The sequence below is a fragment of the Herpailurus yagouaroundi genome, unplaced genomic scaffold (genome assembly GCF_014898765.1).
Source record: "Herpailurus yagouaroundi ecotype Mexico unplaced genomic scaffold, PumYag 201, whole genome shotgun sequence".
Taxonomy (NCBI): domain Eukaryota; kingdom Metazoa; phylum Chordata; class Mammalia; order Carnivora; family Felidae; genus Herpailurus; species Herpailurus yagouaroundi.
Genome location: NW_024412432.1, coordinates 4175402 through 4319580, shown reverse-complemented (window position 1 = coordinate 4319580; position 144179 = coordinate 4175402). Strand labels below are relative to the sequence as shown.

General features: G+C 43.9%; 6 long non-coding RNA genes across 26 annotated transcripts; 5 read left to right on the top strand and 1 right to left on the bottom strand.

The window, feature by feature from the left end:
• Positions 1-35048: 35048 nt before the first annotated feature.
• On the top strand, positions 35049-37723 carry LOC121014200 (uncharacterized). The gene is made up of 3 exons (XR_005783105.1): positions 35049-35284; positions 36474-36599; positions 36711-37723. It is a non-coding gene; the product is annotated as an uncharacterized LOC121014200 (long non-coding RNA).
• A 2330-nt stretch (positions 37724-40053) lies between these two features.
• LOC121014199 (uncharacterized) lies at positions 40054-43261 on the top strand. Its single transcript, XR_005783103.1, has 2 exons — positions 40054-40671; positions 42504-43261. It is a non-coding gene; the product is annotated as an uncharacterized LOC121014199 (long non-coding RNA).
• A 6412-nt stretch (positions 43262-49673) lies between these two features.
• LOC121014197 (uncharacterized) lies at positions 49674-86593 on the top strand. Its single transcript, XR_005783101.1, has 2 exons — positions 49674-50553; positions 86405-86593. It is a non-coding gene; the product is annotated as an uncharacterized LOC121014197 (long non-coding RNA).
• Positions 86594-87342: 749 nt separating this feature from the next.
• LOC121014196 (uncharacterized) lies at positions 87343-119068 on the top strand. Of its 12 annotated transcripts, none has more exons than XR_005783095.1 (12): positions 87343-87848; positions 92100-92189; positions 92445-92535; positions 96982-97090; positions 99298-100139; positions 104147-104210; positions 104947-105084; positions 108306-108466; positions 108821-108978; positions 112048-112184; positions 112669-112815; positions 118852-119068. It is a non-coding gene; the product is annotated as an uncharacterized LOC121014196 (long non-coding RNA). The 12 variants fall into 12 exon arrangements; XR_005783100.1 differs by lacking the exon at positions 118852-119068 and having other exon boundaries at positions 99298-99355; positions 99850-100139; positions 112669-113600; XR_005783099.1 differs by lacking the exon at positions 118852-119068 and having other exon boundaries at positions 99298-99367; positions 99850-100139; positions 112669-113600.
• LOC121014198 (uncharacterized) lies at positions 112664-116760 on the bottom strand. The gene is made up of 2 exons (XR_005783102.1): positions 116703-116760; positions 112664-112825 (listed from the first exon to the last, which is right to left on the bottom strand). It is a non-coding gene; the product is annotated as an uncharacterized LOC121014198 (long non-coding RNA).
• Positions 119069-119480: 412 nt separating the features above from the next.
• Positions 119481-126990, top strand: LOC121014194 (uncharacterized). Of its 10 annotated transcripts, none has more exons than XR_005783083.1 (4): positions 120335-121182; positions 123741-124962; positions 125967-126237; positions 126759-126987. It is a non-coding gene; the product is annotated as an uncharacterized LOC121014194 (long non-coding RNA). The 10 variants fall into 10 exon arrangements; XR_005783088.1 differs by having other exon boundaries at positions 120337-121182; positions 125967-126143; XR_005783087.1 differs by having other exon boundaries at positions 120340-121182; positions 126181-126237; positions 126759-126986.
• Positions 126991-144179: the final 17189 nt, after the last annotated feature.

Below are 144179 nucleotides of genomic sequence, written 5' to 3'. Positions count from 1 at the left end.
TGAGGGGCATGTGGCTCAGTCGGTTGAGCCTCCAACTTCTGCTCAGGTCATGATCTCGTGGTTCACGAGTCCGAGCGCCACATCAGGCTTGCTGCTGTCAGCCTGTCTGTGCAGAACCCGCTTCAGATCCTCTGACCTCCTTCTCTCTCTGCCCCTCCCCCACTTGCACTCTCCCCAAAATATATAAATATTAAAAAAAAAATAAGAGCGAACTTGATTATGCCTGGGCATTTTATAGACAGGTAGCAATAGTAATAAGAAATAGTGTAGACCATTATTAAGTCATTCAGAATGAAGGAGAATCCTACAACTCTTCGTAGCCTTCTTCCTGTCTCTGATGTTCTACCTAATCTCTTCTATGATCTAAATCCAATGTGTTCTATTAGACTCAACTCAAGCCCCCATTGGTCATACTTTTTCTGATTTCTCCTGTGGACACTGAGTAGCCACTGAGAGCTTTGTTTTCTGACCTACATTTGTAGTGCCTATAATAATTCAATACGGTTGACCTTTGAACAACTTGGGGGTAAGGGGCCTCGATCCCCTTGCACAGTCAAAAATCTGTGTATAACTTTTGAATCCACAGAAACTTAACTACGAGTAGCCTACCGTTGACTGGAAGCCTGACCCATAACATAAACAACCAATTAACACATATCTGGTATGCTATATTTTTATATACTGTATTCTTACCAAAGAGTAAGCTAGAGAAAAGATATGTTGTTAAGAAACATTTACACCACTGTACTGTGTTTACTGAAACAACAACAACGATAACCACCACAACCCAAGTATAAGTGGAGCCATGCAGTTCTAACCCATGTCGTTCAGGGTCAGCTGGACTCATATGTTTTGCTAATTTATGTATATGTTTGCCATTATTTAGATCCCACATAGCTTTACTACTTTAAAGAATCATCCATTGCAAGTGTATTGGCGAATATGGTGAAATACTTGCACCTTGGAGGTCGGTTTCCAAATTTGAAGAGTGTCTTGTTTTTGGGTTGTATCATTTATGGACATCGTCTCCAGGGTCTATACCACATGGTTTGGTGCCTAGTTATGTAACGTCAATAGATTAACATTTCAAACGGCCTGCTGAGGTGGTTCCTATTGAGTACAGGTTTCTGTGCATTAGTTTGGTATCCTTAGCAAGGTTGTAAATTTCTTTTCTTTTTTAATGTTTTTAAATTTATTTTTGAAAGAAGGCAAGCAGGGGAGGGACAGAGAGAGAGGGACAGAGGATCTGAAGCGGGCTCTGCACGGACAGCAGTGAGCCCATTGTGGGGCTTGAACTCAGGAATGTGAGATCATGACCTGAGTCGAAGTCAGATGCTCAACCGACTGAGCCACCCAGGGCCCCCAAGATCGTAAACTTCATAAGAACTGAGACCACGGCACGTAGTTTTATTCTCCCTCCTCTTTCCATCCTCAGATCAGAGCTGAACACATTCAGGGGCTCCATCAATACTCTGAGTGCTCACAACAGAGATTTTGAGAGCTGGAAGAGAGCTTCGAAATCGTCTGTCACTCTCTCACTTCCTGTTTAATTAGTGTATTTGCTTTTGTCTCAAATTCTTTCATGGGGCTATGCAAACAACAATTTTACTTTTCATTGTATAAAATTTCATTGAAAACTGCGTGTGTAATTACCTGAAAAGAAGAAAAAAATGGCTAAGTTTCAGTTCCCAAACCTCCCCCTTGGTAAAGCCTTCCCTGACTTTTCCTGGATGATTCATTTACTCATCATCCTAGGCCAGCCATTATTTCATAAACTATACTTCCCTGTAGGTTATATGCTTGTATAAGTTGATTGTTCTTCTCCTCACTAGACTTTGTAAGCTCCTTAAGGGAAGAGACCACTTCACTGAATTTTGCAAGCAAACACCGACACTTTCAAGAAAATGGCAATGATCCAAGAATGCTTCCCTGCATTCTTGGGACATTATGGGGCAAAGAGGGTGTCAGTGGGGGTTGCGGGACACGCGTCATTCTCAAACTAAGTTTCCCTCTCTCTCTCTTTTACATTCTGTCCAACTCTACAGAGAATAGCAACGCAGCCAAGAAAAGATAGGACAGACTTAAAACAAAGAAACGTCTTTGCTTCTCTTTCATATTAGAAAAGCAATAGAAACTGATTGTAACAAGTTTGTAACACATTTAACTGATTGTACAGACACGTACAGAGTTAAAAGGAAACGTTTTTTTCTTGCTCACTCCATTTCCAGTCCCAGAAATAAGTACTGTTAACAACTTGGGGGTGTCATTCTACAAGCTTTTGGAGTGCTTATGCAAATCTCTCCAAACTAATGCATATCCCCACCCCACCCCCCAAATTCAGTCCACTATTGTGTTGCTTTGGCAATCTACTTTTCTTTTCATTATGTGGCATAGATATATTAACACATCTAGAAGGATCTCATGAAGTAGAGTCGCTTCATAGTTTAGAGTGTTGTGAAATGCATTTTACCTTTTGACTGTGATTAACATTTAGGTCTTTTCTATAATTTTGCCAGTATCAACAAAGTTGCAGAATGTATATTTGTAAGAATAGCTTTAGGTCCACCTGCTAGTTGGTCATATTTCCTTAGTAAGTGCTCCTCAAAGTGGAATCATGGAATGTAAGGAGTCGTCCATTTGAGATTTTCCGGAATGTTGGCAAATGATTGTTCAGAAGGTCGTACTGATTCATCCTGCCAGTGTTCCAACTGAGTACACTCTACCTTTGACATTTTGCTAGGCTGACAGTCATTGAAGTTTACATTTCTGTAGTTACTAGTGATGTTCAACATCTTTTTTGTATTTTAGCCATATGCACTGGTCCTGTGAATTGTCCATTTATAATTACCCCTCTCCTATTGTGCCACACATCTTTAACATTAATTTATAGGAATCCTTTATATACCAAGGATTTTATCTTTTTTTTCTTTGCAAATATATTCTTTCAGCTGGCTACTTCCCTTTTAAATTTTGTTCATGTGTCTCTTGCCTTATAGAAGTTTTATATCTTTATGTAGCCATTCCTATCCATCTTTTCCCATGAAGAAAGCGCTGTGATTTGTATACTCAGTGCCATTTAGTGAGATGCAAGGAAGGGACTTGGGCGCTAATTGTGGCTGAGTGATCTTTAATAACTAACCCAGGCATTCAACAAGCATGGGAGGATTTTCTACGTGCTGAGCACTGGGATAAATGCTGAATGCGACACAGTCTGCCCCCTCAGGAAGCTTAAAGTCTCTTGTGAGAGACTCAAAATGTTTGTAGACTAGAAGGGTTGGTGCTACGTTAGGAATAAGCATAGAGCAGGTGGAGGGCGCTGCGGGAAGACTTGCTGGGCGGCCAGGGACAGAGTCAATCTGGAGGAAGACCTAAATGAGCTGCATTCTTAGCTTGTCCCAGAGAGAGGAAATGGAGCTGGAGGAAAGATGCTGGTGGCCTATCAGAATGCCTCCAACCAGCACGTCTCAATTTATCGTCCCACTAGGAGACACCCAGGTGTTCCTGAGCCAAGGAACACGACTCCAGGCCAGACACAGGCTCGGCGAAGCCACATCTGGGTCTGCAGTGCCAGTGACGGACAGACTCGCTTGTTATTTAACTTCTTAGTGCCAGTTTCCTAAACTGCAAAACTAAATGAGATATTAGCAGCTGCCTCACATAATGGGGGAGATTCGGCTGCGTAACAAGTGGGACGCCCCTTGCACGACACTTGAAGCCAAATTTTGTTTCTCCAATCTCCCCCTCGAGTTTTTCCTAGAGTGCCAAGTTCTGGTCATTTAAGGAATTTTTTTTTTTTTTTGATATAGACAAAGATAAGCTGCTGACTTTGTCTAAAAAATGATCCCTAGGCTGTCACTAATGACTTATGTTAAAGGTGTTTGTGGATTAAAAAAAAAAAAAAAAAGACTAGGTTTCTATCTCCCACAAATATGAGATGTGGCATTAAGTATCCAAAAAATAAAAAAAGGGAGAGAGAGAGAGAGAGAGAGAAAGTTGTATTTTTCTTCTTTATATGAAATCAGCTTCTCCTCTCTTCCTTATTTATTGCATTCTGCCCCTAAGCAGGACTCTGTTTCTGCTATTTGAAAAATGCATGCAAGTTATTTCAGAGGATTTAACAAATCCCTCCCCCCCCATACCTTCCTCCCTCTCTCTGCCTTTCTTATGTGTGTGAACACACCCTTATGTGCATTTATACATTTGACCAGTGTGGCATGATGATTTCCTGAAAAATTGATGTGTCTTTTTTTAAATGCTAATTTATATACTTTTGAGAGAGAGAGAGAGAGAATGGGGAGGGGCAGAGATAGAGGGGAACAGAGGATCTGAAGTGGGCTTTGCATGGACAACAGCAAGGCCCATGTGGAGCTTGTACTCACCAACCTGTGAGATCGTGACGGGAGGTGAAGTCAGATGCCCAACTGACTGAGCCACCCAGGCGTCCCTAATGTGTTTTTGCTGTTGTTGTTGTTCTGGTTTTTTTTTTTTTTTTTTGCCTTTCCCGATTAAAAAAAAAAAAAGAAGGTGGGCTCTCTCTCTGTCTCTCTGTCTCTCTCTCTCTCTCTCAGCTTTAGAGGTTTTACGGAATCTAAATATAAAAGCTGCTGCTTGTGAGCCACCTCTTTTGAAACATAAAGCTCATTGAAGTTGTTTTCTTTTTTTTTTTAAATTGTTTATTTATTTATTTTTGAGGAGGGGAAGAGAGAGAGGGGGAGAGAGAGAGAGAGAGATCACGAGCAGGGGGAGGGCAGAGAGAGAGGGAGAGAGAGGATCCCCAGCAGGTTCCGCAATGTCAGCACAGAGCCTGATGCGGGACTCGAACTCACGAACCGCAAGATCGTGACCTGAGCCAAAACCAAGGGTCAGACATTTATTTAACTGACTGAGCTGCCCAGGTACCCCTGAAGATGTTTTCTGAGACATCTCATGGGGTGGGGACAAGAGGGAGAAGTACCTTGGAGAGCAGCATAGCAAGAGCAATCGTGAGGGGCAGTTTCTAAATCTGAAACAAGGTCAGAGGCCAGCAAGTTTCTCAAGTGACGGTACCTGCACCTACCAGGTGAGATATCTCAGGGAGACCTCTGAAAGCAAAAGGCTTTGTGGTGCTGTGGCAGGGCAAGGGCCTTCGCTTTAGAATTTCTGTCACCGAGCTCTCTTACCCTGCAGGGAGGCCTCTGGGCCTGACACTGAGACCAGGGGACCATGGTGTTCTGAAGAATAGGGTCCTACAACAGGTTCTACTTTCTGAAGATGCTCTGGATGGTATGTCCCGTGCCACACGCCTTTCTTCAATATGGCCCTGCCACACCCTCATCAAAGGGAGGGGACTTATTTATCTTCCCTTGAATCTGGGCTGGCCTAGAGATTTATTTGGAAATTTAAGAAGCCTTGGAGCTTCTGGAAAGCTCGTTCTCTAGAAACTCCTTCCTGGGATGTTCTACCTCAGAATCCCGCCGCTCTGCTGTAATAAACCCAAGCTACGTAGACCGGCCACATGCCCGCGCTCCAGTCAACGGTACTGACTGAGCTCATCTTTACAGCCAACTCAGCCCACTGTCCAGCCCAGTGCCTGACATGCCAATCAAGAAGCCTCCACAGCATTCTAGCCCCCAACCATTCAAGTCTTCCCATCAGAATCCATGGTCATTCTGGAGCAGAGACAAGCCAGACTCACAGTCCTAACTGAATTCCACCATAAGATTCATCACTGCAATGAAATGGTTCTTGTTTTTTTTTTTTTTTTTTTTATGCAATTCAGTGTTATTTTATGCCACTAACTTAAAAAAAAAAAAGAACAACAACCTAGTTTTATTGAGATATGAGGTATAATTTATGTAACATAAGATCAACCATTGGACGTGCACCATTCAGTGGGGTTCGATGTCACCCACAGTCAATTTTAGGATAAGCGCACCACCCCCAAATTTCCATTTTCATCTTTTCTAGTCAATGTTCACTCTCAATGAGTAGATAATCCTTCCAGCTGGGAACTCACTTAATATTATAATAAACCATAGTTATCCTCACTACTTATGGGACTGTCCTAGACTCCTTGATGTTTTGTAACCCAATCTACATTGTTCTGGAACTGAATCCAGGTGGCTTTCTCTCCAGTGACAATCTCCTCCACCAATGACATCTTCAGAGACTAAGAATTAAAAAAAAAAAAAGAAAAGAAAAGAAAAAAAATTCTCATGGAGGTGACACTAAAGCATCTGAGAGAGACCAATAAAAATATGACCTAGGGTTTAAACAGTTTGAGACGTGAGGGGGTTACATGAAGCAAAGAACACAGCCCCTATCAACAATACTCTCTTTCTTCCTTGTTTTTAAATCACATCGATTTACCAAGAGAAGACATGTGAGTGCCCTCCTTAGAGCTTTTGGAAAGAGTTGCAAGCATGCTGGAGCGTCTCAATAAATAGGGAACATCTCGATAGTGGCTTATTTGCCTAATCGATCCTTCCTCTCAGCCATTTTGATATTTAGGTTGGCAAAGAATAAAAATAGGAAGTTCCTGAACTTCTAAGGAATTTTAAGTCTAGGATTCCCTGAGACGATGGAAGCACAATAGCTTCCCACTGGAGACTGTGACTTTCATTTCCTTGTACAATCCTGAAGCAGACCTGAGAAGCAGGTCCGTGTGGCAGCACCCAGAGAATGGCCCGGTAAGATTGGTAGCATTTCCCACTTAAAGGTAGTCCATGGGGGTAGAGGAGACTGCTCTGCTCACCATATTCTATAGCTATTTGTGACTCATGGACATGTGTAGAGACCTTAGATACTGTTCTAGAAATCAGTCAGCCCCTTGACTTCATCACATTATGAACCATAGATGAACCCGAGTCTATCAACTCATATAAACAGGGAACATCGAATCCCAATTTCCTTAAAATCTGGTTGAATTAGCCTAAAGGAGCATTCAATGATCTTTCCATGTAGCTTGGGTTTTCACTAGAAAACTCAACCCCAAATGAGGTCCTGGGAGGTCACAGATATTTGGAGGATCTTTGACTGTGTTATGGTCCTTAACTCTGTCTCTTTAAAAAAGTTTTATTGAGATATAATTGATATCACAAAAATTTGCATATATTTATTGTATGCATTTTGATCAGTTTGGCTGTAGATATACATCCATGACACCATCACTACAATCAAGGTACTAAACATATCTATCACCTCCAAAAGTCTCCTTGTGTTCTTGTGTGTGTGTGTGTGTGTGTGTGTGGTAAAAACACTTAACATGAGATCTATCCTCTTAACATATTTAAAGTGCATAATATGGTATTGTTAAATGAACTACAGGTACTGTGTTGTACGGGAGATATTTAGAACTTTTTCCTCTTGCATAACTGAAACTTTATACCTATTGACCATCAACTCCTCAATCCCCCTCTCCACAGCTGGCAACTGCCATTCTATTCTCCGCTTCTATGAGTTTGACTATTTTAGACACCTTGAATAAGCGGAACCATGCAATATTCGACCTTCTGTGACTTGCTTCTTTCCTTTAGCGTAGCGTTCTCTAGGTTTCGGGTATTAACCTCTTATCAGATAGATGGTGTGCAGACATTTTCCCCCAATACGTAGGTTGCCCTTTCAGCCTGTTGATGGTTTCCTTTGTTGTACAGAAGCATTGTAGCTTGATGTAGTCCCGTTTGTCTGTGTTTGATTTTGGCTGGTGCTTTTTGTGTCCAATCCAAAAAAATCATTGCCAAGACCAATGTCAAAGAATGTTTTCTTCAAGTTTTACAGTTTCAGGTCTTGTGTTTAAGTCTTTAACCCACTTAGAAGTGAGTTTGTGTATGAAGTAAGATGGGAGTCCGGTTTCATTCCATTGCATGTGGACAGTTTTCCCAGCACCATTTGTCAAAGAGATGATCTTTTTGGCAGTGTACTTTTGACATCCATGTTGGAGACCAATTGACCATATATGCATGGATTTGTTTCTGGGCTCTCTGTTCTACTCCATTGGTCTATGTATCTGTATTTATGCCCGTACCCTGCTGTTTTATTTATTATAGCTTTGTAAATTATTTTGAAACCAGGAAGTGTGATACCCCCAACTTTGTTCTTTCTCAAGATTCCTGGGGCTATTCAGGGTCTCTTGTGGTTCTGTATGAATTTTAGGACTATTTTTTCTATTTCTGTAAAAAATGCCATTGGGATTTTGACAGGCATTGAATTGAATGTATCGTTTGCTTTAGGTAGTATGAACATTTTAACAATAGTAATTCTTTTTTTATTAATTTTTAAAAAATGTTTATTTATTTTTGAGAGAGAGAGACACAGAGCACGAGCAGGGGTAGGACAGAGAGAGAGGGAGACACAGAATTGGAAGCAGGCTCCAGGCTCTGAGCTGTCAGCACAGAGCCCAGTGCGGGGTTTGAACCCATGAACAGTGAGATCATGACCTGAGCCAAAGTTGGATGCTCAACCAGCTGAGCCACCCAGGAGCCCCACAATATTAATTCTTCCAATCCATGAACATGGAATGTGCTATGATCTGAATGTTTATGTCTGCCCCAAATTTATATGTTAAAATTCTAACCCCCATGGTGATAGCATTAGGAGGTAGGGCCTTGGGATGTGATTAGGTCATGTGGACAGAGTTCGCATGAATGGGAATAATGCCTTTATAAAAGAGGCCCCAGAGAGCTGGATCTCCCATTCCATTATGAGGACATAGAGAGAAGTCAGCAGTATACAACCCAAAAGAGGGTCTTCACCAGGACTCGACTATGCTGTTGATCTTGGACTTCTGGCTGCTAGAACCATGAGAGATAAATTCGTGTTGTTTATAAACTACCTGGTCTGTAGTATTTTGTTACAGGAGCCCAAATGGGTGAAGGCAGTTTGTCTTTCCGTTTACTTGTATCTGCTTTAATTTCTTCCATTAGTGTTTTATAGTTTTCAGTGCACAACTCTTTCACCTCCTTTACTTATTCCTCAGTAGAAGAAGAGAGAGAAAATTCAAATAAATATAATTAGAAACAAAAAAGGAGATATTAAACTGATGCCACAAAAATACAAAGGATCAAAAGATAATACTATGAACATTGATATGCCAACATGTTGGGTAACCTAGAAGAAAGGAATAAATTTCTAAAAACATACAACCTACCAAGACTGAATCATGAAGAAATGGAAAATTGTTCATGACCAATAACGAATATGGAGATTGAAATCAGTAGTGAAAAACTCCTAACAAAGAAAAGCCCATGACCAGTTGGCTTCACTAGTGCATTTTATTAAACCTTTATAGAAGGATTAACACCAATCCTTCTCAAACTCTTCCAAAAATTTGAAGACGAGGGAACACTTCCAAACTCATTTTATAAGGCCAACATTGCCCTGATACCAAAACAACACAAAAAGGCCACAAGAAAAGAAAATCGTAGGCTAATACTCCTGATGAACATAGGTGCAAAAATCTCCAACAAAATTCTAGCAAATCAAATTCAACAATACGTCAAGTAGGATTTATTTATTTTGGGGATGGTTCAACATATCCAAATCAATCAATGTGATAAATCACATTAACATTATGAAATGAAAAATTAACAATCATATGGTAATCTAGGGGGCTGGGTGGCTCAGTTGGTTAGGCATCTGACTTTTTTTTTTTAAATTATTTTTAACGTTTATTTATTTTTGAGGCAGAGAGAGACAGAGCATGAATGGGGGAAGGTCAGAGAGAGAGAGGGAGACACAGAATCTGAAACAGGCTCCAGGCTCTGAGCAGTCAGCACAGAGCCCGACACAGGGCTCGAACTCACAGACCGTGAGATGGTGACCTGAGCCGAAGTCGGACGCTTAACCGACTGAGCCACGCAGGCGCCCCAGGCATCTGACTCTTGATTTCAGCTCAGGTCATGATCTCACGGTTCATGAGACAGAAAACTGTGTTGGGGTCCGTGTTGGCAGAGTGGAACATGCTTGGGATTCTCTCTCTCCCTCTTGCTCAAAATAAATAAATAAACATCAAAAACATTGTACGATCATCTCAATAGATGAGGAAAACACCTTTGGCAAATTTCAATAGCCTTTTATGTTAAAAATGTTCAACGAATTAGGTACAGAAGGAATGTTCCTCAACATAATAAAAGCCATATATAAGAAGCCTCCAAGTAATGTCATACTCAGTGGTGAAAAATTGAAAACTTTTCTTCTAAGATAAAATCAGCCGCATTGTATACATTAACAACCAACTATCTGAAAAAGAAATTATGAAAAGAATCCCATTTACAATAATATGTGAAAGAATAAAATACTTACGAGTAATCTTTATTCCCATGCTTCGAAAGCGCCAGGGAGATGGCAGCCTGCCACCTGTACATTTTACTCTCAGCTAGTGTGGATCACATCAGAGCCGCCCAGGAAGCTCCATGGTGGACCCACTGAAGGGCACTAAAGTTCCAACCTAGAGAAGAGCAGCTCATCGTGTATGTGCGTGACTCCTGGGGGTGCTACATCAGGGATGGTGACATCTCCAGGAGTGGCCAGCAACGTGTCTGGTCATAACTCTGTCCTCTGGGTTCTGGTTCTGTATTCCACTGCCATGCATTCCCTTGCCCTTCACCATGTGGTGTGTGGTCCACATCCGATTGCCATCAAAACTCTTAATAATATTGGAGTCTTCAGTCTCTGCCTCTAATTGCATGAAGTTGTTTTCTAAAACACAGAGATGTCCTGCTTTTCGGACTCACTGTTATGTGACTGTCTCCCTGTCCAGTTATTTCTCTTCCTATTTGTTACTGTATGGATCTATGCAATTCTGTTCACGCATATTTTGAGCGACTGCTCAAAATTCTCAAAGGAGAATGCTTTCTGCTTACATATGACCTTAGAAAAGCCTGTGGGAGAGGCTTACATTCAGTGACCTAGTTGCAAATTGAAACTTACAGACTACATGCTACTTGGAAGTTTTCTCGGTATTCAAAGGATCTTTTTTTCTCTGGCCATTTTCAATCTCCTATTATTCAAGGTCCTTTGGGTTGAAAAAAAAATGCAGTTTAAAATGATGTAAGGAGGTCACAACACTTTGCAGCGTCCCTGTTGGCTTTCCTTTTTGCTAGGGACAGGACAGGATGCACTAAGGTTGCTGATGTTAATTAGTGAATAAGAAGAGAGAAGAAAAGATGGGGAAGGGGAGGTGGGAGGAGCAACTTCTCGGACAATCAGGGTACTTTAGATGCATGGGCCCCACTTGCTGTGGGTGCGTGGAAATGAGCGAGAACACACGTGAAGGTGTCAGAGTGGGCACGTCAGGCACTTTCAGTTAACCTTTACTTAGGTGGTCTTAGGTGCCTCTGCCTTTTATCCTTTGGAACGGCCTGCATTCATCGCCATTGGCTGAAATTTTGTTTTGTGTCTGAGCCAAAGCCCATCAAGCTTTCTTTAAAAATAATGAGTCGTCGTCATTTTCTTAAAAAGGGGAAAAGAAAAGGCTAATCAGTAAGAGTGATATGGAGGGAAAAATTGGCATGCACGCGTCAAGTGATTTAAGTCCCTTTGCAAGTGAGGGCTTCCTCCAAGGGGCAGACCGCGCCTGGTAGACTTAATTGGGAGTTGGGTGGGAGTCTGGCGGCAATCCAAGTCAGAGCAAGCCCTGGGGGAGAGGCGTGTGTGGGAAGCCGGGTGAGGGTGAGGGGCGGGCTGAACACCTGAGCAGTCAGGACTGCAAAGGTCTCCAGGCAAAGGCGGCCCTGGCCTCAACAAGAGCCAATTAGGGAGAATGACATGGCTTCCCAACTCATTAATTCCTGCCACTAGAGAATACAGATCCTTCCCCCATGTCTCAAGGCCAAGGCCACAGTGTGTTTGTAGCTTGCAGAGTCACTGAGTGAGCCTCACTGCGGTGGGACTCTCCCCCACCCCCGCGGTTGAGGGTTGGGTGGGGCGTCCTTGTGATGGACAGGTGGCGAAGTCATGGAATGTGGGGAGAAAGAACCTCTCAGCCAGTCCCCACCAACCCTTACATCTTGCACAGGAAGAGAGCGATGCTCAGAAACCCTGACTTTTCTGGGAACATGACTTAGTGGCAAAGCCCCACCTGAATCCAAGCCTCCGCATTCCAAGGCCAAATGCTTTCCCCTCTTCTGCTCTGAGGCTTTATGGGTGTGTGTGAGTCTGTTTGGGTTGCTGTAACAAGCACCATAGACTGGGGCTTAAAAAACAGAAACTTGGGGCGACTGGGTGGCTCAGTCGGTTAAGCGTCTGACATTGGCTCAGGCCATGATCTCACAGTTCGTGGGTTTGAGCCTCACATTGGGCTCTGTGCTGGTAGCTCAGTACCTGGGGCCTGCTTCAGATTCTCTGCCTTCGTCTCTCTCTCTCTTCCCCTCCTCCACTTGCCCTCTGCCTCTCCCTCTCTCTCTCAAAAATAAATATACATTAAAAGTTAAAAAAAAAAAAAACCAGATACTTATGTCTCACAGTTCTGGAGGCCAGAAATCCAAGATCAAGATATTGGCAGGGGTGGTTTCTCCTGAGGCCTTGCTCTTTGGCTTGTAGATTTTCAGGCTTTTACGCTGTGCCCTCGTGTGGTCTTCCCTGTGTGAGCAACTCTGATGTCCATGCTCAAGTTTCCCCTCCTCTTTTAAATTAAAAAAAAAAAAAAAAAATTGTTTTTTTGTTTATTTATTTTTGAGAGACAGAGCGAGACAGAGCACAAGCAGGGGAGGGGAGGAGAGAGAGGGAGACACAGAATCCGAAGCAGGCTCCAGGCTCTGAGCTGTCAGCACAGAGCATGATGTGGGGCTTGAACTCATGAACCCTGAGATGATGACCTGAGCCGAAGTCAGACCCTTAACCTACTGAGCCACCCAGGTGCCCCACATTTCCCTTTTGTATCAGGACACCAGATTGGATTAGGGCCCAGCCTAATGGCCTCACGTTAACTAACTCATGTTTTAAAGGCCCTACCTCCAAATACTGTCACATTCTGAGACACTGGGGGTGAGTCCTTAACATATGAGTTTTGTGGGGACACAGTTCGACTCATAACGAAGTGTGACAAAAGCCACCGAGAGCGTGGAAGGGAGATCCTAGTCTGTGCTTGTGTTGTTTCTGTGCAGTCACTGGCTCAATGTGAAAACACTCATTATGTAGCCGTAACCCTATGTCATTGTCTTTGTTTTGCCTCGGAAATGATCCTTCTCTGTCATAGACCTTTAGAAAGTGAGCCACATTCCACAAGGGGGCTGACGTTCCCTCTCCATAGTTGGCTATAGCTGCAGAAAGGTTGGGGGAGAGCTAGTGTGAGAATCTATAAGGCATGGTGGTCTTTAAACTTCCCTGGAATGCTCCGGAGAGAAATCCTAATTTCCAGTCCTAATTTCCTTCTGTTTTGTACGTCCTTTTTTCCTTTCCCTCAGGAATACACTTTAAGTCGTGTAACATTTTTTACAATGTTTTTTCTTTGACATCGCGAACATTGTATAATTTCCCTTTGTATTTGCATTGCCATCTGTACACCTGCAAAGAAAAACAGCACTTACAAAGGCCATTGAGGCCCTGTCCTTGGGGGGGAGTTTAGGGTTATAGCTGGAATGGAATCTTGGATCCTAGATTTTATGTCTCAACTGTCACTGTCTGTGCTCCAGGTACAGAGAGTATAATGTTTTCTTTTCTTTCCTTTCCTCTTCTTTTCTTTTTAATGTTTAATTTATTATTTTTGAGAGAGAAAGAGAGAGAGAGAGAGAGTGTGTGAGCAGGGGAGGGTCAGAGAGAGAGAGAGTGGGGGACAGAGGACCTGAAGCAGGTTCCACGATGACAGCAGAGAGCCCCATGGGGGACTGTTCCCTAGGACCTCATTCACCCAACTGATTCCAGTCTCCTCAAATGTGAAACGGGAGAAATTTCTGCCAGGCCTCTTTCATGGGTTGTCACGAAGATCCAATGAGAATATATGTGGAATCCGGAACTGTGTAATATACATCCATGTTTGCACAGTTACATCTCTATGTATGCTTGTATGTATAAGTAGTTAATGCATATGTGAATGTGTGAACTACTCTTACCATCTCCCAGTGATTGTTTTTTTTTTTTTTAAAGAATTTTTTTTTTTCAACGTTTATTTATTTTTGGGACAGAGAGAGACAGAGCATGAACGGGGGAGGGGCAGAGAAGGAGGGAGACACAGAATCGGAAACAGGCTCCAGGCTCTGAGCCATCAGCCCAGAGCCCGATGCGGGGCTCGAACTCACGGACCGCGAGATCGTGACCTGAGCTGAAGTCAGACGCTTAACCGACTGCGCCACCCAGGCGCCCCTCCCAGTGATTGTTTTATGTGCGATGTGACAATAACGAAGGACTAAGATAGGGGAGACAAATTTGAGTTTCGAATTCAAATTCCAAAAGGATCCTATGTTTGGGAGGGGAAGAAGGTGTCGGTATATGACTTCATTTGTGGTAAGAGTGAAGGATGTGTGGCTTACGGATTGTCTCCACTTTGTTTTCCAAAAATTACATTCCTGGACATCTAGCTTTATAAAGATGAAATGTGTCCCTGATGAAAGAAATGATTGTTGCCAGTCGGGGCTATCAAACAGAGCATGTAAGTGTGTGTCCTTACGATGTGGTTCAAGAGGCCTGTCATCCTCCCCTGCTTTCCGCCCCCCCTCGAGGAGATGGCAGTTAATTAAAAAAAAATTTTTTTTAAATGTTTTATTTATTTTTGAGAGACAGAGGGAAACAGAGCACAAGCAGGTGAGGGGCAGGGAGAGAGGGACACAGAATCCGAAGCAGGCTCCAGGCTCTGAGCTGTCACCACAAGGTGACGCCCATGCTGGGGTGGGAGCTGGTCTGGGTCTGGCCCACCTTAAGATGGCCCCCGTCTATCTATCCTTGGCTGGGGCTCAGAATCCGGCCAGACTCATGGAAGGACACGGCCGGCAGCAAGACTATTGAAAGACAGGTCAGAGTTCTGGATTCTCCTCTCCGGGTGCCTCTGGAATGGATGCAGAGTTGATGCTGGGTTTCCCAGGCTGGAGGGGCACTGGCCGGTCCGACGTGGACAGAGCCATCCATGCCCGAGGGTTGTCTCAAGCAAGGAAAAAGCTCCCAGGAGTTCCTGTAAACTCCAATCTGCTTTGTTATTGTGTTTGTTTTTAATGATACCTACCTCAGTGGGCAATTTTTCCCCTCCCTTGAACCATGACTTCTTAGTTTCATTTAATGGTTTCCTCCTACGCCAAAAAATAAAACGGAGCAGCTTACTGAGACACTAAAAGAGAATAAAGCAAATAAATAGAAAGACCCCTTGTGGTGCGTGGGAAGTACAATGAAGGTCAAGTGAAGGCTCAGTGTGCAGACTTAAACAGAGATCATTTGCTTGGTGTGGGGTTGTCTCTGGTTCTCTAGGGAGGCGCCATGCCCTTCACCTTGGGTTTCCCATTGTACTGTATCCTGTGCAGGGCCCAAAGGTGTTCAGAGTGATGAGGGAGCGTAAGGCAAGCTGACAGACCACAACCCCCTCCCAGCCCCGGGGTGGGATGTGTGTGATATTCCTGGGCACTCCTGGCTGCCCAAGAACAAAGGAAAGGGGAAAAACAAAAGATTAACTGATAGCGATCACAGTCCTGCGGGACACCGGTCTCCACCCATTTACAAATATCTTAGTAAATTACAAGAAAAAGGCAGTCTAATCAATACCCTAATCCCCAGAAACTTATAGATTCCGTTTCTTGGAGCCCCAACATCATCCTCCCCTCCTTAGTGATGTGGGGAAGAAAGGCAGAAGGAAATGGCAGGTAAAATTACATTTCCTTATAGCCTGCAGCCCATTGGCAAATACTTGAGGCAGGCAGAGCAAAATGTTTCTCCAGGAACTGCCTACTGTCTCAAGGTTAATGCTTTGCTAGAGGGAAAAACACCCTTAGCTAGACACTAGCTACGCCTCCAGGGTCCTGGGAGTCTTCTTTAGCATATGAAAATCTCACTGGAAACTTCCCCTGGATTTTACCTCCCCCAACTCCCAGGTATATAACCAGTCTCTCTTCCAGGTTCCTGGGCAGCTTTTCCTGCCCACAGGCCCTGTCCCCGTGCTTTGATAAAATCATCTTTTTGCACCAAAGACGTCTCCAGGAATTCTTTCTTGGCCGTCGGCTCCGGACCCCACGAACCCCACCATCACCCCAAAAAACTCGTCAGTAGAGCTGCTTTGGCCATAAAGGCCGCTGCTTCGTTCGCCGTGCCCTCTCTCTCTTTCCTGACTGCTGGTCAGATGCAGCCGAAGGAATGGCCTGCCCGCCGACCGGGAACACGAGTTAGAACTTTATACAAATGAGAATAAGCTTCTGCTGCGTTTGGTCTTGCTTGTTGAAGCAGTTAATCTATGCGATTAACACACTTTCCACTGTACTCTGTGCAGCCTCGGGAACGAGAACTCGGGAGACAATCAGAATCGAGTGTTGGCTGTGAGCCTCCACCTGGTGATCTTGAGAATTTGGACTTGCCCTCTGAACCCTTTTTCCCCTGGTGTCTCAGCGGGGCCACAGGCCCCCTTAGGACAGATTTCTGGTTCTGCCACAGAAGTTTCCCTCAGTCTCTGACTATTGTCTCCGTAAGTAAGGGTCCTGAGTGATAACTTTCCGGAGGTGGGCAAGCCATCCCTTCACAGCACAGGGGAGCTGGAAGGGGGTGTGCAACTGCCTGGGTTCTGGAGCCTCCTGCTTTGCGAGCTCACAGGCCATGTATGGTCTCATGGGAGGCCAGCCCCGGCCTCTGGGAAGGCTCATTTCTCCCCCCGGGGCAACTCTAGGTGTGCAAATAGCTCAGGGAAGGATCATTTAAAATCGCCTTTAAAGCCTGATTTGTAAATAATCTAAGACTGAAGACAGAGCAAGTTAAATATTTATTTGAAGATTATGTCTCTAAAGAGGGATTGTTGAAAATTAGTGAGTGCTTTGCCGTCTTCTCTTTCCCCTCCCCTGCTGGAGGGCATATTATTTTTACGGTGGTGTTTGACAGTCAGAACAAGCCTCTGTAGATTTAGTGGTTGTTTGTAGTGGCATTTATGTGTTTGAATGAGCTGGGCAAACAGGAGGGAGGGAGGTGGGGGTGGTTAATTAACTCTGCGAATCTCTTGCTAACACTTCCACACTCAGAACATGCCAGTAAAGGAACCATTCACAGGTTTTTACAAAAGAAATCCTTCCCTTAACATGGCAGGTTTGGAAAGCACAGCAAATCCACACCCCTGCCTTATAGATTCAGGATCCTCAAAGAGAAATACTTGCTTCTGGGCAGAAAATATCTGTGGCCATAACTTGCCGGGCCAGCTGCCCGGCCAGTTCCTGGGATAATGTCACTCATTCAACTCATTCATCACACATTTACTCATCACCTGATGGTTCTAGACCCGTAGGTATATAGCTATACATACCCATATACATATACAAATATACTTCCATATATGGACACATACACGTGTATTTACACACACATGCATGCACTCACACACATACATATTCATACACGTGTACATGCACACACATGTATGCAGACACACACACAGATTCATATACGGATACATATTCACACACATGTACACATACATGCATATTTATATATACAGATGATGCACACACATATACATACATACACGTACATACAGAAATATATATTTATATATGGATACATATTCATCCACTGGACACATACATGTATATTTATACATATGTATGTATACACACATACATATACATACACATACATATACAGATACATATATATGCCAAACCTGCTTTCTAAGGTGAACACAGAAAGTTATTTGAAAAATTGCTAATTTTTTTGTAGTGAATTAAAATCAAGCTTGAGAAAAAATACTGCTCAAAAAATATTGCTCAAATATTGCTCAGTCAATATATCAATTTACCCAGAACATTTTCCTCTTCCAGGAGATTGTGTTAGAAGGTGACCCCTGAGAGTGTGAGTCCCATGTCCCCCTGAGATTGTGAATTCTTAGTAACTGACTTCTCTGGGCCTTGTCTCTAAGAGATTGGATTAAATCAGTGTTCCCTAAACTCGCATGATCTTTTTTTTTTTTTTTTTTTATGTTTTCATTCATTTTCGAGAGACAGAGACAGAACGTTAGCTAGGGAGGGGCAGAGAGAGAGGGAGACAGAATCCGAAGCAGCCTTCAGGCTCTGAGCTGTCAGCACAGAGCCCAGTGGAGGGCTCGAACCCATGAACTGTGAGATCATGACCTGAGCTGAAGTCGGACGCTTAACTGACTGAACCACTCAGGTGCCCCTTGCATGATGTTAAGGATCACCTGGATGTTCTGCTTCAGTAGATCTGAGATGAGGCCCGAGAATCTATAATTTTTTTTATGGTTTAGGTCCACTTTCTTGGTCTTCTTCTATAGTTCTAATAAAGGCCCAGGTGATGCTTAAGACCCAAAATGTTTGGAAAATCCTGGAACAGATGATCTTTGCGGTCCTGCCTGGGTATGACATTTTAATATCTTTTTTCCAGGGCCTCTTTAGTCCCCTTCAACGGATATCTCTGGAAAAGCTTTAATAAGAACACTGATGATCAGTAGATTTTTTTTTTTAAACAAGTAAAAGAGAAAAGTGTGAGAGAAGGGCCATACATGAATTTTTCACCATCATTGTGGAACCTTAGCTCACTGATGATCTTATTGAAGGGGGTAGCGGTGACATAATGGGGGCAGATTCCCTCAGCGATAAATAGTCCAGTGGCAAAATTAGGACAAGGCTACTGTATTGTGTCAGGGCCCGAGGACGGTGCAGACCTCTCGCAGCTGTTGAGTGAGGGTCAGGACCCAGCGTCCGTGCGCTGGAGGCCACTGGGCACTGCAGGCACCTTTTCTCTCCCTGACCTGTCCCCACATGGGACAGGGAGGTCAAGAACTCATAGGCACTTCCTCTCTGCCCTTTCCTCAGTTTCCCCAGCCCTGGGACACCACCTCCTCTAATACCTGCTCTCCTTCTGTCTCTTCTCCAAGGCACCATCACACCTGTCCTTTCCTCCACGGAAGATGCCTGTTCTGGCTTAGCAGCCCACCCCTCGTGCATGGGGGCGGGGGGGGGGGGGGGAGGACGAGGGGTCTGTAAGCTCTTCTGATTCCCTGGGCTCAGATTCCAACGGTCTCTGCCACTCTTCCCTCCAACCTGGCCCTCACGTTCAACGCATCACCCATCCTGCCCGATGTGTCCACATCCATGCCCTTCTGTGCATTCACACCCTTCCTGACGCCATCATTGTCTCTTGGTGCAAAGGCCTCTGCCGGTCCGGACCTGGCCTTTGTTCTCTCCCCACCTCCCATTCACACCCGAGCTTCTGGGGCGACGTGAGTCAAACCATTCCATTCTGCCTGCTGCAGACAGTGAAGGTCCAACCCGTCATGGCAAATGAGCACTCCTGTCCCCTGACCCAAGCACACAGCCTCGCGCCCTGCAGGTGCCGTCCCTCCACTCCCCATCGTTCGGACATACCTGCCTTCTCGCATGCACTCTGTCCCCTCCTACCAGAACGCCCTCCTTGTTTTCACCTATCTTCAAGTCTTGGTTTAATGCCAGCTCCAACCTAAAGCCTCTCCTAATCCTGCTATCTGGAACTAATCTCTCCTTCCTCAGTGCGCTCCTTCGTTTCTTTTTTTTTTAATTTTTTTTTTTTTCAACGTTTATTTATTTTTGGGACAGAGAGAGACAGAGCATGAACAGGGGAGGGGCAGAGAGAGAGAGGGAGACACAGAATCGGAAACAGGCTCCAGGCTCTGAGCCATCAGCCCAGAGCCCGACGCGGGGCTCGAACTCACAGACCGCGAGATCGTGACCTGGCTGAAGTCGGACGCTTAACCGACTGCGCCACCCAGGCGCCCCTCCTTCGTTTCTTTACACAACTCCTTTGGCTCTTATCACGTTCTGCCTGGTGGGATAGTCACATGGCTTACATCACCCCAGATGGTGAGTTTTTTGGATGAGGGGCTTGTTCATATTTACAGCTCCTATCCAATATTTGACCCTCCGTGGAGACCGGGTGGAAGTCACATTACGGGCACTCAGTATGCCAACAAATTTCCTATGCTTCACAGCAACGCTTTTATATAGATTTCTCTCTATTTGAACCTATCTATCTTCTCAATCACACAGCTGTTTTTCGTGGAAACAGTACTTGTTTCTCTTTTTAACTCAGTCTCTTAAACATGCCCAAAAGACATTCATCATTTACTAGACTGACTTTCTCATACGATTATATACGGAGTGTCTGTCACGGACACGTGCTGAGCGATTTACGTATTTTATTTTATTTTATCCTCTCCAGGGAGGAATCTCTTCATTGTACAGGTGAGAACAACTGAGGCTCGTCGAGACTGCAGAGTTTGACCAGCCTCACACAGCTGGTAAATACCCGGCCGGGGCCCGAAATGAGATTTGGATGACTCAGAACCCCGCACTGTGAAAGGGGATGGGCTGTTTCCTTTCATCTTGGGAGGAAATGTTGCTCCCGAGGAGAAAACAGAGCAGGTGACCACTCCACCTCTGGTTTGCTCCTGATATTGGAACTGCCCTCCAGCTTGGATTTCCCTGGACAGTAGTAAGATGGCCCAGCTTGCCTCCTTTCTAGTGACGGGGATTCCTTCTGACTCCAGCCTGGTTTCCTCGCCAGCTCCTTTACCATGAACCCCATCCTCACCCAGGTGGGCTCAGCCGTCCTAAATCTCAAAAACTCAACAATCCAAAAATAGTTTGTCTTTCCAAGAGACCCATGGGATGTCAACTCTGGCCTTCCTGGAGATGGATCTGGCCATTGGGAATGGTGCTGGTACTCTGCACCGTCACAGAACGTGCCAAGAGCAATGGAATTTCTGGCCTGGCCTCCGCTAGGGTCTCGGTAGGCGGAGCCCCAGGCAGGTCTTTCTGGGGGCTCTCTTGCCTGCCAAGTTGGTGTGACCTTGGGACATGGTGAAAGGTAGAGCTTTTTGGTTAGCTATTTTGCAGGGCTTTTGGATTCTCTTGCTTTCTTTCGCCTTTGGCTTCTATTGGCAGAGAGACTCGGCTTTGAACCCAAATGCATTGAGGCATGGGTGCCGGGAGCAGCCGGGCTCATTAACCGGAATCCTGCCAGTGAATGCAAAAGTGTGAACACAGTAACAGTGCTGAGGTGACTCTCCTTTTTTTAGATAATCCTCCCCGTCTTTTTTTTTCCCTCTCAAGTTTCTGTTGCCTCATGCCCCCCCCCCCACCCCGCCGCCCAGTTTCTGTCTTTCCTTTTGCCCTCCCTGAATCCTTCTCTTCACCATTGTCTTTTACTTCTCTCTTTCAAGGCAAAAAAGGACACAGCTTCTCAGCGTCTGACGTCCGCCTGTCAGACTTCTTGGCCCTCGGGCTGGAAAAGCTCTGGAGTTCTCAGGAATCCTTGCAAGCCTGGCTCCGAGGGGATGCTCACCCGTGCAGACCACAGGGAGGAGCGGGAAGCCTTCAAGGCGCAGACCAGGTTGGACTAGATTCAGAAGCCTAATTACCACCAGAAAATTAAAGAAAGGTAATAATTGCTTTTAAACACTTCACAAAAGGCAATCTCACCTCGCAGGTTTGTAAATTTGTAGTGAGAACTGATTACAAGGGGGCACTTGTGCTGCTTTCTTTGTGTTTGATTTGCAAACCAGAATGCACACGCCCCCATATGCATAATTGGACCCTCACGGTCTCCGCATCAATGTGGCAAGGCAGCCCAAGTTTATTTATCCAAGGCTCATTCAAAGAAAAGCTGAATGGAACAAGAAAACTCCCACTTTGCGATGGGATTAGATACCGTGGAGTATTCCTCCCCCCCCCCCCCCCCCACTCTTTCAAGGATTTTTTTTTTTTTAAGTTTCTAAATCTGCTTGGGAAAAAAAAAAAAGTAAATTACCAGAAGTGAGATTAGTGGGGAATATTGTTCTTAGGACAATAGTGTCTTTATGGCCTGACTGGTATGGGCTCCCTGCTTCAAAAAAATACAAGGGCTGGAGGTGTGGGGGTTCTTAATTGCCTACATCTGATCAACTGGTAGCAGAGAAAGAAGAAGAAAGAAAGAAATCTCATTCAGCTCTGATTTAGCCTGGATCAAGTCCACTTGCTAATCAGAGTTTAATGAGGATGCCACTGGCCCTGTTGTATTTGCCAACGCTCCCACTAAGGTCCCTGGCCTTCTGTTTGTGCAGGGAGCACTTTCGTCCGGCCGCCCCACGAAGCAGGATGCGGGTTGACATGATAGAGTCCCAGCCCGGAGAAGTTAATTAAGTTTGGGCCCTTGGCATTCCAAGTCACCGGAACCCATGGTGGGAAGCCTCACCCACCGCACAAAAGAGACCCACACGGAGCTCTGAATGATCGTCCTCGGCGGGGGTAGAGGGGCTCCTGCGTGCCCCACTGCCAGCTCTTAACCCCGGGGACCGTGTCCCCTCCACTGCACAAACTGAATAGGCCGGCAGGACCGCGGGTCGCTTCGGGTGCGGGAGGATTCGGGAAGCGCCCGGGCCATCATCCAACGTCTCTGAGAGACGTGCAGACTCCACGGTGCTCAAAGAATCCGCAGACCTAGGAAGGCGCAGATAAAGGAATGATCTTGTTTCCAAGCTGTGTTCATTCTCTGCGGTTTAGACAAAAATGACCTCAAGCCAACGGTTGACCTTTAGACGCACAAGCTGCTGTCTTTTCCGGTTTTAATTGTGTATCATAACTTCCCAGGAGGGAGTGAAGCATCCGAGGTCTCCATGAGGATGCGGGAGGGCGCTGACACCGTGGAGGCCCAGAAACGCAATTCATGGGGTGCGAGGAGCCCCGGATAAATGGTCAGGACCTCTTTGCTGCGCGTTTGCGTTTGTGGCACGTGAAGGCCGTGAGGGCAATAGAAAGAACAGCCAGTTGGAGGGTAGTGGGCTTGGGTTTTGAGTTCCAGGTCCGCCTGAATTCTTGGAGGGTTCGTACCTTCTGACAAATTTAATGTTTCCCATGGGGTCGGGATTGGGATAGTACGAGTGAGCACCGCTTTGCGCAAGGTCACGTGGTAAACGCTCTCGCTCCCTCTAGACCCGCAGTTCTCCAAATCTGGAGGCCAGCAGAATCCCCTGCAGAGCTGGTGAGCATGCGCACTTCTGAGTCCCACCCTCAGAGGGTCAGAGGAGCAGGTCCGGGGCGGGCCTGAGACTCTGAATTCCTAAGGAGCCCCCTGGTGATGCTGCTGCTGCGGAAGCGGAATCGTTGGCCATGCTTTTAGGCACTGCCTTGCATCACCCTTCTCTCCCTCCCGGCCTTCCTCTTTCTTTCCTGATTTGTGTTATTCACATGTGGTTTCTCTAGTGCCTACAACAGTGCCTGGCCCATTGTGGATGCCCCAATAAAATGTATCGAACAAACGACAATAGCCACATGAAATAGATGAAAAGACAAGGTTCCAGAAGGATAGGCAATTTGGCCCAGACTACACAACCAAGAGAGAGCAGAGAAAGAACAATTACCAGATATTTGTGGCTTCAAAGCCAGTGTTTTTAACACCCATGCCACCGTCTCTCACTCCCAGCATGCTCTGGGCTGAGGCTAATTTGGGCATAGTTCCTTTGGGAACCTGGAAATCCTGACTGCCAGCCTCACACAAGCTCTGAATGGCCCCTTCTCTCCCGAGACAGCAAAACTGAAAATGTAGGGGGTGGCCGATTGGCCTCAGATGGCAAAGGTGGTCTTCTGAGAACCTACGACTCGGCCAACCCATTCTTTTGGAACCCCTGGAAGTATCCAGAGAGAATTTTACCAACACCCTTTCCCTCATTTATCGGACAGCTGACTGGAATGTTTTTCTGCCTCACAATTTGGATTTACCCACCAAGAAAATTCTTCCTCCAGACCTTGGGCAAGCTCTCGGATCTCATTTTATAATCCCAGCTGTTGCAACAGCAACTATAAACTCTGTAGAGATCAATGGTTATAATGCATAATGAGATGCTCCAGAAATGTTTGAACAAATTAATGGACAAACCATTTTTAAATGGAACTTTTTATTTGGAGTTAATTATAGATTCTCACGCATTTGCAAGAAATAATACGGAGATATTTCTTATGCCCTTTACCCAGTTTCTCCTAATGGTGACATCTTGCTAAACTATAGTACAATGTTGCCACTAGGATATTGACATTGATGTAGTCAAGAGCATTTCCACCACCAACCACATGGATCCCTCATGCTGCCCTTTTACAGACATGCCTCATTCCTTTTTGTATCTCCCTCCCCATCCAGAACACTATGGAAATCACTAATCTGCTCTCCATTTCAATAATTTTGATATTTCAAGAACGCTAGGTAAGTGGACTCATACAGCATATTTCCTACTGAGATTGATTTTATTTCCACTTAACACAGTCCTCTAGAGATTCATCCAAGTTGTTGATATATCATGCATTTACTCCTTTCTTGCCAAGTAATATTCCATGGTACTGAAATGGAAGTTTGTTTTTACCATTTAACTGTTGAAGGACATTTGGAATGTTTCCAGTTCCTGGCTATTAGGAGTAAAGCTGCTGTGACGATTCATGGACAGGTTTTTGTGTGACCATGTATTTTCCATTTTCTGGAGCAAATGCATCAGGAGTATAATTGAGGGGCTCTAAGATAGTTTATATTTATTTATTGTTTCGTGAAACTGCCAAACTGTTTTCCAGAGTGGCTGTACCATTTTGCATTCCCATCAGGTAATGGGAATTCAGTTTCTCTGCATCCTCCCTAGCATTTGTTACTGTCACTATGTTTTATTTTAGTCTTTCCCATTAGGTGTGTAGTGATAACCTATTTTGGTTTGAGTTGTATTTCTCTAGTGGCTAATGGTGCTGCATCTCTTTTCACGTGCTTCTTTGGCAATACTCATCCTCTTTGGTGAAAGGTCTGTTCATGTTTTCTGCCCATTTTCTAATTGGATTGTTTATTTCATTACTACGGAGTTTTTAGAATTCATTATATAATCTAGATACTAGTCCCTTTGTTAGATATGCCATTTGCAAATATTTTTTCCCCAGTCTACAAGCTTGTCTTTCCATTCTCCTAACAAAGTCTTTCAGAGAGTGAATGTTTTTGATTTTAATGAAGTCCAGTTTATCGGTTTGTCCTTTTATGGACTGTGCTTTTGGAGTCAAGTCTCTGAACTCTTTGCCTAGCTGTAGATCCTGAAGATTTCTTGTTTTCTTCCAAAACTTATAGCTTTCCATTTTACATTTCAGTTCATGATTTACATGTTGACTTAAATTTTGTATAAGGTATAAATTTAGATGTTATGTTTTTTGTCTGTGGAAGTCCACTTGTTCCAATGATCTTTCCTCCATTGAATTGCTTTTACACCTTGGTCAGAAAGCTGAGTGTATTTGTGCGTCTGCTTCTGGGTTCTCTCTCTATTCTGTTCCATTGATCGCTTTTCACCAATACCACCCAGTTTTGATTCACAGAGCTACAAAATTAGTGTTGAAGCTGGATAGATTGATCCTTCCCACTTTATTCTTCGTTTACAAAGTTGTTTAGCTACTCTAGTTCCTTTTGAGTTTCCGTATAGAGTTTTGAATGATCTTGTCTCTAGCTACAAAAACTCTTGCTGATATTTGGATGAGCATTGGCTTAAATATTTCTAAAAATTTTCATTCTTATCATGCGAAGTGTTCAAGTGCACGTCCATACGACACATACGATGGTTTGATTTCTTTCATCAGCGTTTTGAAGTTTTTGGCATACGAGTTCTGTATGTGTTTTGCTAGATTTATCTGTAAGTTATTTCATTTTTCTGAGCTATTGTGAATGGTATGCTATTTTAAATTTCAGTTGCCATGATGTCATGACTACTATATTTCTGGTATATACCTGTATACAATTGACTTTTGTATGTTCTTGTATTCTATGACCTTTCTAAACTCACAGAATTTGTTTGTTTCTTATAGATTTCTTGAGAATTTCTATGTAGGTAGTCACATAATCCGTACACAGAGGTAGTTTTATTCCTTCTTTCCAAATTTACTTTTCTTACCTTATTTCACTTTACTTTTTCTTGCCTTGCCATCTAGCTAGAACTTTCAGTACTATGTTGAATGAGTGAATATTGAATATTGAATAAGTACTGTATGGTTTTCCTTTTGAGATATCCTTGCCTGTTCTTAATCTTGGAGGGAAAGCATTCAGTTTTTTACTATTAAACATAATGTTAACTTTAAGTTTTTTTTTTTTTGTTCTTTTTTTTGTAGATGCTCTTTATCAGGTTGAGTAACTCCTCTTTATTTCTGTTTTTCTGAGAATTTTTATCATGATGCCTGTTGGATATTGCCAAGTGATTTTTCTGCATCTGTTGATATGATCACATGATTTTTTTCTTCTCAGATTATAATGACTGATTTCCAGATAGTCAATCAGTTTTGCATCTCTGGAATAAAACCCACTTGCTCATGGCATATTATTCTTTTTATGTATCATGAATTTTATTTTCTAATATTTTGTTCAGGAGATTTGCATCTGTATTCATGAGGGGTAATGGTCTATAGTCTCTTTTTTCTTCCTTTTCTTTCTTTCTTTCTTTCTTTCTTTCTTTCTTTCTTTCTTTCTTTTTTTTTTGTTACTGTCATTTTCTGTGTCTGGTTTTGGTATTAGGGTAATAGTGGCATCATAAAATGAATTTGGGAGTGTACTCTCCTCTATTTTCTTGAAAAAACTGTGTAGAACTACTGTTAATTCTTTAATCATTTGAAAAAAACTCTTCAATGAAACCATCTGGGCCTGGAGATCTCTGTTTGAGAGTTTTTAAATTACACATTTAATTTTCTTAATAGTTGTAAGGCTATCCAAATTTTCCAATTATCTATTTCATATTGGGTGAATTGTGATAGTTTGTGCATCTTGAGAAATTGGTCTATATCCTCTAAGTTGTCATGTTTATGTACATAGAGTTGTTTGTAGTATTTCCTTATTGTTTTTTGATATGAGTAGGGTTTGGAATTATACTTTCTGTTTCATTCCTGATACTGGTGATTTCTGTCTTCTCTCTTTTTCTCTTTCAGTCTTGCTAGAGTTGAATCAATTTGACTGATTTTTTTTTTCTTTCTGAAGAACCACTTTTGCATCACTGAAATTCCTATGTTTTATTTATTATTTTACTTCCTTTGAGCTTTCTCTTCGATTCTTGGATATTTTTTAGAAGTGTGTTGTTTAGTTTCCAAATGTTTAGAAACTAGAAAGAGCTCACACTGGGTTCTAAATTCTTCCATTAAAAACGTTTCATGATATCTAACATTGCTAATATAATATGGTCACAAGTGACCAACAGTGGCAGATAATTTAGCTATGGGTGCTGTACTGTGAGATTAGGCTAACGCATTGCCTGATCAGAGCAAAATTTGGCATTGGCTTTCCTTTCTTTTCAGGGTGGTGCCTGAGAGCCTTGACTTCTAAGTCTCTGGCCCACGTTCCCAGCAATGCCTGATGGGGCATTGAGAGTCATGCTTTTGTGCAGCCTAGAGGGTGCCCTTCTTTTAGTAATGTCTTCACTGGAGACTGTAGACAAGTGAGAAGCAAACCAGCCAAGAATAAGCTATGTAAAAATGAAAGCTCTCTGGAAACATAAATGCGTACCACTAAGTGAAAGAAGCTACTCTGAAAAGGCTACATACTACATGATTCCAACTATACGGTGTCCTGGAAAAGGCAAAACTGGGGGGACAATAAAAAGATCAGTGACTTCCAGGGGTTAGGGGGCAGAGAGGGGTGAGTAGCCAGAGTGCAGAGGAATTTTAGGGGAGTGAAAATACTCTGTATGATACCATAATGGTGGATACATGTCATTGTACATTTGTCAAAACTCACAGAATGTACAACACCATGAATGAACCCCAGTGTAAGCTATGGACTTTGGATGATAATGGTGTCAATGCAATTGTTATTAATTATAAACAAATGCACCACTGTGGTTGAGAATGTGTAGTGTGGGAAGTTGTGCATGTGTGGGGACTCTGTGTTCCATATGATTCAATAATTCTACTTCTGTGTGTATCTTCAAAAGAATTTAAACTAAGCAGTCAAATAGATATTTACACACCCATGTTCATGGCAGCATTATTCACAATAACCAAGAGGTGGAAATAATTCAAGTGTCCCTCAACAGGTATTGGATAAACAAAATAGAGTATATCCATACAATGAAATACTATTCAGCCTTAAAAGGAAAAGTAATTCTGACGCATACTACAACCTGGCTGAACTTTGAGGATGTTATGATAAGTGAAATAAGCAAGACGCAAAAAGACAATTACTGCAGGATGCCTCTTCCATGAACTACCCAGAGCTGTCAAGTTCAGAGACAGAAGGTAGAATGATGGCTACCGGGGGTTGGAGGAAGGAAAAAATGGGGAGTTATTTAATGGGCATAGAGTGTCAGCTTTACAGGGTTGTACAACAATGCAAGTATACTTAACCTCACCCCACACTTAAAAATGATGAAATGGTAAATTTCATGTTACATATATTTAACACAATTAAACCTTTTCAAACACTAAAAAAAAAATTAAAATTAAAAAAAATTAAAAAGCAAGCTCTTGGAAGCAGGAAAATGTCTACCAGCTTCAAAAGTTCAGGAGGCTCCATTTAATTTAATCTGACCTCCCTTTGAATGCAGCGCCTAACATTTTTTTTTTTTTTTTAATTTAAATTTTAGTCGACATCCAGTGCAATATTGGTTTCAGGAGTAGAATTCAGTGATTCATCACTTGTATACAACACCCAGTGCTCATCACAACAGGTGCCCTCCTTAGTACCTCTCACCCATCTGGCCCATCCCCCACCCACTTCCCTCGGTCAAACCTCAGTTTGTTCTCTACCCTTATGAGTCTCTTATGGTTTGTTTCCCTCTCTCTTCCCCCGCCTCTTCCCATAAGTTCATCTGTTTGGTTTCTTAAATTCCACATACGACTGAAATCCTATGGTATTTGTCTACCTCTGGTTGACTTATTTCCCTCGCATTTTTATTTCTAGTGGTGGGCACTGTAGTTTTTCTCTCTCTGGTTCCACTGTCTCTAGATTTTTCCATTCAACTTTCCCAATAACGTAACAATACTTTCACACAAGGCCCCGTGAGAGCACTGACACGACAGGCAGAGGCAGGTCTTGGCCCCGAGGGGCTCATAAACTGACGCAGACAGATGCTTGCTTACAGAATGTGATCCTGTTCAGATAAAATAGGATGCCATTTGAAATCTAGCCTCTTATTTAAGTTTTTTTTTTTTTTTAGACAATTGTTGCCATTTTATTTATAGCTAATTTCTCATTTCCAGCACTTTTCCTGTCCAAGTCAAAACTGGTTCTCTTCCACATCCAAAGTGTGTGGGGACGACAAGAGACACTGGCTCATCACCCGGCTCCTAGAGAAACACAATGGAGGTGTGTGATGTGACCTTCTATTCAATAATATAAGCAAAAATCCAGCTTGATTTATTGTCATTGTGGTAAAATATACATAGCATAAAATTTAGCATTTTAACCATTTAAAAATACATAGTTCAGTGACATTAGTGTATTCTCACTGATGTACAGCCATCACCACCAGCCATCTCCAGAACTTTTTCATCAGCCCTGTGATGAGACTCTGTCCCCATGAGGTAATAAGTCCCCGTTTCTCTCAGTGCCCCCAGCCCCTGGTCCAGTTTTATTTTTATTTGGTGGCCTGGGTAAATGAACATGCAGACCTGGGAGACTTACAAGGTACATGATCTTGCTCTCCCTTGCTTCTCTTTTTGAACATAATCCTTTATAATAGACCTGAAATTGTGTGTATTAGATTTCCCACCCTATATAGTAGAGCAGAAAGCCAGGCTTAGCAAGCTAACGTCCCTCCTTTTAACTGTGTATAGTTTTCTTCCCTGGCTTTTCCTTCTTTCCTGGGCAAATTATCTATCTGCTAAGACTCCGAGAACTGAGGCACATTTCCTGGCCTCTGTTGTTGGCTCAGGCACTTGCCTGGAACTTCTGGGATGCCAGCCCCCTGCGCGTATCTTGGAGGTGCTTATACCGATGGGTTACACCAAGGAAGCAGACGCCGTTCCTATGGGGGTTTCAGCACCGGGAGGTGAGATCTCTGGCTGCGAAGGGTTCTTAGCTTGAGTTTCAAGTTTGACTCTCCTAACAGCTGTTCAGCTTTGAGATGACTTAGTCCTTCTGGATCTCAGCTTCCTCATTTAAAGGAGCCTCAGTTTCCTCAATGTGCAATGAGGATGATGACATATCTGATATTTCCACTTGGCATCTCCAATTCGACGGAATGAAGTGGCGCTCTTGATTCTTCCTGCCAGATTGATTTCTTCGGCAGCCCTCTTCAGCGTGATCCCACATCATCCATCTGATAGTTTATGATGGAAACCTGGGGACAGTCATTTCCTTCCCTGCTCATCAGGAAGCCCTAATGATTGCACATCTGACTCCCATTTTTGACTCACACGGCACTGCTCTCCAATTTCCCAGCCACCACTAAGGACTATGGGAGCAACCTCCCAACTTGTTTACTTGCTTCGGTTCTTGGTTCTTCTCCAACCCATCGTTAATCATCAGAATCAGGATAAGAACACTTCTATAGTGTTCTCTACGCTGGCCACTGTTCTAAGTGCATTATGTGTATTACCTCATTTAATCCATATACTAGAAGTAGATGAATCCCTACTTAAAATGAATCCAGGCTTCCTATTTTAAGAATCATGTTCTACCTCCCTATCTTGCTCTGCCAGATTCCGAGTGTTGTGTTCTGGCTTCCAGATGTCTTCATCAGGTCTATGTGTCAAGCAGGTCTTCTACAATGACTGACTGAAAAGGCCAAGGTCCAGGGCAATGCCTACTAAGTACTAAGAGAATTAAGAAGCCATCTTTATTTCCTGTAGCTCTCTTCTTGTGGTCCTGCCTTAGTGCATTTTTTTTTTTTTTAAGTCTTCGCTATGGAAAATTTTTAACAAATGTAAAAGTAGCCAGAATAATAAAATTAATTCCTGTGGGTATGTCCCCCAGAGCCAACAGCCATCACATCATGGCCAATTTTATTCCATCTATGTGCCCATCCATCCCCCATCCTAAATTATTTCAAGGCAAAGCCCAGATATTATATCATTTCTTCTGTAAATATTTTAGTATGCATGCCTAAAAGATAAGATCTTTTTTACTATGCCATACCCAAAATACCATTATCATACCTAAAATTATTTAAAAAGCCACTCCTGAATGTTGTCAGTTGTTATATATATCCTATTATCAATTATTATATGTCAGTTATTATCTCATCCTTAGAGTACATACTTTTATAGTTTATATCTGAATTTATTCCAATAAAGTCCACACATTTTCATTGTTTGATGTATCTGACCAGTATTTATAGGTTTCCCTGTTTTTGTTTTTTCTTGAAATCTTCCTTTTAGGAAATTGTATCATATATCCCATCAAATTTTCCACGCTGCATATTTATGATTATGTTTCTGTGGTGTGGATGAGCATTTCTTCCCTTTTTTGCATTTCCTATAAATTGTAGACACTTGATCAGATTCAAGTTCTATTCTTTTGATAAGAGCACATTGTAGGGTCACCTGGGTGGCTCAGTCGGTTGAGCATCTGATTCTTGATATTGGCTCAGCTCGTGATCCTGTGGTTCTGAGATTGAGTCCCACATGGGGCTCTGGGTTGGGTATGGAGTCTGCTTGGGATTCTCTCTCTCCCTTTGTCTCTTCCCCCACCCCCCACTGTCCCCCTCTTGTGCTCTCTCTCTGTAAATAAATAAATAAATAAATAAACATTAAAAAAAAAAAAGAAGAAGAAGAACACATCTTAGATGGTGTCCTACTCTAGGTTTTCTAGAATAAGACTGTTCAATAGAACTTTCTGATGATGAGACTATTCTATATTTGTGTTGTAGAATTATGGTAGCCACTGGTTCATGTGGCTATTGAGCCCTTAAAATGTGGCTAGTGCAACCAAGGAACTGATTTTTAAATTGTATTTAATTATAAGTAAACAAAATTTAAAATTTAAAGCACTACATGTGGCTGGTGGCTGTCAGATGGAATAACACAGCTCTAGTGTTTTCAAAGGCACTGTTGGTTTGGTGAAATAAAAAACACGGCCAGTTTGGCCAGTGGGGCTGGAGTTAGGCTTGTGGAAGACTATCTTTATTAAATAAACAAGCCAGTAACTGCCTTCTTTGTGTTATGTAGTTAATGCAGTTGTACCCATCAGTGCCTGGAAGGACCAGAGTTAGGATCCAGTGCCTGTCCCTGAGCAAAATTTGTGTTCCCTTTGCAAAGAGGAAGGAGAATTGGCTATTGGCAAGGTAGATCAGATGTTGTGTGGCTTGATGATTATACACTTTGAAATCTCTCTTTAAGAAAAGGCATACACAATTCTGAAAACGAAATTAAGAATAAAAAATAAACTTCACAACATTCTTGGGTGCCTGGGTGGTTCAGTTCGTTGAACATCTCGACTCTTGATTTCGGCTCAGGTCATTATCTCAGGGTTGTGGGGTTGAGCCCTGTGTGGCTCCATGCTAAGTGTGGAGCCTACTTGGGATTCTCTCTCTCTCTCTCTCTCTCTCTCTCTCTCTCTCTCTCTCTCTTCCCCTCTCTCCCACTTGTACTCTGTCTATAAATAAAAAAACTAAAAAAATGGTAACATTTTAAGTAACTGCCTGGCACATCCCTCTGAAACATTTTATTCGAAATCCTCCTCACCTGACAGTGAATTTCTGCATAATTTTTTTTAGCAAGGATAGAAAGACCATTCAGTCTTTTCTCAACATGGGGGATCAAGACGTTTTTTTAATCAGTAGTTTAAAAAAGTTTCAGCCTGACAACTTGCTTATTGGTAATGTTATGTAAAGATGTAAGGTTACTGCCAACTTTGACAAAACCCACCCCCCCGGTTTCTTTTATAAATGAATTGTAAGATCTCCAGGTATTTCAGGTTGTCTTGTGTGTTGGCGAATCTCAAACACTCTTTCCATTCATGCTACTCGTAAAAGAGTTCATTTTCAATGTCCTCATTGTAATGCGTGTTATGAGTTTTGTGCTAAATTTGTTGTTAGTCTTTCGTGCCAAATTATTAAGAAAGTAAGATTGTTTCCAGTGCGTCCGCATGATTTGAACTATTAATCACATTAGCAAATAATCCCCAGAGGCTCTTCATTACTTTTATCCTCAGTCTATCTTTTCTTCTTAATATATTGCTGCTTTAAAAAATATATGCTGGGTGTAATCCAAATGGTTCCCAAACCTCACTATTTTCTTTTAACCAGTGCCCATTTACCTTGAAGGGAGCCACGTCAACCTGTTCTAGTAAACACAATCAAGTGTATCCTCAACCCAACTAACCCACCAGTACACCCTAAACTGTCTATTGGCACTCTGCTACCATTTAGCATGAGAGGAGATGTGAGTGAAGAAAACTGGGGTAGAAAACGGAGGTGGTTATACTTCACGGTGGTAAACAATCTTACTCACACAGGTAACCTTAAGGCGAGAGCTTCCTTTTTCCTGGCTTTGGAAAGGAGCCCAGCCAAGTGAGTGACCTGGGAGCTTAAGCTTCAACGGCTTCGTGGTAAATGGTAAGTCTACCTCTGCCTTCCACGTAGGCAACCACCAGGGTCTGCTGGCATAATGTCAGGAGAGTCAGAAATCACCAGGAGTGGTGAACTGAGGACGGTCTAGAACCAGGGATTGGTTTGGATCGGAGGAACCACACCAAAGCTGGTTTCCAGGAGGACCCGGACTTGGGAGCAGAATGGAGACAGGAGGCACGAGGTCCCGGAGGAAGTGCTACGATGACTGGTGAGCAAGGAGATGTAGCAGATGTGCAGGGGCCAATACTGATGCATTCCAGATGGTCACGGCTGGACCAGCAGGCAGATGGACATTACTGATGGGCACGAGGAGTTTGGAAGGGTGGGATTGTCACATCCTGTCAGGGGCACAGTGCGACTTAATGAAACTGGTCAAGAGGGGTTGAGATCTGGGGTAGCTGAGCCCTCCGCCGGCGAAGGATTCTTCTTTAGAGTGTGGCCAAGCTGGCCGGGAACCCAGTTTTTCTGACTCCTGTTTTTTTCTTTACTCCAGGCTGCTGCCCAAATAAAACCTTTACCTCAAGCTACGCATTCGAAACTGGAAGAAGGCATTCGTTCTTGCCTAGGGAGAGCCTTCCTGGGAGGTGGCTCATCAAACCCTCGTGGTGGGTGGCTCCCCTTATTGATGGCCTTATCAGCGGCAGGGGATCTTTGCCTGGTGCAAAGAAACATCCGTAAGACAGGGGAGGGAGAAACCTATTGTATTAAATCTTTCTCCTTTCAGTGGTTTTCCCTCCTGCCTCCCACAGACACCTGGTATCAGTTCCAAAAGACACATTTTAGTGCCTTTAAGCAAAGCTAGTTCTTCTGCCTGGGCGAACTCTGACACTGAACTTTCTGTTTCCAGCCCCCTTAAAAAACCTTCATCAAATTTCCACCACGCAAAGGTTGAAGTGTTTCGGTCACCGAAGCGGTTCGGTGATGATCGTGGTGGCTGTTTCTTAAAGGGGCTACTCGTTCATTCATTCATTCATTCTTTCGTTAGCTCGTTCATTCAACAGACACGTAGCAAATTCTGCAGTGTGACAGACATTGCGCCTGAAGGCAGAGCAAACACAGTCACCTTTGCGGCCATCTCGGGGACTCGCATGGAATAAATCACAAACAAACGTAAACTTGCCACACTCACCTGAATAAAAGGCATAGACCTGACCTCTAGGTTCAACCACTATGCAAATACGCTGCTGGGTCAGTGTGAAGGTATTTAAAGGCGTCCACGTGACATTCTCCTCAGATGGCCCCCATCCTGTCCTTCCCTCTGCTGACGCAAAGGCCTTCTCACCCGTCAGAAGGTGAAGCCTTGTCCCTGCCTTGAATGGGGCTGGCCTTGGAACTTGCTTTGAGCCCGAGAACGCTGTGAAGGGATCTGTGTGAGACAGTTTTGGGCCAACGCCTTAAGAGAACTGATGGCCTTTCGTGCCTTCCCTTTCCAAGCCCGATATCTCGAGACCACACTGCTGTGAGGAAGCCAAGCCAGCAGCGGGGAGAGGCCACACGGAGAGAGGGATGTTCAGCCGGGTCCCAGCTCTTCAGCCTTCCCAGCTGAGACGTCAGACGTGACTGAAGAAGGCCATCTCCTCTCGGGGCATTCTTCTCCCAGTGGACACCACGTGGGGCAGGAAAACCACCCAGAGGAAACCAGCGCACATTGCAAAAGAAGAATAAATGGTTATGGTGAGTTATTAAGTTTTGGGGAGGTTTGTTACACAACAATAGATCATTAAAACAGAAGTATAGCTGCTGCCTTGAGCCCCTTGAGTGGCCCCTCCCCTGTGGCCTAGACCCCTCAGATCTGTCTCCAGCACCTCCAGGACGGCTCCCCACCATGACTTAGCACTCAGCAGTCAATTCCCGGCACAGCAGGAAGCTTCCAGTTTCTTGTTCCAGAGTCCATTCTGTGTTCTTTGGGCTGACGTCTGCACATTTCCAGTAAATAAATGCTTTGAATACCTTCACCGAGGGCCAGGTGGCATAGGGTTGTATGGGGGGGGGGGGGTCTTTGACCTATTCAGAGAGGCCAGGGAAGGATTCCCCAAGGAAGAGATCTAAAGTGTGTGAAAGCGTTGATTTGGGGAGAAGGGCGAGGAGGCATGACCACAGAGAAGGTATGTAAGGGAGCTCTGTGGTAGGACAGGAGCAGAAAGAGAAACTGAAAGAAGGCAGGTGTGACTGGTGTGCACAGGGCAAGAGGAATGTGAAGGGTCTGGACCTTGTAATTGTCCTCCCAGAGTACAGCTGGTTAAACTAGAGAGTTCCCCTCTCTAGGCGGGCCAGTGACCAGGTAGAGTGCTATATGCTGCAGGGTGACTAGCCAACCCAGTCCAGTCCCTTCTTTTAGAGAGTTCAAACCAGATGTACCAAAGGAGTCCACTGGCCAAGAGCAGACTTGCAGCTGAACCACTGTCATGGCGGACCTTGGCTGGGGCAATGGATGCCTCTTCCTGATTGAAGACTGAGCTCTAGAATTGCTATAGGGCAGAGGTGGCCTGCAGGCCAGCTGGTGTGGACATTACACCTTTTTTAAAGAAAATTTTTTTATTCTGTCCATCTACACAGGGTTGCCAGTACAATGCTTTATTATTAAATTCGTTGTTAACACTGAAATATCAAAAGTTTTCAAATCGAAACCTTTCAAACATTAGGGAATTTTTTGAGCATTTCTACCATATCTATGGCAATCGTAGATGGAAGTGAGTAGCAGCTACTTGGGTTAGTTGGAGTATGCACAGTGCACATCAGTTTAAAACAGTTTCCACTGCTCGCTGGGGCGATCTCTCAACACACGAGGCCAGTTGTCATATATCATCCTACAGAGGCCCTGCTGCATGTGTTCACGTTACTACCCCCCGCCCCCCAACCCTAGAGGCATTGGACATGGTGATCCCCTTTTGGGACAAGCTGGCTCCCGCTGTAAACGGAGGACCCTCGATGTCCCCCATGGTGTGTGTGACGTAGGACTGCGAGATTTAGCAAACGGAGAAACGAAACGGTAGGAACGACAAAATTAAAGAGGACACCCAGTTTAATTTGAATTTCAGGTAAGCCACAAGTGATTTTTTAGTGGAAGTGTATCCTCAGTGTTGTATTTTCTCCTTCCCAGGAGGGAGGGGCAGCATTGACGGCTGAGATGAATGATGTCCTGGCCTCACTGTTCCTGGATGCAGGCCCCCATCAACTGGGGCAACATTGAGTGAGGCTCTGCTTCTTGCCACATGGCACAGGGGCCAGTGAGCAGCCCGTTCCGAGTAGGATGATGTATGTGGACGTGAGGTGAGGGCATCCCCAATGTGGGAACTTCTGTCCCGGGCATGCACGACCCTCCTAGCACATGGGTCCATTCACCAACTCGGAAGCTCTCTAAATTCCTTCGTCTGGGTTTTTATGGAGGTTCTGTTGCATAAACATGGTTGATTAAGTCCTTGGCCATTGATGAGTAACGCAATCCCCGGTCCTTTCCCCCTCCCCAGAGGCTGGGGGCGGTGGGACTAAAGTTCTAGCCCACTTTTCACAAGCATTACTTACCTGGCAACACTCCCCCGCTCTGCCCCCATCTTCCAAGAATCAGCTCATTAGCATAAACTCGGGTATGACTGAAAGAGGCTAAGTATGAGTAACAAAAGATGCTCCTCTTGCCCCATTCCTCAGGTAATTCTAAGGGTTTTAAGAGCTTTGTGCCAGGAACCAGGGAACCAGGGACAAAGACCTTGGATCACGATATCACAGCTGGAATGGAGAGGGAAGTGACAAGGTGACAGTGTGGATGGCTGGAGAGAGCAGGAGCAGGAGGAATCAAATATGTTGGTGGCACCTCTGTAGTTATCAGATAGTGGCACCACTGCCTGGGGGTTTAATTTCCAAGGAAGCTGGGAGGAGATGCTGCTCTGAAGAGAAGAGCACTACCTTTCTAGATGAATCGATTTTGAGGTGCAGTCAAAAGAAAAAGTCCAGCGAGTGGCTGAAAATTCCGTTAAGTTATAAGAGCCACTAATATTTAATCTGTGCTCACTATGTATTTCCTGTTCTAAGAACTTTGCACATATTAATTTCTTTTTTTATTAACATTTTTTAAAATGTTTATCCATTTCTGAGAGACCGAGAGAGACAGAGCATGAGCGAGGGAGGGGCAGAGAGAGGGAGACAGAGAATCCGAAGCAGGCTCCAGGCTCTGAGCTGTCGGCGCAGAGCCCGGCGTGGGGCTCAAACTCACGGACCGCGAGGTCATGACCTGAGACGAAGTCCGACGCTTAACCAAATGAGCCACCCAGGCTCCCGGCACATATTAATTTCTTAAATCCTCACAAAAATTCTATGAAAGAGATCCTACTATTATTCTTTCCACTTTTGGACGAGGAAACCAAATAACAGAGACATTTAGTAACTGGTCTAAAGTCTCATGGCCAGCGATATTCCACCCTAGCTGTCCCATAGTGCGTTTGCCACACTTCCTCCCACCTGTGACTCAGGTGTATGCTCCTCTGCTCCCCTTTATCAGATCAGTCTAGAGGTGAGAAAAACATGTTTAATTTGTCAATGTCCTATTACTTAGTTAAAATTTTTTAAGGGGAAAAATACAATTAAAACCAGGCACCCAAAATTAAATTGTATTTATGTATGAAAAGAATTGGGATGAGTTCTGGCCGAATGGCACAGGTCTTTTGTGGCATCTAATTAGGATGCTTAAGTTTTACCATTGCTGTCTTGGTATTTAATTTTAGCGGAGAAAAGTAGTGAGATGGCGCGTGAATAGTTAAGTTGTGTCTTTGAAGAGCCTCTTAGACATGCTGAACGTGATTAACAATAATATATTAATTAACTGATTAATACTAGCTTTACAATGGCAGTTTTGTGACAGGAGTAGCTGAAGATACGCTGCTAGCAGGGATTCCAGGGTACTTCATCTTTAAAAATGTGTTTCTTTCGTTCTGTGTCGAACAGGAATGCATTTTCATCAATCACTTGAACTGAAGGCATGCGTTTTTTGCTGGACTGAAAATTGGTATTTTTGTCTTTTTTTCAAGAGGATTGTTGGATCCGTGTGCTCAGATTCATAACTGGCATTGCTCCCTTGTCTTGGAAACAGTGTGAGAGAGAACATTGCGTTCTTGGAATCAGAAACTTTCCCGAGTTCAGCCTTCATCCACACAAGGTCTACGGGAAGAGGCAAAATTTGAGAGATGGGAAATTGCGCCCATGGAGTCATCAAGGGGTCATCACCGAGGTAGCAGATTTAGGACCCAGGTGGATGGGATAATTGCCACCTCTTCCCCCTGAACCAGCAAGTGTGCTTCCAATTTCATCAACAGAAAGGGGACCTGGGGAAGAAAAATGGCTTTACCCTTATGTATCTTTTGGTCTGTTGCTGACTCTGCCACAGGCCTTTTGGGATGTGAGAACGGTCTCAGTGTGTATGCAGCCTGGCTTTTTTTTTTTTTTTTTTTTTTTTTTTTAGCACTATATACTTCTTGTGGTCATAGAGCCGTAAGTAAACGTGGAAAAGGTGACAGCCTGGGGACCTCAAGTTAGGATTGCTGTACGGTGACATTGAACAATGGAGTGTCCCCAGTTCTCCCCAATAATTCACTGCGGACACTGACAGAACATGTGTCTGTTGATGGCAGGGTTGGGGTAGTTTGGGGTGGACTGAAGGCAAAGGCTCTCAGTGCCCTCCAAGATGCTGGTGAGTTCAGAGGACTAAGATATTCAATCATTGTAGGGCAACAGACTCTTCAATACCACGGAAAGTTGGCAAAACCTTGTGAACCTGTGTGAATCAGATACACTGGCTCAAAGTAGATGAAATGGATCAGTTCACATAACTTGGCCTAGTGTTAGGGCTATGGGAATGAAAATGCCCTAGGAGGGGCGCCTGGGTGGCGCAGTCGGTTAAGCGTCCGACTTCAGCTCAGGTCACGATCTCGCGGTCCGTGAGTTCGAGCCCCGTGTCAGGCTCTGGGCTGATGGCTCGGAGCCTGGAGCCTGTTTCCGATTTTGTGTCTCCCTCTCTCTCTGCCCCTCCCCCGTTCATGCTCTGTCTCTCTCTGTCCCCAAAATAAATAAAAACGTTGAAAAAAAAAATTAAAAAAAAAAATGCCCTAGGAGAAATCCTGTGGCAGCTTTGCTGAAGCAGGTGTGTGTGTGTGTGTGTAAGAACCCTTATCCCAAATTGTTATATGACTTCCACCACTTACATCAGAATCCCTTTCTCTTTCTACTGAATGGCATTCTTAGCTCCCAACACCCTCCCAGTTCTCATGCCTGAAGGTCAACTGTGATTTCAACTTGATGCTTTTGCCCTATTGGACACATGATTTTTTTTAAGGTAACTTTTTTTTTTTAAGTTTACTTATTTATTTTGAGAAGACAGAGACAGTGCAAGCAGAGGAGGGGCAGAGAGAGAGGGAGAGACAGAATCCCAAGCAGGCTCCGTACTGCCAGCTGCAGAGCCCGATGTGGGGCTGGAACCCAAGAGCTGTGAGAACATGACCAGAGCTGAAACCAAGAGTCGGATGCTTAACTGACTGAGCCACTCAGGCGCCCTGGACACATGATATTTGTAAACCTAGGAAAAAGCAAGGAAAACTCCTTGGAGATTGATTTGGACACTTGATCAAAATGAATCTTAAAAATATTGATAACTCAAATTCTTTAAAAAGGTAAAAATCAGCTCATTTCAAGCAAGCTCTCCTGCCGGCCACTTGGAATAAAGTTAAAGCACCTTTTGAATAGGTCATCTGAATGCAGTTTTCTCTTGTAAGTGGGTTTAAGCAGGAACAGGTTGCCATTTCCTTGACATCGCTATGTGCTGTTGCACATGTCTGAAGTCCAGACATGAAATGAGGTGTGTGCGTGTGCGTGTGCGTGTGGGCATATGGGACCAGTTTTCCTCACAATGACAAACACATGAGTGGATCCCATGCTTAACCCCTGGTTGTGCAACTTCAAGCACACTGACAATGAGGCGAGCCCAAAGCTGTGCTGCTTGGCCTAGAATGGAAATTCTCCTGCAGACTCCTTTAACTTCTCTTCTAGTAACGGCTGAAGACTTAAGATGAAAACAGCAAGTAAGTCTCTTCAGAAATGAAAGGTATAAGTCATACTTTCACTTTGGGAAAACTCTGCTAATTTGATTACTTACTTGACTTAAATTCACCTGTTCACATCCCAGGAAGTTTGGCTGACTATGTGTTGTATTCTTAGCAGCAATGAATGCAACAAAGATTAGTATTTTATTTCAAAAAAAAACTTCCTTGCTTTTATTTTTCCAAATGGGAATGACGGGAGGGTAATAACAGAATAAATCTATTTGTAAGTTCTTTTTTTAAAAAAGTTTATTTATTTATTGAGAGAGAGAGAGAGAGAGAATGAGTGGGCTAGGAACAGACAAGAAGAGAGTATTCCAAGCAGGACCTGTGCTGTCAGTACAGAGCCTGATGTGGGGCTGGAACTCACGAACTGTAAGATCATGACCTGAGTCAAGATCAAGAGTTGGATGCTTAACCAACTGAGCCACCTAAGTGCCCCTATTTGCAAGTTCTTTAAATGAAAGTCATTAAACAACAGATGGCTTATTTTATGTTCAGATTCTAGAGCATCTAAAAAAAATCTAGGCCATTTATGTTTATTATGTTTAGGGATTGTTTAAGAAAATAGTGTGAGTAAAATATTTCATTTTTCTCTAATAGTTTTACATGAAAATTTGGTTAAATGATAGAGAATTCATGCAAGGGAAAATCTTTAAAGTACTAGTGAAAAGGAGAATGTATATATTCTTCAAAACATTTTTAAACATTTATTATTTATTTTTGAGAGGGAGCACAAGCGGGGAAGGCACAAAGAGAGAGGGAGACACAGAATCGAAGCAGGCTCCAGACCCTGAGCTGTCATCACAGAGCCCAACACGGGGCTCAAGCCCCATGAGATCATGACCTGAGCCAAAGTCAGACGCTTAACTGACTGAGCCACCCAGGTTCCCTGGAGAATGTATATATTCTTAGTAAAGGCTTCTAATCTGGCTTTGTAAATATAAGCTGCAATCACTAAAAAGCAAATAGTAAATTTATTTTCAAGTTTGGTAGCATGTGTAGGACCATAATAATTACTGTCCAAAGGTACTAGGATGTATCATATTATATTCTTTAATGGATTAGTGTTAGGGTTTTTTTTGTGGCCCTTCCCAGTAAACATAGCTTAGCTGAGTAAATGATTATTTTAAGTATCTGTTATAAGTTATAGACGCCTCAGTAGCCTCTTGGTGTTTGGTTGTTTTGGGGAGAGTATTTTCACTTTATGTCTTTATACAAAGATAGGAGGAGAGAAGTGTTGGGCAAGATGAATGGGCACGTTCTAATCGCCTGTGGGGCTTTGTAAAGTACATTCTCTCCCTGACAGATTGTGATATTGTAGAGCCTGTAACCCCTATACGGGACACCAAATTCCTTACTCAATCCTAAATCATGCCTAGAGATGGCTGCTGTGACTGAGGGAGTGTGTCTTATCCCTCAGGCATTTTGGGACAGAAAAAGTTTGTGAAAAAGTTAGTATTCCTGGGGCATCTGGGTGGCTCAGTCAGTTGAGTGTCCAATTTCAGCTCAGGTCATGATCTCACAGTTTGTGAGTTCAAGCCCCATATCAGGATTGCTGTTGTCAGCACAGAGCCCATTTTAGATCCTCTATACTTCTCTTCCTCTGCCCCTACCCCGCTCATGCATCTCTCTCTCTCAAAAATGAATAAACATTTATATAAAAAAAATTAGTATTCCTGACAGGATTTTTATTTCCAGAAATAGGGATATATTCTGTTACCAAATATCATCTGCCCGTCACACAAGATGATGCTATGAATCTGTAATTGGTTGTGGTTTCCAAATAATTTATATTTTAATACTCAACCTAGGATGCAAGATATTTGCGAGTTTGTTTTGAGCACCAACTGGATGGCTTTGCTTAAAGGACCACCATGAGGACTGTTTCAGACAAGGAATCTTCAAAGTTCTGCTCTTGAACCATGGCAGCAAGAAGAAGATATAAGCTCAGTTTCTCTTTTTAACCCACTGAAAGGTTCTGTTATGCAAAAGGTTCTAAAAGGTTCTTTGTGCTGGTACCAAATCCCAGCGATCACGAGAGAGCTTAGGTCTTTCTGGTGGACCCAACAACTTGAATGATGGTCTATCAGCTTTGGAGATTTGACCTTCTGAGATTAGAGACAGCTGTGCAGAGAAAGAATCTCCCCCATCCCATGTTCTACCATTCCCACAGAAATAAATATACTTTCGTTTGAGCCAGCTTAGACACAGAGGAGTCAACACTGGAGCATTTATCTGAAAAGAAAACCCAGGAAAACCCCTGACATATCTTGGAAAGACCTCTAAAAATCTAGACATGACTGTAGTTCAAAGGCCCATGTTTTCTCCTCCCCCAGGCTCTCTCCTGGGGCAGTAGTTCTCAATATTCAATCTGGAGGTTAACTTTTGGCTCTGCGATCAACTATCTGGGTGGAGGGCTACTCAGGGAGCCCCAGCGTCTTCATCTGTCAATAAATTACTCTTTGGGGCTACTATGGGAAGTAAAGAGGAAAGTGAGTATGGCGATCTCAGCACAGTGATGGTCACTAAATCAAAACTAAATAAAGACTCAACAGAATGTTAGCACCTACATCCTTGGGCACATTCACTGCTGGAGGGAGACTGTGACCTGGCATGCCAGAAAACATTGTACTTGCAATTATAATTGCTCTTAGGAACATTTTAATTTTTTTAAATGTTTATTCATTTTTGAGAGACAGAGAGAGACAGAGCGTGAGCAGGGGTGGGGCAGAGAGGGAGGGAGACACAGCATCTGAAGCAGGCTCCAGGCTCTGAGCTGTCAGCACAGGGCCCGATTCGGGGCTCAAACCCGCAAACCACGAGTTTATGACCTGAGCCGAAGTCGGACACTTAACCAACTGAGCCACCCAGGCGCCCTGCTCTTATGAACATTTTAATATACAGATACAGACATATTCTGTGAAGCTGGGAAGTGCATTAGATTAGAAATGGTGAACGTATTTATTTTAAAATAAAAAAGGTAAATTCTGGCTAAGAATGCAATCGATCATTAAATGGGTGGTCTGTGAGGACACAGAAGAGGAAGCAGTGCGAGAAGAACGGGCAAGTGCCGGATAAGGCAATATATATCCAGTGCCCAGTCCCTCATGTGTTTTTTTAAGCCTAAATGGGCATACATGGAAAAAGAATTACGTGAACAGAATCTAAGACTTCGATTCAAGTCTTTGAAACAAGCTTGCTTTTTTGTTTTCTTTAAATGTATGCATACATATACACATGCATTTAGTTCTGGGAAAGGATCACAATGAACTATTAATTTTAAACCCTGTGGGGACAGGCCACGTCCCTGTTTTGTAGAACAGTGCCTGTCTCTAAATAGCATCTGTTGAATGAATGAGTAAATAAGCAATGAGTCAATAAGCAAATACCCAACCACTGTTGCAAAAAACTTGGGAATAACCAGAATGAGGTTTTAATCATATTTGTTTTGTTTTGGGCAACATCTATTGCATATTTTATATTTTAGCTGGGTATCTTTGGGAGAATTGGGGTGTGTGTGTGTGTGTGTGTGTGTGTGTGTGTGTTACAAACTGTTGTCTGTTCTTATAAAATTGTGGGTGTTTTTTGTGGAGTGATTGTGTTCCAAAAGACTCAGACCTGATATGGTGAGGACTTCTGGAAGCTTATGGAGTTAAGGTGTTCATCCTTCACTTTGTGCAGCAGAAGGATCTATAACAACAAACTGGTCTACATGTAGCTATGTGTAAATATGACCGTTCCTGTACATATTGAAGTTGAACAAATATTATCAGCAATCACTAGGTGTCATTGATTTGCAAGGGAGCAAGCAGTAAGGGAATGGAGGTTCTCAATGTCAATCCCCTTGGGAGAAATTGCTCTTTGTCATGGGATGGTGCGCTGGGCCATAGGAGGAGGGCTCTCTCTCTCTCTCTTTCTCTCTCTGCCTTCTCTCAGGTCCTCCTGGCAAAAGTCTGCACTCCAGAAAGAAAGTAGGAGAGCTGGACTTTGAGACATGGTGGCAAAGTAGGAGCCAGGAAAGGGAATTCCTAGGACCCGAGTAGGGTAAGCACATGGGCTAGACTATTAAGCAAATACACCCGTTGAACAAGGTCATCCATATGGTACTTCCATGACTAGCTGGCCTTTTGGGAAAATGAATCCAACAGATTGTGATCATGTCACTCACCCATCTGGGTGACTGGGTTGGAAAAGTATCTAATGGTTTTTAAAGTAAAAGGGCTGTCTGAAACAGTCCTCATCACAAATATGTCTTCTCGCTGGGAATGATTCTCAGGTTCAAGAGCCTTGAGTTCATCTTGTCTGTGTTTCCCCCCTTGTTAAGAGAACAGAATTGTGTTTCTCAGGTCTTCCCTTTACTTGCCCTACTAAATTGGCAAACCTGTAGCAGATAATCTGGAAAAGGAAAGCGAAAGGATCCGGCATTTATTAATAAAGGATCAGTTGTCTATGAGAGGCGTTTTGCGTATGTTATTGAATTCATTCCTCTTGACAACCGTGATGCATGAGTGTTAGTATCCCCATTTCACTGATGTGAAAACGAAGACACAGAAGGCTAAGTCTCTTGCCTGATCTTGGGAATGAGAGCATTGAGCCTAGAATTATTTGGCTCCTGAACACCTGCAAATTTCTTTCAGGGTCTCTCCCTGGGCTTCACTCCCGGGCACTTTTTTCCACCTTCTCTCTGGATGGATATGCATGAGGTAGCATCGAAAGCAGGACAGATGTGCCCACGTGCAGGTGGTTTGGGGGAGCAGGAGCCATCTTGGTGAAGACTCATCTCCTGCCCTTTTCCTGCTTCAGCCTCCTCCCTGCCTCCCCCACCCCTGGGCAATCTCCTGTCTCTGAAAGACGTCACAACAAGGGATTTGTCACCGGAGATCAAACCAGTGATCCGTCCAGCTCAGTTTCCTGCCTCTTGAGTTTGGCCGAGTCACGACACTTGAGCAGGAGGCAGGACGCTGGGCAGCCCCAAGGCGAGCAAACAATATTGCGTGGTATACGTGGGACGAAAACATCCCAGCTGACCCCAGACCTGTGCGTGCCCCAAAGCAGCAGATTTAATGAAGCAAGTGGCCAGGTGAGGTCACAGACCAGATTCCAGGCATGTTTTGCCCACGCCGGCTTGAAGGGTCTCTTTGCATCTTTCTGTCAGATTTATAGACACATCGGAATCTCATTTTTAAAATTCCAGCCTCTGAGCTTTGATATATTTCCTTTCTAGTGCTTTTCTGCTGTGGCCTGAGAAGCGAAAGGAATATTTGCATCTGCGTTGCAATTTCCAGAAGGGGAAACTTTTAAAGGGTCTTTACAATTATTATAATCCCATGTAAAATGTTGGCCTTTTAGGGTACAGGGAGGGAAACGGTAATCTGGTTTTTAAAACATTTTCTTGTTTCAAGTGGAGTTGGTTTATACCCACTACCCTGTCTTGTCATCATGTCATGTCACCCCCACCACTTAGGCGTGCTGACTGCCTCTGAAAGCTGTCGAGATCGTATGCCCTCGCCAAGGCTAACAGCTTGTCAACAAGACAGGTCAAAGGGGCTATTTCAGTGGCCAAGCTGGCAGATTCTGGGTCGGATACTGGAAGGAAACTGAGGCCCAGGGGCCAGTTTGGCCCTGGCTCTCGCAGTAATGGTGTGGGGAGAGGAAGAGTTCTGAGCCCAGGTGCCAAATCAGATGCGGAGGCTCGTGTGGGTATTGAAGGACCAGACCCAAAGCCCCAAGGCCATGGGGATTAGAGATCCATGCCTCAGGTCTCCACAGTCAGCAGGCCAATGGTTGCCTCCTCACGTCTGCGGTGGGTCCTCGATACAGACGCCGGGCCGGACTGGATACGTGTTGGGATCTCTGTCAGCGTGGGTGCCTCACTTGGCCAAGGAACTTGCTGCTGATTCCCCCGACTCCTTTCTTGCTTGGAGTGTAAATTTTGGTCTACTCCTTTCACATCTCTTTTGTGCCCAGTTTTCTCTTGATTGTGAGCTGGAGTTAAGTCTGACCCATGGGAGTTATGGGGATTTAGTCAAAAGAACAACAACCCCGCCCCCACCCCATTCCTCTTCACCCCTCTTTCTTTTATCATGAACTGAAAAAGTGGATCTCTGGATCTTGCCTGGAACTTTTTTCTCAGGTGGCCAGGGTCGCAACACCAGGAGCCAAACTTCAGAGAGATCCTCTGAATGATTCCAGGTTCAAGCACTTCCGGGCGAGGCAGTATCAGGTGCCCAGATTATCATGGTCCGTGTATCTGGAATGTGAACCGAGCCCAGAGTCAGGCTGGTTGAGAAGAAGGCAGATTTGCGTTAGGCGTGGTGGTCAAGAGTTCAAGTTGATTACACTGGCATTTTTCTTTGGAAAGTTGCAAAGCAGTGACATTAAAATATCCTCCCCGCTAATGAAAGGTTTTAATAGAGCAGGGGCAAAGGACGTTAATGAGCATCGTGGCACCCTGGTTGCTGAATTAATGACTAAGTGAGGGAGTCCCAGACGCCAGGCTTATCTGCCATTAGGCATCTCTGAGCGGGCAGGAGGATCAAACTGACAAGCATCACCGTGGAGATGATTGAGTTTCTCAAGCAGCCTGTGTTATTTTAATTAGACCGGGATATTGAGAACATGGTGCATTGATAAACTGAAGAATTAACGAAGGCTGTTTCTTCTCCCTTCGTCTCTTTTCACCCCCTTCAAATGAAGCAATTATTTCCCTGACCTCAGGAACTGAATTTCAAAGAGGTCTGAAGACAGGCTGAGGCCTGCTGCTCTGGTGAATTCTGCGGGGCCCAATTACTGACCTCAGGAGTCAGCATTCCGAAGATTAGAGTCACGGGGAATTTGCTTCACAGACTCACTGCTAATAATATACCTTCCGCGCAGACACCATTAACCTGCCTTTTCCAGTTAGCCGGTCAGGTATGTCTCGGGGCAAAATTGTTATCAGCTCTCAGGGGGTCAGGCCCCGGGCTCTAATTAGAAACAGAGGCACCTGCAAGGGAATGTAATAAAAGCAGCCAGCGAGTAAAGGAGTAAAGGCTGACAGTGAAGGAAGGCAAGGTGAGAAGTCTCCGCCTTGGAACCCACGGGAACAATGCTCCTCTGGTGCGGAAAGAGTGGCGGATCTTACGGTTTCTCCGGCTTCTTCAAACTAGCTCTGATCTTCCCTGCAAGATTTAGTCCAAGAGGCGGCCAAGCGATATTGTTGATATTGACCTTACTTAGAGGCGACTGAGAACACAGTGAATTCTTCCCCTTGTCCCCACACCTGGACACCTCGCTCGCTTATAGTTGAATGAACATTTGTTGAGAGATGCTGGGTGCTGGGCTCTGTGCTTGGATGGACAGTAGGCCCTCTCGGGGGGTTCCCTGAGAGAACTGAGCGTGGATGTCCGGGGTGTCCGCAGTGGCTCGGGAATGAGCTCGTTTCCTATGCAACGTGCCCTCCCTGGGAGGATTGAGAACACGTGGACTCTTTTTCTGTAGGGCTTAATTTCTCAGGTAACATACCCGGTGAAGGCCGGACCACAGGCACAATGCTGTTCCCCGACCCGCCCTGCCATAGCCCAGAGGGACTGGCAGCTGGCCCGGCAATGATGTGGCATGTAAAGGTGACAAAGACCATGGGGTCTGGCAATGATGTGTCATGGGGGTGTGACAAAGATGAGGAGAGGGGGTGCGTGCTGTGGGAGCACACGGATGAAGAGCCAGCTTGCTCAGGGAGGGTAGGAGGGTGAAGGAAAGCCTCTGGATGCTTCCATCTGAAGGAGGTGCAGGAGGTGGTCAGCAGAGGGGAAAGGAGTGTCCAGGCAGGGGGGGGGAGTGCGACAGCAGGAGTGAAGGGACAGAGAACAGATGATTCTAGGTGGACATTTGGGGACTCCTTGGTATTTAGCACAGAGTCTACGTACATGACACGTAGCAGGTGCTCAATCGACACTTGGGTAAATCAATGAAGAAGGGAACGAAGTGTGACTGGAGAAGACAGTGTGGCTGTGGGGAGTGACTAGGAGGGTGGTGAGGGCGGGGAAGGGGTGGGAGGTGAGGGACATGTCTGGAGAAGTCAACAGGAGCCTCGTCAGTCACGTTCAGCAATTCAGGCTTCATCCCAAACGTCCTCAGGGGCTGCTAACTGCAGTGTGGTCATGTAGCCTCTCAGTCATGTGCTGGGAGTATGAGCAAGTATGAAAGCACGCTTCTCCGCTGGAAAGCAGGCCTTGCAATGAGCTGATAACGAATATGCCCTGATCCCCGGCTGAGTCCCCCCTCTGATGGGCCTCTTGAGGTTTCCTTCTCTGTGTGGGCTTTCTGTGTTCCCCCTCTTCTTCTTCTCTCCATCCCTCAGCTTTTCTTACCCCTCTGTTCTCCCCCCAGGGCCCTGGCTCCACCTGGAGTGGAAGAGCCAGAGCCTCAGGTCCCGTGGTTTGGGAGAAAGGTCCAGTTCTTCACATTGTATGGCAAAGCAGCCCCGAGTTGACCCCGTAGTGTAACTCTGCCGTGTCACTATGCCCAGGGCCTTATTGAACATTGTATGATTCCACCCCTGTTCTCTCTCCACTTACCAACTTTCCAAAAGTACCAAGTAGGTAATGGCACTGCGTTAGGGCCGTGGAATTAGCAGGAACTCTTCGCAAAGCTGTCACGTTTCTGGGCAGGTTAGCTTTATTTTAAACATTCATTTTATAACGGAAGCAGTGTTTCAGAGTGGTTTTTGCCTTCACTGCAGGACTCTGCTCTTTCCAGTGATCAAGAATCTTTTCTTGACCCTTTTATAACATTCACACCGAATTTATTCCATCGCAGACTCTGAGAGACTCTGAGAGACTCTGAGACTTAAGGTTGGCTTCCAAATGGACCCCTAGTGGGGAAGCTGGTCCTGGGGCGGGGGGGGGGGGGCGGGGAGGGCAGACTCCGGGCGCTCACACCCCTGCTTTGACCACAGGGACTTGGCACTGCTCCGGAGCTACCCTTGGGGTCAGATTCTGTCAGAGTCCGGGGTTCCACAGTTGAGCAAAGGCTGAGAACCACTGCTCCAGAGAGCAGCTGCAGGCTGACTGCCTGGAAATGGGCAAAGAGCCACTGAAAGTCAGCACCATTGAGTGCCCTGTCTTCAGCCAATGGCCTGGAGCACAAGTGCCCACGAGGTTCACTACAGCTGCACTTTAAGGACCTGCGATCATTCTCCCGTTTCTTCTGAGAAGTCTTGTGACAAACCACCCAAGAGATTTAAGAGATGAATCCAACCGCGGGAAGCAATCAACATTTTTGACTTTTCTAGGTATCAGGCCTCGTGCTAAATGCTTTATGAGGGTTATTCCTCTTACCTCCCTCAGAAACTGGAGGAAGAAGTTTGGGGAAAGAAGCGGAAGAAATGTGGACGTTAAGTCTAAGAAGTCCTCAACGGAGCACAGATGAGCCAGAAAGAACATGGTTTCAAATTCCTCAATTCGAAGCTGCTAGATTGGAAAGGTCAAATTGGAAGCTACGTCTTTAAACGTTTCAACTTGTCTTTAGTAGGGTCATCAACAACAGATGCCATGGAGCAATGCTGTGCACATTCTAGAATTGAGGCTCTCACATTTTCATCCGTAAATATCACCTGGAAGTGTGACAGAACTAGAGACTTTCAGTCTCCACCCGCAGAGATACTAATTCAGGACATTTATTATCAGCTGAGAATTGCTGGCAGACTGTACTGATAGGAAGGTCAAAGCGACCACCATTAAACCTGCAAGCTGGCTCTGTTTTAAGTTCATTTGCATCCGAGAAAGGCATGGCCGCTAATTACCTCAGAAACCGGATTGATCCACTTTTGGTCATTTTACTGAGAAGCATTGAGCAAGTGTGGCTGGAATTCAGGATGGCCCGGTATGTTCAGCATTTATCTTACTGTGATAGAAATATTCGTCGTCCTTGTCTTCTTTCGTTGTTTTCTTATAAACTGCAAGCTGTGCTAGTAAGTAGCCAAGCCTTTCTTCACAGCCTATTATTTTGTGGAATGTGTCCCTGTGCATACAACCAAATCAGCCTTGAAACTATATTTCCCATATCAGTAAGCTTGGAGACCATTTGGGAAGACCCTTTCTTCACTGGGGCCAGAGAACTCCTACTCTTGTTGGTTTTGAATGTTTCTTTGGCTGACCATGCCCTCGTCACCCTGTCAAATCTTATTGATCCTTAAAGGCTTATTACAAATGTCATGTCCTCCTAAAGCATTTCCTGATTTACCTCTTCCATATCCCTTTTCCTGAATAGTCAACTCTGACTGCCATTACCTTTGAACCCACAAAACTCGTGGTTATAATTCTTTAATGGAGCATCTTTTCTTTTTTCTTTCCTTTGTTTTGCTTTGCTTTGCTTTGCTTTGCCTTGCCTTGCCTTTCTCTTTTCTTTCCTTCTCTTTTTTCTTGCTTTCTTCCATTTTTATTGCTTTATTCACTTACTTAGAATGCTTATGACAATACTTAAGCGCTACTGAAATAGGTATGGTCAGAAGTGAAACCTCAGTCCTTCATGTCAGTTTCACTCCCCACTATAGACCTTTCAAAAGGTATTTGCAATATGTATGTCTCCACATATCCACCCCTTCCTCCTAAACACACACAGACTTATTGTGCTTTTTGGGGGGGGGGGAGTTTCGATCCAGAACAAAGTAGGCTTCCTTTCAGCTGCTCCAGCACGTGTAGAATTTCAAAGAAGGTTCAGTCTGTCCTTTAATTTGGATTTAAACAACAGTGCAACCCATAGATAAATTTGTGCATGGGTTTCCTAGTCTCTCCACCTTGCTTCGACCTTTTTGAGGGCACGAGGCTTTCTCTGTGGGCTCTCCTGATGCCACCTCCCCCTCCCCCCCCCAGCAGATTCTTACAATTGTAGATGACAGTGCTGCCAGGACCGGTTCCTCACCATCTTTCTCTCCCTCCTCAGTTCTTTGGCTTTTTATTCTTCACCTAGGGCTTGGAGAACCTTGTCTGTGAAGGGCCAGCATGTAAACATGTTAGGCTTTGTGGGCCATGGAGTCTCTGTTGAACTGTTCACCCCAAAAGCAGCGGAGGCAATGTGTAAATGAATGGGGGTGTCTGTCTTCCAATAAGCCTTACTTACAGACACTGAAATTTGAATTTGATTCCTTTTATCTTTTTCCCCATTCGACAATGTGAAAACTGTTCTTAGCCTGTGGGCCATACAAAATTAGGCAGTGGTCCAGTTTGGCCTAAGGAACATAGGTGCCAACCCCTGCCCTTCCCCAAACTTCACATCCTTTTGTATCTGGCTCCTGATGAAGTTGCCAGCAATTTTCTATTTGCCTTATAATGGGTGGAGCTGGGGCATGGATCTTCAGATTCTGGGGCCTGAAGAGGGGAAGCAGAAGGGCTCTCACAATGTTCTGGCCTTCAGGTAAGTATCTCAGATGCAACAAACAAAAAGCAAGATTAGAACTTCTGATCTTCCTGCTCTTCTGTGTTTTTCTTACATTAAAGGAGTATTTCCTTCCAGTCTTGATTTAAAGCATCATTGTTTATTGTACATATTTTATTCTACTTGACTCCATATAATTAGTTTCCTGAAAATAAGGGCTTTTAAAACCCTAGTGTCTCTGCATCATCTATCCAAATGTCTGGTACCAATTCAGTCCTCAAATCTTTTGAAAGGAACTGATCGTAAGAATTCCTATCAACCCTTTATTTCTCAACCAACACTCTTTATCCACATTCTATCCATTTCTACTCCTTTCTACTATTCTCTCTATAAGTTAGCAAATAGAAAGCAACCAGAACATGTCTTCAAAATTCTTTTACATAGACTTTCTTGGAAACCAAGAAAAAAATGGGATATGATGGACGGAAGATAAATCTACCTCTCTAGACATAGTTTCATTTCTTTTCCCAAATCCCAAGGCTGCTCTCCCTGGGAACGCAGGGCACAAATGTGTTCACCTGCTGTCCTGGGATGAACCTCAACATGGTTTTGTGTGGGCTTTTAAAGTGTTCAACACTCACAGCCACTTATATGACGATGACGATAAGATTCTGCTCGTGCTTTGGTTGAATGTATCTTACATCTGTGACTGAGTCTAACGTTGCTCTGATCCCCCACCTCCACCCTAGATCTGCTTTCCCTGCCTTTCTTGAAAGCAGATGTGGAATTCGTAGTAGACAAGGGGTCTTTCTTTATGTGATTCATGTCAGAGTTGTAGTGACCATGGAGAAATGTACATAGATCAGAATGGCAGCGGGGAGTGGACTGGTCAGAGAGAAAGGTGCCCCGACGTACTTAAACATATCTTTGGCTCTGGAATCCAAGCTAACATATCAGGGTCTTCGTTTACAAAGTTTTCCCTGGTCAAAAAATAAAACGTCTAACAAGCCTAAAGTATACTCAGTAGCCGTATTAAAGTTCTCATAAATCATTTATGAGATGCAAAGTAAACATGCCTGGCTCTTTGTATTTTACTTCCTTGGCATAACACACGTTTCAGCTGGCCTCACGTCAGCATGAGTATTTTCCTCAAACATTCAAACTCCTCCTTCTAATGTGATATTTCATTTTATTTTATTTTATTTTATTTTATTTTATTTTATTTTATTTTATTTTATTTTATTTTATTTTATTTTATTTATTTTTTTGAAATGAATACTTGACTTTCCATCCTCTAAACAGCCAACCATGTGGCCCATACGGGCAGTTCCAAAATGCAGGCTGCCATTCCTGACAGTGTGATGTCCTACTGCTGGTAAGCCAAAGAGTAAGCACATGCTATATTTGTCTACACTGGGCCTTTCCTGGACACAGTTGCAAGAAATCATGGAAACCTGTGGCACTTCTTCTTTTTTTTTTTCATTTAGTTTAATTTATTTTTTTAACTTACATACAAATTAGTTAGCATCTAATGCAACAGTGATTTCAGGAGTAGATTCCTTAATGCCCCTTACCCATTTAGCCCATCCCCCCTCCCACAACCCCTCCAGTAACCCTCAGTTTGTTCTCCATATTTAAGAGTCTCTTATGTTTTGTCCCCCCCCCCGTTTTTATATTATTTTTGCTTCCTTTCTTTTATATTCATCTGTTTTGTATCTTAAAGTTCTCATATGAGTAAAGTCATATGATATTTGTCTTTCTCTGACTGACCAATTTCGCTTAGCATAATACCCTCCAGTTCATCCACGTAGTTGCAAATGGCAAGATTTCATTCTTTTTGATTGCCGAGTAATACTCCATTGCGTGTGTATACCACATCTTCTTTATCCATTCATCCATTGATGGACATTTGAGCTCTTTCCATACTTTGGCTATTGTTGATAGGGCTGCTATAAACATGGGGGTGCATGTGCCTCTTTGAAACAGCATACCTGTATCCCTTGTAAATGCCTAGTGGCAAAATTGCTGGGCTGTAGGTAGTTCTATTTTTAATTTTTTTTAAACTTAATTTTTTTTAAATGTCTTATTCTTGAGAGAGAGAGAGAGAGAGAGAGAGAGAGAGAGAGAGAGAGAGACAGAGCAGGAGCAGGTGAGTGGCAGAGCGAGAGAGGGACACAGAATCTGAAGCAGGCTCCAGGCTCTGAGCTGTCAGCACAGAGCCCGATGCGGAGCTTCAAGTTATAGACTGCGAGATCATGACTTGAGCCAAAGTCGGACACTTAACCGACTGGGCCACCCAGGTGCCCCAACTTTTAAAAATTTTTTGAGGAACCTCCATACTGTTTTCCAGAGTGGCTGCACCAGCTTGCATTCCCACCAACAATGCAAAAGAGATCCTCTTTCTCCATATCCTTGCCAACATCTGTTGTTGCCTGAGTTGTTCATGTTAGCCATTCTGACAGATGTGAGGTGGTATCTCATTGTGGTTTTGATTTGTATTTCCCTGATGATGAGTGATGTGGAGCATTTTTTCATGTGTTTGTTTGCCATCTGGATGTCTTCCTTGGAAAAGTGTCTATTTATGTCTTTTGCCCATTTCTTCACTGGATTATTTGTTTTTATGGGTGTTGAGTTTGATAAGTTCTTTACAGATTTTGTATACTAACCCTTTATCCGACATGTCATTTGCAAATATCTTCTCCCATTCCGTCGGTTGCCTTTTAGTTTTGCTGATTGTTTTCTTCGCTGTGCAGAAGCTTTTTATTTTGGTGAGGTCCCAATAGTTCATTTTTGCCTTTGTTTCCCTTGCCTCCAGAGACGTGTTGAGTAAAAAGTTGCTGTGGCCAAAGTCAAAGAGGTTTTTCCCTGCTTTCTCCTCGAGGATTTTGATGGCTTCCTGTCTTACATTTAGGTCTTTCATCCATTTCGAGTTTATTTTTGTGTACGGTGTAGGAAAGTGGTCCAGGGTCATTCTTCTACATGGCGTTGTCCAGTTTTTCCAGCATCATTTGCCGAAGAGACTGTCTTTATTCCATTGGATATTCTTTCCTGCTTTGTCCAAGATTAGTTGGCCATACATTTGCGGGTCCATTTCTGGGTTCTCTATTCTGTTCCATTGACCTGAGTGGCTGTTTTTGTGCCAGTACCATACTGTCTTGATGATTACAGCTTTGTAGCACAGCTTGAATCTGTGTCACTTCTGTTGCCATAATATGGTTAAGAGTGAGTGTTGGCAAATGACAGCAATGTTTGCTTTTGTATGTTTCATGAGCTAAGAATGATTTTAATATTTGAAAATTCTTTCCAAAAATCAAAAGAAGAATATTTAGTGATCTGTGGAAACTGCATCAAATTCAAATTTCAGTGTCCACAAATAAAGTTTTGTTGGCTCAGAGCCACCCCCATTTGCTGATGTGTTACCTGAAGTTGCTTTTGCTTACCCTGGTGGAGCTTAGACCTTCGGCAAAGGCCTGGAAAGTCCTTCACAGAAAGAGCTTGCTGAACCCTGGTTTAGAGCTTGGGGTTTGGAACAGACTTTCTTGGCTTGAATTCTGGCTCTGCCTCTCACCGTGTGAAACCTGTAAGTTTTTCTTGTCTATAAAGTATTTTCCGGTCTGTAAAAGATGGTCTTCTTCATTGTTTTCTTGTGGGAAAAGAACTAAATGGGCTTCTCTGGTTTCCTCATTCCCTCTAGATGTCACTGTTCCAGTTGGGAGAATTCCACTCCTTCCTGATCAAGTCCCAAATGTTCACTAAGAGACTTTGCTATGTTGTGGACTTAACTGGTATTCAGATTCGTCGAATAACAGCCTGTCAATCATTTGGGGTTGGTTTTCTATCAGGTCAACTCTAACCTGATAAAGGAATACTTTTAGCACTCAGAGAAAAACCATGTTTTTTTCTTTGTTGCCTGGAGGTGGGAATTCCAAGGTTTGAGCATGTATTCTGTAGTTTTAATTCAGCTTGTGCATTCAGAAGCAACCCTCTGGGCCTGTGGTCTTGGCATTCTTCCCCCTGAGCAGTGAACTGCCCAGTTCCTGAGAGCCCACCCACCGTAGGAGTGCTGTGTCCAGGGCCACAGGCACTGGTTTGATCAGGTTCATCAGTGCTTGTCGACCTTCCAGCATCACAGATGGGAATCTCACTTCCTGTGTCCATTTCAGGATGATAATCATGCTTCTTTCCCAGTGTTATTCAGTATTAAGTTATCCCTTATGGTTATTTGTTTGAACACAACAGAAATTCAGTCTGGTAAAAGAACACTTGTTGGAAGGATGCTGCGTGGCAAACCAACTAAAGGGGAAAAATAAAGAGCTGCCTACCAGGCCTTAAGAAGGAGCCAGGGAAGTTGTGTGAATTGCAGACCACAGAGCTCGTTTCAAGATGTTGCTTTCATGACTCACCCCCAGCACTGTTGCTTCTATGACTTCGCAAGACATTGGAGGGTCTCGGAGAGCAAATCTGATGGGCCACCCATGGGGCCAGGAGGGTGGGTCTTGTCACTGAAATCCTCCAGAATCATATTGAGTGGCAGAATGCCCAGTGGTCTCAAATAAGGGGTGTCAACCTCACTCCAGCCTTTAGTTTTTTTTTTTTTTTTTTTTTTGGTGGTGGTGGAGAATAGTGGTGGTGGGGAAGGTAGCTATTAGTTAGAGTGTCTCTAAATTTCAGTTCCCCAAACTATAGAATCCAGATAATAGTATTTATTTTGCGTTGTTGTAAAGAGTAAGTGTAATAATACAGAGAAAGTGGTCTATACCATGCTTGACACATAGTCAACGTGCAGTTATTTCCTGATTATTGTTCTCTGCATCAATTCCCATATACAACATTTTTCCATCAAAATATTGTGCTCTCAGCACCTAGGGCTCATAATCTAGAACTCCATTTCAGTTTCTAGCCATAAGCACTCAAAGATAAAAGGAATCGATTGATGCAATAGTTCATTTCTCTGTAAACAAATTACTTAGGTCACTATCAAAGCTGTCCGTATTGCAGGTACAGGTAGGTAACTATTTCCTGACCTATTTCTATGTTAGATTGAAATCTCTCTCAGGACAAGGCTGTGTCTTCTTTTTTTTTTTTTTTTAAGCTCAACCAATACTCACTGAGCATCTACCACAGGTAAAGCTTACTGCGGGATGGGCAAGAAGGTGTACAAAGGGAATTCTGTGTTAGTAAGAGTGAGGACATTGTACCTTCATTCTAGAACAATTTCAATGTGGGAGGAAGGGTGTTAATCTAAAGCAGCTGGAAGGCAACTGACTCTGGGGAGTGTTACTGGGGGGCATTACTGGGCTGTAGGTTCAAGATTACTGTAGTGTCCAGTGGTTCTATTTGAATACAATGTCGTTGAGAAGATGCTATTGTGCTGTGTTTGTTGACATGAAGGGGCTTAAGTGTGTTTTACTCCTGTAGCCAAAATTGTGAGTGGAAAAAAAAAGGATGCCCAATTAGTTGTCTATCTATGCGTTTTACAATACAAAGATTTCTCAAGTCTGCGAGTCTTGACATCAGCCCCCATCCGATGAGTCACTTTAGATAACAAGTTAAAGATAAAACCGAACGTCCAGTGAAACTATTTTTTCAAGAATGAGGCCAAAATAAAGACATTTTTAGACAAAGACAAGCAAATAAAATAAAACCCCAAGACCCTGCAGGAGACTCCTACCAATAGGTCTTCACTCATGAAAGGCTAAAAAATATATTTCAGGAAAAAAAAAATGACCCCAGAGGGAGCACCTGAGATGCAAGAAGGAACAGGAATAAATAATATGGTGTACGGCTTGGTAAATGTAAACAAACACTGACTGCATAAGCAATTAAAATCTAATTTACAGTGTATAACATCAGTGTAGAAATAAAACCTTCAAATACATAACATGTAAGTCACAAAGCATGTGATCAATGTTGAAGTGCTCTAAGGTTCATATGGTGCTCAAAATGAAGGTAAAAGTATTGATTAACTTCTAGTTTTTAAAGTTACAGATGCATGTTTGTCACTTATAGGACACCACTAACAGAATAGACAACCAAAATGTAATTTTCAAATCAGAAGAGGCAAAAAATGAAATGAGAGAGAGAGAAAAAAAAACAGCAAAGCTAAAAAGAGGCAAGACAGAGGGACAAAAACTAAAAAGCTCTGGACAAGGAGAAAATACAAAACAAGGTGGTAAAAATCAATCCAAATATATCATTAATCAAAACGAATATTAGTAGACTATAATATGTAGTTAAAAGGCAAATACCGGGGTGCCTGGGTGGCTCAGTCGGTTAAGCATCCAACTTCAGTTCAGGTCATGATCTCACAGTTCTTGAGTTTGAGTCCCTCGTCAGGCTCTGTGCTGACAGCTCAGAGCCTGGAGCCTGCTTTGGATTCTGTGTCTCCCTCTCTCTTTGCCCCTCCCCTGCTCATGCTCTGTCTCTCTCTGTCTCAAAAATAAATAAAAACATTTAAAAAAATTTAAAAAAAAAGACAAATACTATCACACTGGATGAACAAGCCAACAATAAGCATCAGTGCAGTAGATTCAGATATGAACTTTTTTTTTTAAACGTTTATTTATTTTTGAGAGTCAGAGAGTCAGAACATGAGCGGGGGAGGGGCAGAAAGAGAGAGGCAGACACAGAATTGGAAGCAGGCTCCAGGCCCCGAGCTGTCAGCACAGAGCCCGCCGAGGGACTAGAACTCAAGAGCCGTGAGATCATGACCTAGGCTGAAGTCAGACGCTTAACCAACTCAGCCACTGAGGTGCCCCAGATATGGACTGTTGGTAACAAATACATATCAGTGCAGCAGATGATTCAGATATGGACTATTTATAAGTCCTCATAAAAAGATACTGAAGGTTGAATATAAAAGAATGGAAAAAATTATAACAGACATGTGCAAACTCCAGATAACTGGAATAGCCAGGTTAATATTCGATAAAAGCTGGTTTTAAGACAAAAGGCATTTGGGAGATCATTATATAATGCCTACTGAGAAAAGATTCACAAGTTGATGAAATTACAAAGTAGACAAAACAACAACGATCCTAGTGGGAGACTTTCAGACTACTCCATCAGATATTTATAGATAAGCCAGATAAACATTCATTAGGTATATAGAGTATTAACAGCATCTAACAGACATTTATGGAACACTTCCCCCAGCAATTGGAGAACATACCGAGGATCTATAAACATTAACCTAGTTTTTAGACGTAAGGCAATCCTCCACAGAAATTAAAATGAGTGTCATTTGAGACCACAGTGTGTAAACAGAATGCAAACAGTTAGAAATTGTAACGCAAAAGACAACTTGAAGACACAGCATAGGCTGAGAATTTAAAAATGCACTCTGAAACCTCTCATGAATCAAAGAAGCAACCAAAATGGAAATTAGAAATTATGTGAAACTGACAGTTAAGGAAATTGCTGTTCCTGGAAATTGGTGGGCAGCTGATATTCAATGCCAGCTGGTGATGCCATATAGAAATGGGGTCCCAAAGATGCCAGAACATCTGAGTCTTTTCAGAGGATCCCGGGAACCTGGTATTTTTAATGAGGACTTTCTGATCTTTCCAGCACTGTGTGGGTTCTCCCCGAACGCCCACTGAAACACTGGCAGGCCTGTTGGTCACCTGTTTGCTCTTCCCAGGGCAAGTGGGAAGTCACTGAAAGTTTGTTGAACTGGAGAAAGATTTGATCACACTGGTCTGATTCAAAGCACTCCAGATCCAGTAATATTTTATGTATATTATTTCATACATGTAAGTATAATATATATTTACATAAATTATATATTATATAACTATATAAAATATATACATATAAGTGATTATATGTATGTGTGTGTGTGTATATATATATATTTTAATGAATCTGGATCAATCCCTCACTGCCACAGTTGACATAAGGCAGCTATCAGTTGATTGTGGCATTTTTTCACTTTCCCTTGGGTGCACAGAATCCCTGCAGATTCTGAAGCCCAGAAAAATGACAAAGGCCCCTGGTCCTAGGTCTCTGGTGATTGCTGTGGCCATTGTTCCTTTGCTTTGGTCTGTTGGATTTTGACACGTAGTAAGCATCTAGTAAATGTTGGTTGTTGTTGTGGTTGTTATTTATGAGCCCTATTAGCAAAACAGATTTCATAAAACTGACATTGCGGCACAGGCCTGAGGTTGTTCAACACTTAGGATCGAGGTCATGACCTAAGCATAGAACCCTTTTAGAGTCTGTTAAATGAATGAATTAAGAAGCCACGAAGCTGGCCAGCTTGATAGAAGGCCTGGTCTGGGCAGGCTGCTTTAACATGGGAACCTTGATCTGTAACAGAGGAAGCAGAGAAGGAAAGGAGCCGTGTATAGGTGGGGAAGGCTCACCCAGATGGGGTGTTCATCTTCCTGAGCCCTCCTGTCATTGAGATTTCAATTTAAAACGTCATCTCAGAATGGACTTGCCTGGTCAGCCAGTTGCTCCCATCACATGGCCTTATTCCAAGGATTTGAAAGGGGTTTGTTACAATCTGACATTTTCTTGTTTATTGATTTATTTCCTATTGAGCATGCTTTGCTGGAATAAAAGACAAATGTCTGTCTCGTCTACTGCTGAGTCTCCAGAACCTAGAATGTGCCCTGCACACACAGGTACTCCATTAATATTCATTGTCTGAGTGAGTGTATACTTTGCAAATTTGCCTGAGCCCAGCTTTGTTTTTATTTATGTACATTAGGAAAAAGAGAGTTCACTAACATCTGGATTCTGGCAAGATAGGAAACGCAAGTAAGGACACGTTAGCAATTACATTTATATTCCCCATTTTTCCCCCTGTAAATTTATATGGGCCTTGAAAAAGATTAAGATGGAGGGATTCTTTTTGGAAGTCTCTCGTTTGATGGAAGCCATCGTCTCTACAGAATAGCGCTTATTTCACAATGCAGAGAAACTTCTGGATGTAAAAGGTGGCATAGGTTGCAAACCAAATTCAACGAACTGTGGAGATGTGCAAGTCCCTAAACAGGCATTCTTCCTTTGGTCTCAAATCAGAGAGATTTGCTAACAATGTCATTTCTTCCGTTTGGTTTTGCAGCTCAAACAAAACTTTCACTCTTGCCCAAACCCTGACATGCAGAAACGTGGCGTTAAAGCAGTTTTGACAGGAAGGGAAGCTAATTGTGCTCATTTCATGATGAAGCTTTTAGTGTTGTTAGGAGTACCATATTCTGCTCTTCATAGAAGCCTTGATTTCATGTACATTTAACATTCCAAAGTGCTTTTTCCTTTATATTTCATTTCATCCCTGCAGTACTCTTAGGTGTCAGTTCTCAGTCCCATTTTTAGAAGATATGAAAACTATAACTCGGAATGAATACGTGCTTTGCCCAGGGGCATTTAGCTACTTATCGGAAGACCTGGGTTTTAGTCTTGGCTTTGCTATAATATATCATTTTCCGTGCTCTTATCTCCACTGTGTTCAGTCTCAAAGCTAACTCTCTCCTAAGAAGTCGGAAGCATCCCCAAATCAGAGCAATTAAAATATGGATTTAGGGAATGAGAGGAAATACTCTTGGATTACTTGTTCAAAAAAGGCTACATTTTACAGTTATCCAGGCGTGTACTGATTATCACTGACAACATTAGATGCAACAATTAGCAAATTCTATTTTTTATGGGGCATTATAGATCATAGTTATGGGGGGATAATAATGATACCTTATAATTGTGTTGTGCTTTTATCTTCCCAAAGGACTTTAAAATCTATAAGTTCATTTTATCCTTCCGAGTGATGCCTTAAATTCTTATAATATGGCATTTTCATCAGGCTCTAGAGTCAGGTAACTCTTAATAACATTTGCAAACTACAGCAGAAAGCCCACGCAGTTGTGTACCACAAAAAGGAAGTTGCCCTTAAAAATGTCTGATAGCAAATTAGAAGTGGGGAAAGCAAAATCCTACATGTTTAAACACTCAGCTATCTAATTCCCTTGGGATTTCAGACTCCGTTCATAACAGTGAATATTTTGGAATCAACTCAAACTGCAAGCTGTATTCATTATAGTAGAGAGTGAAATGTCAGTGAGCATTTTTGCATTCGCTTGTTGCTGGGATTAAGACCACATTAGTAATTAGCTATAACTCATTTGCTTCAGTAATTACCCACAATTATTCAGAATCTCATGGGTAATGGAGCACACAGCACAGTTGGCACATGCTGCCTTTTGGGCACTGACCTCTTGGGTGAGAGGTCATCCCAGGCATGAGGAAGGGTGGGCTCTCAGCAGAGTCAGTTGGTCTGGTAGCAACACGTGCAAATAATTTACCAGAGACATGAAGAAAGACATTGTGCATGCAGGGGAAGCTTTATAATTTCTGCTGAAGTGAAGAACAGAAACAATTTTTGGCTTGTTTGTTATTCGAAAAGAATGTTCTGGAAAACAATATGGCGGGCTTTCCTGGGAGTAGGCAAGACAGACTCAGGCTAGAAAGGAAATCACACGTCTGTTCTGGGTAGAAAACTACATGCGGGAGGGCAATGTGACTGAGGCAAGAGCTCCCTGAGATGGAAACGTGGAGCCTCAGTTCACGGCCCTTTCAGAAGCAAACAACACTCAGGCCTCACGTTACCTCATTCTGTGCAGAACCCTAAAGGTGGTTAACAAATGAATCTCTCCCTGGCTGGGGGGTTGGTTGGAATAATGGGTTTCCAGTAATTATGTCACAGGGGGACAGGTGCAAGACTTCAGTTTCTCTTCTCTTCTCTTCTTTTCTTTTTTCTTTTTTTTTTTTTTTAGTGAGAGAATGAAGTACTCCTGAACTAATTTTATAGCTTAGATTTCTATTCTATTCTATATCAGAACTGTTAAAAGTAGAGATTTTCGGGGTAACATGGAACGGTGTTCCAGTCCTGGCTCTCCTATACATAAACTGGGCAAATTACTTGGCCTTTCTGAGCCTCAGTTTCCTTTCCTGTAAAGTGGATAAATTAATAAGTACTATCTCATTCGGTTGTTGTGAAGATTCAGGACTAATGTTAAAGCTCTCACCACAGCACTTGGTGTTAAGTACACCATATATCCTTGTTTTTGTTATTGCTGTCGCTGCCTTAAAAAGTGATACATGTTGTACTATTTGTTCCACACAATCTCCCCGTGAGTGTCCCATCTCCATTTGACAAATGAGAAAACCAAGCCCCAGAAAGGGCATATGCTATGCTGAAGTTAACACGATTAGCACGGTAACCCATAACTCAGAACTCTGGTTGACTATTTTCCATTCAAAAGACCCATTGACTTGAGGTAATTGCATTATATATACTCTATGTTAGCCAGAGCACTAGCCTTTCTCCATATGTAATTGTCAAGGAAAGAATTTCCTTCCCTTTAGCTCCTTCAGCTCTGCCTACAACTCCTTACTACTAACTACTCTTCTTTTTAATTAGTGGAACAGTCTGGTAGGCAGAAAAGTGGCCCGTGAAGATGCCCATATCTTAATCCCTAGAACCTGTGATTATGTTAGGTTATGCGGAGGATAGAATTAAGGTTGTTAGTCAGCTGACCTTAAAATAGGGAGATTATCCTGGATTATTTGGGCAAACCCAATGTAACAACCAGGATGCTTAAATGTGGACAAGAGAAGCAGAAGAGAGTCAGAGAAGGACATGTGACAATGAAGAGGTTAGAGTGATCTCATATGAGCCAGGATTCCCAGTTTTTGCTGGCTTTGAAGGATGAAGAAGGGGCCATAAGCCAAGAAATACAGGCAGTCTCTAGAAACTGGGAAAGGCAAGGAAATGGATTCTCCCCTAAAGCTTCCAGAGCCACTTTATCCATTTTCCCTATTTTGTGGATGAGAAAAACAGGGTTCAGTTTCCAAAGTCCTGCAGCTGAGATGTGACAGAGCCAGGAGTTAAGCTCAACCCATTTGATTCTGCGCGTTGAGGCTCTTCATTAAAGTGACATCTACCAAAGATATCTTGTTCCTCTGAACTGCTGTACAGAACTAGCTTCTCTACAGAGGACTTATATCATGGACGGAAGAACCTGGCCGTTTAGAGTCAGTTCTACTCAGTTTTCTGCTTTTCATTAGTTTGAGGTTGAGTTTCTTCTTCCTTAAAATTCAAATGACGCCCCCTCAACCACCCCTCACCCCAATCAGACTGTTGTATGAATTGCAGATGGTGTGTACCGTCTTCAACATGATCACCAACTTGGTTGATGGTCACAATTCATACTTTCTTGAGCACAAACAGTTATTAAATCTCTGTGATTATTTATGTCATTGTTTTAAAGTCACCACAATAGTCCAGTTCTTCCGTCCGATCGTTTTGTATTTTCGAACCTATGACTATTGCTTAAATGTTAGCGTGTGGTTTGGATTTCATTACTTCTATTCCTAAGTGTTGAGTAAGTAAAATGGATAGGTGGTCATTCTCGCTGCAGTACCAGTTTCAGGGATAATCAATTCATCATTTCTGTCCTCAGGAAGCCTAGCTTTACATGGAGTGGCTTGAGGGGGGTGTGTGGCTAAAACAAATACATAATAGACTCATATAATGCCATCAACGATTATGGTAGAAATGTACAAAGTGCTCTGGAGTGTCTGACAGAGGAAAGACCAATTTTATTGGGGTGGTCCTGGAGAGATTTCATAAGGGAGTTAGTACTTGAAATGAGCACTGATAGCATTATAGTTCTTTCAAGGGCAGAGGTGTCCGATTCTGTGTCCTCCTCCCCTCTCTCTGCCTCTCCCCTGCTCATGCCCTGTCTCCCTTTCTCTCTCCAAAATAAATAAACATTTAAAAAAATTTTAAAAAGGAAGCAACATGATCCCAAGTATGGGAGGAATCAGAAGTCCTCCAGGTTGACTGGACATGAGCGTCAAGTTCTGAAGTAGGAAGATGTAAGACTGAGGAAGATGTAAGCCTTGTTATTCGAGGCTTGACTGGTGCTTCCAGAAGCACCCCTGGTCAGGAAGTGTAGGATGCACTGGAATGGTGGCGGGAGGGAGGGTTGGGCAGCTGAGGGGGAGAATGAAGTGGAGGCCAGTCAGGATACTTCCGCTTTAGTGTCTCTCATCCTTTTTTTCATTATCACTTCCCTAAGAAGTCTTTTAGACATCCTTCCTTCTAATTGCCAACTCCATGACGTTTTAAATTCAGATATACTGTATGTATGTTTATATAGTGTATCTATATTTGTACTTTAAACATAAAAAGAGACTTAAAAAAAAGATGCTCCCATCGCCCCCAAACCCAATTGTCACCCCCCTCAAGGTGGGCCTGTTGAGAATGTATAGTATAGTAGAGGTGAGGAGAATCTGAATTAGTTAGGTGATACCTCGGAGCATGGAAAGGGGGCAGAAAGGGGAAGGTTTTGAGGAAATACAGGTGACAACTCTTGCAAAAGAGAAGATGTGGAGAGAAGGTAGAGGATCCTGGACCATCCTTCTGAGAAGAAGACACTGTTACACAGACAGGGTCAGCTTTGCTCTCTCTACGCTTTCCTTCAATGTGTCAGCCTTCCTTCTTAGAATACTGTATTTGGTCCTCACCTCAGCTTGAAGGCTGAGAAGGTAATTCTCCAGAGAATCTTCAGCGCTCCACTGTTCTGGTTTTGTAGAGAGGAATGGCTGTCCCTGTCTCTCACACCCATACCTCACGGATCCTGCCCCATTTTGTGTCATGGTCTAGATCAATGGCCCATGGGAAGACTCCCTGAGACAACGGGTCAGAGTTCGGTTTTTTCCCAAGCCCAGAGGGAAGTTCACTCTGAACTAGTTCAGGTCTATCCTAGGAATGGGTGCCCATCCTCATGCCATGGGAGGGGACATTATGGCAACTTCTCAGGGGTCCTGCCTGTGTTGAGGTGTGGATGACAAAATGACACCATTGCCATCTTACCTTTGGTCTAGAATTCTCTTAGAACATTGAAGGTGACCCACACTAATAAAAATAAGGTGTTGGAATGGACAGCATTAGTATGCGGGGCTTAATTATTTGGATTGAGAGAGAGGGACAGCAGATTGTTTTCTATTTGTTTTTCTTTGATTCATAGTTGAAGTTGCAGCCCTGGTAGGTGTATTGGTTTGGTTGTTGGATAGTTAGACTGGAAATGTTCTGAATGATAGGGCAATTGTTAGTGTGGGAGAAACTGCATCATCAATCTGCACATTTTGAATGTAGACTTAATTATACTTGAATGCAGGTTGTTTCTTTCTTGTGCATTTGGTCAACAGCTGATTGACCCCATCTTGCATATTTATGAGATTGGGTATTTCAATTGTTTTGTCAGTGAGAAGAAATGTGGTGTATAAGAAGTTTGTTAGACTATGTGTCAGACGATTTGATCCCTCATTTTGGCTTTGTCTCTTACCAGCTGTATGATTTTTTTTTTGGTATCATTTTTTATAAGACACACATTTTCTCCCTTTTAAACAAGACTTAGGACTTACCTACCTGCCTGATGTGATTGTGGTAGGGCTTAACTGATAGAGGTGGTGGTGTTAAGGGAAACTTATCTTGCTGATTCAATGTCTTCAAAGGCCCCCCAAACCAAAAGCAATTAGGACCAAACCAGCTTTATGGAGCATGCTAACAGGTTGGGCAGGCAGCTTCAGAATGTAAAAGGGAAGGCTAGAGGACTGAAGGAAGAACTCAACAGGGAGGAGTTCTTTGGTGAGAGTTGTTGAATACCCACCATGGTGAAAGCAGGAAGTCCTCCAAGTGAGGAGGCACTCAAGAGAACCATCTAGAAAGCTTGACGTCTACCCTTTAGCGTTTGGAGGTTTGAGACTATTAATTGATTTACTCAAGAGAACCTCTAGAGAACTTGATTTCTACCTTTTGGAGTGTGGGGTTTGGTACTATTATTCGATTTACTCAAGAGAACCATCTAGAAAGCTTGACTTCTACTCTTTAGAGTTTGGGGGTTTGGGACTATCACATGATTTACTCAAGAGCACCAACTAGAAAGCTTGCCTCCTGCTCTTTGTAGTTTGAAAGTTTGGGACTATTACTTGATTTATCCCTGGAAAAAAATGGACGGGCTGTGGCTGAAGCTGCCATAATGGCAGAGAAAGGAGACAGGGCTGCAGTGGGAGGGATCTGCACTCCCGCTGAAAGTGCAAATGTATATGCTTTCCTTGGGCCAGTGGAGGAGCCTGTTGAAAGTACTTGCCCGAGGAAGCCAGCATGGCTGGCTGGATGCCACAGGCTAAGAGAGGCATATAGGAGATGCAATTTGCTTGGGTTACGCTCATGTTCTGGCCCCCAGCCAGTGAATAGCACCTCTTTCACTCTCAAAGATGAATGTCCCCAGTCAAGATAATTTATAGAAGAGCTACTCTAGGTGTACCTAGCAAGTTAGGAAAGGCATTTCAGAGATCAGAGAATTACAAATTGGGGGTTCCCACTGGGTGATCTCCATGGGTAAGAGTCAGTATTTGGACATCGGGCTCCCTAGAGGACCTCGTGCCAGATACCAGATGTCCCTGTGAGGGAAAGATGAAGGTGACCATAGAATCTAACATCTGAATCAATCAAGGTTTCAGCAGAAAAACAGTACCAGCAGGAGATACAGAGTAAGAGACTTATTGTAAGGAATTGGTTTACTGATTATGGGGACTGGCTGGGCAAGTTGGAGCCCCTGAAGGTCAGGCCATCAGGAAGGGTAGGTAGGTAGGTAGGGGCTAAAACTGCAGATGACAGGTGCAATTTCTTTGCTGAAAAGCCTCAGTGCTGCTCGTCAAGCTTTCAACTGATTGAGCCAGGCCCACCCAGACTGTCTAGGATAATCTCTCTTAGTTAAAGTCAACCGATTATGGCCTTTTAGTCACATCTACAAAATATCTGCACAGCAACACTTCGATTAATGTTTGATTGACTGACTGAGGACTGTAGTCTAGCCAAGCTGACACATGAAACTGACCACCACATCACCCAAACCAGGGTGCTTTTCAGAGTGAAAGTGGTGGTAAAAATAAGTGAAATTGCATAATTTTTGGAGACATTTTCCTTATCGATCAACAGTACAAATTAGTTTTATCATCTTGGTAGACCTCAAGTTCTATTAAAAAAAACTATTTTAAATATAAAACTTCTTTTCACAGAAAAGTAAATGTAACATAGCCATGTTTATATCACTTCTCTGCACATTAAAGAAAACAAAAGCAGGATAATTTATCTGGATACATGTGTACCTAATTTTATCAGCTTTTTACCTGTTTCTGTTTCTAATACTGTATCATTTGTATTTTTCTGAAGAATGAAGTTTTCGAAATAGTCTCATTATTTAAAATTTTTTTAATAGTACTGCCTGCAATCTTTCTCAAGGCTGAAGTTAAAAATTGGAAGTGTTGAAACACTTTCAAGTGATAATTTTATGACACCATGATCTTTTTGATTGAGAAAATGCTCTGACCACATCAGGCAGAAAGTGGTAAGTGCACAAAAAATTCAGTTAAATGGAAGATAGTCTGAATTCTAGCTTTTAAAATATTTAAATTTGAGAATATTTGCAAATTCTCAAACTATTTTCAGAGTAATACATTTCTTCAATTAATATTTTATAGGACAATAATAATAATAGGACAATAAATAATAGGACAATATTTTATTTTATAGCCATAAAATGAATGGCTTCTACTTATGATTCATGTAAATGTTTCACCAACTTAGAGATGTGAAAATTTGGGGCATTCTCAGTTTCTTTTTATTCTGATAAAGAATAGAAATTCATCTATTTAAAAATAGAAGCTTCCTCAAAATATACTTCTTACATGTTGAGAAGTCCAAAATACAATTATAGAAATCGCTCAATTTGTATGCTACCTGAGCTCTTTTAATATGTGAGTTGCTTTTTTATTTTCATTTACATTTTTTTTAATGTTTAATGTTTATTTATTTTTGAGATAGAGAGAAACAGAGCACGAGCGGGGGGGGGGGGGCGGCACAGAGAGAGAGGGAGACACAGAATCTGAAGCAGGTTCCAGGCTCCGAGCTGTCAGCACAGAGCCCGACGTGGGGCCCGAACTCAAGAACAAAGAGATCATGACCTGAGCTGAAGTTGGACACTTAACTGGTGGAGCCACCCAGGTGTCCCTGTTTAGTTGCTTTTTTGCCTTTACAGTGATAAATGTTACTGACTGCCTGTTTGCAAATTTTTTTTCAATGATTATAATTTCTTAAAAACTTTAAATGCTGAAGCTTTTGGCCTTATACTTATTGAATAGTTTGAAGAAAGATCCTCATCTGTTTTCTCATTTATTTTTTATTTGAGAGAGAGAGAGAGAGAGAGAGAGAGAGAGAATTCGCTAGCTGGGGAGGGGGGCAAAGGGCGAGAGAGAGAAAATCTCAACCAGGCTGCATGCTCAGCGCGGAACCCGATGCAGGGCTCAATCCCACCAGCCTGGGATCATGACCAGAGCCAAAATCAAAGGCTGGATGTTCAACCGGCTCAGCCACCCGAGCATCCCTCCCCACCTGACCTTAAATAAATCCAACCAAAACTTAACTTATTTACATAGAAGCTCAATACAAATGTTGGACATTTATGTCAATTTGCAAAATAACCCTTCAAAATTTCAAACATTTATAAAACTGAGCAGCAAAGAAAAAAAGTGTTCACTATCATGCTGCATTTTTTTTTTCTTTTGAATTCAGCATTGACTTTGTCACAAAAATTTTAAGATTCAGTTTGTCTAGCTGGGAATATATCTTTGTAAATTTTTGTAACTCTAGCTTCTATATTGATGGTAACATGTTGGATGCAATTAAATTGTGTGTGCCCTACAACCGAGACAAAATATCCTTCTGATCGGTGGGATTTTTAAAGAAAGTTTTTGTTTTGAAATAATTTTCAAATTTCAAAACTGCAAGTTGAAAAAATTGTTCAGAGTTCGCTTCCCCTAATGTTAGCACCTTTGGTAACCACAGTACTGTGGTCCAAACCAAGATATGAACATTTGTACGATGTTGTTAACTAAACTGCAGACTCCATGCAAATTTCAGGAGAGAGCCCTTTCACCCCCTTTCCTGTTCCAGGATGAAACCCCATGACCTTCATTTGCTGTGTCATCTCGGCCTCCCCCAGTCGTGACAGCCGTACATTCTTGGTCCTTCATGATCTTCCCACTCTTGACGAGTACAGGTCACTTGTTTGGTAGAATGACTCTCAGTTTGAGTTCGTCTGATGTTTTCTCATGATCATATTGAAGATGTGCATTTTGGGCAGGAATATCTCAGAAGTGTTGTGTGTCCTTCTTAGGGCATCCTGTCAGGGCATGCATGATATTAACATTTTTTTTTGTTACTCCGGATATTAACCTCAATCAGTTGGTTAGGGTGTCTGTTGGGTTTGTCTATTGTAAAGTTACTATTTTCCCGTATATAACTGATAAATATCTTGGGTGAGATACTTTGAAACAATGTTGGTATCTTGAATCTCCTCAAATTTTGCTCAATGGTTTTTGCCTTATACATTGATACCTCTTGCCTGCGACAATTATTACTGTGGCATTTGCCTAATGGTGATTTTTTGAAGAGTTTATTTATTTTGAGAGAGAGAGAGAGAAAGAGAGAGAGAGAGCATGTGAGTGAGCAGGGGAGGAGCAGAGACAGAGAGGAAGAGAGAGAGAGAGAGAGAGATTCCCAAGCAGGTCAGGTCCTAAGCAGCTGTCAACTCAAAGCCTGATGCAGGGCTCGAACTCATAAACTGTGAGATCATGACCTGAGCCAAAACCGAGAGTTGGATGCTTAAAGGACTGAGCCACCCAGGTGCCCCCTTAGCGGTGACTTTTTTATTTCCCTGGTTCCTTCTACATTTATAAATTGGGATTCTTCTGTAAAGAAGAACTCCCCACCCCCCCCTTTATTGATCCAATAATTCCTTAATATTATTGTGCATTTATAGATAATTATTTTATTCTATGGGTCATAACCCAGTACTATAGTTATTTTTTTAAATCAAATTGTTGCAGCTCTGACCATGGGGAGTCCCCTAGGTTGTGTCCTTGCCCTTAATTTTTTTTTTTTTTTTGAGTATAGTTGGCACACCATGTTATTTTACATTCAGGTGTGCAACACAGTGATTCAATTTCTCTATACGTTATGCCATGCTCACCATAAATGTAGCCACCATCTGTCATCGTACAAGGCGACTATAATATCATTGACTATATTCTCTATGCTGTGCTTTTTATTTTGTGACTTATTCATTTCCTAGCTGGAAACCTGCATCTCCCACACTGCTCCGCCATTTTGCCCACCCCCCCTACTTCCCTCTCCTCTAGGCAAGCATCGATTTGTTCTCTGTATTTATTCTCTGATTCTAATTCTTGTTTCTTTCTTTATTCATCTGTTTTGTTTGTTAGATTCCAAATATGAGTTACATTGTATGGCATTTACAATAACCAAGATATGGAAGCAACCTAAGTGTCTATAGATAGACAAATGGATAAGGAAGATGTCTTACACACACACACACACACACACACACACACGCACACACACACTGGAATGTGTCCTTGCCTTTTGATGTGCCCCTCTCCTTTCTCAAACGCTTCCTTATTTTCTGGCACCACAAGATCGTCCAGGCTCTTGTGTTTTTCCTGGCCCACCTCTAGAATCAATTCTTTCCCCCAGGGAGCTCTGATTCCTTTTATTGGAGAATGGAATATAGAAACCAAGATCTGGCGCCAGGTATGCTCAGACTGCTGGAAGACAGTGTTTCTAGGCTCTCTCAGTAGACAGAACTAGGAAACGTATATATAAGCAAACAGATATACATTTCTATACCTATCTATTTGTATATATATGAGTTCATACTGAGTACACGCGTTCATAACTTGATTCCAATCCAACAAATAAGTTCATTCTAGTTTCTCCCTTTCCTTAACTTTTACTTCTGTCCACAACAGTGAGAAATCTGGCTCTTGTTATTTACAATACAGGAATAACATAAATAGTGGCTGATTTGTACTATATAATACATAGGAAACCTTAGCTTTCACACTACTCTCTACACATCAAGATTTCTTAGCCCCTGTTTCTCATGCATAGTTCACATGCACGCAGCCTATTATTTTCAGCGTTTCCACCGATCCTTCCATTTGGTAGCCTAATGGCTTTCAGTATGTTGAAGGCTGTTAGTATAATTTATGTCATGGGCCACAGCATAGCTACCTGGTATACCAAGATGCCGGTAGGGTCATCCCTAACTATGCACTGCATGCTGTCCCCATAGAGGGAGTGTCACTTTGTGTCCCAAAAAGGTCAGGTCCCCATTCAGATTTGGCTATGTATTTCTCTCATGCTATCAGATAAAACCATGGCAGGAACTGGAAGTAGATAGAGGTCAGAGGTCCACCAGACCCCTTCTCATGAATTTCGTGTAACTGTTCATAACAAACACCTCATAGAAATATCGCAGACAACAGCCATGACTGGGAGCTCCCAAAGTAAGCTGGGACTGTCTTGAATGAACTGGCTGTAAGATCAGCCTGATAAGACCTTTCTCTCTCTCTTAATCCTTACCTCACTCCGAACTTGGAGAAGCCAGAGGAAGTAGAAGGATGGGAGGAGGAGAAGAGAAAGAGCAAGGTTAAAAAAAAAAATCACAGAAAAACTCATCCTATCCCTTCCACCTTTGTCGACATCCAAGCTGGTTCAGACACAAGCAGAGGTATGCGATTTTAAATGGCGTAAGACTGTGGCAGTTTGACTTTACGTTTAAGTGACTTTTTAAAAAAAGTTTATTTTTGAGAGAGAAAGAGAGGGGGAGGGAGAGAGAGAGAGAGAGAGAGAGACAGAGACAGAGAGAATCCCAAGCAGGCTGTGCACTGTCAGTGTGGAGCCTGATGTGGGGCTCAAACTCACAAACCGTGAAATCATGACCTGAGCTGAGATCGAGAGTCAGATGCTTAACCAACTGAGTCACGTAGATATTCCTTAACTGGCTTTTTGATACCTGAAAAATCACTAGAAAAGTTATCGAATCTGCCTGGTATTTCATCTAGAGCAGAGAAGAATGCTCTAGCAAAATTTGATTGAAAGCATTTTGTAAATGATAATGAGCTATATGCCCTATTCCCTTATTCGAAGACATTTCTTTCTTCATATTATATATACATTATACATATATAAAATATGCATATATACACATATATGTGTATACACACACACACACACACATATATATATATATATATATATTTATTTATTCTTCTGAAATTGGGATGCATCTTAACGCCAGTGTACATTTATGGAGGTGATATCTTTCTTCCTTCTTTCTCGCCCCCCCCCCCCACATTTCTTCTGAATAGCTGCTATTAAATCTATAATGTATCTTATACCAGAACTGAGAAATTACTGCAGGTTTTTCTGTGTCATCCAGGATTCCTGAACTATGTATGCAATTTTCCTAATGAAAAATTGCTTCTTAAGCATGTATATTGAAGCATAAAGCTCTTCCTTGATTTCTTTTTTGTTGCCAGGTCAATAATTTTATACCAAACTAAGAAATGAGAAGGCACATTTCCCCATCTTTAGCTTTCTTTTATCTTATCTAAAGACAGATACCATTTTTTAGGCAAAACACGTTGCCTATAGCGTATTTGCCTTTTTCAATATGGCCCCAGATAGGGAAAGGAAAGAACAGGTCATTTCTGTAGGAAAAATTGGAACCAAGCTGAGAGCCTATCTATTAACTCTGCCTTTTTCTCCCTCCCTCCCTCTCTCCCTCTCTCCCTCCCTTCCTTCCTTCCTTCCTTCCTTCCTTCTTTCCTTCCTTCCTTCCTCCCTTCCTCCTTTCCTTCCTTCCTTCCTTCCTCCCTCCCTCCCTTCCTTCCTTCCTTCCTTCCCTCCTTCCTTCCTCTTTCTTTCTTTCTTTTTTGGTACAGTAAATGTTAGATCCGGATTGAGGTTATTCCAATCTGAAGAGCAAAACAATAACAGTGAGAACCAGCACAAAACATCCTCCTTTTGGCAGTGCTACATGCAAGTTTCTAATTTATGTAACTGAAAAAGGAGATTTAGAGAGTTCTGAAAAAAAAAAATGGAGTTTCTACTGGAAAGACTGACAGACTCTAAACTACAAGGGTGTTGCCAGGCGCCACCATAATAAAAGGTGGCAAGCTTCCAGAAGTCCTCGCAGCTGCATGCCTGAACGTTATTAAATATCTAACTATAGTTTGCAGGCCCTGGCCAGCTTGTAACTCATTTCTGGCTGACACATTCCGGCTCATAATTAGTGTAGTACTTCTGTGGCCCTTACTTTTAATTCTTTTCCTGTAAAACAGGTCTGTTCCAAAAGACAAAGGTGCACTTCACTCGGCAGTAGGGGAAGTCCATGCGGTTGGGATTCTTCAGGTGGTCACGTGTGGCTGGGATCCACAGGGAAGGCAATTCTGTCTTCTTCGGACTCTCTGCAAAATGGCACGCAGATCCCCGGATTTTATTTCAGCCTTTGTCACCAGCCTCTTCCCTTACAAAATCTTAAGTTTTTTTGTTGACCTGCTAAGATGTAGAAACTTGACCACCTTGCTCCCTTGATCTTACTCCTCATGGACAAGCGTGGAAGGACACGGTCTGGCAAATGGAATGACCAGGATGTGCGCAGATCAAACATTTCGACAATGGGTCCGCAACCGACAAATTTCACGCTTGTCATTTGTCCTGGGTTGGCAGCATGTGTGCTCCGCTCAGGTGCTTCCCAGATTTCTCCACCTGCATAGTTCTGGGCTGGCGGGGCTGCAAGGCGTGGGAAGACGAAGCGATGTTTGGCAGTGTTCTTTTTAACCCTGGAAGCTGGGGGCAGAGCTCTGGTGCTGCTGTTGCTCTCACACACGTGGCCGCTCGTCTTCCTGGTCAGTAGCTTCTCCAGATCCCCTGGGTTATCCTTCAACTTCTTCAACTTCTGGGCCAAGTACATTTCGCCCTCTGATGAAAGGCACCGGAGTCACATAAAGTAATTCGACATTTTGGAGAGACCGGTGTGGATTTCGGTTTGCCTTCATGGGTTCCAGCTCAGTATCAGGGGTTCCAGTTTGTCCTTGCCACACCCCCCTTCTCCTCCATCTTTCTTTCCCAGCTGCCCGCGCTGCTGACTATAGGGTCATCGCCACACAGCACAGCCTTACATGGACTGTTTAATCATCACCCAGAATTGTGTAAGATCAAATCCCCATAATAAATCCCTTATTTTATGTCACCCTTGGTGTTAGTGATTCTGCTCCTCTGATCATACTCTACTTGGTACAGTTGCATAGCTGTTGACAAGCTAAACCCAAGAGAGTGTTCAAGAAGAATTCAGTTTTCTTTGCTGAGGAAGACAGTTAAGGCATCTTTCTTTTCTTTTTTGAACAGCCGAAGGAACTGTGAGCGTAGAGAGTCAGTGACTTGACACAGCAGAAAATACCAGAGATGACATTTGAACTCAGACGTTTCTGAGACTGTACCCAGTGAGCTGTGAGCAGGCACTACATGTAAACGGAAATCAAAGAGGTGTGTGTGAAAAGGTGTCCCATGTCACTGGTAATCAGGGTCACGCAATAAGATGCTACTTTCCACCCAGCTGGGTGGCAAAAGGTTTTAAGGTTTAGCATCAGCAAGAATATTCTCCATGAAAAAGGGAACTCTCATGAATGGCTGGTATTCACTGGTCTAGCAATTTTGGAGGATGATTTGGTATTTCCCCAAATCTAAAGGATTCACGTCCATGACCCAGAAAATTCATTTGCACTGTCTACTCCAGCATACGTTTTCATGTGTGCCCAAGGAGGCATTTTCTTCTTTTTTTTTTTAAAAAAAATTTTTTTTGCAACGTTTATTTATTTTTGAGACAGAGAGAGACAGAGCATGAACGGGGGAGGGGCAGAGAGAGAGGGAGACACAGAATCGGAAACAGGCTCCAGGCTCCGAGCCATCAGCCCAGAGCCCGACGCGGGGCTCGAACTCACGGACCGCGAGATCGTGACCTGGCTGAAGTCGGACGCTTTAACCGACTGCGCCACCCAGGCGCCCCATGGGAGGCATTTTCAAAGATGTTCAGTAGAACAAGTCCATGTTCATTAATGTGAGTGTGACCCCAAAGCATGGTGGTACATCCACAGAATGGAATGAGGTAGATCTGTAGGCACTGAAGAGCTTCTCGTGTATTGTGGAATAAATAAAAAGGAAATCACAGAATGATATGTTTCATAGAGTACAACTCCTGTGAAAATACACAAACAGAACAGGGCTATCTATTTCCCAGGAGCAAATAGGTGTAAGTAAAAATATTTACAAAGTTGGCAAGCTAATACTGGCGATTAAAAGAGATGAGAAGAAAACTGGGATTGTAAGTGGTGAAGTTGAGTTTAATTTATGATGTTTTATTTCTTTTACAAAGAAAATATCTTCATGTATTACCCATGTAATTCATATTTTTTGCTGTAGAAAAATACAGGCAATGTGTCTGAAAGATGCGTTATAGAAGTACGGCATATTAAAAGAGGGATGGTGTATTTGCAAAATGTTAATTTAGTTAATACTTTTCATTTTATGGCAAGGAAATTGGGGCTCAGAGACATGAAATGATTGGCTGAAGGCAGACTCCAATAAAAATTTGAAATCAGATTGTCCTGGAAAAATTGGTAACAGTTTCTGGAATTTTTTGTTAATAATCTCAGAAATACTTTGATGAAACCAGAGTTTACTTAGGGCCACCATCCTGGGGACCTTCTGAACAAACCAGATTCAGTTTCGACATTCATGATTTGGTCTTTTAACCATGTTGCCCATGGATTCTGTTAAGATGGTGCCAACACCACATTATCAGTGTTGAGTCTTGCAGCCTATGGCTAAAGCTACAAGTTTTTTGAACACCTTCACCCTCTGTTGCCTCAGTAAATTCATGTTTTCTGCAGCATATCCAAAAACACTTTGGTCCTTGTCCTTCTTTAAGGGGCGCCTGGGTGGCGCAGTCGGTTAAGCGTCCGACTTCAGCCAGGTCACGATCTCGCGGTCGGTGAGTTCGAGCCCCGTGTCGGGCTCTGGGCTGATGGCTCAGAGCCTGGAGCCTGTTTCCGATTCTGTGTCTCCCTCTCTCTCTGCCCCTCCCCCATTCATGCTCTGTCTCTCTCTGTCCCAAAAATAAATAAACGTTGAAAAAAAATTAAAAAAAAAAATTAAAAAAAAAAAAAAAGATGGTTCACATCTGTGATATTTCCCAGGAAGGCAGAAAACTCAGAGACAGTTCCCTATAAAGCCATTCTTTAAATCAACAGAAATATAATGGTGGTATTCTGAGTCCATTTGTTCTGATGTCCCAGGAAAGAAAGAATTGGTTTCTGCTTCTACGAATGTGTTTTCATCTGGCCTTCTCAAGGATGGGAAATAACCACAGAACAGTCCAACACATGCAAGTCTCTTTGGCCCAGAGCCTAATTCCAGTCTGCTTGTAGGGATCTGCTTGGTTAATAGAATCTGAAAGTCCTAAATGTTACCCATCATTTAAGTCCTATTTATGTTATCCCTGATAATAAAGGTCTTCTCCTAATCCCTGATTCTTGCTCATTTCTCCACCTCAGGTGCTCCACTCCTGATGACCGGGGTGGCCACCTTGTATTATAATGATCTACTTTGGGTTTTTCTCTTATGCTATACTGTGAGCAAGGGGAGAGCTAGGGAGATCTGGGGCTGGTAGAAATAGGTTCACAGATAAGGGACCTTATCTCTACCTTCTCTGTGGGTCTCAGAATCTTCTATCACTGTCTTTCGCACAGTGATAAAAGAGCTATCTTTTTATCGAAGCTCCAACAACAACCATAGCAGTGTGGTACCCAAACAAACTTGTTTTACAGATGCCACTTTTGGAGAATATTCAGAGAGAACTTGTTGGCTCCCTCCTTCTCCCTAGCTACCTGATCACCTATTTCCCCATCTTGGGCAGCAGAGTCTTTCTGAGGGCCTCATTTCCTCCTCTACCATCCTGTCCTCAAGGACAGCAAAACCCCTCATGGCTGCTGCCAGAAATAACTCTACTCCTCTCGTTTGAATCTGAGCCCCTCTCCTCAAGCATGGCTCCATGATGCAGAAGTAAAAACACGGAAGCAATTGTAGCTGCCTCCAGCCTTCAGAGAATACTTTCTTCCATTAACTGTTTTCAGGAGTTTCTCTCTCCTCCCCAGAAAAATGAAATACTTACTTTTTTCTGTGTGTTGATAGCCAGGAGTGTGATGTTACACTAGATGCCTTGTCCATTCTCTGAAAATTAGGAGGGGCAGGTCATGGCCTCTGCTTCTTCTCTGTGCTGAATCTCAGAAGAGTTGGAAACTGAGATTGTCCAACGGCCACGCTCCTCCAAGTCTTGTTCGTTTTAGTGTGACATTTCTGAGCTTTTGTTCCACAAGTATTCAACACACACACAGATGTTATTCATATTCTTCAATCTACTGAAAAGAAAAATACCCAAGTCTACTGTGTTACCGGAACTGAAGTAAACATTGGCAGCAAGTGTGGAAGGACTGACTGACCTGGTGGTTTAATATTTTTCCACTTCAAGCCCTTAATGTGCGTCGTGTGAATCATCTAACAACAAAATGTCATGCTCTCCGTGAGGTTTCTCTGCTAATTACCCAGTGAGTTTTGCCTTCCCAGTTTTATGTTTGGTGTGATTGTGTGTGTGTGTGTGTGTGTGTGTGTGTGTGTGATTTTCTCCCATTCCTATTGATGTATAATTGACAAATAAAATTGTATGTCCTTGAAGTGTGCCACTTGATGTTTTGATATACGTATAGGTTGTGGGTTGTGGGAGATAATGGCCACAATCAAGCTAATTAACGAATCCATTACATCACATAGATTTTCTTTTTCTTTTTTTCTTGTAGTAAGAACACTTAAGATTTACTCTCCTAGTAAATCTCAAGTATACCATACAGTATTGTTAAGTATAGTCACATTGCTGTACATTAGATCTTCAGAAATGAAATTTTGTACCCCTTACCACCTCTCCCCACACCCCTGGCAATCACCATTCTACTCTCTGCTTCTATGAGTTTGATTCTTTTAGATTCCATATATAAGTAAAATCATGTGGTATTTGTTTTTCTTTGTCTTGCTTTTTTTTACTTAGCCAAATGTCCTCCGGATTCATCCATGTTGTTGCAAATGGCAGAATTTTTTTTCTCTTGTAGAGCTGAATAGAATTCCATGATTTTTAAATTTCATGGGTTCCGTTGCTTAATTCTTGGGTGCATTTATTGGAAAATGGAGCTCTCGATCCCTGACCTATCCACCTTAGTGGTTTGAGATTTGATTTACAATACTCACAAGAAAGAGAAATCCCACAAATGATGTAAATGGATATAATCTTCTGTAAGGAGATGATGGAGAAAGAAGAAAATTAGTTGATACTTGACCAGAAGTAGCTTATTCTACTACTAATAAAATCAATTAAAGATGTACAAATATCTCTTTTGAGCTAGGTATTTTGGGAATAGAAATCATAAATAAAAGATGGTCCCAGCTCCAGCTGGCCTCCTTTCTTTATGCAGCATGATGACCCCTCTCCTGTAAGGCCTGGCTCAGGCCCAGAGAGGTTTACAAGCCTTACCTTCCACCTTGGCAATTAACAAGGTATCGAACTCAACTTATGGCTGCTTCCTAGAAGAGATCCTAATGCCATGTGAAGGTCATAAAATTTCTTTTTCTTACCACATCTATATCCTCACTCACATTTTCTTTTTTTATGTTTACTTATTTTTGAGAGAGAGAGAGAGAGAGAGAGAGAACATGAGTGGGGGAGGGACAGAAAGAGAGGGGGAGACAGAGGATTTGAAGTGGGCTCTGTGGGCTGGCAGTAGTGAGCCTGATGTGGGGCTCCAACTCATGAGATCATGACCTGAGCCTAAATCAGAAGCTCAACCAACTGAGCCACCCAAACGCCCCCTCACTCACATCTTCTAGTGTAATATTGCTAAGGACTTTTGGAAGAAAAAAATTTAACTGCCCACTATCCCAATGGTTTCCTGTTTTGGAAGGAATTCCAGGATGGGTGGAAGTTGAGTCAGATATTGAATCTCCAGAGGGTCTTTGTGATCAGGGTTGTTGGAGACTAGTCCTGGGTGCAGCTGCAGGGACTAGTGTCCAGCACCATGGACTGGAGGGGTTTTTGGTGGAGCGGTGATGACAGCAAGTGTCCATTGTCCCTGGCGCCATTGGGCATGCAGTAAGGAGATAGTTCTGGTGGCTAGATTGTGGCTGTCCTTTGCCTTCCTAGGTTCTCTCCAACTCTTGTTCTCTGGGCTTCTCCTAGGTTCCTTGAGATACCTAACACCCATTCGATGAATCCCTTGTTTTGCTTGAGTCAATCAATGCCTATTTCTGTTGTTTGCCATCAAGAACCCAGACTGCTACCAACATTTTGCATATGCCTCGCATCTCAAAATCTTTTTAGATAAATATTTTGAATGCTTAAAATGATCAAAGTGATCATGATGGTCTTTCTTATCATTTGGGTAGTATCAACCTGATCAACACTATCCTATGTTTCCCCCTCATCCTCGTGTTTTATCTTCTGTATATTTAGGACTGAAGTAAAATTTTTATTTGACTATAAAACAGCTTTTTTTTTTTTTAAATAACTCTAAGAGAGGTTAAAATATTTAGGTGTTATTGACTCAGAAGATGCATTAATTCCTGCTATCGTAGTTAACTAAGAGATGTGTCTGGGTATATATTTAACCTATTTTCATGAATGAACTAGCCTGCTTCTAGACAAAAGATTGAGCAAAAGTCCCCAAGCTACTAGCAAACATTAGTCTCCCCTAACTGCTTTATAAGTTCCTTATTTTGGCACGCCTGCAATATGCCATCCAAAGATGTTGAAGGGAATGTCTATGGACAAAAAACAGCTCGAAACTCTTGATTTTAGGATTTTATTTAGGTGGGTCTTACAGCAAGAGCTTAAAAACTGTGCTCTGCAGAGTCCTGGGGGCTTCATGGAATCCCTTTGGGGATTTCAGGAGAGGTATGCATGGAGGAAGTGACAAGGGCTGGAATGTCTTCATGCAGAACAACATCTTTTTCTTTAAGTGTCAGGTTTTCACACAAACCACTGGACCTCTTTGAAACACAGTGAAACTTTCGGACCCCTATTCTCCAGAAAAATTCACATACAAGACATAGAGAAAATTTTTGCATGTAATTTTTAGGGTGTTCATAGATTCTGATGATCTTTTTGGATCTTTATTCTATAGGTTTCCAGATTAAGAACCTTTGAGGAAAGCTTTCTTAGTTGAAGTTTTCTTTTACTTGAGAAAGGAAAAAAAAAGAAAGAAAGAAAGAAAGCCACCATCTGTCTATACTCACGTGTTTGGGTTTTCTCCAAATCTCCATATGTAGGCAGTTCCAAAGAGCTGTCTTTTCATGGCCCTTTGAAATGGGTTTTCCTTGCACACAACGATGTGTGTAAAGAAGCTTTGTCCTCAGACAAGACCAGGCCATTTACCTGTTTCACATCCAGAAGACTGCTAAGAAAAGTTTCTCTGCAAAATATGTCTTCTTGAATACCCTTGAGCTGGGTATTCAATACCCTTGAGATGACTTTTCATAGGGAAAGGTTGGAATAAGGAGCTCATGGCTGGAAGACATCTTCAAGAGTCCTTAGACTCAAAGGAGCTAAGAGATCTAGATCAATAGCCAAGGAAAGCCCAGAGAAAATGCTGAGAGAGGTACGGGGAAAGAAAGGAAGAATACGGAGAACCACAGAAGGAGGAGGAATGATCTTGATAAGGGTCAGAAAGTGGTTCAAGCACTTTCTCCTTCCTCAGGATCTGTGTGCCTCTTGCTCCCACTGCCTGGTCTTGTCATCCTTCTTCTCATCCACTTCACTCTGTGAGTCATAGATGAAAAGTCCCCTCTTTTTCCTCACCGCTCAATATAGGGTGGATTTCCTCAGTTCTTCTTTCTCCTAAAACTTAAAAAATTATTCTTATAGCACATATCATAATTTAATATTATATATAGAGAGACATACACATATAATACAGGCTTTGAGGGTGAATATGTATGTGTATATATAATTGAGTTACACATGAAATATAATATCTAATAATACATATGTCTACAATATAAAATACATACTATATCAGTGTTTGTCCTTGTTTATTGTCTGTCTCTAGAAGCCACTGTAGGGTCAAGGACTGTGTCTATTTTGTGCTTGACAAAGAGTATGATTGTTAATAAATAGTTGTTGAGTGAGTGAATGATCACTAGAAATTATGGTTCTCCTTAGACGAGGCAAAGAGCTATGCCACCCATTGGCCTAAGGATGGGTGACTTAGACATAGGGAATGAAGAATTGGTTGAAAGTAGAGAATATGAATTTTCGGAGGAGGGACCTGCTCAGAAGAAAAAGCTGAACTCAGGAATTGCCTTGTTCTGGATTTCTGTTTCAAAACCCCAAAGTGAATACCACCTGTAAGTCAGACACAGCCTGTGCCTGCTGGTGATCCCCACTTCCACCTCTAGTTTAGAAGGGGCTCTACTTCTGAGAAGGGGTGGGGAGGATGGGAAAGAGAAGAAAATCACTTTCTGCAGTCCACAGTGTTGAGGTAGCACCTCCTAAGACCTCTCCTGCAGGCAGTGGAAGAAGACAACCATGCTTACCTTCCCTTGGCTGTAGATGGTGTAGTCCCTGCACTTATGTGCAGCTCAAGGCATGGGCAGCCCAGGAAAAGGAAACACTGTTGAGGGTGAGTAAGAACTTTCCAGTGAGTGTGTGGTTTCTATATTCATTGGAGTCTGCTTCTGGGCCTTAAATTTTACTTGGAAGTGCAAGCCTCCGAGGGAGGCATTCTGCGTTGTGAGCGGGAACTGGAAATGTTCCCTTTTGCTAGGACTAACGCAATGCAGAAAGGAGCTGAGCACTAGAAAGGCAAATATTCTTTCTGGAACGATGACCATGAGACCAGTTATATTCAGGAGATTTCACATTTTGTAGTACCTTTCTCGAAGTGTATTAACTTTCTTATAAATAGTGAGATAAATAACATAAAAGCCCACAGCCTTACATTTTCTTGGTTGGAGTTCACATGAGTTGACTTTTCTTTATCAGTTAGAGGGAAAATAATCCTCTCATCTTGCCTGAATTGCCTGAACATTCTAGAGAGTGATCTAACTTTCTGTTTCACTTCCTGCTCTGTAGAGGTGGCACTGACAAACTATATATATATATTCTCTGCAGTAAAAACCCCAAGAATACTTGGCTTTTGAAGGACCCTGAATGCAAGGAGGCAGAAACTTGGTTTGGAGTCCAGACCTGCCACTTACAAAGCAGATGATCTCAGAGAAGTGACAGAGCGGCTGGCATTTATGGCTGAGAAGATTTAGATGGTCTCCAAGCTCCTGTTACAAGATTGTGTGACATTCTTAATGAACCCAAGAATCTATGTTGAGGTCCCGTCTGTCCTGTAATTTAAAGGAGAGGGAGGCTAACTAGTGAATATAAATGATTTTTGTTCTACAGTTTACCTACTCCAGGGGTCAGCACTATAGGGTAGGTGTGCATCTCCTTATTTGTTCTAGAATGCTCCTCGGGGAGGGCCAAGACCTATTCAGCAAGGGGCTTCATCCATCCTGATGAAACATTTGGGGAGAGGAGAGGGGGTTTATGTGTGTTTGTTGAGTAAACCAAGTTTATAAGAAACTTTGTCTAAATCCTAGATTCCATTTCAGCTTATATAGCCAGAGAATGTGCTAAAGAGTTGAAACAGACAACTCCACCCACGAGAGAATTTCACAATGAAATCTCTTGCGTGCTGCAGCGAAGTCACAGACAGCGCTGTTTCACAATGTAATGATGTGGAGGTAGAGGCCAAATTTATATGCAGAACAGATGGGCCCATAGCTAGAAGAAAGGGAAAGACTGCTCCAAAATAAGCTTGTTAACTATTATTATCTCTGAATATAAGCAGGGAGAAAATGCAGTGTTTGGGACAAGCTAAAAGTATCTTAGGACCTTTTGAGTTTATAGTCATTTTTTTCTCACATATTTGTAAAAGGGCTATAGACGATGGGATGCCATCCCATCTGATGAGTACACTTAGCATGATTTTAATTAGTAAATTCGGCAATCCCTTAGAAAGAATTCTACCCAAAGGTGTTGTCTCTGAAATATCAAAAAACCTAAGGACACCTGAGGAAACATGGACCCACGTTGGCTTTTCATATCTGTTGGATGGGTCAGTGATGACTCATTTAGAAGTCAAAAATTTCCCTTTACTCCTCCCAAATATTTTCTGCCCTATATGCTCACAGATTCTTGAAATTTCTTCTTCAGTGACTTCCTTTCATTTTACCATTTAAAAATGAGATATGAGAGACAAGTACTTCTACAGATGTAGCACTTTGACTACAGTTCTTACTAAATAGTAAATGACTGATACAAAATTCATTTTCAAAGGTGAATTCCAATGGGATAGCTGGGAAAGATCATGTAATGAGGGCACAGGCTACCCAGGAAAGTGGAGAGGGTACAACACACAGTAAGCTTGGACTGGGCTGGAGCAAGACAAATGTTACCTATTTTGCTTTTTCTGTAGATGCATAGTTTTAGTGAATATAGGAGAGTTAGGTAATTATTAAACTTTTGCCAAAGCTGGGTCTTTAGCACTGACTTTAAAGGAAATATCTGATCTGTAAGCTGTGAAATATCCCAGTGTGATATTTGGAATACTAAGAAAAAAAGTAGTGGTCCCATATATACTTCTTAGCCCATCAGTTAATATGAGGAATTCTTCGACCACATGCATAGAGGGAGGGATAGGAAGAAAGGATTGATAAGAGGGGGGTAGAAAAAAAGCTGTAACTAGGTGTCTGAGAGGGGAATGGAAACTAATAAGAACCCCCCACCCCATCCCAAGTGCAGACATAGTAATAAAATATAGCACGTTGTGTGGTTTCTATACTCCAGGCACTCTTTTGAGTATTTTACATATATTAACTCATCTAGAGAACACATTTGTCAATATCATCACATAAATATCTGTTCTTAAGTTATTCATTCAATAGACCTTCGCTGAGAGTCGATTATGTACCTAACGCTTTACCGAAGTTTGGAGTTACAGAGGTTAACAGAAAAAGGCAAGGCTGGTGCTTCTATGGAATTCACAACTTAGTGGGGGAAAATAAGCAGAGAATAAATAAGTAAATCGACAAATACCATTATTCTAGATGATGATGAGCTCTATGTGCTATCAGCACAGTATAATAGAGAGTAACCGGTGTCCAGGGGATGATGGAGTGGTCGGGAGGCACCTCTCCGGGGAGGAGACGAGTGACCTTCCACCTGAACGATGAGCAATCAGTCACATGAAGTGGGCAAGGGAGGCTGGGCACGAGGCGCAACACTTGCAAAGGCCCTGGGGTGGGATACGTGTGGTTTGTTCGAGGGACTGAAGAAGGATCAGTGTATGTGGAGCACAGTGAGCACAGACGAGAGGTAGAAGGTGAGTGAGGTCAGCTGGGAGGAGGAAATGCTCTGTGTGGCCCGTCATTTGGATTTTAGACAAAGTGAGAGGAAGCACTTAGCATCTGGTAGGTTCTGAAGATGAAAGGCATATAAGATTAAGCGCCTGTCTCATGGGTTCACCAACTAGCATCATCTTTCTAGAGCCCGCTTGTTTGGCCCTTCGCCTGACTTAACGTTTGTTGTGGTTCTAAGAAAGCAGCACACCTAAGTGTGAGAATGGTCAAGAGAGTCTCTGTGGTGGGAGCTAAGCATGTGCTGGTCATGCAGAGAAGGGGAGTGGAGAAAGGAAATCCACGAGCTAGAGTCTGGCTGCCGTCAGCTCGTTCTCAGTACCTCTAATAGGCAGCACTCACTTTTCTTACCGATTTTTACCTTCGCTTGAACATACTTTGTTTATCTGGAACTCTCATGTTCCCTGAGGGTGCGTGCATGCACTTACGTAAGAGCGTGTGTGTGTGTGTGTGTGTGTGTGTGTGTGTGTGTGTGTGTGTATGTTGGGGCGCTCTACATTCTTTGGAGCCAAAAGACATTTGGTGGAAAGCTTATTAACTTTCTTGGCTCTACCAGTTGAAGCATGGCCTTGTAGTACCGTATAAGCTTTTTAGGGATGAAAATTTTCATTTCATCTTAGATATTTGCTATCTTGGTCCCATAGACAGATGTCTAGAACCTTTGAGGTAGTGGTACATGCTCAGTTCAGTTCACCAAACATTTGCCCACGGCCTACTCTATGCCAAGTGCTGGGTGAGGCCCTGTCTCAACAAAGATGGGCAATTTGCATGCCTCGCCTTCGTGGAGCATGTCTGAAACCAGAATCAAGTTTCACATGTCAGCTAATTCTGCCTTTTCGCTTCCCCTGTGCTTTACTTCAGGTCCTAGAAGTCCACCTGCACACGAGCTCACCCCCGTGCAAGCCGGGCTCCAACCTAATCCACAGAGGCTCTACGTTGCTCTCAGTGAGCCACATTACCAGGACGGCATGCAAGAATCAAGGGGCCAGAGTCAAGAGCTGCGTTCCATTGTAATTCTCCAGCGGTCATGGATAGCTGGAGCCTTTGAAATGGACACAGATGATTTACGGGCAGAAAGCATTGAGAGGATAAAGTCTCAGGAATGAAAATCCAAGAGGAGAAATAAAGGGGGAATGCATCCCAGGGAGAGGAATAATATTTACTAGAGTATGTTTGTTTCAAGGCGGATTCCTAAGTTTTACTGCTTAGAGTGGTAATCTTTGTGAGAAATTTCAGGCCAGAAGAAAGGACTTGAGAAGCCAGTCTGACCTGTGAAATGCTACATCCTTGGCATCTGTCTGCCGGGGGAGGGGGCTGGCTGGCCTTTACGGGGCATGATATTCTTCCATTTGCCTAAGAAGCGGTCTCTTTCCTCCCTCAATTCCCTTAGAAGCTTTCCCTTTAACAAGTGTTTTCCTAAGCACCAATTCGGTACCCAGAACTAGGCCAAGCAAAGGGGATACGGTGACGAGCAAGATATACCCAGGCCAGCTTGGGGAGACAAATGAGGTAAATGGTCACCAAGTGGTTAAGTGATTTTGCCTGCGATAAATACCACGGACGTCATGAAGGAGAAACACGCGGCAATAAATGTTTTGGCCACCTTGGTATGACGATGAAAGTTTTTCTGATTGTGTCTCGGGTTCCAGGCCTGGGTGTGTCTTTGACTGTGAGCAGGATTTGGTCAGGTTGAGCTTGGACAAGGAGGACTCTATCCCCTAATGCGCTCCTCCAGACCTGCTTTTTCTCCACGTCCTCTTTTTCACTTATTCCCACCCTTCGCCTCTTCTGCACAGTCTGGGAACTCCTTTAGGTCAGGGATCATGGTCTTAGCTCCGAGTCGCAATGCTCTGTGCAGTGACTGGTACATGACAGGTGCCAAATTCATGTACGCTGAGTTGAACTATAGACCTTTCTACAGCGTCTCTGCTTCCAAGTATAGGCTTCAGCTGGGCAGAGGGGCTGTGGGTCCTACTTGGGTGTCATTCTTCAGTGCACCGAGGATTCCTGACCGCAGCGTCTGGCTAAGGGGCTGAGACAGGAGCAGGACAGTGAAGGTGGCTGCGAAAGCAGGGGATTTCTGCTCCAAGCGCTCCCCGTCCTCCATCGAATGATGTAGGTTTCACACAGATCCTTTCTACTCTGCTCTCAAGGGATGCGAAAGATTCGGATGTCAGCTTTCCTCCCGAAGGGTTTCAGAATCAGACTGATTGCTCTGTCTCGGCCAGTACCTTCCAGATTCTCTCAGAGGGACCTCCTGATGGTGTTCAGATGGAAGGTGTCAGTGTTTCACAGCAAACGCAATGTAATACAACCTTGACTCTACATGCCCCCCCGCCCCCAACAAAAACGGCACTGTTTTCCCTTGCATTCTTTAGGTTGCTACCATCCACCCCGCAGCATTGCTGCTACCCTAGAATCCAACTTGCTTGCCACCACTAATTGCCTTGCCTCCGTGCTCGCATGTGCTATCTTGTCTCCTCCTAAATATATTATGTATTTCTCCCTCCTCTCAGTCTCAGTTACAGATTCCTTAAAACAAACAACTGGTCACCCTGCCTCAAGTTCATGCTGTTTCCAGAGATAACTTCTCGAGACACAGATTTATAGTGACTGCCTCGGAGAGCATGCTTGTCACCCACGGTGTACGTGCAGAACCCTTAGGAGGGCATAAAAAGCCTTCGAAATCTGATCTCAGGGCACCTGACCGCGTTTTCACTCCGTTCTCTCTTTTCAGATATACTGTGCTCCCATGGAACCAAGCCATGTGCAGTTCTGAACCCCATTACGTTCTTTGGGCCTCGAGGCATGATGTGTCATCGTCTAGAATACGCCTCCAGCCTCTTGCCGTGCCCTTTCTCCATGTCAGCCTTGTCAACATCTACTCAGTGTTCACGATCCAGCTCAAGCATCCCGGCTTCTGAGAACTTCTCCTCTCTCCCTTTCCCATCCATGCACCCGACCCAGTTATTCACACCCTTTTCTGGGACAGCAGTTTCCACCTGACTCTACTCTGGGATCTATCATAGGGCGCCGGAATTTTCGCTGTCTACCCTTTTGTTCTTCACCCGTGTCTCGTTCAGGTTTAGGTTCCCTGCACCTTACACTCAACTTCCTGTTAACTCCGTGGCTTTGGAGACATTAGATAACCTCCCCCGCCCCCCACCCCCCGCCAGCTTCAGGGGCCCACTTCACAGATTGTTATGAGGGGTTAACACGATACCTACAGCACAATGCCTGGCACAGTGTAACTATCTAATAAACGGTGCTGTCTGTTGATGTTATCTATTAGCCTAATATCGATGCAGATAAGAATCGTCTGCTGGAGATGTCAGGGACTGTGTATGTATGTCACCAGAAGGAAGGGTTTCTTCTGTGCTTTGGGCTTGACGTAATGGATTTCGAGGAGAGGGTACAGGTCCACTGTTACTTTCAGCTGCTGAAGGGAGATTTTCACTTAGGGCCCATGGTCATCCTGGAGGAAAGAGAGGCGTGAGCTTTGCCTGGGACTAGTCTGGAGCTGTTGGTATGGAGGGTGTGGGGTGCGTGCAGAATGAACAGGTTGCTGTGTTACTTGTGCTGTCATAGGATTTTCAAGGCAAGACGGTTACAAACTGGACGGAATCATAAAAAATCTTACCTAGGTATATTTTATGGTTTGAGCCAACTATTAAATGGCTACTTTGAATCTAGCACAAAAGAAGCTCAAGGCATTGTTTTGGCCTTAGGTTATTCGCCTCCTCCCTCTTCCTGCCCCACCATGAGGAAAGGAAGCTACTTTCATTTTGGCATTAATGCATAGTCCCAGACATGCGTGATCCAGTGTGGTGTGACAGAGACTCAATTCTCTCAGAGCGCAGTGAAACGTGAGGTCAGCATGCACAGAGACCTGGGAAAAACAAACTGATTTAAGGCACTACACTGGGAAACTCTGTTCCATTTCCTTCTGAATGGAGTCCACAGTGGTGCTGGAAAACCATCTGGAGAAACCCAGCCCCAGGAGAAATAGCATGTTGTAATGCATTTGATTAAAAAAAGAAAGGGAAAAACCATGGTGTGTGTTATCCTCATGCTAAGACCGGGGGGGGAGCCAACAGCCTGCGAGTGGTGGTCTACAGAGATTTCGCCTGGATTACTTTAAAAGCACTTTTGCAGAGCCAGGCAAATGAAAGTCATGTGTTTATTCATTAAGGAGACCTTCTCTTGGGGATATTTTATTTGCAGCTCTATAAAGAGGCAAAACCTCCACATTTTTAATCTTCCGTGCAAGAACTTCTAAGCACTGGAAAAGCAGTCACAGGAAGAATGAGTTTGGATGTCTCAGAAATCCTGATAAAGTTTGGGAACTTGTCCAGGCTCTTTGAACTTTTTGGCTGTGTCATATCGGATTCTGTCTGTGGTAGCAAGTTCACTTGCAGCGTGTACATTTCTCAGGCTATTTTGGTGTTTTTATCAAGGGCTGGGCCCAGCCCCAGAGGAGAAAAGCACTGAGAGAGTCCTGAGCATGGGGATGTCTGGATACCCCCAAATTTCCTCAGCCTTCAGTGGGAGTTTGAGAGACACGCGGGGGTCATTTATTCCATCCGGGGGGAAGTGTTCTACTGATCACAAGTGGTCAGTCTCCAAGCCTCTTAGTCAAGTGGTACCAGTCCAGTACAAAGGGTCTTGCCATAACATTCAAGGCCTGGTGGGATGAGACCTTCTCTTTTATTGTTTGGAAATTTTGGGAGGTTGAAGCTCCCACTCAAGAACTCAACACTGCTCTGTGTCTTTGGTCTGGACTATGCAAAAATGAATTCAAACACAGACAGTCAACTTCAGCTCTTTGTGATTCTTTGTACAGGCATAGTGATCAGACAGGGCACTTGGTAAATGTTTTTAAATGTGTCGAATCCAGAGAAGGATGGAAAGGGGCTTTTATGTCCCTGTCCCACTTAATTTTGTATGCCATTGGACACACAAGGGCAAATGGAATTGCTTTTGAGGGAATATGATTTAGGAGAAAAACATGTGCATCAGTGATCTAATTTCGCATACATTTAGCAGATTAAAACAACAAAGAGTTATCGCGTGGTTTCTGTGGATCAGAATTTAGGGTGGCCACGCTGGGTGGTTCTGGCTCATGGTGTCTCACGAGGCTGCAGTCACAATGTCAGCTGGGGTTGTGGTCATTTGAGGGCTTGGCTGGGGCTGGAAGATCTGCTTCCAAGGTGGCTCTGTCACAGGGCTGTCGCAGGAATTCTCTGCTCCTTGTCACATGGGCCTCTCCATGGCGCTGCTTGAGTGTCCTCATGATATGGCAGCCAGCTTCCCCCAGAGTGAACTGAGGAGAGATGGAGAGCAAGCGGGAAGCCACAGTGGCTTGACCTAATTTTGGGAGTCACACACCCGCCTTCCGCCATATTCTCTTTATTAGAAACGAGCCGCTAAGCACAATGTACTTTTAAGGGGAGAAAAATTAGCGTCCACCTTTGCTGAGAGAAGTATCGAAGCATTTGTAGACATATTTTAAACTCAACACACTAGGAGCCTCAGAGCTCATTGATATTGACGTGAATCTCAAGTCCGCCACTTAATAACTGCATTGCTGGGGGCAAGTTGATGAATCTCTGGGACTTAACTTCTCATTTATGAAGTGATATCCAATAAACCTGCTTTGAAGTGTTATTGACACGATTAGAAATTATGCTTATAAAATACTTCAAATAAAAACCAGGTCATATTTACAATGAACATTGTAGCTATGATTAATGTCATAAATTCTAACATTGTTAGAGCATACCCACTGAGAAAAATAGGGGAATCCCACTTTTAAAATTATTTTTGAAAAATGTTTGTGTATTCACTTTGAGAGAGAGAGAGAAAGAGAGAGAGCACACGCATGAGCAAGTGGGGGAGGGGCAGAAAGAGAGGGAGAGAGGGAATCCCAAGCAGGCTCCGTGCTGTCAGCACAGAGTCCAAAGTGGGGCTTGATCTCATGAAATCTGAGCTGAAATCAAGAGTCAGACACTTAACTGACTGAGCCACCCAGGGGACTCACATTTTAAAATCTACTCATCTAGAGAAAAGGGTTCGTCCCTCCTGCATTAGAGGCACCATCTTGTCCCACGATTCATTGCGCTGATTGGTTGTTCTGTGTCAGTGAGTCTCTTCAGGGCATTGTACCTGGAGATGACATCTGTCACACCCTCTTTCGAAGAGCTGATCATAAAACACACACGGACACACACCCCACTCTTTCAGTGAGTGCGCCATTTAATACATTCCCATCATCTGAAAACAATTATCTTGTGGACAGTGATGGGACCGGATATGAAAAGAGATGGAACATGTCAGAATGAGGCATTTGATGGCAGATGGTTTTTACTGTTTCACAACGATGCTTCCCCCAGAAGCGAGGGTATGACAATGAGGCCAAACCGTTGCCCGGTATGAGGTTGTTGCTCAATGGAGTGATTAGACCTCATCCCCCAGCCTTGGAACAGTAGCAGGGTGGCCCAATTGGCACTTTTATTTTTATTTATTTATTTATTTATTTATTTATTTATTTATTTAGAACGAGGCCCCATGCTTCCCAAGAACCATTAAATTCAACTGGATTTCAGCAACTGGTGAGGTTACCTCAGCAAAGGCCTGTTTACATGCGGTAAATTCAAGGTTTCTGGAATTGAAGGTGAAACTGGCAAAGCCACCATGAATCCAGGAAGCGAGGGAAAAGCAGTATATCCGTGGTGCAAATGTGGGAACAATAAAGAACAAAGACCATGATCTTCCTGCCCTGGGAAGACACTGTTCCTCTCCTTTCTACCTCCTACTAGTCAAAGGCAGGGAGGCGGTGGGGGGTGGGGGGGGGAAGGTTCCAGTTTTCCCTGGAATGAATTGTCAAAACTTTCCCCTCCAGGCTTGAAACGGGTTCCCCTCTGAGCAGTTCAGCACATTGTCAAACCAGTCTTGACTTGAAAGACATATGGCATCAGCATGGAAGATGTCATGTAAGTTACCCCCACCCCCACCCCCAAGATTTTCGAAAGATGTTACATCCTGCATCTGGGGCCTGCAGAGCTGAGGTGGTGGAGAGCAGGCCGCTCTGCAGGGGAAGCTGCCAGGGGGCCGGAGACCCCATCTGGAGAAGGTCCTGAGCTGGTTTCTGTGGAGCAAATGAAGGAGAAAAACAACTGACCGGGCGGGGGGTGGGAAGACAAAGCAGGCGACGGGAAACGTTGGTTTTATGGAGCTTGCAAACCTGAACTCAAATATTAAAAATGCTTTCATCAGTCTCCTTAATCCAGAGAAATTCTTTTTGGCTTAGATGGGAGGAAAAATCAGTCCCTTAAGGGGAAAGCGAGAGGAGAAGGAGGTAAGGATATGAGTCAGATTCACGGAATTGCCGGCAAATGACTTCGTTTTAGGAGGTGCAGGGGGACTGTTCGCAGCTGATCCAATGTTGCAGGCCACGGATCATGCCCGCCTGCCTTTTACAGATTTCTCTCTCTACTTCAGAAAAGAGTTTGACTCCATTAAGTGGGGGGAAAGGTGAGGGGGGGCGGGGGGAAAAAAAGCTATTCTCTCTTGTTTTCTTTTTTCTCCGGGGAGTAAGCAACGCTTGGGCTCCAAAGCTGTGTTTTTCTTCGGGTTTCGCCTTTTAATAGGGGTTGAAGAAAGTGGTTATAGACATTCGAAGGGAAGTAAAGCCTGCGGTTTATTAACAGGGCTGGTTTTAATCAGCAGTGATTTGACTAGGGTAACATTAGAGCTACAACACTGATAACCGATACTACGATTTTCTATGCTTTTAACCCCAAACTGAAGTCTTGCGGATTCACTGACAGACACGCATTTGTTTCCCTGGCCAGGCTGTGGGGAGTGAGTGTTTTGTGAGGACAGCATCCGCTGAGGACAGAAGTAGTGGGGCGGGGGAGTCTTCTCAGCTGGAATGCCAGCTTCAAACCTTGGGGACGCAAGGGCTGCTCAGTGAGGCCAGCGGAGGCGAGAGGGAAGAGTGGAAGGCAGGTTCTAGCTTGGAAGCCAGATGGATCTGGCCACTCTGGGTCAGGGCGCAGATGGTCAAGTATTCACGAATACTTCTTCAACAGACCTGAGGTGACATCTCAGGTCGTGACACCTTACAATTTCCAGATGTTGTTTTTCCTCCTCCTTTTAGGAAAGTTGAAAAAGTCTAGGCCACTTCTCAGGCAGAAGGCTGCTCTTTGGGGTAACTCAATCCTGTCCTACGTGGAACAAAATGTTCTGGATCTCTCCCTCCGGTTAGCATGGCCTCCGCCCAAATCACTGCCAAGATCCCAGTGAATTTCCAGTTTGACCTTAAAAATCAAGGTCAAACTCCTGGACTAGTCAGCAACTCCGGTTTGCCGTGTTTATAGCCAGCGGTAGCAATAAGGTTTCTAGGTAGGTTCCCTGCAAGAGGAAGGCACTTTGTTTTTCAGTGTATTTTTTTTTTAATTGTTTTAAATGTTTATTTTTGACAGAGAGAGAGAGACAGAGCATGAGTGGGGGAGGGGCAGAGAGAGAGGGAGACACAGAATCCGAAGCAGGCTCCAGGCTGTGAGCTGTCAGCACAGAGCCCAACGCGGGGCTCGAACTCACAGACCGTGAGATCATTACCTAAGCCGAAGTCGGACGCTCAACCGACTGAGCCACCCAGGCGCCCCTTTCAGTGTATTTTTTTTTATCTATCTATCTATCTATCTATCTATCTATCATCCATCTATCATCATCTGTCATCTATTTTTAGCAAGCTCTTTTATCAGTCTTCTTAATCCACAGGGGTGGGATTTGAACTCAGGACCCTGAGATCAAGAGTTACATACTCTACCGACTGAGCCAGCCAGGTGCTCCCACTGTATTTTATAAAAGGAGAAACAGAGGCCCAGCATTTACCTTTCTCCTACTGATTGCTTAAAAGACAAATGAGATGATGCACCAAGTTCCTGGAGAAAGTGAGAGGTGAGGGTGGTGAGGGGAGTAGACCCATCCCCCAGCCAGTCGTCCTCACATTTCTGTAATGTTTCGTGGTTCTTGTTTACACGGATACAAATTACTCTCTCAGCCTAGAGAGTGCTTTGGGCGCGTAGAGTTTCTTTCTTGTTCTCATGCCAGAGAGGCAGTAGCCAATCCCCAGTCTCTCCCTCGATGTTCCTTGTGAAAGGGGGCACATATCCAGGAGATGGCTGCCCAAGGTGATGGTGGAACCATGGCATGGAACCAGGCATGTGGCCAGGAAGGAATCAGAGTGAGTCTGCGTCAGTGTTGGCTCAGATCCACCTACCCAGCACCCCTGGCTTCCTCTTGCCTCTCCCTCTGACCACACTGCCCTTGTGTCCCTCTTTAGTGGGCATCCCTGGGGGAGGCTGCCCAGTTCACAGTACCAGCTCCTGGGGACCTGCCCCTGACTCAGACGGGTGGGGCTGTGGAAGCCATGTCTTACCACCCTGGGCTGAGAAGCAGACAGCTCAGCTCTGGAGCAATACATTCTCTCTCTTGGGAATATGAAATCATACTGAGAATCACAGAGACTTGGGTTTGTTAGAGCCGAGTCTCATGAATGACAGCCTTTTGGAAGAATGGTTGCCAAATATTGTTTTCATTACGGGTGGGTTAAAAAATGGGACATGTATTCCCACTCTATTTATATATTTGTAGATTATATACATGTATACTTTTACTGGCTAATATCTCAAGGCACACTATATTCTTAGGGTTTTTTTTAAATGAAAAATAAGATGGCCTTGGTAGTAACAAGCACACCCAATGCCCGAATCTTGGTTTCGAATACCATTCTCCAATGAAAGGAAGCAGGACTCCTTGGGTTAATGGTTGATTCTTGGACCGGGGTATTGAAATGCAGAAGATTAGCCAAGAGCATCTTGTAGTGCCAGAAAGTAGGGAAACACTCAAACAAAACAAAACAACCTAATAATGGGGGTATGCCACAGGGACACAGGAGCCAACTGAAAGAGCTCCCAATGGCCAAAACTGGAAAAAATGGAGCATCAAAATAATATGGCATTATATCCAGAACATAAAATAAATATCCGTGAGTCCAGATTGATATAAACCAATGATTAAGTAAGTAAGTGAAGAGGAAGAGGCAAATTTCATTTGGAGTGCTGAAGCATTCCAAGTAATTTATGTAGATAATCCAGGAGGTGGAGCATAATTCCTTGCTTCTTAAGTGTGGGCCACACGTGGTGACTTCCTTCGAAGGGGACAGTATGGAAAAAGGAGGCAGGGGGAAGCAGCTTTCCAATGGAGAAACTTGAAAATCTCTACCTCCACCAGGTGATCAGGTCAACATCAACAGTCATTAAGTCAGGTTGATGGTATTTGATATGATGTGATGAAAACGGTGCTTTATTTCTATTGGTCTTTCCTCTAAAAATGCATAACCCCAGACTAGTCATGAGAGAAACATCAGACAAATCCCAATTGAGAAACACTGGGCAAAGCACCTGCCCAATACTCCTCCAACTGTCAAAGTCATCAAAACGAAGACGAGTCTGAGAAACTATCACAGCCAAGGGAAACTGAGGAAGAACGAGGATATATATATATATATATATATATATAACCAAATATAATGTACCATACTGGATGCCATGATCAAATAGAAAAAGGGCACTAGATGAAAACTAAGGAAATCTGAATTAAGTTTGGACTGCAGTTAATAATAATCTACTAATATTGATTCATTAATTACAATAAATGTACCATGCTGGTAAAAGCTGTTAATCATAGGGAAATTGAGGGTGGATCATATGGGACCTCCCCATCCTATCTTTATGATTTTTCTGTAAATCTAAAGCCGTTCCAAAAAGAGAAGCTTATTGTTACGGGATGAATTGGTTAAAACATCATCCTTCAGGGGCCCCTGGATGGCTCCATTGGTTAAGCATTCGGCTTTGGCTCAGGTCATGATCTCCTGGTTCATGAGTTCAAGCCCCCCATCCGGGTCTGTGAAGACAGCTCAGAGCCTGGAGCCTGTTTCAGATTCTGTGTCTCCCTCTTTCTGCCCCTCCCCTGCTCGTGCCCTGCCTCTCTCTGTCTCAAAAATAAGTGAACGTTAAAAATATTTTTTAAAATCCCATCATCCGTCAGCAGCATCCCTGGCCTCTACCTAGTAGATGCCTATAGCATCCTTCCAGTTGTGACGATACAAATGTCACAAGTGTTAGCAAATCCCACCCCCCCCGCCGGGGGGGGGGGGTGCAGATCTTCCCCAGTTGAGAACCATTTGCCTTAAAGAAAGGCTCGATTGAGTGGGAGGGCCGGTATGAGGTAGAAAGTTAAAGAACTTTCTCACAAATAAAAAACGGCCCCTCTAATTTTGCCAGCTACGTATTTGTGTGCGTGCGTGTACTTACTCATCATTGTTGGCTGAATTAGAGGAAAGTAGACAAGCTGATTCTTCATGCTATAAGGAGCTGGTGCAGAGGATGAGACGACAAGGTCATAGGAAGGTCGGAAAGAACAAACAGCGGAAGACCTCAGAAGCGTGAGGAGCAGAGACAACAAGCAGCAGCGGCACAGGTAATCGAGGGTCTGACGTGGGCGATGTAGCTCCACGCGCTGCGGGGAGGAGCTCCTGCATCCTCCCTACTAAACTCAATTACACAGGTATGTATTGACCGCTTGCTCTGAACTAGGCTCGTGCTAACTGCCAGGCTTCTAGGTCACCCTCCTTCACGGCCGGTTGCTTCTCCCAAGCTCGTTCCTTCCCTTAAGGTGCTCACGATGCTGCCCGGAGGCCCGGGCCACCCTCCAGGCTCGGCAGTTGGGCTCCGCCTCCTCAGAGACAAACCACTTGCTCAGGTCTCTCCCTGTCAATAAAATTGTCCAAGACCCTTCATCTCTGGCCTTTGCTGTGCACACACACACTATTATTTGACACAGTATATGCATATAATTATATATTATGCATATATTATATAATAATTATACACATGTTATATGCATGAAATATATGTATATGTAATATGTTATGCATGTGTATATGTTACATTATATAGTATTAATATATACTATATTAATATATATTGTATATATACACACAATACATACATATATTGCATGTATTAATAATGTATATAATATATGTAACTATATATACACTATTAATTACAGACACACACTATTATTATGCACTATTATATGCACACACAAGTATTATACACAGTATATAAATATAATTACATAAATATATTATTATACATATAATACATATATATGTATATGTATGTAATATATTACATACATGAATAGACTATATCCCATTATACATTATTAATATATACAACACATAATATATAATTATATATAAATTATGATGTAATTATATATAAAATTGCCTACACTTACACTATCACATATACATTTAATTTATATATTTAATTGTATAAGCTACATTGGTTATCTTCTTTCTAGCTTTATTGAGATATAATTGACCTACAACATTGTGTAAGTTTAAAGTGTATAACATATTGATTTGATGCACTTAATATATTGTGAAATGATTACCGCTGTAGAGTTAACTAACACGTCCATTACCTCAGTTAATTACCATTTCTTTTTGTGGTGGGAATATTTACGATCTCCTCTCTTAGCAACTTTCTCTCCCCCCCCTTTTTTTTCAATATATGAAGTTTATTGTCAAATTGGTTTCCATACAACACCCAGTGCTCATCCCAAAAAGTGCCCTCCTCAATACCCATCACCCACCCTCCCCTCCCTCCCACCCCCCATCAACCCTCAGTTTGTTCTCAGTTTTTTAAGAGTCTCTTATGCTTTGGCTCTCTTCCACTCTAACCTCTTTTTTTTTTTTTCTTCCCCTCCCCCATGGGTTTCTGTTAAGTTTCTCAGGATGCAACTTTCAAGTATACAATGGAGTTTTGTTAATTAACTATAGGCACCATGCTATGCACTGCACCCCAGGATGTATTCATCTTATAACTGGAAGTTTGCGTGCTTTGACCAACATCTCCTCATTCGGCCCGCTCCTCCCTCTTCCCCCCAGCCCCTGGCAATCACCACTCTCCTCTCTGTTTCCATGAATTCAGCTTTTTTAGATTCCACGTGTAAGTGCCAGCATATAGTATTTGTCTTTCTCTGTCTGACTTATTTCACTTAGCATAATGGGTTCAGGGTCCATCCATGTTGCAAATGACAGGATATCCTCCTTTCTCGTGGCTGAATCATATTCCACTGTATATGTATACCAGGTTTTTTTTTTTTTTTTTAATCCATTCATCCACTGATGGGCACTTAGGTTATTTCCATATGTTGGCTATTTTGAATAATGCTGCAATGGATCCAGGGGTGCAGATATCTCTTTGAGATCCGGATTTCATTCCTTTTGGATGGATACCCTATATGGGTTATCTCTGTCCTTCTAAATCTTCAGTGTACTTGAATATCCCTGATCAAATGTCACTTTTGCTATGAATACTTCCCAGTTTTACCAGTCACAAGTAGTTTCTTTTTCTGCCGATTTCCACTGCTCTCCCAGTTCCTGGACAAAGGTACAAAAAGCCTACATGTCTCTTCCCTAAAAGATTGCACTCTGCTGTTGTCATGAGAGTGTAATCATTGTTGTGTTATTTTAATCTTTGTACCCTTTGTTAACCCTGTGGTTAAAAATTATTGCTTAACTACAAAGCTATTTTAACTGAGGTCTGGATTATTAAAAATAAATGAATATCTTACCCTGTCATCCTTTTGACATATTCGCATTTCAACAGGAACTTTCTGGAGAAACACAATGCTGAACTTAACAAGATTTGAGGGTGGCCATTTAAGGTACGAAGCCAGGTTAGTCATATTAATTAGGGGCAAGTTTTATCTCGGACTCCAAATCTCATTCTGTGGGTGGAGGCCTCATCTACTTATGCCTGAGACTTGCTCTGCCTTTATTCTTAATACATGGGGATCAAGATCGAAGAGTTGGATTTTTATGGAAAATACTCCTCTTGGACATTTTCTGTTAGCCTTTCCTGTATACAAAGCACCCCCAAACTTAGTGACTTAAGATGGTAATGAGATATTATTTTTAAGCTTCTGTGGTTGGCAAAGCAGTTCTTCTGTTGGTTTTGTATGAGGTCATTCACGTAGGGGGTCAGCTGGGCCAGAGGTCCAAGATGGCGGGTGATACTGGCTCTTGTCCTGAATACCCGGTTTCTCCTCCATGTGCTCTCCCGTCCTCCAGGAGGCTAGACCAGCTTCCTGACATGGCAGCCGCAAGGTCGCATTCCAAAATGGCCAGGGCAGAAGCTACCATGTTTCTTGATTCCAAGGCTCCAGATTTCACACAACAGGAATTCCACAACATGCTATTGATCAAGTCAACTCACATGCCAGCTGATAGTGGAAAGATGGGGAAACCAGATGCCACTTTCAACGGGAGGAGCTGCGAAGACTTTGTAGCCCTATGAAATCGACCAGACAGCTGTGTCACATCCCCAGTGACCCAGACCCGAGGGACTGAGGCTACCACCCCACGCTATGCAGAAGTCCTCTACTTATTCTCCTCTCAAAGGGACAGAGGAAGGATATGCTACCTTCAAAGACTTCTCTCTGCCCAGAGGTGGGAGACAAATGATTTCCCCATACAATGCTACACTGGACTGACCCGAATTAACCAATGGTATGATAGCCTCGAAGATTTCTTTCTTTGCCCAGAAGTAGGAGAATTTGAACTGTCTCATCTGTGGGGAAGGACACTGTGTTGGCTGACCACCATGTATTTCTGGAAAGTTAACCACTTACCTCTAAGTGATGGCAGGAGGCTGCCCACATTGCCAAACCATTTCTTGCAGGTGGTAGTAACTTCCTAAAGCCTAAGAATGTGAAGTAGCTGGCAAAGCATCATCATAAAACTATCTTTAAAGAATGCTGAGCTTGCCCGAGTGGAATTTAGAGGGGAGATTCTATCATCTGTAGAAAGTTAAACAGTCCCCCCCACCCCCCCCACCCCCCCCACCACAATACAGTCTTTCCTCTGCCCCAAAAGTTTGTAATAAGAATGAGTAAGATGCTGTGGATTCCCTGCACTCAAACACGAGGGAGCATTTCTTATAACATCCTTTTGCCTGGTCAGGGAGGGGAGATGTTTGAGGAATTCACCGAGCACCACATTCCACACTCACAACCGCACTCAGAGGGAAGAATTGGCATTGCACAGCTCAGGAAATGGCATCGGAGGGGCTAAGAAATCGTCTACTATCTCTCAGCTAGTAAGAACTGGAACTGGAATTCATGCTTAATTCCAGGTCTGTCTGAGGGGAGACTCACCACCACCGCCCTCTCTCCCAGGAGGATGTACACACAAGATCTGCCAGATAGATCATGCCTTGGATAAAGGAATACAAGAAACCAGGGACTTGTAGAATCCCAGAGAGGAAAGCGTTGGAGGAAGTTTGGGGATGGCCTGGAAGCATGATGTTACTCCATTCCTGTCTTTAGAAGAAAGGTCCAATGAAGAAAGATTATTGAAGTAAGAGATAGACAGAGATAGAGATAGAGATGATAGAGATAGAGGTAGATAGAGACAGAGACATAGAGATGGAAGTGGAGTTAGAGGTGGAGGTGGAGTTAGAGAGAGAGAGAGAGAGAGAGAAGGAAGGGCTGCACCCTGAAAATGTGCACTCTGGCTTCAACAAAGGCTTGGTGACCCAGAGGCATTTCTCATTCGCCAAGGGGAAGTTGGCCTTGAAGTCGCCAAGGCCTGTAGTGCAGGCCAGCCTGGGCTTTCCAGCCAAACATGTGCTATGACCTGGGAAAGGCTGTTGTTAATTCTATTCAGTTCAGTCTAGCATTATGTAGGGAAATCATTTGTCTTAAATAAGACCCTGTGTTTTGCAAGGTGCCGTCATCTTGTTACCACATATTCACAAATACCCGGGGATTACCTATCGAGGTATTTTTTGCCTTGTTTCACATTGGCGGGGCATGTCAAAGACCCAAGCCCACCCCACATCTCCCAGGAGGGGGTCAATTCCACTGAGGGAATGTCCAGTGGTTGCCTGGGGACCGATGTCCAACACTCGAGCCTTGAAAGGGGAAGGGAGAGGCTCCCATTGCCCAGTCTGGGGCTGAACCCCCCCACGTCTTGAAAACCGCTGCATTCTTTTTGCCTATCCATTGTGTGCTTATGACTGACTCGTGATAAATGTGGGCTTACTCAGCAGCAGGCTTATAAGCAGAAGGGAGAGAACCCGGTGTCCCATAGACTAGGGGCCAAGATAACAAGGGACTCTTCTCTAATGTGATGGGGGACAGAAGGAAACCCACAAATACAGGCATCAGATGTTCTGCTAGTCACATAAGTAGGAGCCTGCAACCAGATCTATTTGCTCTGGAGAAATAAGAAAGTGGTACATTTCTTATACTCAAGCACTGTTGGGCAAATTAACACTCATTATATGTATACCTGCCAGATAGGTGTGTGTGTATATATATATATATATATATATATAATATGTATATATAATATATATATATTATATACATATATACATATACATATATATATATATAATATGCTCTCTTATGGCATTTTCTGATGATTTTGTGTTCTTTAGTCTTACTTCTGCCAAGTTGTTAGAGAGACTAAGATCATTTCTTATTGTTGCACATTTCTTGGACCTAGGCTCACGCTATGTCCTTGGTGGACATGTGTGTCTTTTGACGCTTGCAACGTATTGAAAGCTTATTAAAGATTACTAAAAGACTCTTAAATTTCCCAACTAGTTTAACAAGAAGAACCAACCTAATAGTGCAGCTGAGGGACACTCGGCTAGTCCTAACAGCGGGCATGTGATTCTCAATACTGCCCTGCATTTAGAATGGCAGGTGTCTTGGCACATTCTCGGCACAAGCCAGTTGACTCACCCCAAAGAGCCAGCCCAGTGTCTGCGGCATCCCTGACTGCCTAGAGAGATTTCTGTTTGGTGTGTGTCTTTAGAAAATACACTGTCCCATTAGTAACAGCCTCCTCACCCTTTCTTTCATTCCAGCTGTAGCTGACGGCCCCAATCCTCTAGAAAACAGCACTGACCTAGCAGTTTAGGATTCTCTGTAGAGTGTCTTTTTCAGTGGAAGGGTTAAAATGCATTACATTACATTGAGTTAGTCTGCTGTGTCCTCCGTGTGTTAGCAAGGCAGCCTGGGCTCTCCTGCAGTTTTCATTAATATGAAGTGAGTGGTGGGTGCAGGGGTGGGCGTGGATAGAACAGGCTCCACTAGTCCTCAGAGACCGCATTTCCACAGTGGGCTTCGGGAAGCCATGGCTGTCAAAATGAGCCACTCAGGATGATACCTTCTCCATTCTCCAGTATGAGTGTGTGCGTGTGTGTGTGTGCGCGCGTGCGTGTGTAAGGGAGTTCAGAGTCCATTCCTCCATTTGGTCTGAAAGTATTTGATAAGTGGAGACACAGAAGTTTAAAGAGGAAGAGGTTTTCAACAAGCTCACATAGGCTGAACTTCAGCAGACTTGGCAAATGGGCTTTCCATTTGGGAAATGAGGAAGTAGGGCAATTTGCTCATTGTTCTGTTATCCAAGCATGTAAGTCATGTATTTTTATTGTAGAAAATTTAGAAGAACCAAAAAAATACAAGGACACAATTAAAAGCACCTAAATTACACTATTAATATTTGTGTGTAAGATGAAATTAAATACTATATATGTATAGTTGGTGAGGTATTTAATATGATGTGATATGTAACGTTTTATAAAATGTATTGCATTATATTACTATTTTTTTCTACAAAAGTATGAAAATATATGTATATACTCTATTGAACTTAAGTGGTATGTAATTTCAGACTCTCAAATGTGATTAACGTAAATATTTTAAGGAGGAATAAATGAAGTTTTACATTAATGAACAAATGCGTGAGTAGGTTCATTTTCCACTTGGTGGAGCGGGGCTTACAATCCTTCCCCAAATTTTAAACTAGAGGAAATCTGAGAGATTCACACTAACCTCTTCATAATGGAATGATAGTTCACCTCATCCTGACTCTGTCACCAAAACATGCCAACCAACACATGCACACACACCCATCATTTAAATACACAGTTTATCTCACTGTGAACTTGGCCTGGGACAGGAAGTCTGGTTCTATAGGTTCAACTCTCAAAAATACAAGCAATGAAACTCTCTGTTTTTCATTTCTTTCTCTTAAACGCCCTCTGCTCTCTTTCATACACACACACACACACATCACCACCACCACCTTTCTGCAGCATAAATAAATCCCTCATGTGGGAAGGTCTTATGTAATCCCAGAGATTTCCACATTGCTTACGTTGGGCTGAATGTTAGCTGTTATCTTTTTTTTTTCTTTTTTGCAGCGCAATCTTTCTCTTCAGAGATGAACTATGATTTAACAAATAAAGCTTCAAATAAAAACCCGGCCGGTTCTTTTGAGGTCCACTGCATCTGACTCAAAATTGCTTTGAGACTTTAGTTGTACATCTCTGACTTCCAGATATTGCAGAAAGGTGAAGAGTGGGAAAGAAACATAAGCCAAAAACATGGGACATCTCAATCAAGTCTCATTTTCTTCTCCACCACTTTTGTGTACAGGTTAAGAACAGGGTTCTGATGCCCAAGGCCTGACCTGAATCCTGACTTTGCCACACTCAGCCAGGTGACCTTGAACTCTTAAAGTTCCAGTTTCCTCATTAATAAAATGGCTTAATAATAGTCCTCTTTTACAAAATTATTGTGAAGGTTAATCAAGATAATGGGTGTTTAGTACTTAGAACAGGGACTTTTAAACACTAAGTGCTAAATGTTAAGCAATTATAATTCTATTATCATCACTGGTCTTTTGGAAAAAAAATTTTGTTTGTTTTTGAGAGAGAGAGAGAGAGAGAGAGAGAGAGCACATGCCCCCATGTGTGTACCTGTGCCTGTGAGCAGTGAGGGGCAGAGAGAGAGGGAGACAGAAGATCTGAAACAGGCTCTGCACGGACAGCAGTGAGCCTGATGCAGGGCTCGAATTCACGAGGCATGAGATCATGAGCAGAAAGTTGGACACTTAACCGACTGAGCCACCCAATTTCCCCATCATAATTGGTCTTTTCTTAATATCAGTATTACTGGGCTAGCATTGAACTTGAAACTAAAAAAAATTGTAGAAGGAGCTGCAAAGCTCAACATAAATTTCCTCCTGAAATACTAATTTATTTTTCTTCTAAATTTAAAATCAATACAAGCATATATAACACCCATGAAGGGGTGGCGGCAAGCATTCAGGAAATTTCCTGCTTATAAAAGAAATCTAACCTGGTAAAAATAAATGAATATGCAATTAGACTTTCCTAGGATTTCTAACTACAGCATGTCATGATCTGTAATGCTGTATTGTCTGTCCGTTTCAGTGCAATACCCAGATTATAAATTATGACCTTCATAGGCGAATTACCCAGTGCAGCCAATATTGCTCGAGAGAGTGGTTGTGAGAGAAACCTAATTCTGTTAAAGATTCAGTTACAAAGGAGAACGTCAAAGCCGATGAGGTATGATGCTGTCATGGGATTGGGGTTTAGTACCATGAAACTGATCATCCATGAGTCAGTTTTTGGCTCAAATGTGGGGAGCCTCCAGGGAACACTAATAGGATTCACAAGTGTTCTGGCACCATCTCAGTGCTGCGTAAACCATGAGACCAGGGCAAGAGAGCTCAAGAGGGATAGTATTTCCTGGCTTCTTTCTTTCTGGCGTGTTCAGGGTATCAGAGCTTGGGAGCACACTGTGTTGACCAGTGTTTAGTGTTGAATGAGGCGGGATGGGAAGAGAGGACAAAAGGGTAGTTTCTCCCTTCCAGAGATCTTACCAGCCATTCCTGAAAGGGATCCGGGATCAGGTTTGGGGGCAAGAGAAATCCCCCCAGGTCTCCCAAGAGTTGATAGGACATGTGAAATAGACAATAGTCTGAAGGAAGAGACTACGGCCAGATCCTGAAGCATCCATCACGAATGCACATTCCATGGCTCCTCCTGAAGGTCTGTGAGATCCCTCTGAGCCATCTGAGGACAGTGAAACTAGTTTCCCCATAGACGAAGCTGAAATTGAACTGAATATGACAGCACATTTGCCTTGCTCATTTTTCTTCTTCATAAACGTGTCTGCTGTCCCCTGGCCATCTTGGTCTGCTCTCTCCAGCCTGCCAGAAATGGCATTCTTTGTTACAGGGACTCTCAACTGTAGGTTTGTCAGCGTGACTGTTCCCATAGTGAGCACGACAGAATCCCCTGGGTTCTGCTCCTTTTATAACATATTTGTGTTATCTGTAAATGGGATGAATTCATTGCTTGAACTGGGGGTGGGGGGCATTTCTTCATGGACAGGCATATTATCTATGTGTTTAATTCTCAGCTAGAAAATATCAAATGGCTCACACCTTGAAGAAGGATAGCCCATCAGTCAGATGGAGATCATGAGGGTCTGGCATGAAAGCCACTGAGTTCCACCATAGCTTTCCAATGTACCTTTACAAGTAAGCTACTTAATTTCTCCGGATCTCAGTTTGTGGAGAGAGTTGAGCTGCGTCCCAATTGTACCTTTAAGATCAAATTTTAATTGCTGATTGTTTGATATTATATATATACATCCATCAACCAAGAAAAGTATACATGTTTCTTGACCGTCTTGAGGATTAAAGAGATATGGGCGTAATGTCCCATAAGTACAATGCCTAGTGCATGAGAGTCACTCAATAAACACATCATGACTGCGTTGTTGTTTTTATGCACTTAAACATGCATATTACTCAAGCCAACCTTGAGTTTTAAACTCAGTTGAGCTCAATCCTTGTACATGAACATAATAACTGAAGGGATCCAGCTGCTTCCCTTGACCATGCACGATTGCTGGTTTTCATGCTGGATACTTTGGAGCCTTCCCATCTGGTCCCATGGCACTGTTGGAACCTTAGGAGTTTGAGGCAGTTCATCCCCACCCCCCCACCCCCCCAATCCACTCAACATAGGAGGGTGAGAGCCTCTCCTCCAGCTGGGGCAACATTGGGAGTAGGTAAGTTCCTGGCAATCTGACTTGCTCCTTGGAATGAGTTTTCCTGTAGGACAATATGTTACATGTATCTGGTTTCTTGGAGCAGTCCACAAAAGAATCTTGTGTGAGTCAGGGAGGAAACACATGGCACATTCAAATGGGGAATCTGGGAGGGTTTAGTAAAAAGATTGTTTACAAAGATGTGGGCAGGGTGTAGAGAAATCACCAACGATAGTGTATCAGCCTGGAGACTTGGAATGGGAAGGCTTAGGTGCCATGGCAGGAATATGTATCAAAACATGGAAACAGAGCCAGGCCCCTACAGCACAGAGACACGACTAGCTTGTGTTCCTTGGGCAGGGAGCCAGGGGAATCAATATCCCCTCCTCAATCTCTTATTCCCCATTGAGTGAACCCAACCAGAAGTCAAAGAACCAGGAACCAATCTGTGTAGACAATTCAAAATCTTTTTTTTTTTTTTAATGTTTATTTATTTTGAGGGAGAGAGAGACAGAGTGTGAGCAGGGGAGGGGCAGAGAGAGAGGGGGATACAAGCCCCCAGCTGTCAGCGCAGAGCCCGATGCGGGGCTTGAACTCATGAACCATGAGATCATGACCTGAACTGATGTCGGAAGCTTAACTGACTGAGCCAACTAGGTGCCCCCGGGTAGACAATTCAGATCAGCCTTTTAGAGTGGAGCAGGCTGGAAGCCTGTAGAGTGAAGATCCCCAATCATAACGTGGTTTTCTAATCATGAATCCAATCACATTTGTTCCTAAGCCACAAATGTAGTATAAAATTTTCTCGGAGCCACATTTAAAAAATAAAGAAATTGGGGCGCCTGGGTGGCGCAGTCGGTTAAGCGTCCAACTTCAGCCAGGTCACGATCTCACGGTCCGTGAGTTCGAGCCCCGCGTCAGGCTCTGGGCTGATGGCTCAGAGCCTGGAGCCTGCTTCCGATTCTGTGTCTCCCTCTCTCTCTGCCCCTCCCCCGTTCATGCTCTGACTCTCTCTGTCCCAAAAATAAATAAACATTGAAAAAAAAATTAAAAAATAAATAAATAAAAAATAAAGAAATTAATTTTAATAACATCCTATTTAAATTTATATACCTAAAATATTGAATTCTACCATGTAATCATTATAAAATTTACTAATACAGTATATTATATTTTTTTAAACCAGTCTTCAGAATCTGATGTATATTGTATACTTCTAGCAAGACGATCTCAATTCAACTAGTCACATTTTAAGTACTGAACAGTCCTGGGGGGCTGGTAGCTACTCCGTTGGACAGTGTAGGTCTAATATATTTTAAATGCTGAATAAATGCCAGATATTATTATTACAAAGGGCGGGAATTGAGAAACATGCTTTGCCTGGGTTTGATGCCCCCCATCACCTGGGGGGAGGTGATGGAGGCTTTGGAGGCTTGTGTCAAAGGCCCGACGGTCCCATCTGCCGGTGTCCTCCCTGTGCCTTGACATGCCTCACATGGCCGTCTCATTTACAGTCCCAGATTCTTAAACTCAAAGTGACGGTAGAGATGGGCCCTCCTGGGAGAGATCTGAGGCCAGGCTGTGGGTGACTTGAGAGGACAGGAATGTGAGTTCCCCATCTCCTGGGACTCGTCCGTCCCCATCATCCCATTCCTGCTACCTCACATCTCACCCCCCCAGCGGGCCACTTCATCCAGGCCTCTGCTTTGGCTTATGTCACATCCAGAATTTCTGCCCGTGGAGTTTCTCTGAAGAAGGTGACTGGTTTCAAGAGCCGGGCGGTGTTTTCAAATGACAGTTCAGCCCCTTTGAGAGTGACATCATGGCAAGAGTGATGGTATTAACTCCAGTGTTGGTACCAGAGGATGGCAGGGACTCAGATGCCTGGTGAGCTGGCCCCACCTCTTAGCTGTGTTTTTCCACTAAAGATTTAATTAAACCACTGCTGTGTCAATATTCCTAACATACCGCCAGTCTCTTACCCTTGCACTAAACGTTCCCGGGTCTCCAAGCATGGATTCATAGGGAATTGGGCGCGGTGGGGGGTCCTGGGAGGGAACCTGGTGTCGACAGGCCATTTGGTGAGGGGCTTTGGTTGCTCTGTGTGGGTCCGAGCGGCTCAGGCTCAGTTTGCAGCTGCACCACAGACCCGGAATAAGGGCAGGCCCTGCTTCAAAGTCTTTGGTCAGAATGACTTCACGGCCTTTTCCTCCTCCACCAGTTTCTCTTTCTTCCTCTCAGGAAAGAATGGCCTGCGTACCAGCTGGGGTTGCCACCCTGGAACCACGACGCTTAGCCCTTCTTCTGTTACGAGACTGTGGAGACTGTTGGAGTCTCAAGGCTACGAGGGGCGTGGTTTTAGCCTCATTTTAAATGGTCGTGGGAACAGGATTGAGAGGGTAAGTAACTTTGCTTGAGGTCACTAAGCCTCAGATTTGGGATTTGACTTGACTGTGCCACTTTTCAAAGTAATCGTAATAATGACAAAAATAATAGTGGCAATATGGAATAAGCACCCAGTGAAAGGAAGCCATTATTGTCACACAAGTAAGAGAAATGTACAATTGGCATGTGATCAGCTCCCTCTTCGTGCTCCTGGGCCAGAAATGGTAGCATTATATGGACTTGCTTTGTCCGTTAGTGGATGAAAGCAGATTCCCAAGGAAGTGGTGTCTCCTTCAGGGTCTATTAATTCTTTTTTTTTTTTTTTTAAGTTTATTTATTTATTTTGAGAGGGAGAGAGAGGGAAAAAGTGCGAGTGGGGGAGGAGCAGCGGGAGGGAGAGAGATGAGTGATGGAGAGCCGAGTCCTGAGGAAATGAGACAGAGGAGAAGCTTGAGTTAGCAGAGGAAAGGTGGATGGGAAAGGGACACGGGTGGCTGGGTGGGAAGGGTTCCAGGATTGATTCCCTCCCTTCTATTGTGCACATGGCCCACGGTGGCAGAGATGGTGGCTGTTCACTGAACAGTCCCCATGTGCCCCTGCACTTTCCAGACCCCCTTGGATTTTCTCACTTTCTGCCCTTTGCCACATCTCCATTAATGGGACTACTATCTGAACAATTGAGCAGACCCTAATCTGAGAGTCGCCTGGGGCTCCTCTCCCTCCCTTACCTTCCATATGCAATCTATCACCAAGTTCTTTCAAGGGTAGCTCCAAAATACATATCCTGACTTATTCCTTATCTCATGTCTTCCTAGCTTCAGAGCTACTGACCTCGTCCCAGAAACCACATCCTTTTACCTGGGCTGTGCCTCTTGTTTGGTGTGCCCGTTCCCAGCCTTATTTCCCCCTTCATTCTTTGTATAGCACGCTCTTTAAAAACATAAATCAGGTCACATCTCTTCTGGCTTAGGATACCTAGTGGTTTTTCGTGGCATTTTGAACAATAATGTAAATACCATAAAATATAGGTACCTATAGGGTATTTACCTATACCCTCCTTAATTTAGTGTTGGCAACCTCTCTGTCCTCACCTCCTGCCCTTTTGCTCACTAGGCTAAGCCCACTGGCTTTCCTTCTGTTAATCCAATACCATAAGCTTTCTCCTGCCTTGGGTCCTTTGCACCTGTTATCCCCTCTGCCTCCAGGACTTCACAAGGCTGGGTCCATCTTGATGTTTAGGCCTTAGCTCAAATGTCACCTCCTCAAAGAGGTCTTTCCTGAACACTCAACATAAATGAGCCTGCTGATCCCCATTCTATCACACAAACCCTGCTTTAATAGCTTCACAGTGCTTATCATCACCTGTCCAGTTACCATGGCATGGAGAAAGAATATAAGTGCCGTGAAAGCAAGGACTGTCTTTTTAGCCTTGTTTCTCCTTTATAAGTGCACTTGACATGTAGTTGATGGTTGGAAAAATACTCGCTGAATAAATGAATGAAAGTATCTACTTGAGTTCGATTCCCAATAGTAGTCTGTAAGTTTACCAGCCAGATGAGAGGACTTCCCCTGAGAAATTCTGCCCTCGCTTAGACCTGGGCAAGGGACCTCTGTTGTAAGACCCTTGCTTTATAGGGCTCTACTCTGATCTTCCTCTAGCCTTGTTCTTTCTCGTAAGATGAAGACATCAGGAGGTTCAGGGGATGTGCCCTCCCAGAATGCAGTCTAGAAGGGAGTATAACATTTCTAGAATTCCCTTCTAGAGTGCCCCTCTTTTAGACCCCAGAATTCCCTATCCAGTGACCTTGAGCCTACTTCCAGAGCCTACATGGGACTCTTTTTCCATGTCTGTCCTCCTTGGGCAGACCAGCGTGCATGGCCCTATGCCTGGTGGTGGCACAGGGGCAGTTGTCTGATGTTAGGTGTGGACAGATCTTAGATGTGCAGGCTGGGGAGTCCACTCAGCTCTGCGTGCTGTGGAATGGAGTTCGAGTGGTAAGAGAGGAGGGGCAGGTGGAGAGCCGAGGCTTGCTTCTCCTCATTGCCAGTTTTAGCATGGAACACCAAGGAATCTGAGAAGCCTGCATTGAAACCCGGCCTCTGGAGCATAACGGAAGGAGGAGAGGAGGAGATTACATATTGAGCAATACGTGAGCTTGGTTTGTAACTTCTAAGTAGTTACGTGGCATCTCCATTTGGACTCTCCCCAGCCTACAAATGCTCTGGGCAGGCCTCCCGAGCTGCGTGGAGTCCTGGTTCCCTTTGCATTGATTTAAGATTGAGTGAAGGCCCTGGAGCGTTCCCTCCATCATTGAAACAGAGGGGCCCCCAAGAGAGAACCAGGAACTCCTGGTGGTGCAGTAAGCCATGTTCCTTCCCCATCGTTGTATTTGTGCTTGCTTTCCCCAAGGTCATTAACAGGATTAACGGTAGAGGGTTTGTGAACAAGATTAATGCCCCATAACAGGGGTTTAGATAAATCAATCAAGTACATACATCCAATGCTATACTCTGTACCTATGAAAACATTTTAGATAAATAATTGGAATAACAATCCTATAAGTACTAATAATCATAACAATGACAGATCTTCTTCCTTGAGCACTGGGTCTCTGTCCGTCAGCATGTGCAGCAGCTCAAACTCACCATCTCACTCAGGTCCCCAAACCACAGGGTGGGTTCTTAGTTCCAGGCGTCAGCAAGGAAACTGAGCTTGGGAGGATTTGATTATACAAGGGCATGTGGATTAGGGAGTCGCTCTCTGAGTCTTTTGGACTGGGCCACAGTTTCTCCACAGGGCGGAGATGGCATCTTCCAGAATCACAGGCCCCCCCCCCCATTCCCTAGGAGAAGGGAAACCAGAGCTCCCTTTTTTATTGAGGTATGATTGGCATACAATGTCGTGTAAGTTTAAGGAGCATGAAGATGTTGGTTTGACACATTTACATAGTGCGGTATGATTACCACCTGGTACTACCTGTGCCATTGCTTTTTTGTGGTGAGAACATTTACAATCTGACCTTCTAGCAACTTTGAGGTATAAAATCAGTACTGTTGAGTGCAATCACTCCGCTTTGCATTAGGTCTCCAGAATTTACCCATCTGCTACGTGCACGTTTGTATCATTAAACAACATCTCCTCAGTTGCCCGAGCCCCAGCTCCTGGCCACCACTGTTTTACGGTCTGTGTCTATGAAGTCAGTTCGTTCAGACTCCAAGCGTGAGTATAAATGATATCATGCAGTTTCGGCCTTTCTCCAAGCTGACTTGTCTCAGTGCGATGTTCTCAAAGCCCAGCCAGGTCATTGCAAAGGCAGCCCTGTGGCTAAATAATATTCCACTGTACATTTACACGGCTTCTTTATTCATTCATCGATTGGCGGACCCTTAGGTTGTTGCCACCTGTTGGCTCTTGTAAATCCTGCTGCAATAACATGGGAGTACAGCTGTCTTTTTGATATCTGGTTTCCATCTCCTTTGGATATATACCCAGAAGTGGGATCGCTGAATCCTATGCTATTTCCATTTTTAATCTGTCGGTGGGAATACCAATTCTCTCAGCCACCATGGACAGCAATATGGAAATTCCTCAAAAATGTAAATATAGAAACCTGTGCCCTTTGACCCTCAGTTTGCTTTTCCCTCCTCTTGGCCCTTTGATACTTAACCTCTCTAAGTCTTCAATTTTTTTTTTTTTTAACCAGTGAAATAGGAATAATAATAATACAACAATACAACAATATGGAATATTCCTACTTGTTCACTCTCTCGGTAAGATCCTGTTTTTCTTTTCCTCTTCTCTGGATGCTGGTTGTCAGCTGTTGTGTTCCCTGTGGGGTCCAGGATGTGGGGTAAGTGGCCCTCCCATGACCCATTCTGGGAAGAGCATCAGCGAGAGAGAGTTGGGAAGTTCCACACCACCCAGGTGATCTCCTCCTCGCAGCTGTCCAGCCTGGTGTACTAAATCATTTGGTTTCCTCTCCTGTCTCGAGGTGCCCATCCAGGCCCTTCCAGTATGACAAAGCCTGAGGCACAGGGTAGTGAGAAGAGAGAAGGGCCTGAGAAGTGAAAAAAAAAAAAAAGGCTATATAAAAGGCCCATAAGAAACTGTATGAGTTTGTTGATTACCCCAGACGTATTTTCAAAAGCTTAATGTTCTACGTTACAAATTACCTTTTGAAGTTACCTACTTCATCAACATCACATCATTGTTGCCATTACCATTATAAGCGTTCCCATTAACAACAACAAAAGCAAAGAGTAAGACTAGGCAATTGTGCTCTTTAAGAGGAATATAAACTCCTGCTGCTCTCCCTGTGTTCTGCTCCTTCTTGTTGACCCTGTGGTGAGAGCCTTGAATGTATGACTCACTCTCTCCTCTGGATGATGTTCCTCCCAGATTAGCAGAAAGTCCCCTCTTCTTATATATTTTATTTTCTCTTCAGGTTCCTGGCATGCCTGTTCTTCTTCCCAAGAAGGTTCTCTGGCACATTCAAGGTGGAATGATTTCAAGTCAACTTAGTTGTCCCCATTTTCATTTTAGTAGACATCCACTCCAGGTGCTGCATGTGACACTGAGTGGAAGAGTGACGTTCAGATGGTAGTAAGGGGATCGTCTGGCCGTTGGATTGTTCTGCATGTAAGCAGACCTATTGGAAGGTCTTTCTTTTCTTTTTTTTTTTTTTTCAACGTTTTTATTTATTTTTGGGACAGAGAGAGACAGAGCATGAATGGGGGAGGGGCAGAGAGAGAGGGAGACACAGAATCGGAAACAGGCTCCAGGCTCTGAGCCATCAGCCCAGAGCCCGACGCGGGGCTCGAACTCCCGGACAGCGAGACCGTGACCTGGCTGAAGTCGGACGCTTAACCGACTGCGCCACCCAGGCGCCCCTGGAAGGTCTTTCTATAAGTAGCTAATACACATAAACTGTGAAACAGAACAAAAAGACATAATGGATTAAAAATAGATAATAAATAAAGGAAAATACAACAGACAAAAGAGAAAACATCCAACTTCCAACTAGACAGAGATATAGGCCCTACTAAATTTTTTGGGTACAGTTTTGAAAGGCTCATTAGTAAATGCTCAGGGTATGGATCCAGGTTTCCTGGATTCGAACCCTCTTTATCCTGCTTGTCAGCTTGCGACCCTGGACTAGTTAACTTGCCTCAGTGTTCTCATCTGTAAAATGGAGCTAATACAAGGACCTCTATCATAGAGCTATAATGATAAGAAATGAATTAGTATTTGGAGGATATGTAAAATCATGGTTGTCTTGGGGTGAAGCACTCTATCAGTGTTTTTCAAGGAAGTCATAAATGAATTCAACATATCCAGAAAGTCTCATGCACAGAAGTGGAGTCCCACCAGTCCTGAGGCTCTGTTCTCTGCTTTTCGGCGTGCTAGGAGTCTTCAGATACCCTGCCAGATCAAATAGTGCCACCTTGAATTAGCTACTAAGTGACAGTATATTGTTTTATTTTGTGGAACACCATAAATTCAGTTTTTCTTTTTTTGTGCTATGGTGCACATTGGTGCAGCGGTCCTCCAGATACATATGTCTTTCCACATTATTTCCTGACTATGTCCTTGGGTGGGAATCCAAGAAGTGGAATTGCCGAGCATGAAATTTTGTCTTTTTTCTTGAACTTTTATCTTTTGGTACATAATGTCAAATTGCCTTGCGCAAAGATCATGTAGCGTGCGTTCCCAGAAATAATGCTGGCAAGTACCTGTTTTCTGCATCCTCCCCACTGTGAGGATGGATATTGTCAATTATTTCCTAATTTCTGTTGTGTTACATATGACACCATCAGCATTGTGGTCTACAAGACAGGCGCTGTGCTCATTGGTTATTTTGTATTTTGCCTTTACAACTCGCTTACTCATATTTGCACATTTTTCTAGTAGGGCGTGTACCTGTTGAAGTTCTGAGCTGCAAACAGTAGAAACCAATCTAAGCAGATGGAGAATTGATTTTTGGGGGGTATCAGGTGGCTCATGTCATTGACAAGGAGGCTGAAAAATGAGGCTCGGAAAATAAGCAAGAACAAAGGAAGGGCTGGATATAGAAACCGCAGCCTAGGTTATGCAGGAGGGTAGAGGTGGATTAAGCTGTCACCAGTGGACACATCTCCCCCCTCCAAGCACTGGTCTCTCCCAAGGCACTGGTCGTTGGCTTCTGAAACTGCCCAGTCAAGGAAAAGGCAAAGGCCCACTATGGGGTTTTTGTCTTCTCTTCATTGTGTTGTACCAAGGCTTTGTACATTTGGAATATTGATCCTTTGCATGTCTTTTGTATGGGAGACACCTTTTCTTCAATTTGTATTTACCTTCTAACTTTGTTCAGAGTGTATTTGGCCACATTGAAATTTAAAATTTTCTTTCAAGAATTATACAATGTTTTCAGGCGCTCATGTGCTCATGGCAGGCTCCTAAATTGTTCCCTTTTAACTCCAGATTCTTCCATAGCATCAGATAGGGGATATCTGTGGTAGATTGTCCAAGTAATGGCCCCAGATTTATTCGTGTGTCATTGCACCCATATCCTTGGCTAGTCCCATCCACATAAATCAGAACTTGTTTCTGGCAGTTGCTTCAGCCAATAGGACAATCCAAGCACGATCGACACATGATTCAGGCAGGGGTAGGAAAAGAACTCACACACTGAAGTCTGCTCTCTTAGACCTGTGTGACCCCCTACCACACAAAAGATGATCTGAAACTCCTCTAGAGCCAGCAGAGGTCATCTGTGCCAGCCCGAACCAGAACTGTTCAGCCCACCCATGGGATGGTGAGGAAGTATAAATGTGTGTTGTGCTGGCTATTGGCTAGAATTGCTGGAGGGCATTCACCTGGGCCTGGGGCGAGCCCCCACAGAAATGTCCCGTTCAGAGTCGGTGTTGTAGCTGCACTGGCCCTTGTGGTTCTTACTATGATTGCAAGAGGCACCTCAGCAGCAACTCTCAGGGAATTTTGAAACAACAATCAAGGTTTATCGCACGTAGGGTCATGGACGGTGCATGGCACGTTTGGGGTCATACGACGAGGTTGTGGAGAGAGACAGAAAGCATGGGCTTGAGGTTCTGCTTTTATTGGGATTGAAGATGGGGCTGTCTAGGGTTTTGTGGGTTCACTCCTCGTTGGTGAATTTAAAACATAAGAGCAATAATTACAGCATGGGCAGGGAAAAATACACTTATTTTTCAAATGGTCAGTTATGGAAGTCAACCAGGGACCTCTAAAACAGGGGTGGAGTGGCCTGGCTTTTTATCAAAGTCTTGTGGCTGGCAGCATGTTTATTGGAGATAGCTGTGTGAAGAGGCTGCCTGGAAATCAAAAGCTTAATGTCAGACACTCGCATTATAATCAAAAAGCCAACTCTCAGGTGCTTACACTGCAAAATGTTTGATATTTTAAGCCACTAAGTTTTGAGGAAGCTTGTTACACATCACATGCAAACTGAATACACTAACTATACATGCAGCTCCTTTAAAAATCCTATTAATTCTAGGAGTGCCTGGATGGCTCAGTCAGTTAAGCGTCCAACTCTTGATTCGGCTCAGATCCTGATCTCATGGTGTTGGGATGGAGCCCTGCATGGGGCTCAGCATGGAGCCTGTTTGGGATTCTCTGTCTCTCCCTATCTTTCTCTCTCTCTCAAAATAAATAAATAAATATTAAAAAAATAAATGTAAAATATCCTATTCATTCTATTATTTGTTTCCCGCCTATAACTTCCCAAACTATATAACCTGCAGGAGAGAGAAACTCAGGACCTAAAAGAACTCACAGGTAATTCAATGTACTCTACACTAAACTTTCTATGACATTCATTTCCTGGAAGCTCTTTTTTCTTAAGCTTATTTATTTATGTTGAGAGGGGGAGGGGCAGAGAGAGAAGGAGAAAGAAAATTCCAAGCAGGCTCCACACTGTCACCGCAAAGCCCTGGAAGCTCTTAAGAGAATGCCACTGATTGGTCCTCTCCTGTTGACTTGAAGAGTATTTGCTTTAGGTGATCCAAAGGATTGGAATCTCCCTCATGCTTCTACTTTGGCAAAAGGCAGAATAAGAAATATCCCTTTCCTTCATTGAAAAGGTCTCCTTGGTCGGACAATTCCCGGCTTCTAAATCTTTTCCCAGTTGTTTCCTCACCCCAAGACACACTTGAATTTAACCTCTGTGTTCACAAATACATGGAACCTGCTTATCATTTAAAGTTTTCTTCGCTAAAATCTGAGGGCTCTCTCCACAGCAACATCAGGCCCATCATTTACTTAGCCCACCATTTCGTGTGAAGAAACACGATGGAGAGAAGGCGGGTGTCATTCTAGCTGACCTCTTTCCCGTCAGTCCTGAGCCCACCCAACATTCGTCAGCTTGTAGGTTTGGGAAAATGCCTTTTGGTAAAATCATGGGGTGTCAAACATTCAGAGAACTTTGGGTCCGTACCATCCAGTCTCTTAGCCCAAGGACACTGACTTCTGAGTGACAGAGCTAGGGCTAAATTACTCAAAGCTGTTTCCTCTACTGGCTACGAATCAACTACTAAGAACGGACGTGTTGGCAGTTCCTAACACTCATTCTGTCTCCCTTTCTCACTGTGTCTCATACCAGGTGAACTTACTCATTCCCAGATATGTAAATTATGTCTAAGACTGCCAAATTTATATTTGTAAACTCCAGACTCATGTATCTAACTGCCTACTCACGATCTGTCCTTGGATGTCTTGCAGATATATCGGAATTAGTGTGTCTCAAACAAGACTTTCAGTCATCCAACTGGTCTACCCATTCCATATCCACATCACTAACCTCAGCCAGGTTGTTATTACTGCTTCTGTAGACTCTCCCACCTGTTCCTGTAGACTATTCTAACCAGTTCCTGAATGTCTTGCCACTTCTCTATTTCTCCTCTAACCCGTTCTCCACACAGCATCCAGAATAGCCTTCTAATTATGAAAACCAGGTTATGTCATGGTTACCAGTTATGACCCCTTCCAATGGCACATGGAGTAAAATCCAAAATCCTCACTGCGGCTGGCAAGTTTTCATCATCCGGCCCTTGCCTGCCTCCAACTGCACTTCATCTCTCGGCCCTGGTCTTACAGGTTCAGCCACACCAGCCTTTTGGTTTCTCCATGGGTTAAATTTTCCCTGCCTCTGGGTCTCCGGCTATGCTATTCTGCTTGGAAGCTCTCTTAGCTTTCCTCCTGGCACTCTAGGCCTCGGCGTGAATATAGATAGCATCCTTCCAGGCCTCTCCTTATGACATGCCATGCTCTTTTCACAGCACTCATTAGAGTTTGTAGTTATTTCTTTTTTTTTTTTTTTTAATTTTCTTAAACGTTTATTTATTTTTGAGACAGAGAGAGACAGAGCATGAACGGGGGAGGGGCAGAGAGAGAGGGAGACACAGAATCGGAAACAGGCTCCAGGCTCTGAGCTGTCAGCACAGAGCCCGACGTGGGGCTCGAACTCACGGACTGTGATATCGTGACCTGAGCTGAAGTTGGACACTCAACTGACTGAGCCACCCAGGCGCCCCTGTAGTTATTTCATGAATGTGTCCTCCTGCTCAAACTCACTTATTGTCAACAACTCTCTAAGTACTCCCAGAGCAAAGCCAAGTCTACCTTGCTTACGGTAGCAGATTTGTTAAATGCAAATCTGGAATCTTCATGCATCCGGCGCATGGGCTTATATTGCAGAGTTGATCTCCGACCTTCTCAGCCAGAGCCGTGTCTTCTCTGACTACATCTTCAAGGGCAAAATTGTTACTTTGCATTGCTTGGCATTATGCCTCCTTTTCATATAAATGCAGGAATTTGAGGGTTTATTTGTTAAGTGCTATAAGTTGGCTTATTTACTTTTTTTTCTAAACAGGAGAAAACCTCAGAGTTTTCATACAGGCTCACAAAGGTCCAGTGATGAAATTGGGACATAGAAATGAGTGTGGCAGGCAGCTTTTGCACATTTTAGACGAAGAAGCATAAATCTTCGATATTTCACAGGATGATTATGCTTTTTACATTGAAGAACTATCATTAGCAAGGAATTCTAAAAATGATCAGGTCTGGAGTAGACAACTAAGAAAAGTAACAAGATTTGTTTATACAGAATTCTTTGTTTTGAATTTCATATCTCTGACAGTAGGGATGTCTCTCTTCCCCCTGGTACGTCAGGCAGTCTCTTTCCTATGAGAGATTTATTTCCTTCTTTCTGGAGACAAAGGGCGGTCTTAGTGTTCTTCTTGCATTGGCCCATTTCTCAAGTAACTCAATTCCAAATGATGAAGATGTATCTGTGGAACTCTTTGTGGTACAGATGCCTCATAAACTGCAAAGACCCCCAGATGCATATCGTGTCTTTTAAAAACAGCTGTCCATTCTTTCTGACCTCCTACGTCCATTGCTTAGGAGAATCCTAATTCAAGCAGGGAAAGTAGAATCATTATTTCCCAATACTCTGAGGCTCATGGTCTTTAGTGAATGACCCCAACCCTTTGCTCTCATAGGCATAATCCAGATAAATTTATCAGAATGGAACAATGCCACAAGAAAAAGACGGGCTTGAGAATCCACTGGAAAAATTCATTTGCTGGTTGATAGTAAGTAACTTAGGTCAAACGGTCTGTCCATAGCCCAGAGGGTGATACCACGGAGGCTATGGGGTTTACAGGAGAGTCTGATTCTGTGCCGATCTGGTCTTCTGCTTGGATACATTCCAACCTGGAGTTGCTTTCTTTACACATTTCTAATGAGTCCTTGTAGAGATGATGTGGGCCAGAGAGGCCCAAATACATGCATTGTTCAAGTGAACATCCTTTTCAAAAAGCAGACAGTCCCAAGTCTCAGAAAGCAGGGCTCTCCAGTACGTTCCTGAATATAGGAGCACAGCCTGAATGTTCCTTGAAGAATTTCCTAGGTGTGTGACCATTTGTTGAGCTGAAGGGAAGGGAAGAGGTGGAAAGCACAATGTCTACGCAGGAGGTGACGGGGTATGTCACCATGAAGGCCTGCTTCCATTGTTCGTCCCGAATTCACCATCTGAGACTTTCTTGAACTTTTTCAAGTTTGCAGGATACAAAAGGTATCAGTTTCATCTATGCAGATAATAAAATCTCACAGGCCTGTGTCTGTGAAGCCATTCTGTTATATAGTGTGCCTATGGCCAGGCACTACCAAGCACTTTTAAATTTTATATTTTTAATGTTTATTTATTTATTTTTGAGAGAGAGAGAGAGAGAGAGAAGGAGAGAGAGAGAATCCGAAGCAGGCTTCAAGCTCCGAGCTGAAGCACAGAGCCCGATGTGGGGCTCGAACCCACGAACCGCGGTATCATGATCTGAGCCAAAGTCGGATGCTCAACCAATGGAGCCACCCAGGTGCCCCAAGCATTCATTAAATACTTCTCTTGGACACACCTTTAAAAAGTAGGAAAAATCTTTATGGAAGCCCAAATAAGTGTTTTCCTAGCTCAGAAAATAGGTGACCTCAATCCGGCCCCGTCTGCTGCCTTGCCCAAGAAACTCAGTCCCTGTTTGCCCTATTTTAATGCAAAATGCAGTTTTGGACACAAGTTGCCCCCAGTGGGGAGAGGGCGAGGCAATTGCCCTCACCATCCAGTTTCATCTTGGCCTTTGCTGAAATTGGCCCAGGTTCAGCGTCTACACTGATGCCACACGCCTCCTGTAGCCTGGGCTCCTGCACCTCCCTGGGTTCCCAGGCAGTCCTGGGCTGGAGGCACAGCGAACACACACACACACACGGCTTCCCAGCAAGCTTCCCCCACCCTGCCCCAAGGCCAGGCCTTCCTCTTCCTCTGCTTTCTCCTCAGCCGGGAGCCGAGGGAGGATGGGAGGTCCCCACCTCTCCCCTCCACAGCAGACTGTGGTCCGGAGCCCTGGAGGACTTGGCCCCTGCTTTGTATCTGCCCTCCCAGAGGAGGAGGGTTTGCAGGGCCCAGTTTTGAGGTTATTTGGAGCTGGTGATCGGTGAGGTGTCTTTAAGCTGGTGGAGCCAGCTGTGCTGACTTAGTCAGCTGGCCTGGATAAATGCCTTTCCTTTTGTTCTCTTAAGGAAAATAATGTCAGAGTGCAGGACGGGCCCCTGGCGGGAGAGCTGACACCGTGGAGACGATTCATTAGCAGATGCTCCGCTGAACCTCAGCTGTTCTCTCCAGTGACATCGGTGCGACAGGGAGCTATTTGTTCAGGTGACGGGGTTTGGCGGGCTTCAGGCCGGGTCCCCCCCCCCCAACCCCAGGACCCCCCCCGTCCAGCACCGAAAAACACTAGAGTCTCCACATGGGCTTAATCCTCAAACCGCAAGAATCTAACCAACTTCTCTCAATGACACTTGGAGGTTTTTGGCAGCCAGAGCGCCTCCCCACAGCGATGCTGGGGGCCAGGTACAGATGGGCTGGATTGAAAAGCTGAGTTTGAAGGTCGCCACCACCGCAGGATCTTTCTCCATGTGGTCATCACCCTGGTGGGGTGGAGCCTGTTCATGACCAGGGGGTGATTGATCTGGGCTTAGAGCAGCCCGTCTCCAGGGGCCTAACACCCACATGTATTTTCAGCTAATTTTGTCAACGAGCTCACTGGATTATCTATCCCTGGTAAGGCCTCTTAGAGGCTCAGGGATGTCTGAGGTTTTGAACTTCCAATTTTTATTGCTCCCAGTATTTGAAACTGGAAGGAAATACTAAATGGGTCTTAAAAAAACCTTACATTTTAAATATTCAATCTACTTGGAGTATTTGCAGAATCGTATGCTATCCCTAGTGAGATATGGCAACAAAGAATCAGAGACCCAATGAGTAAAAAGTTGGGCCAGACAGTTACTCTGTCCTCAGCATTCAGAGTCTCTGCCTCTCCCCTCTTGGCTGTGGCCCTTGGTTTAGACCCTATGGTGAAATGCTGGGCACTTTGGTATCACCCAACTGAGAGGTAACTTGGGGGCCTCGCAGATCAAACAGACCTCTCAGAGAGTAATTGAGGCTTTATTATTAGTGGTTGATGACTTCTCGGGTAAGTTTCCTTGACTAGTTCTGACCAATAGGCTGTAGGTGAAAGTGGTTTATGTCATCTCTGGACTCAAGTGTAGAAGAGTCAGGACATGACCCTTCTTGGCTGTATCTTCCCTTCCTATAGGGCCCGGACATGTTTCAAGTGGTAGAGCCTGGTTCCTGAGAGTTAACACGTCGTCCTTGCCACGTACTTGAACACATAGCAGAGCAAAAATAAACCTTTGTGTGTAAAGCCATGGAGATCTCGGAGCTCATTTTTTAATCGTTGTATGGCTTAAGCTATTTTGACCAATACAACATTGTACGTTAAGTAGGTTTTGTTTAAGCCATTGGATTTTAATATATTTAAAATACTCTTATGTACGTGTATTATTGTGGACGTGTAGAGTGTACGATTATAAACTTTTGGCTCATACATTTTTCGTGTGCAATAAACAAAATGAACCAGGAATTAGCATCTCTGTGTGTTTTTCTCGTCTTTTTGGTTTTGCATGTATTAAGCACTTAATGCTAAGATGGTAACTTAGCATTAGGATAGATCGGCAGTAGGATTAGGAGTCTCTAAGTCAAACTCTCTCTGCAGTGAAAAGAGCCTGATACATACAGGCTGTGGTCTCAGGAAGTTCAGGAGATTGGGGGAAAGGTTGGGAATAGAAATGAGGAGATACAGAAGCCACGGATATTCAGGATCACTCTCTGCACTGAGGCTCGATTCACCCTCCAGGGCCCTTCCTCACTTATTTGGTCCCACACTGGTCGGTCCCCTTTTGAACTGCGGTGCCAATGGATACCTGTGCTTCATGTTAGTTATATTCGGTCTCCCATTATCTTTGCATTCATTCCGCAAAGATCCATTCATTCTGCAAAGATCTGTGGAGCCTGGGATGGGATCTCACGTCAGGAGATGGGAACTCAGAGCCCTAAGCCGGCCCTTAAAGACTCACAGTCTAGTGAAAAGTTCCCTACAGGGGTGTGCTCCCTCCTCACGAGAAGGCCATATGCCTTTCATTTCCCAATTTATCTCCCACACGCCCTGGTGTAATGCTGGCTGGGTGGAGGCTGTTGCATGGACGATTGATTTAATGCCTGGTCTCTGCTGGGCGCAATCAACTGGATCTTTATTAAAATCCATTCCCCGAAGCAAAACGGTTCTGTTTTCGTTCAGATCCATTTTCCTGTCTGCGATTACTATGGTCTGCTTTGGGTCCCTTCACACTATGCAATTCTGGCAAAGTCCTCTGCATTTTCCATCCCTGAAACTTACTCAAGCGCAGCCAGGTTTTGTGTTCAAGAGTGAACAACTGTGCAAACTTGTGCATTTGGAGGGGGCAAAGGCTGCGAGGTGGGAAGCCCCCCAGCAGAAGTCTGACCTGCTGGTGAAACGTGGTATCGCACGGGAAGACCATCTGAAGCATCCCCCTTTTCCTCCATCACTGACATTCAACTTGAAATGTTCTCTTTCCAGATACAAGTCAAAGCAAGACTTTTCCGAGTGTCAGCTTCACAAGCTCAAGCTAGTTCTTGGCAGTGAAATAGGTTCCCTTTTGCCCCTGGCAGAGTATTAGCAACCCAAGCACAGCTAGCTGAACGGAGCTGCACCAATGCACTGGGGTCCCAGCTGCGAAAGGCCACCTCGGTCCCAGCCTGTCCGGTTCTCTAAAGACATCTGCCCCTGATTCGGAGGGGTTCAGGGTGTGCCGTCAAGGATGACATAGCTGTATCTTTTTTTTTTTTTTTTTTAGCTTCCGAAGGGCAAAGGACCCAGCTTGTTCTCTCTGCAGCTAGATGAGCTGAACTGGCTGCAGGAAAACAGCCGGCATTTGTCAGTGAGCTGCACCGACAAGATACAGAAGACAGAGCCCAAGCAGAGAAGGGCAGCTCAGGAGCAAACAGTGCCAAGCACCGTCGAGTAATCCTTTGCAGACTCGATGGCAATCAACGCCACCCAAGGGCACCGGATGTGCCCATAGAAACCTCTTGCATTTCTGGCTGAACGTGGCTGTGGACTGGCGTTCGGGGAGAACATCTGTTGTTTCCAGGCAGGCCAGACTGCCGAATGCAAAAGTGACTCTTTTGATATTGATAAATAACGTGACTCAGGAATCCCCCCCACAGAAATTGTGCGAACCCTTAATTATCAGGGCACTTTCTCAGGGGCACATTAGAATATACACTGAATTGCGTTATCTTCACCTTGGCCCACGCCTCTGTAACGCAGGGCGGTAAGTTGCTCTCAGAAGTTTTTGCTTTTGTTTGTAAATCATCAGTTCAGACTGCAGGAAGGTTTCCAGGAATTAGGAAGAGAAAAAGCCTAGCAAAAAATACACAGAGTGAGATTCCTAAAGTAGGTTCCCCACCCCACCCCCACCCCCACCCCCAGCCCCCCTTCTGGCGAACGGGTCACAAGATTGCAATTCTAAACAATCTCACAATTAATTCTTGAGCTATGCAGCCCAATTAGAACAAATGCTTTCTTTCTGGTTTAATTAGAGATGAGTACGCGCCTGTGAGCTTATTTGTATAAAATAAGCACTCATTAAACCAGGTTTGGATCAGGCTCAGCTTGTTAGAAATGCCCTTGAAAAGGGTGCTTTCTCTCACTGTCTCTGGCCCTTTTAACCCCTTCAATGCCTAGAATGAACTTCGTAGACGTGGACGGCATAAAAAGTATCTTTGTGGCAACCTGGTGAACTTGAAAGAGGAGAGATGCGTTTGCTAGATTTGCTGGTAAAGAGGCCCTTCCTCTCACCTCTGTACGCTTGGCATCTTCCTAACCTGCCTCACCCACCGCAGGCCGGAAATCTGGTTGCGTCTGACGAAGGTCACTCAGCTGTAGCAAGAACAGGCTTCCATGTGACGTGCGTTCTTGAACGTCTCACTATCCAGAGTGTGAGCCATGGGCCAGCAGCAGCTCTCAGGTTCACCCCAGACTTGTGAGAATCTGCATTTTTACAACATCCCCAGGTGATTTTGTGTACCCATTAAAATTTGAGGAACACACTGGTCTAGAGGTAGCAAATGGTGAAGATTTTACTTGAAAAGACAAAGGTCCCTTGGGAGCCCCCAAGAATGTCACTTCCATTGAAGAGAACCAGCCCCTGGCCCTTTCTCTTCAGTGGGGGGGGGGGGGGGGTGGAATGGCACTTTGACCCCCTGTAAACTTTCTACCAAAGACTCAAATATGTCCCTTCCTGTATCCTTTAGTGAGCTCCTCTGACTGACAGGCTCTGGGTTATGAGGCAGTTCCTCCCCCCGTCTGTGCCTTGGCCTCTTACCCATCCCCTTCAGCACTGCTGGGTCTCTGGCCACAGGGAGAGAGAGAGTTCCTGTCCTCAAGAGGCTCCCGCTGTCATGGACCAAAGCTGGAGGGAGAATATGTGTGGGAACAGTCATGGGACCCCCAGCCCCAAAGTGAGATACATTGGTCACTAGATCCAATGTTGGAAAGGCCATACAACCTGGAAGGAGGGAGCCCTTGTCTTCAAGGAGGAGGCTCCATTATGTAGTATCCCGACATGTGCCAAGAGGCAACTTTCAACACTGTTCTGCATTATCGTCAAGGGCATCCTCAGGCAGCAGCTACAAGTATGACCAGTTTCTGGGTGATGGTAAGACACTGGGAAAGTGTGGCTTCACTTTCAGTCAGACAGCATGGCTGCAGGCTCCAGCCACTGTGAGGCTGGCCTTCCAGAATGATGAAGCTTTCTAGGTCTTGTGCCTTGAGTCCTTGTCTAGCTCACCTGAGGCATCTGACATGATGAAGCCACAGGACTTAGGAAGCAGCATCAATGAACAAGACGGGCAGTGAGGGGCCCCGGTGCTCCCCCCCCACCCCCAATAAAAGAGTTTTGGGTGTCAAAAAAAAAAAAAAGAATGTCATGAATTATAAAAAACTTGCCAAGCACATAAGTGCCACCTCTGCTCAGCAAGAGTTTGTCCATTTTTTTTTTTCTCATTTATTTCATCAGAAAGTAAAACTTGGGTATAACAAGATGGCAGCATGAGGCACGTTACCGACAAGGCTGAGGACTCCTTTGCTCCCTCATGTCGTTCAGCCCTGGACTTTCTTCAAAGAGCCTGGGGCAAGAAGATATTGATATGTCCTTGCTTCACCACATGGTGCCAGAAAGAGGGTTGAGCTATAGGTATAGCAGGTTTTAAATTTCTCTCCTTCCGTCCTAGACACGGAGGCTATTGTCACTGTTGATTAGGGGACGATGAAGGAGACCGGATTAGCAGGTGAGTCATCACCAGTGAGCCTTCTAGCTGGCCCTGGTCTGACTGGTATCCTGTTATTGCCTCTGCCCTGGTGATGGGCTCAGCCCTGCAGCCCTCCCCACTTCGGCTGGATGCTGGGGCAGGACCATAGGCGTCTGCACAGCCTAGGAAGCTTGTCCCCAGCCCTGAGCTCCAGCCCATGAAAGGCCCATTCCAGCTCCCTTTACCTTTTGCTGATGAAACAGAAACCTGGAGGAAGACCTGGGAGGGGACCATTCCTCCCTCTCAGTGAGCTTTCCTTAGCCCACGATGACCTTGTGGTACATCAGCTCGTCATCGTCTAATGGCGTGTGATGGCAGAAGGAGATGTGAGGGAGGCAGGCTAAGGGGGGGGGGGTGGTGAGACAATCTGGAAAAGCCAAGAGTAAGGAGCTGGGATCAGGTAACCATGCAGTTTGCTGGAAACCTTGAACATGATTCTGAAAAGTTCAACTAGAGTTCTGGAATAAGAGGTTTATTTATTTATTTATGTATTTATTTAGTGCAAGTGGAGGAGGGGCACGGAAAGAATCCCAAGCAAGCTCTGTGCTGCCAGCGTGGAGCCTGAGGTGAGGCTCCCTCCCAGAAACCGTGAAACACGGCCTGAGCCCAAATGGAGACTTGGGTACTGCTCTCTCTCTGCCCCTCCCCGGCTCACGCTCTCCCTCTCTCCTTCGCGAAATCAATAAATGAACTTTAAGCATAAAATAAAATACGTTTGCTACTTTAAAAAAGTCGCATAAGCAAAATTTGCTTGATATTTAAAAATAAGAAGATAAAATTTTAGACGATCAAACGTTGCTTGCCCATCTACCACTTTCAAACACTTGGGTATATCCTATCTTTCCCCATTTTATGTGGATCGAGGTATAAACACATAGAGAGGTTTATAGATTTAACGACAATAGAAAATGGAATCAGTACACACACAAACGATCTACAATACTATCTTCAGTGAATATAATTTTATATCGGTGCATAGATTACAGTGTTTCGAAGCTAGTTTGCTACAAATTATTACTGGGCATTTGGAGTATTTCCTCATCTGTCTACCTATTTACCTACCTACCTATCTATATCTATCACCTTTTTATGTTTTACTGTCTTAACAGTATTAAACTACATTCTTATAGTTAGATTTTTGCACATATCCTTAACTGTGCCCTCAGAAAACATGCCTAGATATCATTGCTTGCTTAAAGGGAGTCTGTATTTGTGAATTTTTAATCTTATGGCCTCACTGTCGTCCAGGAAGCTTATACCAAGTTTTACTCTCTTTTGGGAAATAGCTTTCTCACTCTAAGCTAAGGGTTTTTGGGGAAAAACATCCCTTTGGGTTTTGGGGCCAATGCTTGGAGTTAACTTCTACCACAGTTCTGCCCAGAACTGTTCTTGGGCTTTCCTTCAATGACAGAGAGGGTAAAACATGAGCCTTCAAGAACCGAGAATTCAGATGATGGCATGTGGAAGCTTTGTTCTGATTGTCAGTCTTCCTGCCTACTTGGGAGGGCCAATTAATCCCTGGAAACCTGGGGCTCTGGCGGGGAACGAACTGGGGTGGGTCTTCAGTCTGTGATGTGCTACGGGTACCAACAGGGGTCAGGAGAAACGGCCAGTTTCTACAACTGCCTGAGAGGCCACTGCAGCAGGTGCCAGAGCGGGGGCCACCCATTTCCCCTGAGAGCTTGGTGGTTCTGCTGGGTGAGCCACAGCCACAGGAGGCAAGGAAAAGCACAAAGGCACATTGGATTCAGAAAGGGAATCCGCTGAGGGAGGAAGACCAGCCTGAGGGATCAACCAGAGTGCTGATGCTCCAGAGTAGAAGAAATGAAGAAGAGTGTAACTTGAGAGAAAGAAAGAAAGAAAGAAAGAAAGAAAGAAAGAAAGAAAGAAGCTTTCAAGGAGACATATTCACAGAGCCCCCCCAAAAGAAATTTTTAGCTAAAATACACATTTCGCAAGATAAGAGATGTAACGGAAGAATTGATAACAGAGAACAATCGCTTGCTGATCACCAAATTAAAGATTTCATTAAGGAAACATGGCAGGGAGAAAGTGAGAATAATGAGGGAAATTGTGAGATTTAGAGAAGTGAGACCTTATACGCCGTGTTGAGGAATTTCAATAGGAAAAAAGAATAGATGGAGAAGTTATGAATAAATAAGACATTTTGAGTTAAAGAAAACTTCAATTTTGTAATTGAAAGGGTTCAGCAGATGTCATGCAAGATTAATAGTAGTATTAATGTTAATGGCACTGGTAATACAAACCAGATCAGAGCTGGCCAATAGCGCTTCCTGCAATGATGGAAATGCTCTGAGCTCTGCACCTCAGTGGCCATTAGTCACATGAGCTTTGGAGCTTGTGGTATGTGAACAATATGGCTCAGGAACTGACTTAATTAAAATTAACTAACATTTGCACTTAAACAGTCATATGTTAGTCACTTCCACTTTGGACAGCTCAGATCTAAACATTTCCTGGTGAATTTCGAAAATGCAAGTCTCAGTGTAAAAGCTTATAAAATTCTAGACAAATGCAAAAGCTTGCCTTCAAAGTCTAGAGAGTCGGATTTGGATTGGACTTCTCATATATAACACTAGAAGTTCAAAAGCAAAAGCAGCACATGTATAAACTATTAAAAGAAAAATACATAATTAAAAAAATCATCTATTCTGCCACGATAACATTTTTTAAACTATTATTATTACTATTATTATTTTGAGACAGAGAGAGTTAATGCAAATGAGAGATGGGTGGGGTAAGGGAGAGAGGGAGAGAGGGAGGGAGGGAGAGAGAAAGAGAGAGAGAGAGAGAGAGAGAGAGAGAGAGAGAGAGAGAATCTTAAGCAGGTTCCATGCTCAACACAGAATTCAACAAGGGGCTCAATCCCATGACCCTGGGATCACGACCTAAGCAGAAATTAAGAGTCAGATGCTTAACCAACTAAGCCAGTCAGGCACCCCTAAGATAACATTCTTTATAAGGAGAAATAAATTTGACATTTTTAGATATGTAACTATTCAGAAAAGTTCTTTGTCAACTATAAACAAGAGCAGAACAAAGATTTACATGCAGAAAAGAGAATATGTTCCAGAAACTTTGGTGTATAATGAATCTGGATGTGTATTAGGTGATGTGCAATAGAAAGGATGATGATGTCACTGGAAACTGTGATTTCAAGATTAAATAGTTTCTTGAAACACACAGACACAAATTAGGAAAATCTAGAGACCAGGAAAAACCAGCAATAATGTATCCGGCAGAACAACAGCAAAACCCTATTATGTCTGAGCCCAGAAAATATACCACTTTCTTTTATAATTCATGGAATAAGGACAAAGGTTGATTTTGTCTTTGGTTAGAATAAAATTCTAACAAATTTCAAATAAGGGAGCTTTTATAGATCATATTATTTGACCATAATCCTTTACCCCCAAGTCCTAAAACGTAGAAAAGCATTCATGGAAAGATGTCACTCAAAAGTTTAATTAGTTGAGATTTTGGACACATCTATATCTAAATAACTTCTCATATGAAAGAGTAAATCAAGGTCTGAGTTACAAATCATACAAAAAAAATTAAAATGGAAACGTAGGGGATGCAGCCAAAGGTACGCTGGAAGGAAAATTTATAACACGTTGTCTTCATTATACTTAAGTAAATAAATTAGATAAAGAAGAATACAACAAACAAAAGGATTAGGAAAAGAAGGCTGATAAGAATAAAACCTGAGACAAATGAAATTAAAACAAACTAAAGAAAGAACTAGTTTTGGGGCACCTGGGTGGCTCAGTCAGTTAGGCATCTCGCTGATACTCTTGTTTTGGGCTCAGGTCATGATCTCAGGGTCATGGGATCGAACCGATAGGTCAGCATTGGGCATGGAGCCTGCTTAAGATTCTCTGCCCCTCCCCTGCTCATGCATATGTGTTCTCTCTCTCTCTCTCTCTCTCTCTCTGTCTCTGTCTAAAATAAAAAAAGAAATAAAGAAAAACAACTAGTTTTTTAAAAAGATGAAAGAGTCAAAACCAGTAAATAGATAGGAAACAAAAAGATACAACATTAAGAATGAAGCATGAAGTATAAAAATAAATACGAAAAAGAAAAAAAACTATAGGGGGGTACTTTATGCTGTCTACAGTAATATGTATAAAACATACCAGAAATTAGTAATTTTGAAAATAAAATATAATTGACCCAATGATGGTGGAAAAATAAACATACCAAAAATTTATCCAGCTCTGTTGATTTTCACAGCTAACTTGCATTTTATATGAAAAAAAAAATAAACCTTTTCTATGTTAGTGAAATGTTCTGGTATAGAAAAAATTATAGAAATTTCCCAGTTCATTTCAAATATATTATTATCTTGATATCAAAAATTATAGAATAAACAAATGAATAAGGACTTTAAGTAATTAGCAAGTAAAATCCATCGGTATACTGAAAGAATGCCTATTACAGCATAACCCAGGAGGGTTTGTATTTGAAAGAATGGTTCACCATCAGGAAATCTAAAAACAAAATTATTAATTCAGTTAAAGGAGAAAGACAAAAAGTACCAGTAGATTCTAAAGAAGTCATTATAAAATTTGGAAGATGTTATTCATAGAGATTCTACTTCAGTTTAAATAGAAGTCAACTGAGTAAATACACTGAGACTCTCTTCTTCTGTAAACAGAAGAGACAATGGCAGTATGGCTGCTACTATTTGACGCTGAAGCTTCTAGAAAATAAAATCAGCAGAATATATGTTAGAATTGAAAATCCTCACAATAATCTTTTTTTTCAGAAGATAATTAACATATTCCTAGAAAACTTGAAAGATTATTAAAAAAAACCATTTAAAATTCATAAAGAGATTTTGAGAAAGTATATGTAGGTGTGCATATAAGTATATATAAAACATATAATAATACATATAATATACATAAAATATACAATACATAAATATGTAAAATTCATATATTTATATATTTTTATATTTGTATATTTTTTCAGATATAGCAATATGGGAATAGGGGAAATTCCATTTGAAGTAGATATGAAAACTATAAAATAACCAGGAATAAACTTTATTGAAGGACTTAAGGTAGTAACAAAGAAAGAAACACACCATGTTCCGGAGGAAAGTCTTAAATCTGAAGTCTCAACAGTCATGAAATCAGTGGTTACATGAAAGTCACTCTCCCCTCTTCTTGTGGGACATCAGGAATCATACTTCTTGATTAGAAGTGAAAAGTGCAAGTGCAAATGTGTAAAAATTTATAATAAAAATTTGGAAAAGGAAAATACTGAAGGGTGGCAGAGAGAATTTGCCTAGCCGGATGTGAAAACATACTATAAAATTTCTGGAAGTAAAATCACAAGGCATTGAAATTAGGGCAAGGACACGCTAAGCGAGCCCTCAGCCTGCCGGGAAGAAGTGGCCCTGGAGAGAAACCTCGATGACAGGAGAAAGACACAAAGAGAAATTTTCAAGTCGGTGTCTGTGGCTATTTGTGGGATCCGACAATTCTCTCTGCAAACCTAAAATGCAATTTTATGTAAAATGTAATTTTATCATTTAAAATAATAATGACCGAAAGTAAACATAATCCTATTCTGGGTCATCTGATGATCACCCACAGCTAAGGACTGCCACAAAATCTGTGCCACACTTGCATTTACAATTAAGTGCCTTTATGATCGCACTGGTGGTAAAGTGGCCCTGATTTAATAATCCTGGGCAAGTAAGAACAGACGTAGATTTAAAACACTGATGACGTGCTTGTGTTGAGTGCCAAATTCCAATGTGGCTCAGTGACAATGAAAGTTAACATCGGTGGGAACAACAAGGGAGCCTTAGGTCTTCGCATGACAAATAATATTGTCGGCATACCCAACCCGAGAGGACCTGCCTGCCCCCCATAGCCCTGAGTTACCGGTCTTCACTGCAGACCAACAGCTTTGTTATGGCAACATATTGTGTTCGTCTGAAATTTACTGGTTTTGCAATTGTATTTGTATTTGATTTGCAAAGCAGATTTAGTCTGATGTAGCAGAGCTCTAACAAGAAGGAGTTTATATCTAGTATGTGTTTGCCTATAGTAACGAAAAATAACTTACGTTAAAAAGGCAGCATCGGCGTAAGAATAGATCAAAGGATTAGTGGAAAGATCAGAAAGAAAGATGTACGTGGACTAAGCATGGAATTACACAGCATTTTATTTTAGTGGGACGAGGAAGATGAATAAATAACAGAGACACACAAAACTAACCATCCGTATCAATGAAAACAAAGACAGATCTGTTTTACCCTGCCTATAAAATTGCAGTTTAGCCACAGAGTTTCTCTATGTTGGCACTGTTGACGTTGGGGGTTGGCTAATTCTCTGTCGTAGGATGTTGCCAGCACCTTCCTCCCCGCAGGTGGGACAAACGAAAATGTGTCCAGACATTGTCATCGAGTTGAGGGAGGAAATTGGCCCCAGTTGAGAGCCATTGGTTTAGATGTCCTAAAGATCTAAATGGAAGAAAAATTTGCATCAGCGTCATCAGGAATACCCCAGGCCACATCTGTAAGAGAATGTCTATGACTACATGTTTAATTTTTTTTTTTCAACGTTTATTTATTTTTGGGACGGAGAGAGACAGAGCATGAACGGGGGAGGGGCAGAGAGAGAGGGAGACACAGAATCGGAAACAGGCTCCAGGCTCTGAGCCATCAGCCCAGAGCCTGACGTGGGGCTCGAACTCACGGACTGTGAGATCGTGACCTGGCTGAAGTCGGACTCTTAACCGACTGCGCCACCCAGGCGCCCCTATGACTACATGTTTAGAGATAAAATACAGTTAAATAATCTCTATCTACCCACACAGGACTCATGGATTAAACCGTGGTGCTTCCATACAATGGAGTAGGATGCAGCTACTAGAAAGGTTCAGTGATATCTCACTGAGAGGGAAGCCCATGATACATTCTTCAGTAACAAAAGAGGTTTGTAAATTTTCTTTGTAGCAGGGAGAACGGTGGGGGGGCTCCTGGATGGCTCAGTCTGTTGAACATCCGACCCTTGATCTTGGCTCAGATCATGACCTCACACTTTGTGGGTTCAAGCCCCCATGTGGGTGCGGAACCTGCTTGGGATTCTCTCAATCCGTCCCTCCTCCACTCATGCTCACTCTCTCTCTTTCTCTCTCAAATTAAATAAATAAACTTAAAAAAAAAAAAAGGAGAACAAAAAGCCTTATATATGCGTATGGGTGAGTGTATATAAATATCAATTATTTTGTGTGTCGGAGTGTTGAGAATGTTGTCGGGCAGACACAAACTAAACACTAGTCCTGGTCACCTTGAAGGCACAGAGACCTCACTGTGCAGATGGGTTTGAATGGGCCGTGGGAGGCTTTGGACTTATTTTTATCACTAGTCCATTGTAACCAACACATAATGATTCTATAATCCAAAAGGTAAAGCCAGTAGAGTTCATGTAGTTCAAAGGTCTAACTATCCAGTGAGGGGAAGACAGTTTATGGCTCAGTGTGCTAAGCGATATAACATAGTGATGATTATCCTTTTGGGGGGGCTAGTGTGCCATGGGGTGGTTTAGTGTGTTTTTTGTTGGGCAGGGGTATATAGTGGGTCAAACAGTGGCCACCAAAAATAACTGTCTGTGTCCAAGTCCCCGAGACCTACGGATGTTACCTCATTTGGAAGAAAAGGTCTATGCAACTGTAGTTAAGTTAAGGGTATTGAGTTGGCCTCACAGTTACCCAGGTGGGCCCTAAACCCAATGGCAGATGTCCTCCTAAGAAAAAGTCCAAGAGAGCTGTGAGACACACAGAGGTCAAGTGAAGAGGAAGGCAGAGGCTGGTATGACGGAGCCACGAGCCGAGGAAGCCACAGCCACCAGAAGCTGGGAGAAGCAGAAGTGGATTCTCCCCTGGACTCTGCAGGGAGCATAGCCCCGCCCACACCTTGACTTCAGACTTCCTGCTCCCAGAGCTGTGAGAGAATAAATTTCTCTTGTTTAAGCTATCTGCTCCGTGGTAATCTGTTGCGGCAGCCACAGGAAACCAGTATTAGGAGGATGATTTATTCTTTCTGGGACAGTTGAGGGAAGCTTCCGTAGAAACGTGGCTGTCGTCTTGCACTTCAAAGGAAAGTGAAAAAGGGAGGGAGTCTGCTCAAGGCAGGCGAACAGCATGAGCAAAGGCCCGGTGGCCTCACGGGGCAGAGCTGGTTGAGGGTGGCTGGGACGTGAGGTGTATTTCCCGGGGAGGGTGAGATGGAAGGTGAAGCACCATGTCGTCTCCTGATCTCCTCAGCTGGAGAATGAGTTCACAAAAAATTGGGGGATGTTTTCTAAGAGGATGCGGCAAATTCATGTCAGAGACAGGACTCTGGTGAATCTGCCTTCAGCATTGAAGTCATGAGGACGGGGGATTGCAGCCTCTCCAAGTACCCAGAAAAAGAGAATCTCAGAAGGGACGCCTGGCCTTCAAAACGTGGCAGCTTGCTGGATCCTGCGGGCCCCGTTCTCAGCCAGTTCGCTCACATTCCTAGCAGACGGCTTGCTTTGGCGTCCGTGTAATCCCCGCCAGAATGGGAAGCCCCCAAGCTAGGCAGAAAGCAAAATATTTTCCTCATTTGACATGATAAAGCGTGTGGCTTGTGAGGAGAACTGGCACAACCCTGGGCGTGTTCTGTCTTGTCCCCTCCACTCCAGCACCGGGGGGAAACGACTCTCCCCCAGCCAGCGTGTCACAGGGGGTCTTCTGTTGGCCTGGGAGGGGACAGTAGCCGTGACTTTTCTTCCAGTTCCATACATGCCCTGCCCTGCCCCCCCTCCCCCGCGCCCGCCACTGCTCAGCGCCATTTCTGTTGCAGGTGGGTGTGATTCTTCTTGGTGCCCTCGGAAATACCCAACCAGGGAATCTTCTGGTAGGGCATACTGAGACTAAAAAGGAATGGGCCTACATGCCAGAAACGCTCGCAGATGTATGGCTGAAGACATTTGTTTCACAGGGCTGACGCTATAAATAGATGCGGATAAGCAGGAAGGCGGCAGTTTGCATGGGTGGCCTTGTCTCCGTGGCAGAGATAGTTCCCAGAAGCACGCACCAATGGGGCTGGCTCTGGATCCAATGACGTTGCCAAGTCATGGCCGCAACATGCCTCACAGCTGCCCTCGTGCCACGCCCTTTCCCTCATTGTTCAAAACACGTGTGCAATCATCTCTAGAAACTTCCATGAGAAGCTGGGGGCTCTCAACTATTGACGGTACGCCGTGCATGTGAAATCCTGTCTCCTCTGTGGCTGGGGGAGGGGGTGCGCGCGTGTGTGTGTGTGCACGAATGTGAGTTTGTGCATGAGAGCGTGCACGCCTGTGTATAGGTGAGTGTATGCGTGTGTTTGTGTGCGTGTGCATGTATGCATCCGTGTTTGCATGTGAGTACGAGTGTGTTTTTGTGTGCATGTGTGCACATGCGTGTGTGCCCCACATCCCAACCCACGGGAGCTCTGAAAGCCTGGGACCCGGCTTCATCTCAAGTGAGCACCATGGGAGTTCTCCCTCGTCCGCCAAACAGAGGGAGGCCGATTCCCCTGCTCTTGGGAAAGACTGGAAGCTTGGATGGGGGAGGGGACGGGGGGCAGGAGGGACGCAGAGGAGACTACAGGCTGGGGTGCAAGTGGTGCCAGGAGCTGGTGGAGCACCTGGCGTGTGGGAGGCAGGGGGAGGAGTCGCTGAGGAAGGAGCGGGGGTCAGGCTCATCAGTCACAGCCTGTCTCTTGTTGGGGCCCTTGTGGGCCAAACAGAGGCGGGGGCGAGCAAGGGGGTGGGGGAAGGGAAGGGAAGAGGCCAAATTCTCCAGCCCAGCAGCCGATAAACTGGCGAGAAGAAACGAAAGAAGGAGGAAACCACGTCTCTCTGACAGAACGCTGGAGGTACAGAACAGTCTGAAGGGCTTTGTCTGGAAGCCGGTTGGTTATTCTGACGCTTTCACGTGGGTGGGAAGAAACCAGGGGCCTCATGTGCTGTGCTCCCCAGACATTTGTTTCCCATCCCACTGTGGCTCTGTGTGGGGTCACTGGTATCCATGATCTCGGTCAAGGCTCACAAACCTTAGCTCCATTTTACAAAGGGAAAGACTGAGGCTCAGAAAGGTGGAGTCACTTGTTCAAGATCAGAGTAGGATCACGAACCCATGCCTGGGATGTAACAGAAGGTCCTTGTCTTGCTTTATCTTGGGGGCATGCAGATACTCTTTTTTTTTTAAGTTTTATTTATTTATTTTGAAAGAGAGCGAGGAAACAGGAGAAGGCCAGAGAGAGGGAGAGAGAATCCCAAGCCGGCTCCGCACCATCAGCACAGAGCCTGACGTGGGGCTCCATCTCACAAACCATGAGATCGTGACCTGAGCCGAAATCGAGTAGGTTGCTTGACCGACCGAGCCCCCCCCCCCCCCCCCCACCGGTGTCCCCAGATATTCCTAATGGCAGAGGGGGCTTCCCCTCTCTCATAGCACAAACACCTAGTGCTCGCCTGGGAACTGCTACGTGCACGGAAATACACCGTCTCGTTTCTTCCTCACAATCACGGTCTGGAGCCAGTGGGGGAAACTCCTCCAAAGGCACGCAGCAAGGTCACGCCTGAGCCTGGAGTCAAGCGAAAACCTATCCGATCCCAAGGCCATGCTCTGGCCCACTGCGCTCTACTCTGCTTCCTTAGCGGAAAGAAGGCTCCGCCGACTCCCAGCCCCCGCATCCCCTTTGCAGCTGGCTCTGCCCAGGAGAGGAGGTGCGTTGTAGGCACGCCACAATGCCCATTACTCATTACTCACGGGCCTGCCAGGCCTCCCAGTAATTAAGCCCTTAGAATTTCCCTCAGCTTGGGTGACGTCATTGCATAATTAAGGTGACGGTGATGCCCAACTGCACGCACCAAACAAAGGTCCCTTGTTTTAATTTATCATCCGAGCTCTCCTTGTGCAAAACTGAGCTCCCACTTGGTGATTAAGGAAGACGGTTTGACCCCACTGAATGAGGGCAGGGCTTGGGGCAAAGCAGCAAAGTGGCAGAGGAGGAGATGCTACGGCCGCTCTTAAATTGGCACGGTAATGAGGGCACCAATAAAAGATAGGAAAGGGTATGCTTACCCCGGAAAGATGAGACGCCGGCACGAAGCTGCTGCCTTCCTTTTAGGTAATTTTCTTGCCAAGTAGCTAAATAGATTTTTCTGGGTCCCCTTTCAGTTCTCATCTGACCCTTGGATGGAGCTACTAAGTGCTCACGTGTCCCGGGGTTGATCACTGTCTACCCAGACTGTCGTCCTAATGCACGCAGATTCTACAGCACAAAGTACAAAGGTTCAAACTCCAGTCTTTCCCAAGTATTAGTTTTGTGACCTGGGACAAGTACGTAAACTCCCCGTACCTCAGGTAACATATCCATAAAGAGGGCGATAATATAACACTAGTACCTACTTCCAAAGGGTGTTGTGAGGGAGTCAGGTGAGTTACCGTGTGTTGTGTTGAGGACCCTGCTTAGAGCATCAGGACTGTATGAGTGTTTGTTGTTTTTATCTCAATCACTTTCGTAACCATCTTTGTATACCTGTGTCGTGTTTTACATGGGGCTGGTGTTCAAAAAACGTCCCTTCCCTCTTAGTTAATTTCAATGTTTTCAACACACACACACGGAAGAAATGGTAAGTATGTGATGGGAGGGAGCCACTGCTATTGTGGCATTGACTGGCAATTTATAATTTAAAAAACAATTTATAAATGTATCAAATTGTTCACATGTCAATGATATCTTAGTAAAGCCAGAAAAAAAAAAAGAATAAATGTCCCTCCAGTACATTCTCTCTCTCCCTCTCTTCTCTTTCTTTGTCCCTTCTCTCCACAAACACAGATTCGTTTCTATCTTCATGCACAAGTTGAAGAAAGTAAAATATGGTGAAGATCGACTCGCATGTGATTGCTATGGGCTGGGAGGCAAGATGGCAGTGGTTATAATGCGTCTGTTTCCCGCCTTCTTTCCACCCCCTCAGTATCTATATTTATGTAATGTAATATAAATATTTTATACATATATTTGTATTCTTTTCCATCACATTTTCTGAATTCTTTTGACCTTTAGCTATTCATTTGTGAAATTTTCAGGTTTTTTGTGAGTTGTCCTGAAGTTCTTTAAAAGCCATTTTATTATTTACCAAAACTCTAGCAATTGTAGAAATCTTTGACTAATTTCTCCAATGGTGCATTAATGTTTATTTCTTTACAAATCTCAATTATGTATGTAATGTACAGGAATTCATATGAAATGATATAGTTTTAATAGCTTTTGGAGAAATCTGCCATATTATATTTGCCCGATTTTTGATTCTCTTCAGAGAAGCAATTTAAGGAATTGTTAAGGAACGTAACGGGATTTGTACTTCTTATGAACATATGTATTCCTTGGAAAAGTATATGTTTTAAACCCCAGTAGAAGGTGAAGGCTGATTCACTCATGAATTCATCCAGAAGCGTATGTTCATATTTGTTGCTATGTTCAAGAATACATTTATTAGATTATGGGTAAATTTAGGAAATTCAGCAACTTGGGCGTTTGGTGACATGAGCCTTAGAAGAATTTACTCCTTATTCTTCTATGAACGAATGTTCCACTTGCCTTTCTGATTATTGAGAAGAGTTAAAGCAGGATCAGAATGAATGACCACTTGCTGAGAGAAACATGGAAGGTCCTCGGTAGTAAATAGATAGGAAGGCAGACTAGGGGTTTTTATCTAGTAGACATCCATAGTGAAGCATAACATATGTACAGGAAAGTACACAAGTCATGAGTGTCCATTAAAGTGTAACTTACACCCAGACCAGGGCATAAAACATTACTGGCCCCCCAAAACAGCTTCTTGTTCCCCATCCCAGGCACTATGCTAGCTCCCCAGGTTAACCACTGTCCTGACTTATCACTGCAGATGAGCTCTGTCTTTATATGTCTGTTTTGTACTTCACGTAAATAGAATCGTATCTATGAACCCTCTAGTGTGGGCTTCTTTGGCTCAGCACAGTGTTTGTGAAATTTCTTCACGATGCGTGTATGGTTCTTTAGTGCCTGTTGTGTGGTGTTCGTCAGGAACGTTCCACGATTTATCCATTCTATTGTTGATGAGTGTTTGGATTGTGTTCAGTCTGGGGCTATTCCAAAGAGCGTTGCGACGTACATCCGAGTACATGTGTTTTGGTGAGGATAGGTGCACGCTTGTTTACAAGACTTTGAAGACCTCTGCAAAATTTTAACTGACAAACTTTTTAATCTGACTTCATATCAACTTGCTGACTATACCGGGGTGTGGATTTGTGGGGTTTCAAACGTTTGCATATGTTCAGTTTTTGTGGTTGTCCAAAATGGTTTCCTAGAGTTGTATCCATTTACATTCCTACTGGAAGAATTCTGGCTCCTCTATATCCTTGCCAACTGTAGGTATTACCATATATCCAGGCTTTTTTCATATGCCTACTTTTCTTAATGTTTAGTTATTTTGAGAGACAGAGAGAGAGCATGAGTGGGTGAGGGGCAGAGAAAGAAAGGGAGACACGGAATCCGAAGCAGACTCCAGGCTCTGAGTTGTCAACACAGAGCCCAATGTGGGGCTCGAACCCACAAGCTGTGAGATCATTGATGAGGTTTTTGGGGTGACAGTGGGGTTCAGGCAGTCTGGAGCTGATGGCCACGAAAGAATTCTTGAAGACATCTTTGGTGCAAAAAGGTGGTTTTATTGAAGCACGGGGACACCCGAAGAGCTGCCCCGGGACCAGGAGGAGAGATTGGTTTTATACTATGGAGTTGGGGGAGGTAACGGCCGGCCAGCGGAAGTTTCCCGTGAAATTTTCATGTGCTAAAGAAGACTCTCAGGATAGTGGAAGCCTAGCTATTGTCAAGGGAAGGTGGTTTTCCCTCTAGCAAGGCATCAGCGTTAAGACAGTAGGGAGTTCCTGGAGAACCTTTTTCACTCTGCCAGCCTCAAGTATCTGTCAATGGGCTGCTGGTTATAAAGAAATTTAGTTCTATCTGCCATTTCCTTCTGCCTTTGTTGCCTACATCACTATGGAAGGGCGATGGAGACTTAGGTCCTGCAGGACTACGATCTATCAGCTAACCCTTTGTTTACCCCTTTCCTTTGTTCTTGGGCAGCCAGGAGTGCCTGAGGAATATCCCCGCACACCCTGCCTGGAGGTGGGGGGTGTTTGCAGCCAGGCAGCTTGCCCTAAGCTCCCTCATCAATTATCAGAAGCTTAATCTCCTAAACCACCCAGTTGCCCCTCGTAAGCCTTATTCTATCATTCTGACATTCCCTTTTGTGATGTACCTATCCCATTCTTTAGCACATTTTGAAAACTGGCCAGTCTGTCTTTCCCGTGGATTCGTAGGAATGAGTTATACATGGTGGACACACATTGCTTGTCGTATGTGTCGTGAGCATCTTCTCCCTCCCTGCGGCTTAGCTTTTACCTAGTAGCTTCACGGTGTCTTCTGATGAAGGCATGTTCTTAACTGAAAGGAAACCGGTTTGTCCATCTTTTCCTTAACAGAAAGTACTTTTTGCATCCCGAGGCTAGACGATTATCAGTGGCCCTCCCGACGCCAAAATTACGTGATTCAGTGACTATCCCTTAGCTTTTCCTTCAAGTTCTGCTCTCCTGCTGCGGGAGCAAACAGACACATTCAGGTTGCACCTTCATTAGGAGGTTAGGTGCTGGGCCACGTGGGGACGGAAGACAAAGCAGCAAACAGACCCAGGCATCAGGCAGCCTGGCGTCAGGGGACTTGGAACGCTGCCCGGCCATTCTCTCTCTGTTTCTGCTCACACAACCCTCTCTTCTCAGTACCTTCTTTCTCTCTTTGCCTCCGGACTCCCTCTTACTGCCGTCCCTCTGTGAATCTCTATTTTAGAAGACAGTGCATGAGTAGAAAGATGGAGGTATGGTGAGGCCAAAACATTGGTAGTCACCGATCCCACGGGGAAGGGGCAGGTTGTGTCACAAGGGGCCGCAAGGAGGAGGCACCAGAGGCGGTCAGGAGGGAGAGGGAGGAGGGAGACTTCGGCAAGAGCCTTTATTGTGGTTTCCAGGAGAAAGAAACGGTAAACTAGGATCGGCTGGTCTGAAGAATTTCGGCAGACTGCTGGGGCTGTCTGGAACCCAGTCCTGGGTGATAGGGCAGGTGGGTAGTGGCCCAGAGTGTGAGAGCCCAGTAAGGAGATGTTGGGATGTGGGTTTGTATTTGGAATGTGTGCTTAGGGGCAAGTTGTTCTCTGTCTCTAGGATTGGCTAACCTGGGAGGGGCCGGCCCTCCCATGTCAGCCAGGCCCTGGATGTCAAAGCATCAGAATGCAGAAACTAAGAGACTTGGGTCCTCCAGTCTCGAGCCTGTCTCCCCTCCCGAGAACTGTCAGGCCCTTAACATAACTTATATTCGTGACACTTCCCACGGGAGGCTGGCTGGTCCAGTGAAGCCTATTTGCTTCCGAGCAGAGTTTCCGGGCAGCCCCCCAACCCTACAGCTGACTGGCCAGGCTGGGGATCGGAACCTCAGCAGGATCTGCGGGCCAGGGTCACAGGAGTGATGTCTGCACCTGGTCAGCTCTCCTGGGAGGGAATGTTCTTTACCGGTATCTACCTACCTACATACCTCCCCTGCCTTCAGGTGAGCGCCGATCTGCCTCACTCCTAAGCCTACCTAGCTTCCCAAGTCTGTGGCCACGTGTGTGTTTCCTCTCTGAATTTCCAGACTGTCGGGGCGCCTGGGTGGCGCAGTCGGTTAAACGTCCGACTTCAGCCAGGTCACGATCTCGCCGTCCGTGAGTTCGAGCCCCGCGTCGGGCTCTGGGCTGATGGCTCAGAGCCTGGAGCCTGTTTCCGATTCTGTGTCTCCCTCTCTCTCTGCCCCTCCCCCGTTCACGCTCTGTCTCTCTCTGTCCCAAAAATAAATAAACGTTGAATTTCCAGACTGTCTTTTCTATTCTTTCATGGAACTTTGCACTCTCTGCCATTTGATACATGCTGTTGGGGTATCTGCTTTCATCTCCTTTAAAAACACGCAGTAACTCAGGACTTGCTCAGGTGGCCTCATTCCTCTCTTCTCTGCACTCCCAGCATCCAGAACGGTGCCTGGTGCTTAGTGAATGATTTTAACCGTGAATACTTACTGAATATTTTACGTTAGGTCCCCACAGAAGCAGGACCTAAAATGAGGATTCAGGAACAACTCGGTTGCTTTGGCAACTCGCCCGGAAGCACTTGGTGGGGTAGGCGGGGAAGAGAGGTCGCAGCACAGTGAGTGAGTGCGCTGTTGACCCCTGAGGGCAAGTGGGGCTCAACCTGCTGCCAGCCTTTGTGGGACACAGGTGGGAAGTGTCCCCTGTGTGTTATTTGTCCATAAGCCACTGGGCGCGGACTGTCCCTAGGCTGGTTAACCCTCTGACACATAGAGCATGTTCCTGTAGCCAGGGCAGTCCCTCCACAGGATCCAACACCAGGAAACCAGGCCATTGACCTATGAGTGACAATGGGGGTGGGGCACCCAGGCATCTCCTACCCTTCAGTTGCAAACCAAATGTTAAGTAGCCACCGGTCTTAAAATCTAGGCCTCCATACCTAATGGCCAAGAAACAGAGAAACAAAGGGACAAGTTTAAAGATGTATCCTCAGGGGGAATGGCCAGCTGACCTTGGGAGTAGGTGGTTGATGCCTTCATGCTCCTCCCACATCGTCCCACTTGCCAGGTGCCGGGCCCTCACAGCTGGGAACAGCTGGGCTGAGCTATCAGGGAAAAGTGTGGCAATGGCCAAGGTGTGCCCTGGGTGGGCGGGCTGGGGATCTTCTTCTAGCTGTTGTGATTTCACGTGAGCCCTCCTTTACCCCAAGCAGCAGTATTACCCTGGGGGTGCCCTTTCATGTTGCTCCCCATCGCTCAAAGACTTCTAGCCTTCGGGCGCCCTGACGATGTCCGTTTCCTTCCTTGGAAACATCTGTGAATCCTGGCTCCAGGCAAGGTCAGCTTTTCTTAGCTTCCTCTGAGTTCTCCTGTCACACCGAGATAGAGGCGTCGTCCACACTGCCTGTTGCAGTGGGATGGCACGACCGGGGGGGTAAATTTAACCAAGGAAATAGGAATCAAGATAACCTGGAACGCTTGTCCCCAAACTCAGTTTAGGAAGCCCACGTTACAGAAGCAGCCCAGGATGGAGTGAGGATGGACGGCAAGTAGAAACCGTGATCTGAGACTCTCTGGAATTTGGCGTGAAAGCAAATGTCATCACTTCGCTCAAGGCACATGAGCATCTCGGCAACGTTCCATGTTTCAGACATTCTTGAATTTGCCAATTTCGATTTTATATTTTTGGACACTCTTCTGGAATAATCTGTCGATTAACATATACCAGATTCCCTTTCTTTTTTCTGTTAGCAAAACCCTACAAAAATGTTTCCCAAACTCATCCATTCCCCCGAGTTTTCTGCTAATCACAAGCAGGCCTCCCCATGTGTCAGCTGACTGCGGCGTTCCGGAACATTCCACCAGCACCACAAGCTTGAGTGCTCCCTGGGGGGCTTTGTCTACAGTCCTAGGCTGGGAGGGCCAGGTACAGCTGTCACGATGACAGGGTATTCTTTTTTAAAAATAGAGCAAATTGATTCTGGATTATATTTTAAGTTCTGTTATGTGGTTATAAGAAAGAAGGAAGAGAAGAACAAACAAAAAACGGTACTACACGTTGGAAACTGGGATGAGGTGGCAAGAATACTGGCCTGGGAACTCTTCCCCAAGTGCTGACAATAGTATGTGACCTTGGACAAGTCCTTGAACTCTGCTGACTTCAGTTTCCTCCTCATCTACAAAGCTGGACCACGTTCCAGCTCTAAAATTGTTA